Genomic DNA, 109423 nt, shown 5'->3' with positions numbered 1-109423 from the left:
TCTTCTCTTGTGTTACAAAGAGGCAGATGCAGGAGAGAGAGCTGTGGAAAATATAACTCTACTGTAGCAGGGAGAGGTATGATCTTTCTCTTCGATTGAGGTGAGAAGACAGGCAGAGGGGAAGGAGAAGAGACCATTCCTGTTTCAGGAATCACTAGGGTGGCATGCCTCTTTCTCCTCCTCCTGGGAGTCAGTCCTGGGGGTCCTTTTGGAGGACCCTCTAAATGCTACTGCTGGCCACAGAAGCTGACATTGCAGAAGTGGTCTTTCTAAATGCAAGTTTTCCCAATAACTGATCTCTGGGGGAATGCTCAGATAGCAGATTTCCATCCCTTCTTTTCAGCCTATATTTCTATGGATGAGGAGTTACAGGTCCATAAGAAGGGTCAGTCCTTTGTGAAAGAAGGGATTCACAAGCCAGACACCTTGGTAAGCCACAAATTTCCCATGACACATCAGTGAATTGCTTTCCTTGGGCCTCAGTCCCCAATATGGAAAGCTGGAAGGATGCCACTTCTCCACCATAAAGCTATGTGAGGAAGAAAATGGTTAAAAGCAAGTGGGAAATGGAGATGTTCCATCAGGTGCCTCTGTGTCCACATCACTCCCAAGGGTAGTAGGAAAGACACCCTGCTCCAGGCTGACTGCTTGGAGAGCAAGGTGCATCATTGCAGCAGCACCTCCTCAGTAGGGTTTAAATGAGGGGACCACATTGGTAGGACACCTCCACCACCCAGGTGGGACCACCGAGGTTTCTGGGGAGGGATTTTGCCAGATGACACCTATTCCTCTGCTTCTGTAGCAAGAGAGGAGTAAGAGTAGTCCACAGTAGAGGAGCAGCAGGATCCCCAGCATGAGAGCCAGGGCCAGCTTTTGTCCCCTGCCCAACTCAGGGGCATAGGACTGGTATTGTCCCAGGACTGCCTGGGAAAATGGGAGGGGTTCTCCATGAAATCTTTCCATACAGTAAAACAACGTCAGAGCTGGGGAGCGAGGAGGGGACGACAGAGACATTCGAAAAAATACACATACACACACCCCCCAGCCAAACAATACCCACAGTGTGCTGAGGGAAAGGGAGACCCATGAATTGGGAGTTTGATAAGGATTTGCTCGTGCGCGCTCGCTCTCTCAACGGCCCCTTCAGTTTTCCCAACAACCCCCCTCCTTCCCTTGCTGGCTTTCTTGTTTGGGCCCTAAACAGTGCACCGTCTTTGTTCGGGATACAGGTGAATGACAATCATGTGATTAACACACACTCACACACACACACGCACGCACATAAAAAGCTTTTTAAGAGCGTCCAGCTTGCTCCAGACCCGAAGACGGGAGAGGAAGCTCAGGCTAAGAGGAGCTGAGGCGGCAGCAGTGGCCAGGATGAGAACGGCCACTTGGATGGATGAGCAGGCACCACCTCCTCTTTGCAAAATCCCCTTCCCGTGGAGGTGGGCACGTGAGGCAATGAGGGGCAGGTGGGGTGTGGGGGGGGCAAGATTTGGCATTTGGGGGTGGGAGGGCATCTTGCCCCTGCTGTCTTCTTGACTGCACCAGGCTGATGTGGATTTGCACTGCCTGTATCCCCCTCTGATGCTGTGGGAAGGATGGGGAATGACCTTACCAACATCGTGCCAGTGAGGGGAGCCAGGTTTCCCACACCAAAGCCAAGCCCTTGACCTACCCTGCCTCCCTAGTGGGATTTGCGTCTTTGCTGATATGAAGCTTGCTGGTCCTACCTGACATGGCTGGAGGGGAGGGCTTGGTGAGGAAGAGGAGCGGGGAGCCCGCTGCTGTAAAGGGGGAATGTCTTCCTACCCATAAGGCAGAAAGAGAAAGGGAGAGGACCAGGCAACCCGGGTGGTCATGGGAGGATTGCAGACAGCAGAGACAGTTGCTCCATGTTGGAAGTCCCACTGTCCCAGTCAGAAATTATATATCCGACATCCTCAGTGAGGACTGCATGTCCCTTTTTGTGTGGAGATGCCACTGGACCCTATCACACCTTGTCACCATGGCCATGAAATAGCTGGGAAGCTGGTTACTAGTCCTGGGGGCAAGTGAAGTCTAGTGAGGGGATGGCCAGGTGACCATCTGAACCATCCACAGGGAAAGTCAGGAAAGAATTGGAAAAATTAAAAGATTTCAAACCATTACTCTTTTAATTTGATGATTGCCTAAGTGTGATGCTCCAAGAAAGAGCAGGGAGGAGCAAAGGGAAAGGTCAGTATAATGCTTGGAAAATCTGTGAGTCTGCAGATGGTCTCACTCATGAGACATCACGGGACATGACTGATGACAGCCTGGGAGAGATCAGGACCAAGTCGTACCCTTTGCTGGAGCACCCAAGCCCAGCCCTGTCTCCACCATTTCCTCATGCCCTTCTCTCCAAATTCCTTTCCCATCTTGATGTCATGACCGTTCTCCCAGGTTCCCAGTGTGTGGATTATTTTCAAGACCTTTCCATGAAATGGAGAAGCAGAGGGTCCCAGAAACCAGTGTTTGTGTCACCCTCCTGGATTCTCCATGATCTCCAAAGAGCCCTTCAATTTGCCTTGTGTCATAGGCATCCTCCCAACAGGGAGCTGGGCACAGAAACCACTGCTGGGTTCTGGTCTTTATCACCCTGCACCGTTTTTGGCGGAAGCTTCCACTATTGGTCGTAGACCTTCCCAGATACCTCTGAGCTTCCAATTGTGGGCCTTGGTGAACTGGTTGCTCACCAGGCAGCCTAAGGAGAAAGAAAGTGGTGTGGGTCACTCAGGAAGCACAACCATACCTGCAGACATACTTGGGTTTTGGCAGCACCGCACAGAGTCTGTGTGGTTACAGGACAGTTACAGCTGCAGGGGCTGTGCAGTGGGTTTTGTCATGGGGTATCAGGGGAAGCACAAGGCAGGCAATGTCTGGAGTCATTTATTGCTGGATGAGTTGTTTGACAACGCAGTGTCCTGCACAGGGCAGCAAAAGAAATGTCACAGTGGCTGACCTCTTTAAGGATTATCATTCCCCATGAGCAACAAGGCCTGGATGATGCTGATTAGTGCATGGCCCTGCACTCCCATCACTCCAGGATTGGATGGGAGCCCTCGGGAAACTTCTTGGAGACTGGGTCTGGGACATGGTTGCAGAGTCCCATCTGGCTTCAGAGCAGGAGAAAACCTGTTCCCTCTCCAAGACACGATGAGGGCTCCCACAGGTGCAGGATACCATACCACTGCTGCCACTAGTGTGTGGCCTTGATGTGGCCAAACAGACTTTGCTGAGCAGCACTTTTTCCTCTAAACCAGTAGAGTAAGGCACCAGCTGTGCCAGAGAAGAGGTGTAGGGAAAACCTCATGGAGAGTAAAGAGGAGAATCATCCCTGAGCATTGCAAATATCCCAGGGAGCTCCCAGCCCGTCACCATGGCCAATCCAATGTTTCATGTGCATGACAAGGACTTGTGAGGGCTAAGCAGGACAATTTTCCTGCATTACTGGGGTCTGGGAAGATCAAAGAGGAACGGGGCAAGCATGTCTGTCTGCTACCTGCTTTGTTAGGTGGCACTGAGCCTACCTGGCTGTTAACCCTCTCGTCTCCTGCCAGAGAGGACAGGTGTACTTCCAAAAGGCTGATCTCAAAAAGCATGCACTGAAGGGGTAGAGTTGAGGGAGAAAGAAAGATTTTGCCTTTTCTTGGACAGAGTCTGGCATATCTAGTGTTATGTAATGGAGGGAGCTGGATGCTTTCGGTCTGCACCGCAGAGGAGAGATGCCAAGAGCAGAAAGGAAGGGAATTGTACAAGACTGGGCAGAACAACCAGAAAAGCAGAAAAGGGGACCCTCTCAACAGGACCTATGGTGGTAGCAATGCTGAGTGATCCCAGTGAGCTCATTCAGTAGTGGTCAAGGTGGCTCCAGAGCGATCTTCACCTATTGCTGGTCCTCTTAATGCAGGGAGGCTCCTGGGGAGCCGGGGGAAGGGTTAAGTCGCGAAGGCTTCAGCCTGCTGCCTTGGCCCCTGTAATTCCTCCAGAGAGTAGGACTGGGAGAACAAGGAGCCCTTTCTGTTCACAGGAATTAATAGCAAAGAGTCATCTGGGGTGTCATTCAAGCCCTGATCAGCTCCCGGAGGAATGTGAGGGAGAGTGAACGAGAGAGCACGGCCTGAGGCCGAGGCACCAGAGCCAGGGCAAGAGCAGTTTGGCTGGTAACCAGAGTTACCAGCCAGTATTTGGGCAGCAGGACTATCTTCCCCTTCACCCCGATCTTCATGTGCCCTCTACCCTGTGCAGGATCTCACCCTGACACTCATACTCAAAGGGATCCCAGCAGCTCCTAAGCTTGCCTCTTGTTACCCATCACTTCATCCCCAGGAGGGATGAGATGTCCAAGCCCGTCAACACCACAGCCTCCCCTCTGCTGAGCCTGGGGGGATGTGCCAGGCAACCAGGCGCCAGCACAACCCCACTGCCCTCACACTGCACTTGAACTGCAGGAGGCACCCCCTTTCCAGGGCTCACTCATCACCCCCAGCCTATAATGGCTGTCAGATTTGTCCTCCCAGTCAAATTTGCCCATGGAGAGGGTCTCCAGGGAGCCTTCAATCACAGGATAGCAGGCTGTAGCTTAGGGAACTACAAAGTTCAGTGCTGAAGCCTTTGCTGTTGCATTGTCTCACCCAAATTGCCTTGGTCACTGAAATTTCAGGAGAAAAAGATTAGTCTAAGGACTTGTCATGCGACTGTTTCATGGCATTTCTTCATGGCTACAGAGGAAGGCTTGAAAGTGCTGCACAGTGACACTGCAGCATTGCCTGTAGTGACAACCAGCTCTGGTGAGAAAAGAAGAGACTTTGGCCACATCTCTACTGTCCTGAGAAGGAGACTTTGGAGTGATCCATCCTACACCATGACCCCCTGCCTCTTCTCTACCTGGCCACATCATGGGCAGCTATGTGACAACGTGTGGTAGCACAGACTCAAGGCTCTGACAATGCAATGTGGTCAGCTCTACCATGTGGACTAGAGGGCCTTCAGGGTAGCCCTTCGGGTCAGCTCCAGGTGTGAGCACAGACTGCAGCTTGAGCTTACCAGCCTGGCAGCAAGTGTAGGTCGGGCAGACGGTGACCTGCATGAAATGCAAACAGAGCCATGCTGGAGTGCATGAGTAGATTTTGCTGGCCGAAACGTATCCCACCAAAGCCTCCCCTTCTCTCCCCACATACCAGGTTAGTGTATAACCAGTCTTAAGCACTAGCCCGGCATCTCAGCATCCTCCGAAAGATCCATAGTGCCACTGGGATAGACTCCTGCCCCACTCCCTGTAGCACCGCCACCACCACTACCACAATGAGCGTGCCTTGTCGTAGAGGGGTTAATAAATGATGCAAGAAAGAAGCCCTTTAATGCATGATGACCTTTGGCCTTTCATAAATCACAGTGTTGGGCTGCAAATACACGGGGGGCACAAGGCGTTGGGGGGAGAGGATGGGAGGGGGTCCATGCAGCTGCGCCACGGAGTTGACATTGTTCCCACCATCACTAAAGTGCAACAAATCCCTCTATTGTGTTCCTGGTTTATCTGGTTCCTCTTGTTTATTAGCAGAGGTTGTTTGGCGCTGGCTCCAGCCCTGGGCGGGTGGAAAGAGTGTTGGCACGCACCAGAGAAGGGGAGGGAGGGAGTGGGGGGGATCGGGACTGGAGGACGAGAGCAGTTCATCAATGGCTGTATTGTCCCATCTTTTTTGTTGCTCCTTTAATGATATGTTCGAAAAAAAGGGGATTAAAAAAAAAAAAGAGGCGGGGGTGGGGGGAGGCAAGAGAGGGAGAGAAAGACAAACGGCACAGAAGGACGTGGTAAGAATGGCTGGTCTGGGCCCACAGCGGATGCTGTTGCAGCTGGGGAGGATGGGTCGGGACAGAGCCGCGACGGGGCTGCTCTGTGCCTTTATGCTTCTTATTCAGGTCGAGAGTCGTGATCCCCAGTGGCTCAGGCTGGGCCCACTCGTGCCAACTCTATTCATGGCCAGCTGGGACCACGTGTGCATGGCAGAGAGGATGGGGCAGTGGGAGTGAGGAGTTGGGGCCAGTGGGGAAGGGGAAGGAAGGCTAATCTTCACGTCCCTCAAGACTGAACCTGCCTTCCTACAGTTGGCAATTGGGAGGCACAGTGTTCTCAAAGCATTGTCCGTGTCCTTCATCCTGCTTGGTTATTGTCCCCCAACCTACCCACCCATTATAGTAAGTAACAGGGCCACTTCCCAAATTAGCAGAGATTTTCTTGTGCCCAGATCTTGCTTACACTTGCATTTTTTCCCCTGCAGCAGCCCATGGACACATGCCCATGAAGACCTGCACTGATTTTCATGGGGATCAGTGGGGCAGTGCTTCAGGGATTGCTGGAAGGTGATTACGCTTTGCTTGCCACTTTGACTAAAGCTGGGTAAAATCGCCACAGCCACAGGGGCTTTGCTCGTCATTGCCACGTCTGTTGCTACCCATGAAGCTGAACATACACAAACATCCCTAAGAGGTGCATATCCCACCATAAACAGCCTTATTGAGATCAAAGTGAAATTTATTGATAAAAGAGTGAAATTCTGTCTGGGATGCTCAAGGGCATTTTCTTGTTCATTTCAGGCCACTGCTGGTTGGTTTTTTGCCCCATCACACCGTCTGTTTCTGCTCCAGTGACTCCACCACCTCAGAGGTGTCACATAGGGGCATGTTGACCTGGATACGCAGGAGCTCTGTGGTGACTTTTTATTTTTTATTTCAAATGGCATGACTCAGAGATTGAAACATTCTGCTGAACTTGAAATAGCAGGTTTTATTTTGTGGTTATTAGGCTCTTGTGTCCGACCTCTCATCTTTCAATCTGGGTCAAGTTTTAAATGCAAAATGCTGGCTTGAAATGAAATGTCAGAAATTCACTTTGAAAATGACCATTCACAGCATTTTGGCATTTAGAAAAGAATAATTCAGGAAAATTGCCTTGAAATGAAATGTTTTGATATTTTAAAAATTTATCTCCCACACTCGCTTTCCAGTCAAAAGTGCTTGTTGAATTATGTCTGGATTTGCAACTGGTTTCATTTCTCTGAAGTCCCATTTCTTGGTAAATTATTTACTAATAATTGCTTCCCTAGTACCAGTCATTCCCACATTCAGATGATGCCACATCCTTGCCATTCTTGGGAGGTCTCAGAGTCTCCACAAAGTGCTGGAGTGTGCTTGGGTTCTTGATTTCCCTGAGTCCCACCTTGGCACAGGTGATCTCGGAACTCACGGCAGGCCTGCCATCAGTCTGTGCCACCTACCCCATGCAGGTCAGGTGTAAAGCCCAGCACTGGCACAGCTGTACCTTTGTGGCCTTAAAAATGAGAGTCTTAAGTTCATTTAATGTGGTCGCAGATGTTTGTGCAGCTGCAGCTCAGGGTGTTTCTAAAGCGACATGTGAGGAGTGGCAGGGATGTGAAGGGCTGAGAGGAGGGAACAGGACAGACTCTCCCTCATCACATGGATATATAGCAGTGCATGCCGAGGGACCCCTTTTCACCCGAGTGGAAAATGAAGTGTGTCAAAGCTAAGTAATACTGCTGACTTAATTAAAGCTAACATTTTTCGTACTCTCTTCTCCGACATAAACATAAAATGAGAGAGTGAATTGGCCACAAAGAGATATGCAAGGTAGTGATGACAGATTGTACAGCTGCCAGCAGCTTCCCAACGCCTCATTTAAAAAGTGGTTCAGCTCCCCACCTCCTCTTCTGCCCATCACACCTCTTCAACAGAAGCTTGATGATTTTCTTCACTATAAGAAATTATCAAACCTGATTCTGGCTTCCCCCAGTCAGATCCTGCTCCATATTCAGCAGGTACTTCCATACCCAGTGTCAGCTAAAGCATCTTCCTCTGAAAAGAAAGAATGAATAGGCAAGATTCAAAGAATGAATAGGCAGTTGTCCAAGCAACAGGACAAGAGGCAATGGGCAGAAACTGATGCACAGGAAGTTCCACCTGAATATGGGGAAGAACTTCTTTACTGTGCAGGTCACTGCGTGCTGGTACAGGTGGCCAAGACAGTTTGTGGAGTCTCCCTCATTAGAGAAGTTCAAGAACCATCTGGATGCAATCCTATGAAACATGCTCTAGTATGACCCTGCTTGAGCAGCAAGGTTGGACCAGATGACGGTCCCTTCCAACCTGACCCATTCCATGATTCTGTAAATAATTCCCAGCATCAGTCAGTATCACTACTTGCTCAGACAAAACATTCAAGTACACTTGTCCTTCTCTTCCTCTAGTCCAGTGAGAGGGGACTTCATAGGACTTCTACATTAAAAACTCAGAGAGTTACAGGGTTTTCCTTGAAAAAATTTAGTCTCATGATGAGTATAACAGCAAACTGGAAACAGAGTATGGTTTGCCTGTGCCAACTTGAACTGGTGTCAACATCAACCCTTCACCTGTGCTGGACAGTCACAGGAATGTATTAAAGCCAAATCCCCTCTGAGATTCTCATGGCTCTCTTTTTTCCCATGGGCAGTCTAAGCTTTGCCCAACCTAAGGCCATCTCTCAATCTCATCAGCCCTCATAGCAGGTGGCACTTGTGGCTTTGAAGGAGAAGTTAGTGTCGGCCCAGAATAGGTCATGACATGTGACAGAAAGGACAGAGCACTGGGACCTGGATTTATAGCAGGCAAGTGCACCCCTGAGTGTCCTCAAAGGCAAAGTCTAGCCTGAGCTGCTCTCCCTGCAGGCAGCATCAGGATCACACTGCAGATGCCCTTAAGAGCATTCAGTGGGCAGTGATGAGGATGAGTCAGGTTGTCTCAAGGCTGTGCCTGCAAAGCACTGCAGTTTGCAGTAGGGAGCACCTCTCCTTCCACATGAGCAGGTAATAGAAAAGAAAATAAATTCTCATCATGTACATGAAGAGGATGTCTCATCCCAGACCACGTGAGAGACACTCCTTGGACACTGAGGTCTCAGCTGTGCTCATGGTGGACCTGACTGCTTCCAGGGGCATCCCTTGGGGTAGGGACAGGACTGTGGCACTCACTATGAACTTCGCAGTCTGAGCAGTTGTCAAGAATTTTGCCACTAGGTTTTGCTTCCCAAACCCCAGGAAAGTTCAAGGAACCACTTGCCAAAGAGTCTGGGAGTTTTTAAATGGGTATCAGCATTAAGCTGGAAATTCTTAACAAGCCCAGATCAATTTCCTAATCAAGAGGTACATTTGGGATGTTTTAAATCTAAGTGTCACCTCTTGGGAACAGCACGGGCCCTGTACCTCTGAGACAGTTCAACATTGTGCACTTTGCTCAGGAGCAGGGAAGGAGTCATAGCCTGCCGGGATGTGTGACACGGTGACTAGAGGAGCATGGCACTGCTCGCTGAGCATCCCGGCCCAGATGGCACAGCTGAACCTGGGGGGCAGCAGGACTCCCCGGCACCACCGGCTGCACCAGTGCCTGCTCCCACGCTGTCCGCAGCACAGCTGCCTCATGTCCCCTCCTCTCCCTATCCCCCAGAGGACAACGCTGTATCCGTGGTCCCCTGGCTACCAACGTGGCCCCTCTGTCAGGGGTCCCCTGGCTCACTGGTCAGCTCTGTTTGAATCAAGGCATGAGAATTTTTCCCTCGTTCGCACAATCATCTTGCCTTGCCCCCCCAGCCATCAATATCCTCCTTCCCTGCCTCCCTCCTCCTTCCCGCCGCCTCCCCCTTCTCTCGCTGGAACTTCCCTGCAGCTGCAGAGCTGGCCAGACAATCGGGTGTTTTAGAGAAATACATTTTTGGGCTAATTTGCCATGCATAAGTGTTTCTCTTACCCTTTAAAGGCAGGGAACAAAGAGCACATTCTCTGGGAGCTCTGCCCTGTTGTGAGCAGCCCTGCAGCTGTACAGCACTGTGCTACCCTCCGCTCTCCTGCTCCATTCTGCTAACTGTGCAAAGAGATGAGGCTCTGCTTCTCCCCGGGACCACAACATCTCCTATTCGTCACTACACATTTCTTTCTGCTTTGTATTTTTTTTTAAAGCAGAGCCAGAACAAGTGTGGAGGGAAGGGATTTGGCAGCACTGTCACCTAGACTGAGTTGCCAGATCCTCCAGGTAGAGTCTTTTGTGTTGAGACATTGTTTATTTAGAAACAGTCTTAATTTTCCTTTGTTTGGGGCTTAATCCTGTGTCCGAGTGAAGTATTTGTTATATTCCCTTGATAAGTAACACTGGGGCAATGTGTTACACACACCATATTAGAATGCATGAAATTTTGTCCTATCGAGAAAACCTAGTCAAAATGTAAGTCCTGTGAGAGGTTTACAGGTTCTATTTTCGCACTTCAAACACTTATACCCATTCCTGTCCATCTCTGGAACTGTTCAAGGTCAGGTTATGTGGGGCTTTGAGGAACCTTGTCTACTGGGGTGGCATCCCCGTCCATGGAGGGGAGGTTGGGAATAGAGGATTTTTAGGGTCCCTTCCAAACCAAACCGTTCTATGATTCTATGATTCCTGGATGGGAAGATTTTCCTTTTTAAGGCTAAGTTGCTGAGTGATGAAAGATTTGGCCTGGTGCATTAGATTGGGAAGAAGACTCAGATGTTCTGGCATGAATCACTCACAGGTTGTGGGAGAAGGAGATAGCCTGGAGCAGCTGGACACTGAGGAACTAAAGACTTTTGTCACTTTTTGAGAATCCCATTTCAGCACTTGCTGAATAATCTTTTTCCTATCCATAGAAAGCTGTCCAGCAAACTGCTTCCCAAGTGGAGTGACAGGTTCTGGTATAAGCAAAACAAGACTTTTAAAACAGCCACAGTAAATTCACTCACCATTTTAGCAGCACCGTATCCAGGCAAATTCTTTCCATCAGCCCACTCCCATCTGCTGTAAATATTAACTCAGTCCAAACCAGGCCCATTTTCAGATCCAAATTCAACACTGTCTATGGCAAACCCAGTCAAATCTAGACTACACAGAACATGCCCATCACTTTGCTCCCTATGGTTTTGTGGGAGAGGAGAGGAGAACATGTGGAACGTGTGGAACTTGGCGGAACATGTAGCACAGGAAAAGGTTATGGACTGTGGACTAAGAGCTTCTAAGTCAGGAAAAGCCAGCTTGGAGGAAATGATAGCTAGAGAATTGTATGGTATAAGAAGGTGTAATCAACAGCACCACCCAAGTGCTAGGACAGTGGGACAGGTTGAGCCTCACCTAGCACAGTCCATTTCTTCCTGACTCCATGAGCTCTTTGCACTCAACAAGGTTGGTAGCCATATGCACCCAGGACCTAGGAGGCTGTGAATGGAGACAAGGCTCAAAGATGTGCATTAACTGACAGTGTAGTAGCACTTGCTCCACACAGAACACCACCTGCTTGTAGCTCAGCTGAGATCTCAATGCTCTGAGACTCCTGCCTTGCTGTGCTACTGTGAATGAGTTGTAGGAGGTAGCAGTGGAGAACTTCAAGTTTTTTAGTTTTCAAACCTCATTTCAAACTCCAGAACTCTCTCTTCTGACCTTACAGTAACTCCAGTAAGTGCCAATCAGGTATTAAAACCATAATGCCAAGAAAAAGTCAATTTTTGCCAGACTCACACCTGCAATAGTGAAAATCCCATTGAGCAATGAGTTTAATCACATTTAGTATCCCCTCTGGGTAAATGTCCTCCAATCCCTTTAGGAGACTGAATTTGAACATTTCCCTGGCAGGACTGCAGGAAACATTACACAGCACAGGTGGTCTAAGTAGCACAGGTAGGTTGGACTTTAAGACCAAGTGCCAACACAAACACTCCAAAGCCCTGGATGAGGTTAGCAGGAGCAAAATTCAGCTCCAGCCTTTGTGGTTACCATCTCAGTAAGACAGAGGGAGAGATAGAAAAGAAAGGGAGGGAGAAGGTCAGATGGTGGGGGAGGGCTGGGAGCCTGCAGATTTCTGTTGCCACATGATTTTCCTGGTTGTTTTCAAACCGCTGCTCTAACAGACACACACGAGTCCCATGTGATCGCTTATTTACGAAAGCACAGTTGTAAAGCTGTGTGCATCTCACATCCGCTCAGAGTCCACCTGACTGCGGGCTCCACGGGCACCCACTGCATCCTCCCCATCTGCGCCATCAGGCCAAGGGGGATGGGTGACCCATGATGAGTGGACACTGCTCTTGACCTTGTGAGACAATGAAGCAGAGAGGAGAACTGCCTTTCCATTTCCAGACTGCTCTTTGCACCCCTTTGCCTGGTACTGTGTTAGGAGGCTCCAGAGGTAGGGTGCTGTCCCTTCTGTTATAAGTAGAAAAAGCTTTTCTTTCAGATCTGTCTGTCTTGCTTCTTCTGTTTTGTAGAGCACCTAGAAGCAAGCTCGTATTCAAACTAACACAGCCTATGCCTATATCCACCATCTTCATGTAGGTGCAGATCCTGTTTCCTTGGGTAGAACTTTTTCTGGTACCATCATCACAAAAGTCTCCTTTCATCTGAAGATCCACTCAATAAAAGAGGAAATCTCCTTATAAAGAACAGGGAGGAGGTGAAGGGAGAGAGTTCACTATTAAATAAAGATGGTTATTTCTTTGGAAATGGAGGATTTGGCTTATCTTCAATTCATTTGTACAGAGAAACCCTAACTCCAGTAAAATTGTTCTTCTCAGCCAAAGAGAGGACTAAGACATGAGCAAGAGAGATGAAATGTGTGAGAACAGACGTTTTGAAGGCCAGCAATAGAAACTGAATTCACAGAGGCCACGATGGGACAAGATTATTCTGTGGTAAACCATTTATTTTTTGGGCAGTGTTTTCCTTACTCCACAGTCCTATCTGCCAGCATCTCTAGGAAAAATGTCAATGGGAAAGAGTAATCGTTTCATATGCTGCAAAAACCTCTACAGCGATCTTTTCCAAAACCAAGGCTTCTATGAAGAAAGGACATCTGACATTTTAAAACTTTGGTAGGGTCAAACCACCCAACATCATCCCTACATCCTTTTCCCAGACAACCAAACCTTGTTTTAAATTGCCCAAGAGCCAAGACCGCTGCCTCGCCACACAGACTATGCCTCCCATGGCCATGCTTCTTTCCCTCATGCTCAGTAAATCGCCTCCATGAAGGGTTAATTCAACCAGGGCCTTTTACTCCAAGTTGTTTTCCAAGTAGCTGAGAGAATAGGTCTCTTGTTACAAACATGGCTTCTGGGCATTTGGTGATGCTTTCCCTTTTTTCTCTCTCATTACTACAAAAGGATCTTTTGTTCTCATCTCTCTGTCTCATTTACTCTCCCCCACCCTGCTCTCGCCTCTTCCCTCCATTGGCTGCCAAGTGACTAAGGAATGGCAAAAAATGGCCATAGCTTGGTCATGGCAAATATTTCTTCCCTTATTATCTGATAGAGACCTTGAGCATCTATGTGAAGGGCCCTCTGCCTTCCCCCGGGCTTTTCTTAGACGTGGGGAAAAATGAGTCAGACACAACATGGCAGGATATAAGTTGAATCAGCCCAACATGCTAATGGAAATGTCTTGTGAATTGAGTCATGATGTCCGTTTCAGGAAAATTAAATGATAGGAACCGAGAACTGGCAGGAGTCGAGTGGCAGCTTCAGCAGGTCTAGATTTTTATGGGAACTTGGCATTTATTAAAAAATACATAGGAGGTACAAAAAAGTCACTTTCTTGCCTCCACATTTACTGATTCAGCTGTTTGTAAGCTGGAGCCATCACTCTTTGTTGGATGGGTTGTAGTGTCTCATGGTTTCTCTGCACTACTGTTGTAAATCTTGTGCATGATCTACCACAGAAAAGTTGTGGCAAGTCCCCAGGAACATTGTCTTCCCACACCCCATTGAAATTATACCTCAGGCATTCCCATAGGCATCCTTCTAGCTACAGTCTCCTTGCACATGCTGCTCCACTGAGTCACCTCACACGTACACAGATATGCATAAGATCACATGACACCAAAGTCACTGCAACTTCTACAGTGACCTTTCTGCAGCAGAAACAATTCCTTAGTCACATTCCCACCTCCCTGCCTTTTACAGCATTTGGGTATATACTTCACTGATACTGTCTTCTGCAAAAAATAAAATTCTTCAGTCTCACCTGAAGCAAATCCTCTTGCCTTTCTGCTCACCTTCTCTACTCACCCTCCTGACTCCTCTGACCACCCTTTGTCCTGAGTTCATTTCAGTCCATGTCATGCTTTAGGTGAACACAGCATATGCTGCTTGGGTCCATCTGCCAAGCTTTCTGCACTCTTCTCCCATTCAGTGCCTTAACTGTTTTGGAAGGTCCTGGAAACAATAATGAAATTTCAGCCTTAGCAACATCCCGCACACACAGATACAAAGCTGTGGACGTAAGGCGTCATGCGGAGAATTTTTACTCCTGTAGCGAAGGGGAATGGACTATACAGATAAAAGGGCCATTATATTCCCACATTAGAAGGACTTCTTGTCTGGTGGATTTTAACCAAGCTGGTTAAAACATCATGAAAACGATGCACTGACCAACTCTTTATATTCATATGACTCTGCCCACAATAAAGATTTGTGCTTAGTCAAACATATCTGTTCTGAAACAGCGTGCAGAGCAGCTTTCACTGTAAAGCCTCAAACTCATCTAACGTGTAACAATTAAGGCACATATAATAATCCTTCTTCCTGTCTCCTGGCTTGATAGCATCTGAATGAATCCCAATACAGACACAGAGATCTTACTACAATCCCAGCTGTGCCCCACCACTCCCACAGTAGCTCTATGTACAGAGTGCTTGCCAGGAGTGTGCAGTCAGCCATAGTAGATAAACAATCATCATCTCCATCACAAAGGACAACTGAAGGACCCTGAGATGAAGAATTTTACTCTTGTCAAAAAAACAAGTCTCTGGAAGATCCAGAAACTCATTAATTCAAATGTTGTGCATCTAATGCTACAAACATAAACCTCTCCACCAAGCAGTGCCCCTGCATTGCCGGATCCTCTTGGAAACCCTCATTAAGCAACGCTGAAACTTTAAGGAAAAGGTTTTCCTTCTCCCTGATTTCAATTCTCCTTCACAGGGTGGGATCCCACACTCCCCAAGTGAACACTACTACAGTCAAAGGCATTACACTGTCTAGAGAGCCCTGTCAGGGTCATCTTTGCACCCCATGGAGACCAAGAGGTCAGCTGTTGAAGTCTCTTGGAAAAAAAATCTACCACCGTCTCTTCACAGATAAGAAGCCCAAGGATGGATTATGGATTCTTACTTAGATAATTTGGGATGAATCAAGAAAAGAGAGGAGGGATAGCTAGATGGCTAAATAAAACCAATGAGATCACATGTTCTGCCTTTTTATCTGCTTTTCTCTTTCTGCTTTTGGACAACAAAGCTTCCTTTGATACAGAAGACGAGGGGGTAGGGAGGGTGGGAGAGGGGGTGCCAGAGTCACCCCAATGGCCCCTGGTCACTTATCCACGCTACTTAATATGATGTTCCCACTGACAGAGACAGAAAAAAACAATGATCTCATGATTCCAGAAACGATTCACGCAAACAACCCTGGGAGATCAGGGGTGAAGGGGACAGGAAAGAGGGGAGAGGATGAGTGAGAATTAAGGTTAGAAGAAAGGTTAGAAGTAGTAGGGAGAGGGTACATGGGAATCAGGACCTTGGAGGGCAACTGTGAATGGAGGTAGACTCTGGAGGTCACAATCCAAAAGAGAATGTGTAGAGGGATTTTAGAGAAAAGGAGAAGAAAGAGGAGTCATGAGACCAAGAGTAACAAGACTAGTGGAAGAAGGTTAGGTGTGACATTGTATGGCAGGGCTGAGGGAAGGTCAGGGTAGAGTTGACTGAGTTGTCAAAATGCAGGAAGAGGGAGCCTGGGCTCAGAGGCAATGTGGTGGAATGATGAACAGGGATTGATATGACAGTGGAAAGGAGGGGGAAATACCTATGGGGTTAGGAGCAGAAGAGTTAAGACTTGCTGAAACTTGCTACTTCTACGTTCAGCTACACAAAACCAGGTCACCAAATCTGCCAAGATAATAATCCTTATCTCTCTCCATCCCAGAGCCAGCAGATGCCAGATAGATTTATTACCTGAGGCATTCAGCTGTGTCCAGAGGAGGCAGTGGTGAGGCAGTGTGGCTGAAGGCAGGCAGTCAGTCTGGTTTCCACTTTGGTTGGGCTGATCTCTCTGCAGGAGACCTTCACACCTACAGAGAGGAGTATTACACCTCACCTGCCAGCAGCCATTTCCTTCAGCCTTCTCCCTTTCCTTCCCTCACATCCATTTGTTCCTCCTTCCCTTCTTCCCTCCCTCCATCCTTCCTCATCACCTTTCCACAGGGAGACAAGAGCTCAGCACAGTTGGCAGGAGACATCCCACTTTCTTCTCCACTCCCCCAGGGGACTGCAACCCCAGCCCCACTTATCCCAAACCAGTGAAGCAGCCAGGGCCTTAGAGGAGACTTTTGAGCCCACAGGGCTCCTGATGGAGCTGGGACAAAGAGTGGGATGAAAGACTGGGGAAACAACTAAAAGAAAAAGTGTCTCCTGCAACGAGCTGCCATCTCCATGTCTCACAGCTCTCCCCAACACTGGTCTGTCCCAGGGGCTCATCACATCTCCCCCTTCTCTGTCTGCTCTGTGGCAGCTAATCGGTGACCCACTGACAGTCTCTGTTCATCACTTGTCTCTGCACGCAATGGGGTAATTAAACCCTGACCCTGGGCTCCTTTTATCCATTTCCTCTGCACAGTCACTCCCCAAAATGGCAGAGGGGAGGGCCTGCTGTGGAGGCTTCTGCCCCAGTCTCCAGCTGTAATGAAGATGTAAAGCACAGGAAGGACTTTCTATGAAAAGAAAGATGCTGAAGGGGCTGCCAAAGAGGTATTGAGTGGTACAAGGTGCTGAGCTCTGCTGACCTACCTCCATCAGGCAAGGCTTTTGCAAACCTTTAGTTCTTTATCATCATGCCCGCAGGTTGCCCAGCATCCTTCCCCTGCCCAAGCATACCTACAGAAAACCCACCACTCCTCTGAATGTCCTCAGAGCAGTGCCAGGTGTGGTGCCCAGCTCAGGTCTAGCAAAACTTTCCAGGAGTCTCAGCATATCCAACCCAGGGTTTGTTCCTCCACAATACCAATGCAAAGCTTCTGCACTCCCTGGTGTGAACACGTTGCCTCCACTCAGACTAAGCCCAGTGCCTCAGGCCTGACACTTTGCTTTTTCTCATTAAACACCTGCAGAAGGGCAGAGGGAGTTCTTGGTGACAAGGTGCATCCCATGGAGTACAATGGATGGACACAGGAGTTGGTCAGGACAAGGTGACAACATCACCTCCACAGCAGGACAATGGAGGATGCACCCAGTGACAGGCAGGAGTCACAAAATGCCAGGGAGGAGTTCTTTTTTTTTTTTTTTTTTTTTTTTACTTTCTTTCTCTTTCTGCTTTCATGAACTCCACAAAATTTATTACCCAGATTGATAAACAGCCAGAAATGATGTTGAGCAATGCAGACTCTGCTTCCTCCTCCCTACCCCGAGTAGGGAAGCTGCCCCCCTCCCATGCATGAGCGAGAAGGGCTGGGGCCACCCGGGGAACGGCATGACGGGTAAAGCAGTGCCCCTGAACAATTAAGCACTGTCTCAAGCATTGCACACCCTTGTCCAGGGAACAAAAGAGTCACACACAAGAGACCTGACTGTGAAGCCTCCATCCGCTTTCATCACTGACCCCCAGGGCTATCAGGGCACAAGGTCAGCCCACTTAAACTCCAAACTCGGCCAGAAATAGAGTTGGGAAGTGGGCACGGGTGGCCAACTGCAGGGGTCTCCAATCATTTGAGGGGTTCTTTGACTGAGCCATTTCATTTCATCAAAGACACATTTTTTTCTGGAAGGAAAATGGAGAGCAGTGGGTGTGAAGGGAGTAAGGGGGAGGCAGGGTGTTCACCATGAATTATGACCACTCTCAACAAGAGTCTTTTACATTGTGGAGGTGAGGAGAGGATGGAGTAATTGGGCATGTTAGACCTATGCATAAAGAGGGCAAGTCTCTGCCTGTTTCTCACCCTTCACTCTGCCAGTGCTCATGAGATGTGGTCCCCCATATGCCCTGTTGCCATTCCATTGTGGAGCTCAACACCCCAAGGGCTCATCCCAAGGACCACAAGGTTTGATAGCACCCTGCCAGACCAGTGACCCTGGGCTGTGCAATAGTGTGTGGTCATGCCTCTGATATGGAAAGGCTGAAAGTTGCCTTACGAATAAAAACCCATCAACCAAGCCAGGGCTCATGCTTTCCACCCGCAAGGTCTCAGAAAAACTTTATTAGGCTTTAAGTTGCTGGTTTTTTCAGGTTGCAAATACTGCCTTTGCAAGTAATGCTTTCATAGAGGTAACAGTTGTACCTTCTGGGGGGTCAGCACTGAGCAGTGTTTAGCAGTGGGTAAGAACAGATGCTCCTGAGATCTATCTCTTTGGCTAGGAGGAGAAATCTGTGGGGTACTGAAACGTGTTTGGTGCATGTGGAAATGCCACAGAGCATTGTCCATTTCACCCGACTTCCCTCTGGGTAAATCTCTGAGAATCCTAAATGCAAGAAATTTCAGAGGAAGGAAAATTAAAATACCCAGAGAAAGCAGTCTCCTATTCCACCTCATTAAGGCCGTCTCCCACCTGCACCACAGAGAGGCCACTGCAGGTGTTTGGAGCACCCAGCAGAAGTGGGGCAGTGGGACAAGGCAAGTAGACTGTGGAGTGGTGGGCAAGGAATAAAATCCTCACACTTACTCACTGAAAGTTGCCCCCGAAATGGACAACATGGCTCAAGGGACAGCAATCAAGGAGGATGTTAGCTCAGAGTTAGTTGTGTTGACACTGAAAACAGTAGCAGAAAAGCAGCCAGAAACATGAGCTTCAGCACAGCCCCAGTACACAGAAATGCATCTGAGTGCCAAGAAGCTAGCCAGTCATGCAACGTGTGATCTGCTTGCAGACTCCTTATTACACATGATGAAAGACAAGCAGAAGGGAGTTTTAATTCTCAGAGTCAAACTTTTCATGGATTGTGTATTTGGGGGTGGAAAAACGTCTGTACGTGGAAACTGAGCACTTTTGATCCAAGCTTTGTTGGTAAACTGTAAGGAGTGAGCCCAGTTTTCAGGAAAAAGCTGCGTTTCGCATTTTTTACGCAATTACTCAGACCTATTCTTGAAAATTAACAGGTTCCTGGGATTCTTTTTTTTACAGGTTGGCTAGCCTTATTTTTTTGGATGTTAGGTAATCATTTTCATCAGTAGTTCATTACTTATTCCCTTTGGAGGAGGCAATCAGCTGGATTTCTAATACTGAGACAGACATGGCTGCAGGGCACATGCAGAGTCATTCTCCATCTCACACAAAGAGAATCCAATCGATCTTGGACACATTGGGGCAGCTGTGCACAAAAGGCAGGGTCAGTCAGCACACATACAAAGGCCAACGTTCAGGGACATACTGAAGGACATGCACAACGTGCACACATCACTGGAAGAGCACAAAAGTAAGGCACATCAGACCTACAGGTTTTGGCCTTGTCAGTGTCAACAAGTCTGGTTTTTCACCTCAGGCTAGTATTGTGTATTGTCTTTCTTTCTAATGGCAGGAGCTGCCAGCAAAGGAGACATTCACTGCTCGTTCTTCTCCCTTGCAGCTCTGGGAGCAGAAATGGACAGCAGGAGAAATGAGTTTCACAACTTCTTTTAACCAGACTGTTGTCCAGCCATGCACAAGGCCCTGAACAATGCCCTTGGGCACAAGTAAATTATTTACGTTATGCAGGTGTTCTTCTAGATGCGGGGGAAAACTCTTTTTACTCTATTTCTCCTTGCAATAAAATAGGAGAAATATCCCAATTTTGCAAACCCTGAATCCAGGCCCCTTCCTGCAGCAGCAGTTCCGGGAAGTGCCCACACGGTGGCGATGCCCCCGTAGAAATGGAACGCAGCTGGTGGCCAGGGGAGCGACCCTGCAAAGTCCACAGGAGACAGCGCAGGGACAGCGCGGGACAGGCGGACCCCGCCGCACCGAACAGTCCTGCCAGGGCATGGGGCGGACAGCAGGCTCGAGTTGTGCCTCTGCCGACGATCTGCCGTGTGGCGTTTGCTTAATGAGCTCTCGTCTGTATTAGCTGTCAGCTCTGGGGAGGGTTCTGCAGGGTGACCTCTGCTTGTGTTGCAGGGTCTCTCTCAGGACCACAGCATGACAGACTCTGACCAATTATATTTTCACTGTATTTAGGGATGGATATTCCACCACCTCTATGGGCTGATATAAGAGTGTTTACCCACACTCACAGTGATTCCCCCCCCCCCCTTTTATTGTACTGTAATTCCATCTTACAACTTGCAACCCCCGCCTCTTCTGTTTTGCTATGCAAAAGCTCTGGGAAGAGGTTGGCTCTGTCTTCTCTGTATCATCCTCAGCCACAGTCAAGCACTGTTGCACTGCTGAGTCCCAGTGAGCTCCTCATGCAGAGATCAGGGCCTGGCCCATCAATTCTAGAGCTTCACTGATGTAAAACTCCTGTCAGTGGCCAGGGTCAGGATGTCAGTCTCTTCTCTTCACAGAGCTCCCACCTGAAGGACTGCATTTCTCATTCAGCTTCTCTTCATAAATAAATCTCTTCTTAGACACAGGACTTCAAAATGATTATTCGCAACATGCTCTTGCCCTTGTACTCCAGCATTGTGGGTGGCTTCAGCTAGTTTTTTGATGTATGCAGAAAAGAGGCTCATGGGGCTGCACACAGCAAACACTAACTCCCCTCTCAGACAGCAAGAGCGGTCATCATCGTCGGCCAGTCTTTGTTCCTAGTCATGGAGGTGTTTCCAGTTCAAAAAGTTCAGTGTTGGGGGGGGTTGATCTGTAACAGTGAATTGGGTTTGGCAGCCTGGGAATTGCTCAGAAGTCAGCAGTGGCTGGAAGAGATGACGCATAATGCAACAAGGCAACCACATGCTTCTGGGAAATCAAAGCATTCTTCCAGTTATGGTGATGTCTTGATGGAGGCAGAAAAACACCCAACTACTACCCCCACACACATCCCTGAGGAGAAAAATGTGGGATACAGCCACCCACATGGAGCGCAGTGGTTTTCATACGGCTGTGCTGACTGGCTCCCACATCACTGCTTCCACAGGTCATCGTGGGCCTGTGAGCAGTAGGGGTGACTGTGTCAACCAGTTTCATGGAATCACAGAATAAATTAGGTTGGAAAAGACCCCTGAGATCATCAAGTCCAATATATGAGTCAACACCACCATGGCACTTAGTGCCATTTCCAGTCTTTCTTTGAACACCTCCAGGGATGGTGACTCCACCACCTCCCTTCGCAGTCCAGTCCATTCCGAAGTCTAATCACCTTTTCTGTGAAGAAATTCCTCCTAATGTCCAACCTAAATCTCCCCTGGCACAGCTTGAGGCTATGTCCTCTTGTCCTATCGCTGGTCGCCTGGGAGAAGAGGCTGAGCCCCACCTGGCTACAGCCTTCTGTCAGGTAGTTATAGAGAGTGATGAGGTCTCCCCTGAGCCTCCTTTTCTCCAGACTAAACAACCCCACCTCCCTCAGCTGCTCCTCATAAGACTTGTGCTCCAGATTCTTCACCAGCTTTGTTGCCCTTCTCTGGACACACTACAGCACTTCAACATCTTTCTTGAATTGAGGAGCCCAGGATTGGACACAAGATTCAAGGTGTGGCCTCACCAGTGCCAGTACAGGGGAAGAATCACTTCCCTGGTCCTGCTGACCACACTATTTCCGATACAGGCCAGGATGCCATTGGCCTTCTTGGCCACCTGGGCACACTGTTGGCTCATGTACATCCAGCTGTCGACCAGCACCCCCAGGTCCTTTTCTGCTGGAAAGCTTTCCAACCACTCTGCCCCCAGCCTGTAGCACTGCAGGGGGTTGTTGGGAGCCAAAGTGTAGGACCTGGCACTTGGTCTTGTTGAACCTCAACGCTCTTTGTGTCCCTGCTGTCACCTGAATCATCAGTCCAGGACATGTTCACATTCACAAACGTCTTTCTGACCCAGCCAGCACCAGGTGTTTGTGTGGGGTACATCACCTTCCAGAGGTAAAAGCTCTCTTGTTTTGGCAAGTGGCAAGTGCAAGACAGTGTGTTTTCCTCGAGATGGGCACACTTCGGATGCCCCTCCTGGTGCTGGCACCTAAAGTGACATCGTGGTGATGCCACAATCCACTGATAACTAATAACACCTTCCCATAAGTGCTGTGCCACAAAACCTGCTCAACTCCGCAGTTCCCATCCCCTTCTGCTACTGCTGCCGCAGCCGGGGCAGCTCCCGCTCGGCTCCTCACTGAACCCGAGGGCAACGCTGAAGGGAAGGAGGGAGAAAGGAATGGAGGAAGGGAGAAAGAGGGGAAGGAAGGAAGGGAGGGAGGGGGAGAGAGAGAGGGAGGAAGGGGGAGGAGAGGAGGAGGGAAGAAAGAAAGAAAAGAAAAAAGGGAGGGAGGGGGAAAGAAAGGAAAGAAGGGAAGGGAGAAAGAGAGAGAGGGAGGGAGGGAGGGAGGAACGGGGGCGCCGCTCCCAAGATGGCGGCGGGCGCGCGGCGGTGCCCATCCCCATGGCAACAGGGTGAGCGCGCGCGCAGAGGGCGGGGCTCCGTCGCGCGGTTCGCGCGGCCCCGGCGGTGACGTGTCGGCGGGGTCTGACGACGCCGCGCGGCCGTTTCCGGTGAGCTCTGGCCCCTCAGCGACGCCCCCCGCGGGTGCCCCGGGACGGTCCCTGTGGGGCGAGCGGGGGTCCTGCGACCCCCCTTTCCCCGGCCGGGCCAGTGCTCCGGGCCCCTCCCCTGCCCCGAGTCCGTGCGCTGCGGCCGCCGGGAAGGATGCGGCACGGAGGGCTGCCGGTGAAGCCCTGGCCCCTTGGGGTCGGATGTGGTGCAATTCGGAGGCCACAAGCAAAGGCTGTCTGCTAATTGCTGCCCGAATATAAATGGGAAACGAAACGGTGTTTGTGCACGGGAAAAATAATGTGGCTTTTCTGTGAAAAGCTTAGCGCGGCCTCCCGTTACAGGAGGTGAACGTCAAAAAGTGACGTGACTGACTGCGAAGTCAGGAACCACATGGAGATGTGTGATGGATGTAGGGGATAGAACTGTAAATGTCTTTAGCAGCCGTGGTGCAGGTCGAACGTGGGAAGAAGCAGCTTCCAGAAAGGACCACCTTTTGTTCTGTGCTTTGGAAATACTGCACGTGTGTCAGGGGTGTTTTTAAACATGCGGGGTTTGAAACATGCAGCATTTAAACTCGAGGACTTTCTCCTGTCTTATGCAGAGCAGAGAACCAGAGACATTTGACATGTTTGTCATCTTTGATATAAGAGCAGAGACCACAATGTGGCATTCAGAAAAAAAAAAAAAAAACAACAAAGAGAAGGAGGTCGGTAAGGGTGACAGGTTGGTTCTCTGTAGTTTTCTATTGAGAGCACTCATTTATTGGGGTTTATTCTGTTCTTTCTTCCCAGGGAGTTTGAAATAAGCAGCATCAGACAAACAGGTTCCACTTAACCAAAACAATGTTTGCAGATTTGGACTATGATATTGAGGAAGATAAGCTGTGAGTATTTCACTTGTCTTTTCTTGTTTTTTCTAACAATAGAAATAGTCTTTGCAGCCAAGACCTAACAAGAGTTGATGAATCTACCTGCTCCTGTCACTGTGTGCTGCACGTCATACTTGCTGTTCAGTCCCGATTTCTTGCTCTGTCTGGAGATTGGGGATGAGGCATCGCTGTGCTGGTGAGCAAAGGAGAAAGTTTGTGTTGCTCTGCAACGGCTGCCTTGCATTTCTGATTGCAAAGCAGTGCTGACAGGTCTTCTGTAAATTACTGGCCTTAGCCAGATTGAAAAACACTTACAATAGAGGAAAGATAACAAGAGGCAAGAATAAGTGGAAACTCCGGAGTCCTTTGGTCTATAAGGAGGAGAACACTGTTATTTCCTAAGTAAGTAAAAGGTTAGCAATTAATTTAGCATCAAGCACTTGATTTGCATCTCATTTATGCTGTGCAAGTTTTCATCTCACTCCAGCACTAAATGATAGTGTTTCCTCAATGCCTAGCAATAGATGAGGGTGTCTCTCCCACATCTAATCCTTGCATGAGGTCCCAAAAAAAGATAGCCCAGAAGGTGCTCCTGCTGGTCAATGCTGATAGACTCTGTGGCAGAGATGAAGAGATGAATTCAAATGCGCAGTGCCCGTTATGTTTTTGGTTTGTGTCAACTCAGATACAGGAGTTGTTTCATACACAGGCAGCCCTGCCTATGTGTTCATTTATTCCTTTTTCCTTCTAGGGGCATCCCCACTGTACCTGGGACAGTGACCCTGAAGAAGGACTCTCAGAACCTGATTGGGATCAGCATTGGGGGAGGAGCACAGTACTGCCCCTGTCTCTACATTGTCCAGGTGGGCACTCAGGGAGGAGGAATAAACCATCTTTGTTGGCCTGAGAGATGGGAAGCATGGAGAAACCTATGCTGTATGTTTTTATCAAAGTGGGAGATGACATCTCACTTTACAGTGAATAAGATTTCCTTATCCTAGTACCTAATAGTACCTAATAGGTGTGGAAGAATTAAATTAAGACTTCTGGAGTTATCCTGCTCTTTGGAGAGCACGTTAGAATTCACAGAGGAACAGCGTGACATTCTCAACATAGGAAATCATACACTTGAGGAGGTATAAGCTGGAGGCGAGAACTTCCTGAGAGAACAAGATGATCAGCCCACCTCTTAGCTTGGGAAGGGGAAAAACTGTGGCTTCACCATGAACAAAGTACAACTAAGTTAAATAGGAGGATTGTAATTGTTCAGGCTTCGTTCTTTATCCCTGCATTCACCTTTCTCTTCCTCTTGATTCCAGACTCTATTTTCATCCTCTTTCTCCTCTCTGCTAGGTGTTTGATAACACTCCAGCAGCCTTAGATGGCACCGTAGCAGCTGGCGATGAAATCACAGGAGTGAATGGGAAGTCTGTCAAAGGGAAGACCAAGGTGGAGGTGGCCAAGATGATACAGATGGTAAAGGTGAGAGGTAGGAGGGGGTCACTGGAGCTTCTGGGTTGTAGTTGACAGTTTATTGTCCTTGGGTTAAGGAAGCCACTGCTACTTGCTTCCAGCACAGCAGTTTTGGATTTGCTCTTTCTACAGGGAGAAGTGACTATACACTACAACAAGCTTCAGGCTGACCCAAAGCAGGGCAAGTCTTTGGATATTGGTAAGACTGGTTCCTCTCACTCTACAGTGTTAAAATGATGGGGAGGGATGAAAAATTGGTCCAAGCTAAAACAAAAGTGTCCTTTCTTACTCTTGACTCAGTTGTTTTAAAATGGATACTGTCAAAGAGAATTACAGGCTTAAAAAAATCCATTCCTAACTTCTTGAGATAGTCTTGAAAGTTAAGTAGAGGCTTGACTGTTGTTGTGGGAGGCTTGTTTTTCTGTGCTGTGTTTAGCATGGATGATGAATCTCAACTGCATAATTTGATTAATTTATTTTTAATACATGTGAGCTATGCTGATTTATTGAGATTTTTAACTGTACACAGCAATGTGTCAGTCGAAAAACACTGGTGGCAATTTCTCAGCTTGGAGAACAGTGATGAAATACCTGTCTACACTGGGTTTTGTAGAAACATAGATTTTGTGGGAGAGGGGGGAGCCTTTATTGATAAAACAAACTGTTTTGAACTAAGCCTACACAGCTGTCTCTCACTTCTCAAAAAAATCCATCTCTTTTGTTTGTTCTCATTTCTTTTCATGGTGATTATGGTGCTAATGAATTGACAGGGATTCAGGAAAATCCTGAGTAGTGAGATGGACTTCTGAGGAAACAGAAATGTGGTGAGAATATGGAATTTTCCAGAGATGCTGAACACTGTGGCTTAAGTTGAGTTCTTGGGATCTGCAGGCACCGCAAGTTTGCGTCTAAATAAATGTGGCTGAGTCATCTGATGCCAAAGAGGGCATAACTGTCCCTAGTAATTTGCAGGGTATGATTTGCACCATTACATCAAGAAGTGATGAAAAGGTTTAACTAGGATTCAAAAGATAAAATAAGGAAAGGGGCAACACTGAGCATGAAATCTTGTTTATCTTCCTTTCAGCCTCGTCTCCTCATTTCAGTTTGAGTAATACAGTGGGTAGCACAAGCAAAGTTTAGTTCCAAATATCACGTTAGGTTGGTGATAGCAGAGTGATTGATTGGAATAGTCTTCCAAAAGAATTGCTGCAGCTCTACTGATTGAGGTATACAGGATGTGAGAGCAGAACAAATAGGCAGGTTAGAAGATGTGTCATGCATGGCTGGACCAGAACATCCTGTTTCTATGGTATTCTCTTTCTGCTTGCCACCTCAATACTGGGTTAAGTGCAGTTTTATCAAGTGCCTGGGAAACCAGTGAAGTGTGCTAGTGAGCTTTTCATGCCTGTAGAAATGCCCCTGATCCTGGTTTGCAACTCTTTTTTGGCCTTTAGTATTGAAGAAGGTAAAGCATCGACTGGTAGAGAACATGAGCTCAGGCACAGCGGATGCCCTGGGGTTAAGCCGAGCCATACTTTGCAATGGTAAGTGTTGTCTAGGAGGACATTTCCTTAAGGGAATGCTCACCCTCAGATGTTTACCTACTTTCTATTGTAACTTGCATGGTCCACATTATTCCTTATAATTCTTGCATTCTGCTCTGCCTCACTGTTGTGATTGCCTCTGCCCTTCCTGAGCGATATAACCTGTCACTGCAGCAATTTAAATGTTAGCTGAGGTCAAATTAATTTAAAGCAGGGACCCATTAGTGAATGCCAATAGGTGATGACCCCACACTATAAAATAAATTTGCATATATTTTAAAAGCTTCCCCTGCTGTTGTACTACAGGACAGGCATTAAGGGGTGAGGGAAATTTGAACCAAATATGTTAAACTGGTGTTTTTCCACTCAATCAGGTCTTAACTGTGTCCTGAATTGGATTGCTGTAATTCTGTATTCTGTTTCTATTCAGATGGGCTAGTGAAGAGATTAGAGGAGCTGGAGAGGACTGCAGAGTTATACAAAGGTAAATTGCATCTTCTGTCAGACACCAGATGGGAGAGAAGGATGCCTCCGTTATGTTTCAGTGAAGTGACTTAAATGTTTTTTCTGGTTTCCTTCACAGGCTTGACAGAGCACACCAAGAGTCTTCTCAGGGCTTTCTTTGAGCTGTCTCAGACACATAGAGGTAAAGAATCTTGAGCGAAGGGAGCACAAATCTCCGACCTCCAGTTTCGGGAGTTTTAGTCAGTACTTAGATGCATGATTCCCACACTCAGAAAAAACAAAGAGTTGCAGAAATGAGCTGGGAAGGGCCACTCACCTGCATTAGCAGTCTTGGTGCTAACGCAGGCCCTGTCTTTCACATGAGACATTGAAAAAATGCCCTGCCAACCTCTGGTCTTTATGAATACGTAACATCATTCTCCAACTAATTGTAAGGTTATGAGAGGGAGTTGTAGTATTGGAGGCAAGATTTTTCTCCAGAGCTGACCTCTTCTTTTATCTGTCTGTATTTATTCTGCTCATCCAGCATTTGGAGATGTTTTCTCTGTCATTGGTGTAAGGGAGCCACAACCAGCTGCCAGTGAAGCCTTTGTGAAATTTGCTGATGCCCATCGCAACATTGAGAAGTTTGGGATTCACCTTCTGAAAACAATTAAACCGGTAAAGAATTTAACCATGGGAGTAAAGGGTCAGGAGAAGAGGGGAATCTAGAAAGGCAGAAGCCTGTCTTTGAAGGTGTGATCTGAAAGCTTATTCACTGTGGGAAGAACAGTCCTTGTCTGCTTTCCTTCAGGGAACTCTTTATAATGAAAAGAGTGTGAGAGGTAACATAGTGAGCGTATCAATCTTGTCCCTGTGACTTTTGCATATGAATATATTCCTTTCCATTTGGGAATGAGGGGGTAGTTTGATCAGTGTAGTACCTGATATTGGTACGCATAATTTAAAGATGTCACTCAAAGAGTTTAGATAAGCTATCCAGGAACAAGTTAAGGATTTCAGTCAATATATTTGAGAGTCTCCAGGGGATCTATCCACTTAGTTTAGCAAAGAGGGTGTTGATTTGGGCACCACTTTCAGTTCCATGTTGGGTGGACAGTGTTGGGTAGTGAGACTTTGAGTCCAGCAGAGCTGTTTTCAGGACCAGCTGAAAATGAAACAAGACAAGTCAAAAGCAGATTAATTCAGACTAGAAGTGAGTAATGCATTTCTAACGCTTGAACCACTTGCCAGTGACAGTTATGGAAGCTGTAATCATGGCAATTCTGAGTCACGATCAAACATTTTCTTTCAAATATGCTGTAGTTCAAAAAAGAGTTAATTTGAGGCAGTCTCATGACCTGCTCTGGGTAGAAGGTTACTTGATGAATTGTAGTCATACTTTTATATTCAGCAACAGGGTGTTTCCCTTGCAGATGCTTACTGACTTGAATACGTATCTGAATAAAGCCATTCCTGACACAAGGCTGACTATCAAAAAATACCTGGATGTCAAGTTTGAGTATCTGGTGAGCTGCTTGCTTTTGGATTTTCTTAAGTACTGGTCGAAATTAAGTTTCATAGAATCATCCTGAAAGTCACATATAGCCTCTACAATCACATATCCGTCCTTCCACAGTCCATGAGAGAATGCATATTTTTTCCAGTTCTTTGTTTACTGCCAGATTACTCAGATTCAGACACTTGCTTTTAACCTAATACTTCTCACTGGTAAGAAAGATCTCCCAGAACTCAGATGATTTATTTTCTAAATGAAATAATTTCCTGATTTATTTGTAAAGAGTTCCTATGCAACTTATGCTCTTGAACTCCTCTAAATAGATCTACAGTCCATAGTTTTCTGGTAATTTTGGATAGTCTTCTTTAGCCAAAGTAGATGACTGTCAAGCCATATTTGCTTTCATTTAGACCATGCCATTTTTTCCTTTCTTCATTCTACTCCCCCTTTGTTTTTTACACCCAAAAAGGGTAAGGTTGCTAAGTGCACCTGTTCTATAACTTTAAGAATTTATTTCCCTTTACTTGTTGAGAGAAATATTTGGAGCTGCGGCCCTAAGGCAAGAGAATATGGCAGCATCTCTTCCTACCTCAGTCCTTCCTGCAGTTAATCTTTTTTTCCCCTCTTTATTTATTCCTGTTTCATACTTTTGTTGTACTGTGTTTTCCCAGATAGCAGATGAACACAGGATTTTTCTTTTACTAGATTATACTTACATAAAGTATTTGCCTCTGTAATAAAAATACTAAGCACTTTCTTTCTCCCTCACTGTTCTCTCTCCCCATCTTTCTCTAAATAGATTTTCTTTCCACCTTGGATGTTTAATATACTCTGATCCCACTGTGCTTTCCTCAGTGGCTCTAGCATTGAATGATACTCTTGAAACGATACAACCCTATGGGTATGGGTGATGATGAAATTGTCTCTGATTTTTAATATTTCCTTCTTGTTTTGCTTTTTTTTGAATTATTTTAAATTCTGCAAAGTCTTACTGCCTGAAAGTGAAAGAGATGGATGATGAAGAGTACAGCTGCATTGTGAGTACCAGTAAAATTGCAAAAGCACTCCTGTGCCTGTCAGCACCCAAACTAGTTAATGCATCCTAAGAATTACACACATTTGTTCATAATATACTAGAAACTGGGGATCCTTAAATGCTACCTGGGAAGCACTGCCAAAAACTGCCATGAGTCACTAGTGCTGTGGAATAGTAGAAGGAACAGACATCTCTGTAGCTTGTTCTCTCAGTGGCTGCCTCTCTGAGTGTTTAAGTACGATTAGGTTATGTAAGGAGGATTAAGGTGTTATCTTCACAGATTCCATTTGTGTGTAGTGTACAGCTTATCATTAATTCTGGGCTTGTTTCTGAGAAATGGAGGTTTAGCTTCTTTGCAGCAAAACTCATGTGAAACTGCATTTGTAAGTGAGGAAAATTGATTAAAGAATCTCTCTCTTAACAGTAGGAGTTTTATAGCTTAGGGTTTTATGACTTTAATCCTTGACAGCTCTGTTTAAGATACCTACAGGTGTCCCATACATCCCAGTTTCCCTGCATAAAAGTAAGATCTTTTTTTATCCTAGGTATGAATCTCAGAGCAGGCATTAGGTTTTTTTGGAATGCCTGGTTACAAAGTGCCAGGAAGGAATAAAACTTTCCTAACACAATCTTTCATTGTATCTTTCCTTCTAAATAGGAAGGAAAGAATATCAGTCTTGCCCAGCAGAGTAACATTTCTGGGTTTTGGCAGATGCAGTGTGCATTAGCGAACCATAGTGCGTAACATGGGTTTTTACATATGTTATATTTCCAGGTGCAGGGGCAGAATGCTGTTCTGCTGACAGACCTAACCCCTTTTTCTCAAGAGGGTTTTGTGGGACAACATATAGGTCCCATCCTATATGGTTTCCAGCATTGTGTCTGGATGGTTGTAGATACCACAGGGTTTCCTGTGCAGTCCACATAGGGCAAAGCTTGCAGAGGAGGGCACAATTTTTTGTGTGATTGATATAAACGTGTTTGTTCATAATGCCTGTCTTAATAGTCCAGATAAGCCGTGCCACTTCTCCATGCTGGGTTGAAAGGTACCTGTCGTTGCTTAGTAGTGGTGCTTTTCCTTACTGTGGTTGATGTGTATTTGGCCTTCAGAATGACCTAATTGAGTGCCAGTCGTGGATGTGGCTCAGTGTTCCTCATGTTTCCTGCTTCCTGACTGCAGTTCCCATGAGCCTGAGAGTTCTGTAATAACCCAAGGTCACTGTGAGTTCACACTTGTAGGCAAACTGTGTATAAGCACTGTTGTGGGAGTCTCTAAAATGGTGCTGTGTTTTTGGCAGGCTCTGGGTGAACCCCTCTACCGGGTCAGCACTGGGAACTACGAGTACCGCCTTATCCTGCGTTGCCGTCAGGAAGCTCGCACGCGCTTTGCCAAGATGAGGAAGGACGTGCTGGAGAAAATAGAGCTCCTGGACCAGAAACACGGTGAGTCTGGAACCTGAAGGGGTCAGGCAGACACAGCTTTGGCCTTCATGCTCCTCCTTCCTCTCAGCTCAGAAGTCTTTGCCGAAGAACCGTTTTGTGGCTGTGCCCAGACATCCACCCTCGGGGGCCAAAAGGGATTAGTGCGTAGGAGACTGTATCTAATGCTGGCAAGGGAGGCTTGATCACAGCCTTCACACTGTTTGGGAAGAGGTTTTTCACATGATTTTTTTTTCCTAACATGTCTCCACTACAGTGCAGGACATCGTGTTCCAGCTCCAGCGTTTCGTCTCCACGATGTCCAAGTACTACGACGACTGCTATGCCGTGCTCCGAGATGCAGATGTCTTTCCCATTGAGGTGGACCTTGCCCGCACAACTCTCAACTATGGGCAAAAGGACACATACACAGATGGGGCAGAAGAAGAAGGAGAAAGTGAGAGAGAGGGTAGCGGGAAGGAGGATGCAAATGGAGAAAAGCTCATTGATGATGCCTGAGTGTGCCGGCATGGCCAGAGGAAAGACTTTGCAGACTGTTATGAAAACATGTATTTCACGTGGTGATTCATCCTCTGTGATTTCAATGTATGTCCAGCCTGGGATTCCTCCTCTGCTTTGGGTGAGGGTAGCTGGTTGGATTGGAACCAACCTCTGCTTTCCTCACTTTTCCTTTGCTTGTTTGCCTGGATATTCTTTTTTGCCCCCAGAGACTTCTACTACCCAACTTGGGTACCGAGGTGTGGGGAGGAAAACTCCCTACCACACTGCCATGTGACTCTGGGCAGACAGGACTCTGCTGAGCATGTGGGAAGCACCGCTCCCCTCTGGTGCATGGAAGCCAGCTAATGATTTGGAGCTCTGTCCTCCCCTTGTGCTCTGGGAAGTGTTAGCATCAGCATTGTTTTATTCACCCCACCACTCGCTGTCTCCAAGCTCCTTCTATGGAGCCACCTTAGAACTGTGATGGAAATATCCCATCCTTAAACTACAGAGGAGAGATGGGAAGCCTTGAGGAGAGAGGAAGACATGCACTTTAGGCAGAGGCTTTGAGATTTTTTTAGTGCAAAGCATTACTAGCGTGCCACCCCATGCTCTCCTCTCTGCACAACCATTTTGTGCTGCCTTTGGACCAGCCATCAACAGTAGCTAACATCCCATTCCCCAGCACAAGGGAAGAAGGAAAAGGAAACCTGAGGTAGGTGAGGCTGCTTGTTTCCTTTTCTCTTCCCCTCCCTCCATCCCTGTGGGCCAACCCCAGATGCAGATGGCACTTTCTCTGTTAGTGGGCAGCACAACTGCCAGGAGTGGTGTGCTTCTCGGGGCAAGGGTTTTGACTTCTCTGTCATTACATTCTAGTGGTCATGAGAGAAGTTATTTAAGGGCATTAATTTATGATCGAGATGGTTTGGTTTGGTTTTTCTCTTTGATTTGTTATTGGAGCTTCTTCATCTCAGTGGGTACCTGCAAGAAAGCCATCCATGGTCAAGCTGCTCTGAAAAATTTAGATGGACTCCGGTGTACTGACTGTTGTCTCTAATAAAGAAAAATGTGACATTCCATTTCCTGTCCTTCATGGGTATATGTTGGGAAGATGGGTGTCATGTGCTGGCCATTTTTTTTCTTGCTCATAGTGGTGCATAATCCCTATACCAAGATGTGGTGGTCACTGCAGCACAGGTTTCCCGAGGAAGAGGCTTATAAAAACTGTAGCAAGGGCAGTCTTCCATGTAACACCAACTTCTCTGCATCTTGGCTTCCCAGGGGAACACCAGCCTTTTAAAGCCACCAGTTGCCTCAGTCCTGACAAGGTGCCATCCTTGCACCCCTCCAGGGCCAGCTTTTCCACACAGCTCAGCTGTTGCATCACAAGCTTCAGCTGATGCTTAAGTCCCTGATCCTCTTTCAGAGCTGGCTGATGTGCCAAAACATGGAGCAGTTGAGAGGAACAGGCTTCAGCAGAGCCTGTCTAAAAGCCAGCAAGGCAAAGTGGAAGGCAGCATAGCCAGGATTTTAGAAAGAGTTCTGGGAATCTTGCAGCACCATCTGTAGTGGGATCTGATACCCTAAGGACTTCTATGTGCTTTTGAGAGAAGATTTAAGAGCAGGAGGCTTAGTGGGAAATGTTGACTGGTGACAAGGAAACAGAGGGGACCTTGTTCTAGCAACCTGCCTTGCTGACAAGGGCAGTTGTTTTCATGCTGTGGACCTTGGATCTCTGGGAAGTTGTGAGCTCCTTCTTGGAGGAGGCACTAGTGAATAAGGGAAATGCAGCCTGGGGGACAGGGGTTCGGGATGGCTGGGGAAAGAGCTGCAGAGCAACTTGGTGGAACAGAAACATGGATCTTACCTTGTGGGGAGGGAGAACAAACTTGCAAAGCAGTGAATGAAGGCCTACAGGACCCCATCACTCTTACTGCTGCTCTCATTCTCATAGGGCTTTGCGTCTGGGGTTTATCATGGTACTACTTGATTTGCAATATTTCTAAGTGAGTTTGAATAGGATAAAGCCCAAAGTCACCACTATGACTGGCTCAAAATCAGATCTAACAGTAGTGTTACCCAAGGTGGGGCAGGGTACAGCCCCATGGGGTTTACCTTCTCCCCTCCAATTTCCAGTTCTTCTGTCTCTTCTTAAACTGACATTCTTCAACAGCTTTATTTTGTTTATCATTTACTGCTCTTTCCTTGGGAGCATCTATAATGAAACCCTTTCCTTCGTGCTCCTGCTGTGTTTAAATGGCTTTATGGGTCCTGCAGGTTTGGCCAATTACCAATTAATTTGCAGTCAGTCTGGTGTGGAATGAAACATCTCTTTTGATGGCCCCATGAGCTGCCTTCCCTGTAGCCCTCTGCTTAGTTTTTGATCCCTCGTTGTGGTCACAGGTTCTCCCCAGGGTCTCTGAGGTGAAGCAGTTCAGGAAACCGGAAGAAAGAGCTTTGGTCAGGGGTGTTTATAAAAGATCCAGTCCTTAAAGCAGATTAGAAGTGGTTTAAGCATGCCAGGGAAGGTTGTCCTCTCTGAATCCACCACTGCAGTGGGGGGTGAGAGGGTCATGCCTGCCTTACCACGTGCTCCAACACTCTCTTTAGTGGCACCCAGGGGCTGGGGCTTGTCCTCCCGCTTTACCTTTGATTCCTTTATGTAAGGGGGTTTTCTCTATTTAAAAGGAAAACACAGGCACATCTGGTGCCATTCCTACTCAGTGGATAATCACTTGGGACACCGTTATTTACCTGCCCTGAAACCCCCACCCCCATAGGGGCCAAGTTGTTCCCTTCACACGTCAATAGGACTCACTTGAGCCTAGATAAAGCTGGCTTGGTGCTATTCCTGTCAGCAAGGCTCTGTATTGTGGCTGCACACCTAATGGCATTAGCTTTTCTTAGATATCTTTTCCTTACACCTCAGCAGCAGCCTCTAGCACAGCACTTCACTGCTTGGAAAAGCAGTATCATGTGTCACTGCCCCAACTTTACCATCCACAAAAGGTGCACCAGACAGATGTGGTCGGAGCTGGTGGCCCCCGATTTGGCAGCACCCAAGGGAGATACTGCAGAGAACGTGGTGTCTACCCCCGTGCTGGCGGCAGCTGGAGGTGGCCCAGGTAATAGCTATGAATTACACCACCTCCTAAACCCACTGCCAGTGAGACCGACGCTATCCCAACGATTGGAAACGGGGTGAAGGAAACACTGACACCAGAACAAAGCATACCAGATCTGATTACAAAGAGTCTCTAATTGTTTGTGTTCAGTATTGTGACAATGCAGAAGGAAAAGGAGAGTCCTTGGCAGCCTCTTCAGAAGACTTTCTCCAGGGCTGGTTTGAAAGTGAGGAAAGATTATTTTTTTTCTTTTTGGTGTTTGGGCTGCTTTGAGCCTGTGTTGTACCAGCATGAGTGCAAGATGCAAGTAGATGTATCACTGGGTAGGTGTGTGGACGTATGTACTTAAGGACCAGCTATTATACCTCTCCCTCTTACTTCTTACATCTGCCTTTGTCCCAGCTTTCTCCTCCCCATATTCCACCTACCCTCCCATGCTGAGGTGCATGCAAACAAGGCCAGTTTTACACATCCCTGTTCCCCTGCCCTGGCTAGAAACTGTCCCTCTCCACCGTCTGGTCAGCACTGCAGCCGTCTCGTGCCAACACCTCCCTGTCCCCCGCAGGACACCCGCCTCCCTCCCCACTCTGCTCCTCTGCCACATGGTTGGCCTCCTCGTTGGCTGCCACCACGGTGTTGTCAGTGCTGTGGGCTGGCTGGTGGTTGTCACTGCTGTGCTCCTCGGCTTCCTGCACATCGGACTCTGCTTCCTCGGTGTCACTCCCACCTCCCGCAGAGGGGTTGTTCTCTGGGGGAGGCTCCTTCTTCTTCCCTCGATTCAGGCAGCAGTAGCTGGCGACGGCCAGGAAGAGAGCAGAGAGCACCACCTCTGAGCCTGCCAGGTAGAAGATCACCTCATAGTTCTTGAGAGCATCGACCAGGCGGCCTGGTAGTTGGAGAGAAAATGAGAGGGTCAGCTTCAGCCCACACACTTCTGCACAGACAGCCCAGCACAGGTGGGCAGCACCTGCATTTGGCTGAGGACCCATTCCTCAATGAAGAGCAAGAAGCCTGAATGTCTAAAAATCACCCTGGGCAAGAGCCGCACTGTACCACCAGGGAGAGTTCCATAAGAGTGCAGGGATGGTGTTTTCCCATGTTTGAAGAAGCTTAATTAATTGTGACACACTGATGTTATGGTCTCACACCATGGTGGGCCACCTTCTTCTTGCCAAGGTGAGCAAAGCCTCTCATGACTTGGCTGGTCAAGTCTCAGAAAAGAAAATTTGGGAGGCATTGCTATTTCTTAAGCTATTACATCTGGAAAACATTCTGAAGGAAAGAAGAAACTTCTCTTGGGCAGAGAAATCCCTTTGATTGGCCCACACCTGATGATTTCTCTGCCAAAGAAATGTTCTCAGTGTATCTTCTGAATGCACTGGGGCTGGCAATGGAGGGAGGGTTCCCAGTCTTTGGTGCTGGGGAGCCTCAGCAGCTGCCCTACTGCAGTCAGGATGTGGCCATGGGACTGCAGACTTCACCCCAATCCTGCGTGCTCCTGACTGTGCATGTGATCCCCAGTCCCTGCTGCACTACAGTGCATGACCTGAAACCAGCCCCAGGACATGCTGAGGTGCCTCCTGGAGCAGTCATGGGAGGCATGTGGCAAATCCTCCCCCCAGGTGAATGTGCCCCTCTTCACCCAGGCCAGATGGTGAGTGAGGAGCCTGCGTGCACAAGGGGGCTTGTGTGTGTGTGTGTGTGTGTGTGTGTGTGTGCGCGTGTGTGTGTGTGCAGCTTATCCTGTGCCAAACTCCCTCAGCCCCACCGGGAAGCAGCTCAGGAGGATTACACCAAACAAAGCCACTTTGTTCAACCCCCTTCTCCCAGCCGAGCACTGTTCCCCCTGAGTCCTGCTCCCCCCGAGTCCTGCTCCCCCCAAGTCCAAACCATCAGGTTTGTCAGCACAGTCGAGCTTCCTGCACCAGGAGGGTGCTGCAGAAGCAAGGAAGGTGGGAACCACAATCTGGCTGCTCCCAACACCATTCTTCAGTGACCCTGCACAGTCTGCATCCCAGTGTGTGTGCGCACAGTACCAAGGCACAGCTGAACTGAGGCAGGAGGGCTGAGGGATGTCCCCTGTCACCACTCACTGGTGTGCCTTGCTCCTTTGAGCAAGGCATTGTTAAATCCTCCTCTCCCCCTATGATCTCTCTACAGATGACTCCAAGACACTTATTTCTAGACCCTCCCTGGCCTGGGACTGCCAAATGCCCCACGGCTTATAAGGTAAGACATGAATTATTGTTAGCATTAAGAGGGTCTTCTCTTGGCCACCAATTTTACCTGAGAGCTGGGTGGAGTTACTGAGGGCAGGTTTTGCTCATAACTGGTGATATGTGCTGGGATATAGACCTTTCACACTGAGGTCTTCATTGATGGGCTTTAGCCCATGTGTAACAGCTGAAGGAAGGGAGTGTGGGAAGCAATGGAGTAGTTCCTGCCTAGGGATTTGCCCATGGTCTTGTCCCTGACTCTTCCCCACAAATCACACATGCAGGAAACTGCACTTCATTTGGAAATAAGCCTTTGGCATGATTTGGCTTTCTTAGACCTAATCAGACACTTAACATTAACCTATACCAACCTTTTGGGTGAAGGGTCTCTCCATTCAACAGTTTATGGGCAGTTTGTGGGGCACAGACCTTACCAGGAACTGTGACCTAGACTAGACAGGCTGAAAAGCTGTGGGTGTTTAATCCTCTTAAAAAAAAGTAACAGCAAATGCCTCAGGGGGCTGTACAAACTGTTTTGACTTGATTGACACCAAAACACCTGTGTCGTGGGATTGGGGCCATCACAAATTGACACTGCTATTTACAGTACCAACTAAAAGGCTGTAGACACACGGCGAATTTGAAAGACCCCTGCTTTGTCCTGATGAAGACTCTCAAAGGTTTGCCTGCAGCATGTGCCTGACCCTGTCCATAACGTGATTTTATGCAACATTGGCAATGAAGGCAGAGATCAGCTCTCAGCTTCCAGAGGAAATTTAAAGTTGAGAAATAAGGTCTTTCTTCAAAATAGTGTGTCCATGCCCAATACCTGCAATACTGTGGAATGGCAGCCAGATGAATCACCTTTGTTTTGCAGCAGAAGACCTACCTGCAGAGGGTGGACCGATGAGCACAGCAAAAGCCTCAATAAGTAGGACCAGCCCGATGGCACTGGAGAACTTCTGGGAGCCAACGATGGCCATCAGCACCTCGAACTGCAGTGCCCCCACCATGCCATAAGAGATGCCAAAAAAGACACAGAAGATGACCAGCCCTGTGTAGTTGCTAGCCCTGGCACTGCAGATGTCCGTCAAGCCATTGAAGAGCATAGAGAAGCTGAACAGATACGCCACATGCGGGCGGACCCACTTCAGCCCTGCCACCATGCCACAGGCTGGGCGGGCAAAGATGTCTATGAAACCAATGATGGAGAGCAAGAATGCAGCCTCTGTGTCTGGTACACCTGTGTCCTTGGCGTAGTTGACCAGCAATATGGGGGGCACAAAGAGGCCCAAGACCAGGATGAACTTTGAAATAGTGTAAATGATAAACCCTCGGTTGGAAAAGATACTAAAATCCAGAAGCTTCTTTCCTTTCTTGGGCTTTTTCTTGGCTTTCTTGGCTTTCTTGGTTCCATCAGTGGTGCTGATTCCCTCCTCTGATTTCCCTCCTATGGGCAGCATCTCCTTGGCTTCATATTTGTCCTGAGCTTTCCCCATCTTCCGCTTCATGCCCATATCCAGGGGTCTCATAACTGCCCCACAAGTGCAGCAGTTAAGCAGAAGGCCCCCCATGATAAGGAACCCTCCTCGCCAACCAAACTTCTCCAGCAGCACCTGCCCCAGTGGAGAGAGGGAAGAAAGGAAGACAGGGCTCCCAGCAGCAGCCAGTCCATTGGCAAGAGGCCGACGCTTGTCAAAGTAGGTGCCCAGCATGATCAGTGAGGGCTGGAAGTTCAACGCCATACCCAGACCTACATGAAAGTGAGAACCAGGAGGGAGACAGGGAGTGCAAGAACATGAGTGTGGTTTGCAACAAGCTGAAAACTCCCCTCAGACTATCCTAGTCTGAAGTGCCATGATGGCATGAATGTGTTCCTCACAAGCCTCTGTGCCTTCGTATTGGTGGGTTGCCCCTGCAGAAGACAGGCCAAACCAGCCTGAAGTGTGTTTGAATCAGGTGACTGTGGCCATGTTTAGGCAGGACCTGCGCCTTACACAGGAGCTTTGCCTCTCTCCCCTTCCACTATATACTGACACCACCCCAGTTTGCTGAGCACCACTTACATTTCTCCTGTCTCTGTCCCCTCAACCACAGGCCCTGCCTGTTTAGATCCAGCAGATGAATCCCTCACAAGTGCAACATTCAGGACTAGATGCTTCCCCTAGCATGTGCCAATAGGTGAGGGGAGACTTGATGCTAGACATGGCAATGCTAAAGGGAAATACAACATGATCTTGGCTCTTCCCCAGGTAAGTCTGTGTTGTCCCCCATCAACTCCTGGGACTCTCACCTGTCAGCACACCAGCTGTCAGATAAAGCTCAATGATATTGGTGGTAAAAGATGCCAGGATCATCCCAGCAGAAGCGAGCAGCCCGCCAATGAGCATCACGGGCCGGCAGCCAAACTGGTTCACCATGATGCTGCATACTGGTCCTAGAAGGAAGAAGAAGAGAAGAGTAGGAGACCAGAAGGAGACAGGACAACTGGGAAACGGCAGGTAGCTCAAGCAGGGCACTTGAGGAAGATGAAACAGTAATGATGGAGATCACTACTTGGCTGCTTAGATATACATCCAAGGGGCCTGGCCAAGGGAGAGAGGCTGTGGTGTGGAGACTTCTGCTTTTCTCTGCCTTCAGACCCCTGTTCCCTGGGAACAAGAGGAGTATGGTGTGATAGGGACAACACTTCAGCAGTGGAAGCAAACAACTGTCTAAGAGGCAGGTGGGGTGACCCCTGAGGTCTTCTGGGGCAGAGGAAACAGGGACATGAAATGCAGCACACTTCTAGAAGAGAAGTGATGGGACAATTGTATTCTGCATCTTGGTTCATGACCAGGCCAGTGAGCATGAGAAGGGTCCATGGGGACATGGTCTGAGCCCATGGCAGAGTAGGGAAGGCACAAGCTGGGGAGGGGGAAGTGTGTCCAAGCATCACCTGTTCCATAGAGCATGGCCAGCATGATGGAGGAGATCCAGGCTGTGTCACTGTAGCCAACATGGAAATCTTTCATGAGCTCCTTGAAGTAGACACTGACGGCTTTTGGGAAGGCATAGGAGAAGCCGGTGATCACAAAGCAGCCAAAGAGCACAATCCAGCCCCAGCCACCATCCGGGGGCTTCACAGGAGCTGGGAGCTGCCCTTCCTCTGGGTCAGGTCTCCCCATCGTCTAGCCTAGGAAGGGAAAGGCGGGAAGGAAGGAAGTAGGGCAACAGAGAGAGAGAGAGAAAATCTGCAGGGGCTGAAAGAAAAGAAGAAAAGAGAAAAACAGAGCAGGCAAACATTTACTACAAGGTTTGTCTCCATGCCCACCATCTCCAAGCTCTGAGAGCCTCCCCAGAGGGACCACATCAGCTCTTTGCACCTTCATCCTGCCAGGCAAGGCAGGATTAATTCTGGGTGCAAGGTCATGCCTCAGCTGGGCAAAGGTGGGAAGCTCCCCCTGAGCCTGGGGCAGCCCACAGCTCCATAACCTCCAGCCAGGCACAGCTGAGCACTGTCACAACTCCCAGCTGAGCCTGGAGAGCTGCATCTGATGTGGCATTAGGATCTGCAGCACCCCACTTGCTCCATATCCAGCCTTGCCTGCAGGTGGTGTGAGGTGAAGACCAGCAATGTGAACCCTTTTGGTTCCCAAAATCTTCCTTTGAGCCTCTCCCATGCTGGTCTGCTCCAGCTGGGAGCCCTCCTGGACCTGCCCTGCTGCAGAAACCTCCAGCAGTGAGGCAAGGAGATCCATTAAGCCCATTGTACTTTCCTCTAGGAGGCCCCGGTGCACAGCACTCTCCTTTGCCCTCGCTTCCCCGCTGCCAGGGGCCAGATTTTCGAAATAGGTGAAGGGGGAGAGAACAGAAAACCGGTGGTTATTTGCATGCCAGAGAGATTAGGGCTCTGTACCTACACGGAGGGGCCGGAACAAAGCCTAAGTGGGGCGAAGGAGGGAATTAAAGGGGATGTCTTGTGAGTTGCTCTCGGGGCTCTTAAGCTGCCCAGGAATTTCACTCCAGCTGGCTGCTGTGGGTATGTTTTTCATTTCTCCCTTAGGTACCAGGTCTCTGCCATGCCCCTTCCAGCACCATTGGCCTCAGTTTCTTGGTCATTCAGGCTTATTTTCACACCTGTATGCAAAACCATCACTGGACTTTGATTATAGATGCTCCTGAGTAAGATCAAACAAGCATTCTCCATGCATGAGCTGGGCTTTTTGGGTCCATTTTGTCTTCTATCGTCACCATCTTTCTGGCAGTACACTTCCAACATGGGTCCTCCCTCCTCCCCAGCTCCCTTGGCTGAAGGACTATGAGATAGCAGCAATGTCGCCATCCCTTGGCACTGGCAGTCGTGGGAAATGCCAGCAGTCACACATCAACTAGAGACTACTAAGGGGACAAGGACTGTCCTGTGGATGCGACACACATGGCTAGAACCTGGTACTTTTGGATCTGGGTGCATTTCTCAGGAAGTACCTGTTTTTAGTGTCCTCCCAGCAATGGGGACAACTTGATCTGATTCCCATAGCTGCTGTTGCTCTGCATGTCAAACAAGTGCAAATCCTTTAGACAAAAGTGTGGAGGGCAAAAGCTGGGGCAGAGCCACATAAAGGGCCCTTGCTTGGCAAGAGGTAAACCTACCCTATCAGCCACTTTCAGCTGTATCCCTCCTTCCCCTCCGCAGGAGGCCCTTCTCCTGAAAACACAGAGGTGGTTATTCAGTGCAGCACCCACATACCTGTCACCAAAGTTCCCCAAACTTTCAGGACCCCATCAGCCATAAAAAAATGGAGTAGAATCTGGCTCTGAGCATGGACTGGGGCAACTCTTCTAGATAGCCATATCCTTGCAGCTCTCAGGCTGAACAACAGGGGCTGGCACAGGCTACTTCAGTCTCTCCCTCCCATCCCAGATCTCAGAGACTGTGGCAAGGGACAAAGGCATGAACTGAGAATACAGTGCTATAAGGACATTTTTAAGGCAAAGAATAATTACAAGGAAGAAAAGAATAATTATACGCTCTCCAGCTACCCATACTCCCATACCATACCCGTACCTCCAACTCCCCCCTCACACCCTTCCCAGTGTTTTCTGGATCACTGGCACCCTGACAACCAGACTGAACAGTCTCCTCAGCTTCTGCCATTACCTGCCTGCTGTTCGTCTCCCAGCTCCACTTGACTGATAAACTAGATCCGGTTGTACAAAAGGTGACCTGCTGCCAAAGCACACTGATTTCTCAATCACTGCTGGTGCTCCACCACTGCACTATGTGCTGCACGTAGCTACTTCAAATAAGAGTGACTGCCAAACCACCAAATGCACCCTGACACTTTTTATCCAAGCCCCTCTCCCAGCCTCACTCTTCTTGATCGCACCCCACATCACAAATCAAATGAATCAAACCACTGCTATTCATCTTTCCCTGAAACCCGCAGCCCTCCACCAGCTTCCTAGCAAGAAAATATTTGTCTGTCTGTGACATGCTCTTCAGAGATTTCTGTAGCATCGCCTGTCAATGATGAGTTCACGGCGTCTCATTTTGAAGAGCAGGATAGACAAATATCCATCAGTGCTGTTGAGTTTGGAGCTGGATGGGTACTTCCACAGGAGCCACTTGCTTAGTGCTACACAACTGTACAGCAAAGGATTAAAGCGTTTTTACCTGCCTGCAGCTGTATGTTGGCTGAAAAAGTTGAAGTGCAACAGAGGAGCTCACCTGTGGAGATGCCTCCAAGGCCAATATGCTGTAGTACACCTCTGCTGGAGATTTATCCCAGTGCTGAGCCAGGCAGTTCAGAGCTGCCTTGTTCCTAACACAACACATATGCTTTTCAGCTCACGGCTGCACACAGTGGACACACCAGGTACCCTGCACCTGCCTTTGTGCACTCTACAGCTTGCTATCATTTTCTCTTTAGTTAAGGAGCTTTATTCACAGGTAAAAATATCATGCATAAGTTCACATGCACCTAAAAGCTCATCAGCAAGACACCTATCCTTTCCAGTGCACCACAGAGCTGGCACTGCCACAGAGCTTGCTAAAGTGGGTGCAAGGAGAAGACGTGCGCCAGCACCAGAAGTCACAAGCCCAGGTTAGGAGGAAGAAGACCACAGCAAGTTGAGACGTGGCTGCCGGTCCCTGGACACACATAGAGCACAGTGCAGCCAGTGCAGGATGGTGCCCAGCAAAGCCCCACTGTGCCAGACAAGCTGCATCCAGGAGGATCCACAAAAATGCTAGGATGGCTCTTAGTACCTCCACACAGTACGGATGGGGTGGGGGGGTCTGTTTATCAAGTGCATGGGCCACAGTTCATGCCACCAGTCTCCCCAGCCTACAGACTGGGAAATGCTCTGGGAAAGCATTTCTTAGAGGATTAAATAAGTGCAGGCCTAGGTGAAGCTGTCCCAAAGGCTGTCAGAGCGAGGATGCAAGCATTTCCCCACACCACTGACCTGTGCAATGAAGCGATGACCTCCTGACAAGCTGAGCCTCCAAGGGCTGGGCAGACCCGTCAGCAGTGTTTCCTTCTCCCTCTGGCTGGCACTTCCCAGCTCTAGATGAAGATACCTGGTTAGATGGTCCTGCTGGATCTTTGCTCCATGGTGGGCACAGGAATGGTGGGCCTACAGGAATCTAGCACCTGTTGAGCAGTCTCTTTTGCTCCACTTCTTCCTTCAGGGCAGATATGTCCTCACAAGACAGCTAATCCCGTTCTCAGCCTGCTTTCCTCCAGTTCCAATGATGCCCAGCAAAGCTGCCTGTGGCCAATCTGGGAGGATGCTCTGTGTGGGGGACCCCCTTGCCTACTGTGCGTGCAAGTAGTGCCCTATGGCACTCCCAATGTGGATGTGGGTCAGCAGCTGCTTATGGTTTCAGGTCGGCAGAGACCAGCAGGTGCTGAGCGGGCAGAAAGCACTTCTGCACTTTTAAGAGGCTTTTCCAGCCAATGGGGACGAGGTGGCTGCCTGCCGCAGCCCGAATCCCTTGGTAATCCTGCTGCCCAGGGGCTCCTTGCCTTTCCCCCAGCAGAGTGGGGCAGGCTGGCAGGGCCAGATTCAGAGTGATCAAGTCAGGCAGAAGCAGAGTGAGGGTGGGGGGTGTTGCTGATGGACCAAGCCAGGAGTGAGAGTGCTGGGGAGGGGGCAGCGGAGGATGAGAGCATGGGCTCATGCTTCAATAAGGGGCAAAGTGGGGGAAGGTGCTGCTTTTGAAGCATCCCACCACTTCCTCAACTGCCAGCCAGAAGGATGAAGAAGAGCTGAAGAGGTTTGGCAGGGCATGTGCCCAGCAGAAATGGAAGACAAGGTGCACCGCCAGCCATGGCTCAAACTACCTGATCCAGCTCACTCCTGGCATCTCAATAATCCCCTCCAAAACACCCCCCTCAGCGGCTGCCTTACGAAGAACATCTGGCAACTGTGGGGGAACCCATTTACTTCCAGGGAGGGGGCTGGGGCTCACTTCAGCTGGTGTTTTGGGGAGGGAAAGGCTTGGGCTGTAAACCTCCTCAGCCTCTCAGCGGGGGGGCTGCAGGAACTTGGCAGCACTCACGGCTGGGGTTTAATGTCTATTAATAAGGCTAATCGGCTAAGCCTTGGCCATTGCTCCTGCTCTCTCCCTCGCTCACGCTGCCTCTCCCGTGAGGGCTCCCCCAGCACACATAGGGTATTCCCAGGCTTGTGAGGCCCCCACAGGTCCCAGGGGAGCATTTCCCCCTGCACTGAGCAGCGGCGGGGTGGGCGAGGAGCAGATGGCCTCCCAGGGAGGACACGCCTGCCCACACGTGGCAGCCGGGAAGTGGGGCCTTGCTGCCATCCAGTGGCACAACAGCCAGGGGGGCCCAAGGGGCAGCTGTTGGTGCAGTGCGTAGTGCAGCCCTGCTGGTGCCCTCCACATCCACTCTGGACCCCTGGACTGGCAGCTGCCCCATCTGGAGCTACAGCACTGCAGTGTCCAATGCCATGACCATGGGCAGCTGTCATGGCCCCAGTGCTGGTGGGCACCACCCATCCTCCTCCTCCTGCATTCTGTCAGGTGCTGGAATGGCTACACAAGCCATGTTCTCAATTTTATTTAAAAAAACCTACATATTTTCCACAGGACGGTGAGGGAGGGAGCACAGCAGCAGTGCTGGACATTGTCACCCTCTCCTGCCTTGCCCCAGGGCTGCTTAGCAAGGCAAGGGGCTGCCCTGGGGATGAGAAGGGGCAGGTGCTGCTACAAAAGGACATGGTTGCCAAAGGAGCTAAATACAAACCCCGTCAGCCAGACCATGTCACCGGAAACCTTGTAGCCTCCTCCTTTTGGGGTTCATTCTTCCGGTAGCAAAGGAACTGTTTGGTGAGAGTCCTTCTCTGCCCACAGCAGGGCTAGCAAAGCTTCACCTTCAATATTAAAATAGCAGTGCCCTGTGCTGCAGATGTTCTTACCCATCCATCCCCCACCTCCCAGACCAACAGCATCCCCTCTCCCAGGCCACCAACACTTGTAAAACCAGACTTTTCCCACTCAAGTACAGTAACACCACATGGGGAGGGGGGACGAGGATCAGTCCAAAAAGAGCAGCAGGGATCTTCTGCTGGCTAAAGCACACCAGAAACCCAGGTGAGACAGGTCCCAGTGTCCCAGAGGTAAGGGAGAGGAAAAGAGAGGTCACTCCATGAGTGGTAGCACTAGGTTGCTGCCCAGCTGGGCAGTCCTTGTGTAGTCCTTGTCCTCTTCCTCCTTCTCTGCTGAAATTCTTCAATATCTGCAACCCTGCCTCATCGAATGATGGGTGCTGAGCGGTCATTGGTGACTGTGGGACGCAGCTTGACTGTGGCAAAGGGGTTGGTACCTCTGGAAAGGGAAAGGAAACAGGTAACCATGAAAAAATGTGCAAAATGCTATGCAGGGATCCTTCTGACCAAGCAAAGGTTATTAGTCCTGCCAGGCAGTCACCTCCATGCCAGGGAGAGTGCGGTAAAGCTGTTTGCTGAGTATGTTTTCGCCCTCCTTAACACACCCTGCTGCAAGTTCCCATGTGGTTCTCCTTGGGCTTCTCACCCTCCCCCTTCCATAGGATGAAGAGGAGACATTAGCACATAGCTGTCCCTCCCAATAGCACTCTCTACTTGTAGCCCCCTGACCCTCCAGAAAAGGAGCCAGGGAGCAGAAAAAGGCCACAGTACCATGCCAGAAACATGAAGACACCAACCCAACTGCAGGGGGAAGGAAAGCAGGGATTTATGGCAAGTCTGATCTCCACAGACCTGACTCATCAAAACTAAAAGCCTTATGCCTCAGCCCTTTCCCAAGCTGGCAGAGCTCCCCAGTCATGTAGCTCCACGCTCAGGCTGTGAGCTGCTATTGTGGCTCTTGCAAAATGGATGGGAGAGAGTACACAGGTCTGAACACATGCTCAGGGTGCTCAAGCCTACCTCATTTTGTCAGAGTTAGGATAGAGCCTTTCCAGTCAGCAGAGGCCAGAATGGACCACCTCTGCCTCCTGTCCTGGAAGGCAGGCTATGCATTGCTTTCCTCCAGACACCTCCTTGTTCCTCCCACATTTGATAACCCAAAAGACTAAATAGTAATAGCACTGTAATAATGCTCCCCTTGTCTGAGGATTCCATAGCAGAGCTTCACATCTCACTCACCGTGGGAAGAGTTCAGGGGGCTGGTCAAATACTCCTGATTTCTGCAGTGAAAAGAAAAGCAGTAGTGAGCAATCTGGTACAGGGAATGGAGACAGAAAAGTGGGGCAGGAGACACAGCACACAGAGGAAGATTTGACAAAACACTTCCAGTGAGTTAGGAGCCCAAGTCCTATTAACAGGGTTCTGACTCCTTATTCATTCAAGCTTTGCGAAAGCCCACAAATTCCCTGCTAAGAAAAGAACCTGAATTTTGTGGTGGGGGGTTGTCCCTACACCAGAGGTTCCTTATTCCCCTAGGACACCTCCCTTTGTCTTAGGGAAGAAAGGAGACAGTTCAGATCCCCAAAGTGCCTTGTCTGAAGAGCACAGCAAACAGTGACAGTCTGAGCTACATTTCACCCTGCCAGCACAGCCAGAGATGCCCCCCTCATGCTGCCCACACACCCTGGCAAAGAGTTTATCGTCAGTGCCCTCGCATGCTTCCTGCATCCACGGGGAACTCAAGAACTGTACCTCCCTACCCTACACCACATATTGCTTAAATGTGGACAAACCCGATAAAGAAAGATGGATCTATGCCCTGTGGCCCTTATTCTTGGTCAGTAGATAGTGAGGGATCAGTGGCAACTGGCCTGCTAAAGTACACCACTTTCTGTAGCTGGTGGCAGACAAGGAAGCCACATGTGTCTATCTGTGATCCAGTTGCAAAGTCAAATGCACACCCATTTGCTTGTGGCTCAACTGGGGGATGTCTCAGGCATATGTTTAAAGCAAGGCTGACTCTTTCCAAACTTCTAATGCGGCTCAAGCACTCTGCCATGCCACTTCAAATGCTCCACACACTTCATTGCTCAATCCCAGGTCTATCCCCACACCCAAGCTCCAGGACTGGATGAAAACCAGTGACCCAGAGGGACAGAGAGGCTGCCAAGTCTGTTCCCCAGTGTTGTGAAGCCTGAGGCTACCTGAAACCACAGAGCAGGACACAAAGGAGAAAAAAAGAGTAATTAAATGTTGTGGGTTTCAGATCATTGAGCAACCCAATTGTTTGCAACCTTGCACTGGCCTGGAACCAGGGATCAGAGACGAAGTTTCCCAGTCCTCCATGAGACCATGGGCAGCACCCTTCTTCCCCCTCTCAGGTCCTCACATTTAGTTGTCTTTAACTTTGTTCTCCCCAGTTAATTCCTCACAACTGGAGGTAGTGTTAAGTGGAGGGTTTCCTTCTTAGTGTGCCATCCATAAACCATAGGTTGCATATAACTTGTTCTGAGGTTCTCAAAAATGGCTGTGCCCTCATCCTTTACTCCCAGCCTTTCCCAATCCCAGCTGTGACATTAACTCAATGCTTGCCTGAACTTATAGAGGAGCCCTATGAAACTCCTCTCCATTCTCTGAAGGGAGATGAAGGATGGCATCTCTGTTAGCTGGTCACCCACTCCCAGCCCAGCCTGATCACTCCATGGTCCTACTCTTAGCAGAAAGAGGTGCTGCCCTGGAGCCACCAGAAATCAGGCTGGGAAGTCATGGAGAAAAGGACCGAACTGAAGGGTCCCTGGTGAGCAAAAAGAGAGAGAAATGAGAAAGGCAGGGGCGGAAATGCAGTCTGCTGTGGGAGCAAAGCCAGGCACTGAGGATCTGCACACACAAGGCTAGCTGGCAGGGGTCATCAGGACATGGTGACATGCGAACAGACTGGGTGAGAAAGGCTGGTGCTAATAAGACCCCTTAACTCAGGAAGGGAGCAGGTCCTTCACCAACATCTGGAAGGTGATTTTCTCTCTCTACCAGGCAGAGCAGAAAAGGTGTGCCTTGGAGGATGAAAGTCAGTGTGGCCCACTCCATACACACCCACCAGTCACTCCTCCTGCACTCACCTTGGAGCCAGAACTGACTGGGGTGACTGCCCCACTCTGGTGACTGCTGGCGCCCACCGAGAGGGGAGGTGGGTTCGGCACACTGGGCTGGGCAGCAGCAGGCCAGTAATTGCTAGAGGAGGGAGTGCTGGGACGGTCCAGGATGTCATCCATACTGTGACTGCTTCGCAGTGGGAAAGACCTGAGCAAGAGGAGAAGACAGTGGGGTAGGAGTCAAAGAGCAAGGAATAGGGAGTACCACCGGTGCTAGCCACAACACGGGATGCCTCTGGAGGAAATACACGTGGCTTGGACTGGCCCACTCACAAGCACCTTTGAGAAGACATTGCACATGATGGAAGAGCCACCTGGGGAAGCCTGTGAGATCTCAGGGCGTAATGAGACTCTTGGCAGGTGTTCCAGCATGGGAGCCCTGCAGCTCTCCATGGGGCACACCCTAAACAATTACCCCACTGGCATATACTGATGTGTCAGGAGCCACTCCACCTCCTGCCTGGCCAATTGCCCTCCTATTACCTGGTGTCTGGCTCTTCCATCTCCCGCGCATCCTCCAGAGGCTTGACATAAGCTTCAGGGAACCAGCCACACCTAGGGCACAGAAACAGACATATGAGGCCCAGGAAACCATGGTCTGTGGTTCTTCAGATCCAGCTGCCCAGCACTCCTGATCTACACCCATCCCACATATCAACCAAGCCACTGCTGACACTACCATGTGTGACAGGGCTCCTGAACTTCTTTCACCTGTAGGTGGGGCACGGTGTTATTCTGAGATAGACCTTGAGCTTGGAACAGGAATTGCTTATCTCAGGGGCTGTGCAAAATCTGTGCTCCTGGGAGCAGTGTTGTCACAATACAGGAAGAGACACTCCAACTAACTAATCACAAGGAAGCTGTGGAAAACTCTTCCTGGGATTTTGCATCAACTCCACTCCAGAAACCCCCCTCATGAAGAGAGGCATTGCTCTTGTTCATCTCATATCTGAGGTTGAGCATTCCTGCAGAGCCTGGTGCAGGGATCCCACGTGAAATGGGGCAGGCTTTCCACACACATGTTGGCCGGCAGTGCCACAGGGAGTAATTCAGTAAGCGCTGGGTGCAGCAGTTTCCATGTCCTGCCTGTGCTGGAGGCTGTGGCAGCAGTTGCAGTGTGAGCTAAGGCCTCTCAGGTAACTCCAGCAGTTCATGGCCCTGAGCTGGATCCCATGACAGGAGTCACTCAGTCATGCAAGCCAGGAGGAGGGTCACTGCATCCCTGACTCTTCCTCAAAGCCCCTGGAGCTTCCTCAGACAGCTCATCTATGCTAGCCCTGCCCCACCCCATCTCCTTGGCTTGGAGAGCCCCCATTCCTGAGGACATAGTGATGTCCCACTGAGATGGTGGGTGAGAGACATAGTGCCCAGGCCACACCAGGAGGGGAGGATGGATGATAATTTTGGGCTTAACCCCCCCAGCTCCAGACCCAACAAGCCTGCATCAGGCCAAGTTACAGCATCAGAGTCACATACGTGGACGAGCCCTCCAGTTTTCCATACAGCCATCCATTCTGTGCATCCGGCATCAGCACCGTGATGACATCCCCGGGGTCAAACCGTAGCAGAGTCCGGTTGGCACCCGTGGCGTGGGGCACGATAGCCTGCACTTTTGCCATGCCACTCCTCTTCCTGCCCTCGCTGCCACTGCTGGCCTTGCTGAAGGAACCCGAACGGGAAGTACGGCCTGTAGGGAGCAAACCTGCAGGGAGGCATCCAAGGAGTCTGGCTGGAGTTTGGCATCCTCCTGTAAGACCCACACTGCCTCAAAGGGACCAGTGCTTCCCCAGGCAAGTAATTGCTCTAGAGGAGGAGTAGATGGGCTTTCTCTCAGGGAGAGAACAGGGCATAGCATGGGCAAAGAATGGTAAGCATCTTGCAGGAGAAAATCAACTGAAGTCAAAACCATTTGCTTTGCACTGTGTCCTCTTCTGCCAAATGTCTAGAACATAGACACTGCACGCCACGGCTGATGCCCTGCCTGACAGTCCTCTTCCTGACCCTGCTAGAGCTACTGACTATTTGGGTAATTTTTATCTCCCCCTGCCCCTTTTTACTTTTTTAAACACTTAAAGCTGAAATCTCTCCAGAAGGAAAAGCAGGTGTGTCATGAGGCAAGTGGCTGGGTTTCATAGGGCAAGCTAATATTAAATCTGTAGCATGAGGGAAGGTGCTTTACTAAAATGGAACTCCAGCAAGAGCCAGCTCTTATGGTCCAAGGAGCCTTGAAAATTGCACATCTGTGGGTCCCCCACTTCATACAGCCAGCCAGGAATCCTGGCCTTGCCCTGGATGGACCCTGCCCTGAAGGCTGAGCTCACCTTCTATTTCAGCCTTGCCCTCTCCATCTCCCAGCACTCTGCTCTTACCATGCCCAGGAATGTGGCTGAGGACTGGTGGTCTGACAGAGTGGTAGTCCCTTCCCAAACCCAACCCTCTTCCCAGAGAGGTCCAACTCCTATGTCTCCCCACAACACTGCTCCCAGATATGGGTCATACTGGCTGATGGTGTCCTCCTCAGTGGCTGCCTGGGAGACTCCGGCTGAGGAGACAGTCTCATTTCTGGAGGGTCTGGAGAGAAGATGCTGGATCTACTGCCAGTCACAGAAGAGGCAAAGTCCCCGAGGGGTCTCTGGGGCTGTTGGAAGGAAAGGAGGCTGAATACACATCTACAGGGGCTGTGTGAGGCAGATGATGCTCTGAGGATCTGAAGTTCCACTCAGAAAGCCAAACATAGCACATTCCCCCATTGCAGCCCATACTCATGCTTGGCCAGGAAAGGCCATGGAAGCTGGGCAAGGCAGCAAGTACCATGGCCATCTAGTCCAACCCCCTTCAATAAGCAGGGACATCTTTGACTAGATCGGGTTTCTCAGAGCCCTCTCCAGCCTGACCTTGATGGGGCATCCACCACTTCTCTGGGCAACCTGTTCCAATAGTGCATCAAACAAGGTGAAGCTGTGGGCGCCTCACCATCTCAAGGTGAGTGGGTGTGAGCCGTCCTGATGGATACCCCTGGCCGTGGGAGGCTGCGAGCAGACCCTGTGAGTGGCTGTTTGAGGGGTTGCGGCTGGCCTCCAGCTGCTCCTTCCATCGTGGTGCCTTGTTCTGGATCATACCCCGAGCCTGGGCAGAAAGAGAAAAGAGGGAGTGATGGACAGGGTAGAACAGCTACAAAGGGACCCTAGGGCTGACACATGTGTTAAATTAGGAACAGGTCCTCCCACAGTTAGATTTGTGGGAATAGCCAAACAGTATCCTACAGGAGTGAATTTTCAGGATGGCAGAGATCCTGGGGTACAAATGACACTGCTACAAACACATCACCCTTCTCTCCTCCATCACTCACACACCCAACTAACCCTGTGTCAGCACCATCCTCAGCCCCAGCCATGTTCTCCCAGCCTAATACAGGCAGCCTGAATCTCACAGCAAGAAAGGAAATAGAGTTTCCTGCCCAGTCCATGCACAGATGCTGCCTTCACCCAAGGGGCAGCTCAGCCCTGGCTCCCTCTACCCACATGCTCCCTCTCCAGCCCCACTGCCTGCTCCCAAGCTCTGCTCCCCCACATGTCAGGGCCATACCCTGCTGTAAAACTGGAGGAGAGTGTTGTAGAGCATCTGGTGCTTTTCAGCCAAGAAGCGGTAGCGGCGTTTCTCCTCCAGCTCAGCCTCTCTCTGGCTCTCAGCGACGAACACCTGCATCTCTGAGCGCAGTCGCATCACATTCTCCTGCACCACAGGGAAAAAAGGGAGGAAGGGATCAGTGAAAATCCAGCAGAGTGGGCTCACACATTGCATGGGAAGGGTTGAAAGGAGTCATCATGTCAATGAGCTTCCCAGTTCACTTGCAGTGCTGGAGCACCACAGAGGAGATAGAGCAGAGTGCCAGGGATTAAGTCCTTGCACACTGAGGCTTCCTAAGTGAGGAAAAGGCTTGGCAGGAGTGAGTACCACAGGTCAGTAGCACCCTGTGGAATAGGAGTTTCCTACTTTACAGATAAACCTGCTGCCTTTTGCATATTGGCAACTCTGTGGCTAAGGTAACTGAAAAATCAGCCCTGGCTCCACAGAAATCATCCAGTTCTTTTTTCCAGCTCCTCTTCCTGGAATCACTGCTTACCTTCATCTCCCGTGTGTTTTTATCACGAGCCCTCTCCATTCTCCACAGCTCTGCCATGCACTTATCCAGGTTGGTGGCTCTGCGCTGGTACTCCAGCTCATAGTGCTTCTGGCTCTCCTGCCAGGGAGAAACCAGGCTCAGTGAGGAACCAGAGACCCAGACACACTGTGAAGCAACAAGGGTTCTGCTCTGATGCGTGGTCATACATCTGAGTCCCCCTGAAATCAGGCTTCACCTGGACCTCTTATAAAAAGTCTTTCTTTACCTTTCTTTTCATTTTGAATGGCCTCAGAGTGTTGATGAACCTCAAGACCTCAGGAGCAAGAACTGGCACCCAGCTGCCCCAGGCCTCTATCTCCCTCCATGACACTACCTACCAACATGGCCAGCTGGGCCATAATGGCAGAGGACCCACAGCTATGCAGAGGCTGTGATTTGGGAAAGCTGGGAACTCTGCTATTGGGATGCCAAGTCTCTCAGCCCCACTGAAGCATTTGGCAATTCCCACTATGGAAAGAACAGTCACCTGCCCTCTTCAGCTCTCCATCATCAGCCAAACAAGAGGAGTTTGTTCCATGATGGGAGAAGAAAAGCCACCCCAACTCCTCCTGAGAAAAGTCAAGGAAACACTTCAAGTGCTCAAGCAAAAACCCTTGGGTAGATGGGAGAAGAAAACAAGGAGGGCTGAGAAGGAGAAGGGAGTTCATCACTCACACTGATGAACTGCACATCCATTTTGCTGTTCTTCTCCATGTGCTGCAGCAGGTCCACGTGAAAGGTCTGAGCCTGAAAGAGGTGAAGGAGCCATCACTCTTGTCCCTTCAGCAAGCGGGGTGTTGCATGCACTGTGGTGAGGGGTGGCTCATAAAACTTGCTGTGCCAGAGACTCCCTTGCCACCTGGATGCACCTGCCAGGCTCTGCCACGCCAGCTGCAGTGGCAGCTCTGTAACACTCCTCTGTCACGTGGGATAGCAGGGAGGCAGGCATCTGCCTGCGGGCTCATATGAGGGCAGGTGAATGCAATAAATGCTGATAAGCTGTGCTTAAGGAAGTGCCTTTATTTCCCACCTCCACCAGCCCTCAGGAAAACCACTCACCACAACCTCCAAATCAGAGCTCAGTAACCTCTGCATATCAGACATCTGCATAAGAATTTCACCTTCAAGGAAAAAGACAGGAGAAGGTTTAAAAATCCTGCGGCCATTTCCCTGTGTGCCCAAGGAGGCAGACCAGCATGATGCAACTCAGGCTGATGAAACACAGGTATGAAAGTCCAAGAGATATCGCAAAGCACTGCTCTCTGCACCCTGAGAGAGCGTGGTAGCCTTCCTCCCCAGGCACTGACAACACAGGGTTGCTCCAGCCCACTAAGTGGTGGGACCAGTGTTCTCTTTTGGCACCAGGTGCCAGCAGGCAGCCTCGCCTCTGCCATGGGCTCTGGGCAGTGGGTTTCTGCTTTGCCATAGGCCCTACAGGTGCCATTTCTAATGCCAGTGGCACCCCAGCTGCTGTGCACAGTTGTGGCTGCCCTATGGGAAAACAGCCACAGACCTGCTGCTGATGCTGCGCATGGTCCTGCTTCACCGGTGTCAGTATTATGAAAACAGGAAAGGAAGAGACTGACAACAGGGAGCAGAGGAGCTAGCTGGGAGGTGCATATGACAACAGGAGTCTGCAGAAGGGACACATCTGCTGGAAGCTTTTCACTAAAATGTTCAGCAGTAGGCAGTTCCCTGAGCACATTTTCAGCAGTCGCCACTAGGCTGCAGAGTTATTTGCACTGCTGAGTGTAAGCCCCTCAGCCCCAAGCTGCCATTCCACCTGGTTGCAGGCTCAGGAGGACAAGACCTCATCAGCTGTTGTCAGTGCATGCTCTCCAGCTTTTCCCCCCACACCTGCAAGGAGGAAGAAAATGGTTCCTCCCTGACGAAAATTTCATCTCTCAGGGAAGGAGGACTCAACAAGGACTGGTTTCCATAAGAGGCCCATCATTGGAGGTCCATCCCAAGAGGTGGGCTCAGTCATTGATCTCAGAGAGATACAGAGACTGTGAGAGATATTCAAGGACAAACAATAAATTTGACTCTCAGCACCTGGACAGGGCCTGGTGTGGTGAGACCATTTAGAGGAGCTATCTTTCTTCCCTCTATTCCTGGAAAGAGACCAGCTAAGGGAGAAGGCCAAAAAAACCTAACTGTGGCTCATCACAGGACAGAGTATGGTGTGCAGGAGAGCCTTACCCAGCATGTGTGAGGTGGAGCTCTGCAGAGCTTGCTCCCCAATCTTCTCAATTGCCTTAAAGTACACTTCAGCTGCTTTGGATAATGCTGTGAGGAGAGAAGAGGAGAGAGGAGGGAGATAAGGGTCTGGCCTGCCTTCCCATCATCACCAGCTCCAGCAAGCAGCACACAGAACAGCCACTCCCTGGTACGTCGCCTATAGGCAACGGCACCCCATCTCTCCCCATCAGCAGCAGGTCCTGGAGTAGAAGAGTACTTAAGAGCAGCTCAGGACATGTCAGAGGTGGCAGATCAGCAACCCTGTCCTGGGTGACAGCACAGAAGATGCCCAGGATGGATGCAGCAGTATGGTCTGGAGCCCTGGCTGGGCGGGACCCCACTCACCGTGGAAGGCACGCAGGTAGTTGTTCCCCAGGTACACCAGGTTCTCCAGCGCAGGGTTGAACTGCTCCAGGATACTCTGTGGTCAGGCAGAAGCACGTTAATGCTGTTCTTCCCCACACCACAGAGACTTCAGCAAGCTGATGCCCCCTTGCTGCAGTTTGGCTGGATGAGAGCTCCCCCAGCCACAGCACAGGCTGGCTGTGGGGATGTACAGCCGAGCACAAAGTCAGCTCCCTGCAGTGGAGGTGGCTAGGAATTTTGGCTGTCCTTAGTCTTCCAGGAGAGGAAGCCAGCCAGGAGAGGAGCAGTGCCAGAGGGCAAGGTAGCCCACTGCAGAGCCAAGGGGTTGCCTGACTGAATATGGCTTTCTCCCAAGGTCCTACACCCATTGCAGGCAGGGGAGTAAGTGCAAGGGGATCTGAACAGCCTTTCCCCTCATCCCAGAGCTGGCCAGGGTGAGAGCCACTGTTTATTATCTAGGCACGAACACAACTCTTTCCTGGCCAGGATGTGGTGCACTGCCAGACTCAGGAGCTTAGTAAGAGAAGGGATAGACTGCTTCACACCAGCCTTTCCGCTTTTATTTGTTGTATTTATCAAAGGTGTTCATTGACTACAGAGAAGACCAGAGATTCAAATAAGCAATTCCCCCTTCTGCCAGCCCCCATCACCTTGATTCATCACTAAAGTGTGCAAGGAAACATTTATAAAGATCAGACAGCTCTTTCCAGTGAGGGGGAAAACAGCCGATCGAACTTCTTCCTACCAGTAACCAAGGTGGTTCACCCTTCATGCTCCATGCCCCAACCACCCTGGTTGCGCAATTCCTTCCCGAATCTGCCTCTAGGACCCACACCATCATCTCCTCCTGCCAGCCATCTGCTCACAAACACAGCTCAGAGCCCACAGGAGCTGCTGGAGTTCTGCCTGCAAAGGGATTCAGCCCTCAGCTGTCCACCCAAGAGAGCCTTTGGCAGAAAACAGCTCTTCTCCCACCCATACGTCTCCCCTACGCCAACAGGAGCAGTCTTTGATGCCAGCACTCACCTTATAGATGGAGATGGTGGATCTGTAGGACAGATCCATCTCTGGAGCCTATTCCCTTTCCCACGGAGAAGCAAGGAGCAAAGGAGAGTACCAGGTGCTATAATGGCCTGGAGGGCTCTGCTTCTGCACAGCCAGCTGGATGGAAAGAGCCCGTCACTGGCAAGAAAGGACAGCAGGAAGACACAGATGTGGTACAAAGGGAGCACTGATGGAGTTTAATAATTCACCAGCCAAGAGACTGGAACTTGATCTCTGGAAGTAACTAGACTCTGGGGAGAGAGGAATCCTGTGACAGCCAGTAAGGACATGTGACCGCCTCCTTGCATTATTGATTGCCAGCTTGGTACCCAGCTCTCCCTGTCCTGACACCTGCAGGGCCGGCTGCCTGCCGGTTCGCTGCCTCCGTCACTGCCACTGCTCGGAGGTGGCTTGTCCAGCCCTGCTGTGCTAGTGCAGCATCCTCAGGTCTCTCTCATGCGGACACCTTGGGAGTCAGGAGATCCCCATCAGCTTGCAATGGCAGGCAGCAAATAGCAGCAGGCAGGAAGAATGCAAGGAAAGCTCAAAACAAATGTAAACTCTTCCCTGCCCACTATTATCTCTAACCAGGCTCCCTCCCACACCCAGTCTCAGAGATTCCCTAACAGCAGGAACAGGCTTCTGTCTGAACCCTTTCCCAGTTTTCATGTCTGGTGAGCTGGGACTGGCACTGCCATTGCAAGTGCTCCTGGCACACACCTGGCAGAGAAGGACAAAGCAAAGCCCAGTCAGAGCCTCCCCTGGCAGCACCCATCCCAGTCCAGAGCAGCAGGCAAAAGGCTCACAACTGTTTGCTCAGGACAGGCCTGAAGGTCTCCATGTCACAGCCTGGCTCAGGCAGCTGAGGAGCTGAGGATGCAGACTGGGTCACACAGCCCACAGCCCCTGCACTCCCCAACATCTACTGCCAGCAGGGGAGCAGGGATGCTCCTCTGGTTTCCAGACCAAGGACACAACAGCTGAGCAGCTCACAGGGCCCTCACCCTGAGCTGCCCTGACTCTGGCTGGGACTGGGTTAATTTTCTCCCCAGTAGCCAGTACAGTGCTGTGTGTTGGACTTGGTATGAGAATAATGTTGATAACACACCAGTGTTGTAGTTGTTGCTAAGTAGTGGCTTACTCTAAGCCAAGGACTTTCCAGTTTCCCATGTTCTGACAGTGAGGAGCTGCACAGGACCCTTGGGAGGAGCACAGCCAGGACAGCTAATCTGAAGGAGCCAAAGGGATTTTCCATGCCATAGAACATCATGTCCAGTATATAAACTGGGGGATTTACCTGGAGGGCTCGATCACTTCTTGGGGATGAGCTGGGCATTGGTCAGCAGGTGGTGAGCAACTGGGTTGTGCACCACTTGTTTCTCTTGGGTCCTGTTACTCTCTTTCCCTCTCCTTATAATTTTTATTATTATTATACTTTGGTTCAATTATCAAATTGTTCTTCTCTCAACCCACAAGGTTTACCTTTTCTTTCTGAGTCTCCTCCCCAGCAGGGGTGTGGTGAGGTGTGAGTGGGTGGGTGGTACTTGATTGCCATCTGGGGTTAACGTGGCAACCCTCCTGATCTCCCCATCTGCATGCAAGGAACCTGCTCCAGGAAGTCCCTGCAGACTTATAAAGAGGGGGGGCAGAGTGCAAGCCAGGGGCAAAAAGCAGAAAGGAGCTTAGGGTCTCTCCATCTTAAGTTCTGTTTTTCTACAAGAAGGTAAGGCCCTCTGTTATACAGGAAAAGAAGACTTTTACTCTGCCTAAAATCCTCCTAATTCCACAATCTCATTTGTGAAATTGAAGATCAGAAGGCAGATAATCAGTTTTTAGACCTACTCATGACTCAGCACCTCAGTGGTGTCCTGTAGGAACCACTGGGCAGCAGGTCCAGCAGGTTTGCAGCAGTTACCTTGTCAGGGAACCACTTGGGGATACCAAAATTAAAGCCCCATCTGCAGCCTTTTGTATCCCAAAGGATTTCAGTGTTCTACTTTTTGGGCCTGGCCAGCTCTAAGAGGATCCTGATATTGCAGCTAGTCCAAAGCCTTTTTCCTCTCATTGCAATTGTTGTGGAACTATCAGCCACTCACACCCCATATGTGCTCCCAGGGCTGTCTGCAAGGACAGGTCATTCACCTCTTGGTATAATCCTGTGTCTCAAGGAGCCCTATTCCTGATTGTGTACCTGGAAGAAATTCAGAGGCTGCAAGCTCAGAAGCCCTCTGGGAACTTGCAGGATAGAGAGAGAGAGAGGACAACCATTGACTGCATGACATCAGAAACAAATGCAAATCCCTCTTTATTTCAGATCATGTCAGTTTTTCACAGAAGCCCTGTTGGCAACAGCAGTCCATTCAGTCAAAAGCAAAGGATTAAAAATTCAATTTTTTGGGGTACTCCTCAAAATGCCTCCAAATACATACATAAGTTATTTATAAATATGCAAAATTTACGACAGAAACAACGACTAGTATAGCAGTTACAGTGAAATTTCCAGTAGTAAAAAAAAGTAAACCCAAATTGTCACAGGGTCAGCTTCTTTGGAGGGAACTGATCTCAGAGCATTTCAATTCCATACTAAGTTAAATGACCTCTCTACTAAGCCAAGGCTCTTGTCCCTTGCCCTGAGCTTGCTGCAAGTAAAGTCAGGCTCTCACATCTCAGCCCTTGAGCAAAGAGCAGCACAGCAAATCAGGTGGCACAAAAAGCCCTGGGTGGGAGGGGTCTGCTCCCACCCTAGGCACAGTCAGTACCTGTGTTGCCAGCCCATGTCAAAGGGGAAAGAAGCTGCTACAGAAAACCTGCCTCAGGAAAGGTTTGCCCTTCTCCCAAGGCCAGCTGCAACATTCTGTGTCATATCTACTCCAAAAAGTTGAAGCATTTCTGCTTCCCTTCAAACTGGGTGTGTTGAAGGAAAAATAATCCCTTTTTCCCATACTATACGCTCTGAAATAACTTGGCCCCAGTGGGCCAAGCAATCCCTGAAGCTGTCATCAGGTCTTAGCCCATTCTGTGACGTGGGAAGGTGCACAGTGCTTTGTCAGTGGAGGTACTGCACAGACAGGAGACATTCCAGCTGCTACAACTCAAGACAGGTAGGTGGGGGCTCTGGATTCTGAGTCAGACAGCAAGGCAGCAAAACCAAGCACAGCAGCAGAGACAGGGCTACAGAACAAGGATAACTGTCAGCATTTCACAGCTGTCCAGGAATACATGTGTATGTGCACTGTTGTCTATTAAATATTATTAGTTCCTCATAATTATCACTAGTCCCTCCCCCAGCTCAACACCTTGGTTGAAGGGCAAATCTGAGCCATTTCAGTGTCTGCTGCCCCTTGCCTTTGGCATGCAGAATGGGAACCTCCAGGTCAGTCATCGGCAGAGATGTTGCACCAGCTGCTCGAACTGCTCCCGGTGCTGGTAGATGTACAGCTGGGTGTCCCAGAGAGCGTTCACCAGCACTGTGTCATTCACCTCGTCCAGCATCACCTCCGTGTGCAGCTGAGGGCTGAGCCTGCAGACACCAAGACAGCATCACCAGCTGGGCACAGATGCGGAGGTGGTCAGGCACAAGCCTGCCAAGCAGGAGACTTTTGCCAAGGGGCTCCTGCCACTGAGATGCTCACTGGCCCTGTGTCTGTCAGACTTGCAGAGCCACACTTCAGCAACCGCAGCACATGAGGGACAAATCTAAAACAGGCTGTGCGTGGTGGAATGGGGCAGGATGCACATCCCGAAGGACCATGCAAGACAGCAACCTGCAAGCCTCCACTAAGTGTCCCCAGACCAGGCATGCTTGGAGCATCAGTTCATGCAGAGGCCAGGGCATCCTCTGTTGTGTCACTGAGGCATGAGGGTGGCGGGCAGGGGACAGGTTTGGGCAGGCATGCCTCTGGAGGGGATGCTGTTTGGGATGACGCATGCCACAGCCAGGTCTGAAGTGAGAGGGATAAAAATAGATCTGTGCAGACAGTGGAAAGGAAGCTCCTACCGGAAATACGGGACATCCGTCATCTCACACCAGGCCCTGGCACGATCCACAGCTGGGCCATCTGCGTCAGTGCACTGCAGGAGAAACAGGCCCACAGTTACAGCCTGACTGCTCTTCCCCTGCCTGCAAGTTGAACTGCACAAGCTGCAGAGGGAAAAGGAAAACCAGGAGCAAGTTCATCCTGGATGGCCCTGCTTGCCACCAAGAGTGAGGCACCTTTTTATTTATTTATTTTTATTTTTAACATAAGAACAGTGCTCCTGATCTTTGGGACACAAGGAATTGCACCCTACAGATCCTCCATACATCACAGCATTGAGTAGACTCCCTTAAAGAAACTTTCAGGAGGACATGAATGACAGCCTCCTTGGGATTTTATTCATTCTGTCCAAGCCCTGTAACAGCACAGCCTGTGATTACTACTATCGTGGCACAGCTCCCTGGGAGCCCTGAAGTAAAAGACAGGGGAAGCAGAGGGACTCCAGGCACTTTCCGACTTTAGGAAGTTAAAAAGGAGATAAAGCAACAGAATTAAGAACACAGTCAGAACTTCCATTCTGATCCTTCTGGCTTTCATTCATTTGGACTGTTTTCATGCACAACAGTTCATGATCTTTCTGAAACATGCAAGCTCTTATTCCTATTACACGCTCCTAACCACAGCTCTCAAAAACTGTTTTTTATTAGTGACTCTTCCACTTCTCTAGCGTTTACTGATTTCCCCAGTGGGGACAACAAGGCTTTTCTAAAGAAAAATGAATTGCTCTTTTCCAAGGAATGACTTTTTTTTTTTGGCCCGGGTTGCTCATATGGTAATCAATGCTGCAAATGTTCCTAAGGGTCACTGACCACCATCCTGTCCTCAGCCCCTTTCAGCTGCAAGAACCTGCCTTGGAACTCAAAACCCCAAAGAAGCAGACAGGTCTTCAGACCTGCTGTGCTCCCGCAATTCTTAAGTTACCCACTACATCCATGGTCAGAGTAGTTCCAAGGAAATAGAATTTACTTCCAAAAGGAAGAAGCTGAAGACTGGAAACTTTTTCTCCCTCCCTGCAAGCAACCCCAGGGGTCTTTCCCCATCCCCTCCTCCCAGTACTCACACAATCCACCACCATCTTGCCAAGTTCCCTGGCCCCAAAGACAGTCTTCGCCAGCTCCCAAGGGTTGGAGGGGCGGAAAACATCCACAGAGCTCACTGGGATCTGCGGAGGCTTCCCTGTCCCCAGGGAGACCACCAACCCCAATTTTCTTACTTCCTGCCTCCGACCCTGTGGACAAACAGAAGATTTGTTTACTAGAACCAACAACGAAGGCAGAGCATGTCTTTCACAGCAGTCCTGGGGAAGGTCTGAAAGCCAAGGCAAAAGGCTCAGTAGTCTTTTCTCTCTCCTCAAGTACAGCCTGGTGAGACAGGTGTGTAATCCACAGGAGTTCAACAGTTGCACTGTTCTGTCCCTTATCCCCCTGACTGCACCCAAACTCATGGGAACACCCTGGAGATGAGTCTCGGGACCAGATGACCATGAAACAGTACAACTCTTCAGTCATTCTGACAACACACCTTCCCTTTCAACTACAGGGAACAACAGCTGCCAGTAGTTATTCATGTTTTTTAAGAACTTGCCATACCACAGAAGGCATTCCCTCTTCAGCTCACAGAGTACCCTACCTTTGTCTTCTCCATTTATTTTTGGGCAGAAAAAGGCCCTGCAGAGCTGCATCAAGGGCCACACACAACCATCAACTGAATCATCCTTGTTCAAAGTAGCAAGGAGAGGCTGATGAGGCTGTCTCCACGTCTCACACCCTTGTCAGAAGAGGTATCTCCCCTCCCAGCCACCATTCCCAACACATATCCTCCTCCATACACTTCCTTTCAGGGTGCTGCACTGCTACCTAGTTTATCCACTAATACGCATCCATTGCCAAATCCATTTCCTCTTCAAGGGAGGCTCAGTGGGTCCAAAATACCCCAGTTACCAGACTAGGATTTCCCTCACCTTTTTGATGAGCGTCTTATTGTACTCGTGGATCTCCGCCATGGCGTCGAGGGTCGGGTTGTTGGCCAGCAGCCCTCCATCCAGGAAGCGGCCGATTGGCCGGAAGTAAGTGGGAGCCGCACCGCTACAGCGGGCAGCGCGCCACACCAGCTGGTCTGGAGAGGGAGGAAGCAAAAGGCCTCTTGCAGCAACTCTGCTGTGCACGAGGAGCACGCTGCCTTCACCAGCACTAAGCAGGAGGGCTTTCAGTCCCCGAAAACCCTGCCCTGCACAGTTTTGCTTCTTTCTCCCAACAGCAGGGCCTCTGCTTGGATGCACAGAATGACTTGGGGGGACTTTAAAAGATGTTCTCAAAACTTTCTACATATCCTGGGTCAAATTCGCTCTCTATCCGCTTCATTGCTGCTATTTTGATAATGAACCAGTTGTGTATGCTAGACAAAGCAGCAAGCTGGAGGGGGCTGCATGCTTCAGTTACACAGCTCTTCCATGTTTTTCTGTGAGAGCCCAGGGAAAGGTACTGACTGTATGCAGGACTGCTCTAGCAGACCCCTTCCTCATGAACCTTGCCAGCCAGTCCCTGTTCCTGGTACAAGAGAAGCCAAGGGAGGAAGAGAAAGGAGAAAAGCCAAGCACCATTAGGACCAAACTACAAGTCAAGACCAGCGATGAGCCATTGCTGGGATGCCCTGATTTTGAGAGCGATGGAAGAAGAACATTAAATATGTCCCTGTCAACCTTCTCTGCCAACCAGACGGACTTCTGTGCACCATAATTTACCTTCAGGCTGAGTGAGTGGTTTGAAAGATGCACTTGTCTTGTATTCAGTGGAGGTTTTTGTCTCTGGTACAGGGTAATTCCGGAAAAGGTGGAGCTCAGCTGGCTGTCGGTCACACAACGTCCCGGTCACCATAACCCTAGGGAAGAGGACATGAGAGAATAAGAGTAAAATGGGAAAAAAAGTATTTAGGCTTCAACAGACTGCACATCACACTCCTGCAGATCTGCTCTAAGGAGAGGCTGAGCATCTCTGCTGAGAGGGGTCTAGAGCACATGCAGGACAGCATCAACTAGCATAGCCCCAGGCAAGACTTACTTGGGTTTTCGGACATCTGTCATTTTGGTGTTTTCCCCAAATTCCTTCTTCAAGAACTCATCCAGGGGCTCTGACTCGTAGGGCCGAGACCCCCGGAACACCATGTCCTTCATGCGGAAGTACAGGCAGCGCATGTAGTCCATGGACTTCCCTGAGACAGGCAACAGTGTTGGCAGGAGCAGGAGCAAGAGGAAGGGTAGGCAGAACAAACAGCACATCAGAGCTAGGACTTTCCAGAACAAGCAGGAGATCGGAGGCATCACTCCCAATCCCACTCCCTTCCCAAGCCTGTCATCTGCTTAGTCCTCAGCAGCATGACTGGGAAGGATTACAGAGGAAGAACAAACTTGGAGCATAGTTTCCCACCACCAGAAAGTGTCAACCACCTTGCTCTGAAGCCCCTGTGGAGAGCACAGGAAGAACGGAATATTGCACTCTGTCACCACTCACTTCCCAAAACCCAGAAAGCTGCTCAAAGCCAGCTGATGTGAGAAGCAAGCGCAAAGCCAGGTCTAGGTTTTCCTTCATTAACGAACATCCCATCCCTCCTTTGGCAGGCAGGTACAAAAGATCTCAGTCAGGACTCAGAGAGGCAGCTCCCACCCCACACCCATTCCCCACAGAGGTGTGCTCAGGCCCACAGCAGTGAGAAGGGGCCCATTGTTTGCACTGTCCTTACCATGTACAATAGCCAAGGCCAAGATCCCTCCAGTGCTGGTCCCTGCGATCCAGTCAAAAATCTCACGAATGGGACGGCCTGCAGCTTTTTCGATAGCCAGGAGGAGCTGGATGAGCACGAGGCCCCGGATGCCCCCTCCATCCAAGCACAGGAGGCGGTCCTGACTGGAGAGAGACGGACACAGATGACTAGCAACTGTGGGACAGATTACAAACCACAGAACACTGCATACGAATGTGGCTTTGGGAGCAGGAAATTATGCCAGTTACTAGATTGCTGCAGACAGAGTAATCAGTGAATTAAGAAATCCAGCAGTGGTCTCTCAGGTGCAAATAAGACACATCCAATAATCCTTGCCAGAGCTGGTGCAACACCCATTGCTCTTGCATAGCCATCTCTAACCTCTACACCAGAGAGTACCAGCTGAAACCGCACCCAAGTCCCTTACTACACTCTAGTGAGTATTGTGTCATAAATAAAAAGCAGATAGCCCTAAATCCTGCCAGCAGCACTTCAGTGCCAACCCTTCCTCCACTCCATGCAAGATGAGGTCCTGAGGAGCTGGGCGAGCATCAGGGCAGTGTGTGGAGATGGGGTAATCACAAAGCTAAAGCAGCATTGGGTGCCCAGTGGCACAGGAAAGGAACAGAGCAGGGGTTTCACTTGCTGAGCTCAGGCTCCACTGCAGCTCCAGGGCTGCACACAGGACAGGCAGTGGTCATTTATTGAAACAGAAATTTATCGCAAGGTGTTGGCAAAAACTGCAACAGCAATGGACATTAAATATCAGCTCTGAGGAAGCCACCCCCACGGGTGTGGAAGGGGAGAATTCACACACAGATTTCACTTTCAAGTTGCATGGGAGCCTGGACAGAAGCTGCTCCTCACTTACTTTCTTCTGTCTTCACTGGGCATGTCCACAACATCTGGTGCCTTCAACAACTGTCCCAGAGTTGCAGAAACATACAGAACATCCTGGTACCCTACAGGGCCATGAACATGCAAAAGGAAAGAAATATTAGGGACCATCAGTGTGGTAAATGATTTCCACCATAATCACAGAGAGAATATCCAACTCCCTTCCCCATTGAATAAAGCTGCCTGTAGGAGACACGAGCCATCTTACCCACAGCCAACAGGTACCCCCCAGATTAAACTCCACACCAAAGAAGTGCAACACCATCCTTTAGAGTGTGCAGCTGGAGATGCACTGGCGGAGACAAAGGATTTGTAGAAGCAGAAGATGAGCACAGTGGGTGAGAGAGAAGGCAGAGCCTAGCAGTGTGCCCACTAAGCAGTTTACTGCAAGCTGCTAAGATAAAACCTAAATCTACTCCTCAAGGTAACCTAGGCAGGAGAGCTGTGGAGACAGAGTGGCTTGTCATTACCCCTCAGCTGATGTTCACCCAGGCTGCCCTGGGTGCAGGGCACCGATCCAGGCTAGGTGAGAAGCCAGCCTACAAAACCAAAAGAAGAACAGGGGGAGAGAAGTTACATACTCCTGCCAGCACCCAGGCTGGAAGGTGGTTGTGTCTAGAGCACATGGAAACAATGAATGTGGTGAGGAGTTTCTTCAAGGGCCAGAGTCCAAGACAAAAAAGGGTCTTGCTCTGTCACTGCATCAGAGCTGAAACTGGGCAGGGGTTGCCTTCGCCACGCCATGGTGAGAAGAAAGTCCTGGTGTCAGCAGTCAGTGAGATTTGTGGTGACAGACACGCTCCAGGGTTGTCCTCTAGCCTCACAGGAAAGCCTTTGCAAAGGAAACCTCCAGCCTGAGATGGGAAGAGGTCCACAAGAAGCTGCTAGCTGCCTCCATGCTCCTCTCATGAGGGTGAGAGCCTCCCTCCAAGTCAACTCACCCACTACTCCGTAACCCCTCCCGCTGCCTCTGCCTGAGCTCAATGGAGATGGAAAGCCCAGCACTTAGAATAGACCCATGTGTTTATTCACAGAGTCTGGGCAGTATGAAGCACAAGCTACGACACAGTTGCATGTCCTAAAGTAGGCTTTTCCTCTACGTAACAAACATGTGACCCGGGTTACTTATCCTCAGACTTCACCCCTTCCCTCTCCCAGCTGCTGGCCTCCAGGATCTGAAAAAGTCACACTTCTAAATCCCCTTGTGCCCAGCACAACACTGGGTGGTCCTCAAGGCAGACCACTAAGTACATGACCCAGTGGATAAAGTACATGCCAGCAACTAAGTGCTACACCTCTTCCAGAGGGGTGAAGGAATCAGTCTTCCTGCTCCTTCTTACAGAGCTGCATCTGTCAGTTCTATAAAACAAAAGTCTGGAGTACGAGAGTTTAGAGTACACACAGGAAAAGCAGAGAAAAGAGATAGGATCCTGCAACAGCTGAACGAGGACAGAGTCACGACAGAGTCACCAGATACTGAGAGCTAAGACAGTTCCCAGAGCATGGCCCATCTGAAGAAGAGATCCAAGACAGCACTGTGAAGCATGAAGGAAGGAGAACAAGAGAGGGCCAGGGAAGGCTTTACCTAAGCTGTTGAAGCTGCTCCGTGAGGAAGGTTGGCCTTCCAGGAAGGAGGCGGCAGATGGTGCCAGGCTTGGGGAGTCAGGGTTGGGTGGTGGGCGGCAGCGTTCAGTCCCTACAGTTTGCAGCAGGTCTAAGAGCACTTTCCGGTTCGCACCTTAGGTGACGGAAGGGGGAGTCACAGATCAGAAAGAGAATCAGTGCACGCACACACCGGGGGATAACGTGCTCTGCCAAACTCATAGCAGGCCTGAGCCTCACAAAACCTCTGGGATAACCTGAGGAAGGGGAAAGCACATCCCGGGTATCTCTCCCAAACACCAGGCAGCAGGACTTGTGCACAGCGGGAGTACCCAGCGCTGTGCTGCTTCAAAGGAGGTGTGTGCCACACACTTCTTGCCACTGAAGAACCACCTGTGTCTGCTCCCACCTGAGCAGTTCAGCAGCACTGCGTCATCCTGTTGTGAGCCTGCAGTGCCTGACATGGTGGTGTGAAAGAGGGGGAGTGCAAGTGCATGCCAGCTTTTCCTCTTGCATCTCTGTCTCACAGAAGAGAAACCGACCAAGGGCTAGTAATACAAAGCCTACATCGCTAGCAAAGGAAGCGCCTACCCTGTGAGCGACTACAAAAGCATACTGGAAAAGCATACTGGAGAAGCATCACCCATGCGTGGCAGGCTTTCACCGCTTCCCAAGCCACCGTTTCAGCAACCAAGGGGAGACAGGGTGCCAGATTCACCCTGTAAGGCTGCTGACATGCTCCCTCACCTTTGCTGCTCCTGGCTGCCAACAGTCCTGGTGTCTCCCCAAAATCATTGGGGATCTCGATATCTCCTCCAAACACGACGATCGCTTTGATCATATCCAGGTGGTCATGCTAAGGGACAAGAGAAAGCTCAAGAGCCACTACGTGATTTTTCATTCCTTCCCTCCTCCTTTTATTAGCCAGATCCACCCACAGGGGATCACCACATGGAAAGCAAGAGGCAGAATTTCAAAGGAGTCTGTCTCTGTTTCAGCCCTTCAAGAAAACCCTCTCTCTCCTTCCCAGCATCCTCTGCAGAAAGCTCACCTTCATGGCCAGGTGCAGGGGTGTGTTGCCATTCTGACCGCGGGCGTTGGTGTGGGCGCCGTGTGTCAGCAGGACCATGGCGCAGTCGAAGCGTCCCCTCTGCACCGCGATGTGCAGAGCCATGTCAGCCGTCCGGCTGGTCACGTTCACCTGGGAGCCGTACTCCAGCAGCAGCCGTGTCATCTGTGCCCAACGTGCAGGTGCCAGGTCAGGAAGAGATAAAGCAATCGTAAGGACAACCACCTGGGTGCTCAAACCATCCAGGTCTCATGGCAAGCAAAGCAGGGGAAGAGGAGGGAGCCTTAGCCTGGGTATAGTTGGCTGGCAGATGCCAGCTGAATTTTCCAAGCACTGGAGATGGGGTTTCCGGGTCTTTTACCACAGAACTAGCTGGTGGTTTTGCAATCTGGCTGGAGCTTCTGGATGCTTTGGGATTTATATGCAACTGTAATGACTGGCTGAGATCAACTGAGAAAAAACCAGTTCTTACTCAGGCCAGGATCCTTTCAGACTGGAAGGAAAAAGTTTTCTCCCTGAACTTCTCTTTATAAGCCAGGCAAATTTAGGTCTGTTCTGAAACTCCACAGGACATTTCTGAGCAGGATGTGATACTGGAGGAGGGAGAAGAGTCTTGTAATAGGAAAGCCCTCTGCTTGCAACAAGCACCATTTAGGTGGCTCCAGCATGGCATATCACTGACCTGCTCATCTCTGGTAGAACATGACCGTCATGCACATGTCACCCCCCCTCCCCACCTCACACTTCCCCTGCAGTCTTTAAGGCATTGATTTGTTTGCTTCCAGGAAACCGTCAGGTAACAAGAAAAGAGCTCCCTCCCAGGGCAATTGTGCTTCAGGGACAGTGCTGCAATTTCCTCAACAAAAGGGAAAAGGGACAAGCTGGCAGTTTCACAGTCACAGATGAAGCACTAGGGATGACTCCACCAGTTTATTTCACTGCAAGGCTCCACTGCTCTGTCCCCCGTGGCAAACAGCACTGATTGGCACAGGGCAAAGGGAATCAAACACTGGGCTGGCTAGGCTCTGACACTTCCAGGGCTCTGCACATGCAGTTGGAAAGGGACAGGTTAGCAGCAAGAGGAATTAACTGCATGCTGGGTGGCAGCACGGGTTCTCACCATGGATTGGCTCCATTTACCTCTGCCTTCTTCGCCCAGTGCAGTGGAGTAGCTTCATAGCGTGGGTCCTTGGAGCAAACCTGGCTGGCATCTACCTCGAGGATGGCCTGGGCACACCTGTCAGACAATGACATGACGGGATGGGTGGCTGCTGTCTTCACTCAAGACCTCTGCCCACATCAGTACCTGCCTTCCACCCAGAGGAAAACCAGGAAACCCTTCATCAGCAGCAGGGTCTCTGCAACACCTGCAAGTTCCTCAGCTGCACTTTTATTTTGCTCTTTACAGAAAGGGTGGGTGCAACAGGAAGCATACAAGCAGTACAGCATTCAGAGCAGGAGAATCTCTTCCCAATTTCAAGCTGTGGAGCAACACCTGGGTGCTTCTCTGATACAGGAATATGGCATTTCTGGAAACTCTCAAGACCTGAGAGGAAATTCTTCTCTCCTCTCTTTCCATGGAAACATGGGGATAAAACTGAAATAGTTAAACACTTGCTGAAATTAAGAATCTGTGTACTTCTCTATGAGTGAAAAATCACACCTGTTGTGAACAGACCAGTATCTGATGCCTAGAAAGCGGGGTAGGTAGACTTAGAAAATATATGCATATGCTCTCCTCTCTAAAACACCACCAAACAAACCCTGCACAAGAGATCAAGTCTCAGTGCAAACTCGGTGACCTAAGTACATTTTGGGCTTGTGAATGTGTCTCTAATGTTGGAAATTGCTTTTTAAAATGCTGAAAAATCACCTAGCTGCAGCTAGTGTTGGCTTGAGAGCCCTATTTTCAGAGCTCAGATACCCTATAAGCATTAAGTATTGTAAAGTATACACAAAACGAATCAAATTTCTCCAGGGAAAACCAAACAGAAAGTAAACATTGTGCCTTTTTTGATTCAGTTCCAGAGTGTGTTATTAAGAGTCAAGAGTACTTCTGGCCTAAAGGAGATGGGAAAAAATAGGCTCTGCAATGAGAGCTTATTAGGATCAGAGCACTCAAAGGCAGAGGTGCATCAATTAGCAATGCTATTTAAGCATCAGTGAATCATTTTCTCACAGCTCATTTTGAGAAAAAGTATTTCACAACAGGTTTTTTGAAATCTGTCTTTCTCCTAATGTCTAATACTGAATAATATATTAATTCAGGGAAAAGCCTTTCTTTTCTGAAGGCATTTCTTTCTTTCCCACACTAGCATTTCCCTGTTCATTTGCCAATTCAGTGATGCAGCAGAAGACTGCACAAGACATCTTCCTACTGACCCTGAAAGGGGTCCAGTGTTGGACAGTGCTGAGCCAGCAGACAGGTTCCCAGACTGGAGGGAGAGCCGTGTTCTGGCAGCCCAGGCAGTTACGTACCCCTTGTGGGAGAACTTGAGTGCTGTGTGGATGGGGTATCCCAGTATGCCCACAACGCTGCAGCTGGCACGGCATTTCAGCAGGGACCGCACCATGTCCTCTTTGCCCAGCTGGCACGCGAGGTGCAGAGCGGTCAGCCCCTCATGGTTCAGGTGGTCCAAGCCAGTAGTTGGGGTTCTGCCCAGGAGCTGGAAAGAGGAGAGAGCAGATAAACAAACAGACAGAGAGACATGGAAGAGCACTGTCTCTCTTCCTGAGCTGCGAGGACAGACTCTGGAGCACTGGTCTCCTCATGATGCTACAGAGTGTTCTCTCCACACTTGCTTGCAACACAGTAGATACGGATGCACTCCGTGTTTTGTCTCCCCAGAGGGGAGCTCTCTGTGCCCTCTTCCTCTGGCCCAGGTGCTTCTGAGACATCCCTCAGCCAAAAAGGGCTCACACCACCTTGACTGACACAGTCCAGAAGACTCCTACCATCTCACCATGAGCCAAGCACGGGCCAACCAATTGACAGCACAAACTGAAAACAGCAGCATTCCCTCCTGCTGCAGCCCCATCAGCTGGCAGGAGCTCAATCTCCCCTCCAAACCCACTGCTGCTTTCAGACAAAAACAGGATTCTGTTTAAAACATGCATGTGGGAGTATGTTTGAAGGAATTTTCCTATTTTCCCTGTAAATTTTAGATCTGTTGCCTGCTGGCTGGTTTGTTACTTGAAAACATCCCACTGCTGTACTGGGGAAACCCTGCAAGCCCCGGTACACAGAAGAGAGAGAAGTGGGATTTTAGTTTCTTTTCTCTGGTTTAGCAAGAAATCAATAGAGAAAAGAAACAGACAAGAGACTGATCAGACCTGGAAGTATTTCTGTAACAACGAGCCAAGTTGATGCCTTCAGAGAAATAGAGGATACCTTTTTAACACAAAGCTCCTAACTGCCCTGCTCCACACCGTGGCAAGCCCTCATCCTCATTCCTCCACCATCATGCATTAGAAAACCCCAGCACAATCTGGAGGGCAGAGGGAGGGCTGTCACAACAGGTACTGGGCAAACGTCAAAGTTGCAGCCATAGCAGAGAGTCAGTCTCGGGCTCCCACCGAGTCTTGGGAAGCTGACGGATCTCAGGAACCACATGTAAGGCCACCCACACCCTTACAAACCCCATCACTCTGCCCAGCACTTCTCAGCAATTGAGAACACCTCTGGCTTCAGAGTGTCTCTGCCTCAAGGGTGATCGCCATCCCCTGTGCAAAGCCACTCAATTCAAACAACAAGTCCTGCAGCTCAGGACAGCCCAGGGCAGCTCCAAACTGTCCTTCAGTCTGTGGGCAACGCATGATCCCCCAGGGCAATGTGAACACACATTTCCCTACGGGAGCACTACCCGAAACAAAATACCCTGCAGGGAGGAGAGAGGGAAGGGACAGCCATGGGCCTGAGGAAAGGCAGGATGAAGGTCTAATGTAAATAGCAGTAAAGGACACTTTCTGAGGAAACTTGCTTAATATCCTTGTTCCAGTGCAGGGTGGAATTTGGAGCCCCTTTATGGGAAACAGGACCAGTAAAGAGAGGAAATAAGAGGCTGATATCAGACTCAAGCATTAACTAGACAGGGGGAACTGACTTTCTCCTCCCCCTGTCTGCAGCTGTTTTCCTGTCTCTCTCCTCACAGCACAGAGATGACCCGTTCTGGTCCCACTTTTCCCCAGACTAGAAATCGCCCCCACCTCAATGATCTGGGGGTTGCTCCCTCGCACAGCGTAGTGGAAAACAGTCTCCCCGTTCCTGTCGGTAATGTCCACCCGCGCGTGGCACTCCAGCAGCTCCAGCAGACACTCCATGTCTCCCTTGCGGCACGCCAGGTGCAGCGGGGTGCAGCCATCCTCGCTGTCCGTGCTGTTCACACAGCTGCAAGAGACAAGTCGGTGTGAGGACAAGGAGTGGCTGCGAGGAGGAGGACGTGCAGCCGCTCCAGGAGCCGATACAGAGGTACCTGCCCTATCTGCCCCATCTGGTGTGAACCATGAGGATCACAAAAGCCCAGCCTCTTGCCAGGGAAGAACCACAGGGAAGGGCTATCAGGCAGTCTTGCCCTGGAGTCTATCCCTGACCTGGTGCTCCTTCCTCTGGCCTCCGTATGGGATCAGTTCCCCCTGCACAAAGGCAGGCAGGAGACAGCTTACAGTCAGCAACCTAGTGGTGCCCTCCAGTCCCCTAACTCCTCACTAGTCCCCCCTATCATCAGTGGACTCTCTATGGAAACAGAGCAAGGGCTTGTAGCCAAAAACTTACCAGACAGTCCTCCTGTGATTTACAAATTCAGCCACAAGCCCCTCCAAAGAGCAACTCCACAAGCGCTGTGATAATCTGACCAGCATCTCTAGCAGGACACTTCAACCTTTTCCCTCAAACACCAGAGCTCTGGGCTCTGCAGCAGGGGCCTGAAACCCACCAAGCAGCCCTACAGCGGCCACCAGGGCCCTCTGCCACCACCGCTGCCATCAAGGCACGGTGCAGCAAGGCCAGCACTTCCAAACTCATCTCTGCAGGAACCACAGGCTTTAAGCTGCCCCAAGAAGCAGCCCCTGCTGCTTTGGCACATCAGGAAGAGATACTCTAACATGGCCTGGTCCAGCCTGCCCCCCCAGCACTGGAGACCCCCTGCTCCTTGCCTCAGGATATGGTTGTGCCGGAAGCTCTCCCGGCGGCCGAACTCCACAGCGACATGTGCCGCGGACCAGCTGGGGTGGCTGCGGAGGAGGTCGCTGAGCTGCTGGAGCTCCTCCAGGGACAAGGGCTGGCACGAGCTCTCGTAGAAAGGGCGCAGCTGCCGGGCATATTGCTCAAAGAGCACCAGGGCGTCTGCTTCGTTGTCCAGTTGGAAGAGCCTGGAGGAAAGGCAAACACAGGGTTGATCCTGCTCAAAGGAACAACCCTGACCCCATGTTTCTGAGACGAACAGTTCTTCTCGAAACAGCAGTGCTGGGAACTTTCCTGTTTTTCCTCAACTGGCACCAAGCTTGTTCCAAGAGAAGCACGGAAAATGTTTCATTAGCTGAGAGCTGAGGAATGTTAGGTTTTGGTTCGAAGTACCCTATGTTCCAGATGCTGAACCTGTAACAGGTGTGAGTGGAAGTACATGTACCTATAGATGCCCTGAACTATTTCAGAGCTGCCTGTTGTCACAGTGCTTGGACCCTGTCCCGTTTCGTTGGCCACCCGCCTACCCAAGGGCCTCCCAGCCCGCACAGCCACCTGCTGCTCAAACACATCACCCCGCAGCTGTGAACCAGTCACAGGATCAGCCATACCGGGCCTCTGGTTTCCCTCTGCAGAAGGGATGGCTAAAGGTCTGCCACTCACCGGAAAGCGACCTGCGGGCTCTGTGGATTCACCAGGAGACAGTCCCAGGAGCGAGCGATGCTGTTCTTGTACAGGGCCACCCTGCCCTCCTCCCGCAGGCAGGTGTGACCGGCATACTCCGCGGCCGGCACCTCCTTCACCCGGTACGGGTTACTGAATATCTGCGTGACGCTATTGATGGTGTTCACCAGCCGCCCCAGGAACTGCATCTTCCTGGAGCCTCAGGCGGCTCCGTCCGGCCGCTACCCTTACACGGGCTGTGTGACTCAGCGCCTGAGTAGGAGAACCAGAACTGCCAGGGTAACACGGGGCCGGGAACAGGGATGGGAACGGGGATGGACACTGGGACGGGGCCGGGCAAAGGACGACGGGCCCCCAGCGCCCCCCGCGCGCAATCCCCGGCGCGCACCGCCCCCCGGGACGGGCCAATCAGCGGTGCCGCCCCCCGGGACGGGCCAATCAGCCGCACCACCCCTAGGACGGACCAATCAGCGGCGCCGCTGCCGGGGCGGGGCCGTGGGGGCGGGGTACGCGCCACACCCGCCGCTTTCCAGAAGAGAGGAGGGCGGAAGGGCGGGAGGCGCCATCTTTGTGAGGGGTGGGACGGCAGGGGCGGAGCCGCGCCCCTTAAAGCGGCAGTGGCCCATTGGTGTGCGGCATTCTGCGCCCGGCACGGCCGTTCACCGGGCGTGCGTAGTCCTCGAATTAGGGTTATAACCGGCGCCGCTGGAGCTTGGCTGCGTTCGTAACGCGACGTGTTTAATACGCTGGCAGCGCGCCACGAGGGCGGTCACGCCGGGGCTCTCTTGGGGCAGCGGCCGCTTTAAGAGCAGCGTCCGCCCAGCGCGGCGGCGGCGGCGGGGAGGGGGCGCGGCGGGGTGACGTCACCGCATGACTGTGTTTTTATGAATGAAAAGAATCCGCGGGTGAGTAATCGTGGGGAGCGGGGCTGGAGCCGCCGCCCGACGCCCCGACCGGCACCGGCCCCGCGGCACCGCCGCAGCCGCCAGGTGAGCGCCGTCCGGGCGGCCTCCCTGCTCCCCGCTCCGCTTCTCCCCCTGCGGGGCGGCCGGGACAGGGGGGCGCCGGGGTCCGGCACCGGCTGGAGGCCGCTCTGCCTACGCCGGGGGCGGGGACCGGGGCTGGGGCTGGGGCTGGGACGGGATCGGACGGGTTGGGGGGGCGGGGGTGTCCGCACTCGGTGCCGTCCGCGCTTTCCTCCCAAGTCTTAGCCACCGCCCTGGGGGGATCTGCCGCCGCTCCCCCGGCTCCGGCGGCGGCTCCCCGGCCCGGATTGCATCAGCTTCCAGCCGCCCCGGCTCCACCTTCCCCGCCGCCCCCCTCCAGCCCCTCATCCCTCGCGGGGCGTTCCCTGCCCTGCCCTGCCCTGGCCCCACTCGCCCCTCCGAGGGCTCCCCTGACGAGGACGGAGCTCCCCGAGGTGAGGAAAGGCTCCTGGGCTGCAGCCTGGGGTCCCGAACCCCTTCCCACTTTCCGGGCCCTGGGACGGGGAGGAACCGGACACCGACGAGGGACGGGCGCTGCTTCGGTGACTTTCTCTCTGTGCTGCTGAATCACGGGGAGGGCACTTCTCGCCCGCCCACCTGCGTGGCCCCGACCCTTCGTCCCCCGAGCGTGTGGATGCCCGACCCCTTGGGCCGGGAGCCGCGGTGCCCTCGCCCGCCGGGCCACAGGGGTGGAGGGGCGGCACCTCCGCGCGGGTCCCGGTTGGGTGGCCTCGTCACGGTGTCACTCCGTGGGTCTGCTACTTTTACTTTCCCTTCAACCTCTAGCGGATCCCTCCCGGGCTTCCTCCCCGCGGGGAAGCCTTGGCGACCCAGCAGCCGGCTGGGGTGTTTTGGGTCCCCTGGGCAGAGCAGCATCCCCACCATCTCGGGATGGGATGAAGGAGGGATGGGAAGTCCCGCCTTCCTCTATTATTATTATTGCTTGCAGTCATCGTTGCTATTAATATTATTACTACGTACTTTTTTTAAACGAGTGGAATGAGTCACACGGCCCGGGGTGGGGGGGCATGTGGGCAGGGGACCAGCAGGGCCGGTGTCCTCTGTTCCGTGGTGAGGGCCATGGGGCTGGCTGTAACCAGCTTCTCTCCTGGCTGCTCAACAGGGCCAGCGTGAGGGAACGATGGCTGCAGACGGGCTCTCCAGTAAGGCCTTGAAGGTGAGTGCCAGTGGGAACAGGGGGTTGGGAGGCAGGGGGCTGGTTTGGGGTGCCTCAGGCAACCGCCCCTCTCTCCGGCAGGTGAAGCGGGAGCTGGGGGAAAACACGCCGCTGCTGTCGGATGAGGAGCTGATGGGGCTCTCAGTGCGGGAGCTCAACCACCACCTGCGGGGCCTCTCCAAGGAGGAGGTGGCGAGGCTGAAGCAGCGCCGTCGGACGCTGAAGAACCGGGGTTACGCTGCCAGCTGTCGGGTGAAGCGCGTCTGCCAGAAGGAAGAGCTGCAGAAACAGAAGATGGAGCTGGAGTGGGAGGTGGACAAGCTGGCCCGGGAGAACGCTGCCATGCGCCTGGAGCTCGACACTCTCCGTGGCAAGTACGAGGCCCTGCAGGGCTTCGCCCGCACTGTGGCCACTCATGGGCCCACTGCCAAGGTGGCCACCGCCAGTGTCATCACCATCGTTAAGTCCGGCACCAACCAGGCTGCCTACTCCTAGTGCTGGCCTCCGTCCCCCGGCTGGGCACAGACCTCCCCGGGGCGCCTTCCCCCATGAATTGCCTCCCAGCCCTTCCTCAGCCTCCTCCCTGCCGGGACTTGTACCCAAAATCCTCCTTCTCCTCTCCCTTGACCTCCAGCTCCCCCAGGTGGAGAGGGCTGCTGCAGTGTGGGTGCTGGAGTAGAGGACATGACCCCACTGATGGCCCCGACAGCCCCCTCCCCTCCTGGAGGTGCAGACAGGAGAGAGCAAACCCACACAGGAAGCAGTGGGGAAGTATCCCATGGCTCCAAGGTGGCGGGAAAACACCAGGTGCCTCCTTTTAGGGAGAGGGTATGGGAGAGCTGAATGCAGGCCAGGCAGTCCCAGGAGCCAGAGAGGGAAAGGAGGAGAGAGAGGTTTTGCGGTGCAGGGGAAGAAGGCATAGGAGAGGGATATCAGCATTGGGCACACAACTTGGACCATGGCTGGAGCAGGGAGGGAGGTGGCAGCATGGCTGGAGTCTCTGGGGATGGAGATGGCGAGGGAAGGTTGGTAGGTCAAGGCGGGAGAGAAAGTGGCTGCAGGTTGATGTCTGGTACGGGTGAATGGAATGGGAAAGCACTGTGGCAGCTTGTGGTGCAGGGGGACCCCAGAGGTGACAGTGATTCAGGGTCCCTTGGGCAGGAGAGAGCTGGGGGACATGAGTGGGTCAGCCCAGGCTGTTTTCCACAAAGGGGAGAAGCAGTGGTGCTGTTTTATCTTTCCCTATCATGCACATCCTTCACGCCTCTTCCTGCTGACGGGACACTCAGCCTGGCTGGGTGTCTCTGAAATGCAGCAGCACTGGCAGGAAGGAAGCGGAGGCAGCTGGAGCAGAGATAAACACTGTTTTGCTCAGCACAGGCCAGCTTGTACGGCCCCACCAAGCGCTCCCCAGTGCCCCACCGCCTACAAAGCCCATGGAAAGGTGCTTCTGGCCCTTGAGAGACAGCTGCGGAGGCAGAGAGAGGGGTGGAGGTGCAGGAGGTGGGAAGGAGGGACAGAGAGCTCCTGGGAGTTGCCTAGCAGGCAGGTAGGCTCCTCCCTTTGGTTTTCCTCCAGCTTGGACACTGGTGTGGGACAACGGGCTCTTCGGCAGGCTGAAATGCTGGGGAAGAGCCGGGTTTGCAAAATACGGGCAGCACAGGGGAGGTAGAGGTAGACCTGTCTTGGCATCTGCTGCTGTGGATGATTCCCCTGCCCCTCCGTTCTGCCCCTGCCTGGGTATTGCCACGCCAGCCACCCTCGGCTGCAGCCTCCATCCCTCCCCAGAGAGAGGTGCCTGCCACTCATGGACGGGCACTGTGGTGAGCATCCCCCCACCCCAACTCCCCTTGGGTTTATTTATTGCACGAACATAAGTTATTTTCACGTCCTCTTTGCCATTCCGCCTCTCGGCACAGCCAGGATGTTGGTACAGAGCCGTACTTTATATTTTATATATGCAAATCACATTTTATCTTATACTTATATAGAGCAAAAAAAAACTTATTTATTTTCTGACTTACAGTATGTGTCCTACCCGACTTCTCTGTATTTTGTAGACTTTACAAATAAAGCAAGTTCTTTTTTTTCCACAGGGAGAGTGTGTTTAGTCGTTCTTGAACTTGGGACAGAGCTGTGTTTCAGTGAGACCAGATTTTCTAGCTCCCTCTAGCTTTGCTGCAGGACGTGTTCAAGAACCTGCCCAAAAAATGAGATGGGGGACCACTCATGACTCTTTAGAATAAGACAGATTTATAGTCCCTGAAAGAAGGGCTTGGAAAGCAAGCTTAATGCTGAACATCACTCCCCAAATCACTGCAGGAGCAGTTCAGCTGTGCTCAATAAAGATTTTCCTAGGAAAAATAATGCTTTTCACTAGAAAAATTCCCTCTGGGCTGCCCTTAGACTGGATGCAGGAGGAGAGGCAGGTGCAATCAGGGCAGCTCTGCCCAAAATCTTCCCTGCCAAGTGACCTCACTGCCTGACTCAGGAACAGCGAGTAGGAAAGGAGCGAGCTTGTCTCTGTGGATGGCAGAAGGGGAAGGAAATGTTGCAGGCACCTTACCCAGAGTTGAAGCCTGACCTCCTTGTGTGGAAAACCGCCTTTCCTCAGAGCTGAGGTGGAAGTGATGAGCATGTTCCCCTGATGCCCAGGTAGGCCTGGTCCCCAGCAGGTTGCAGCACTCAGGATGTTTTGGGGTTTTAACATTCCCCTTCCCTCTGTCACTTTCTGCCCCGGCCCCAAGGCTGCTCATGGAAGAAAAGCCCAGAGTCACTGTTTGTATGGGCCCATGTCAGAGAGCAGCCCTCTCTCTCCCACAGGTGTTTCTCACTGACCACCTAAGGTAGGATTCATTTCTACAGGTTTTTGACACATGCCTTGAACCATGAGTAGTGTCTCAGCCCAGAGTGCTGTAGTAATGCTGCTCCATCAGCTCCTACAGACACCTGGACCTTTCCTTCTGAGGACAAAACATCCCAACCCACCAAGCATCAGTCCCTGCATTGAGCAAAAGCTTAAAATCAGCTCAGAGAAGTCACCCAGACAACACCACACAGAGGCAGTTTAAGTACAATCTATATTATCTCTATATTTTTTATTTGTCATCATATTTGCTCATTTCTGCGGAGTATAACGTCACAAAGACCAAAATAGAGAGAGCGGCTTGTCGCTGAGCTCACATCAGTTAAACACAATAGGTACAAAACTAGGTGACTCTGTCTTATTTATCATACTTTTTTTTTTCAGTCATTTATATACAAAGAACTACTCTATATGGAAAAATAATAAACAAATCCCATGGGTATGTTACATGGTAAACAAAAAGGAAGGAAGGAAGAAGAGCGGAAGCAGGTGAGGGAGAGCAGCTCCAAGGGCCTACTCCTGGAACTGACACTTTTCTTGGGGCCCTGGGCTACCATGAGCAGACCTGCAAGACCACAGATACCTTGGCCTTCTTGGTTTCAAGCTCTGAATCTTACATTTGCTCCTCCAAGCCAGAGCGGCTTCAGAGCCAATCCTTGCTCTGGCACTTGCCTGTCGGGAGGGAGAGCAGCAAGCTCTGTGCTGGATGATTTTGTGTGGTGTTAAAAAATATAGATGTATATAAAATTATAAAGCAGGGCAGCTGGCTGTTGTTTGGGCACTAGTTCTTCATCAGGCTTCTCTGAAGGCAGCTGGTGCGAAAGGATTATATTGAAACCACTACATAAAGGATGCTTTGAGAATATCCAGATCCTCTGCACAGCATATATATGCAGGAGACATTTCAAAGTAAGTTCTAAGAAACGCTTCTCCAAGCCTGGACCACCTTCATGCTCAATGAGGCAATAACTGAGATTTTGGATTTCGGCCACCCAAACGCAACAAAGATTGGGAACAGTCACCAAGTGGGCGACTGGGACATCATCAAGACCTGCAAATGCAAAGAAAGGGGAGGGTAGGATCATGTCCTACACCCTACTTTCCTAAGAGAGAGGGCAACTTTAACATAAGTACCTCACGTTTAAAGGACTATTAATCAAAGCCATAGACGACAGAAGGAAAGCCCATTCAATCTTCAGCCCTGCTTTCCAGGCAGCTTATGCATGAGGAAGTTTTACACCAAGCCCACACAAAGCCTGGCAGAGCGTATTTGCATGTCCATTTAAGCAGACACAGACTTAGGAAAAGCAGTAACTAACAGCATGGCATCGCAGGATGTGTGCAAATGGGGAAATCCAACAGCACAGAAGCTGCTGGATCCACTGATCCTGCCTCCAGCTCCCTCAACAGTCAGCACTGTTGCTCCCACCTGATTCACCATCCCCCCAGACACAAGTACAGAAGGAGACATTGTCCTTAAGCCCTTCCTTTATCTTATTCTCACAGCAGGGAGCAAAACTGCCTCTCCTTAAGCCCTTTTGCCCAGCTTGGGCAGGGGTGCTGAGGAAATGAGAAGCTCTTCACTCACTGTCACTCCTGAGACACTGAACAAACAAGCAGATGGATTAGGAAACAAGCGGAGAGGTAACCTGAAGGCAGTAAACCAGCCTCCAGTGCTCCTAGCAGAGTAACGAGGGGCAGTGTGGAACCACACAGGTCTGCTGATGGCAGGGAAGGCAAGTGGGAGAGGAACGGAGAAACTACAGCCGAGAAGAACACAGCAGCTCACTCCAATCTCTCAGTTTTGCTTCCTGCTTGCAGGTAGGAGCATCTGATCTGTAGCACTTGAGCATGCTGCCCACTCTTCCCCTAGATAATTTTAAGTAAGCAAGAGGCATTTTCTGGTCCCTGGATAGATCTGCAGAGGGATCACTTCTGTTGTGGCTCTACTAAGTACCCATGGGCCCATCCGAAACCCAACAGTAGCAAGGGAAAGCTTCTCCCACTTTCATGGATGCCGGTTCCACCCTTGATAGCACTGAGTTGCAGCAGGGTCTGTGAAGTGTGCAGCAGCAGCAGCAACTGCTGCCTGGGAGAATAAAAGGGACAATTTCGACCAGCCAGGTCATGTCAGGTTTCAAGTCTGCTCCAGTTTGGCCCAGAACAGCTATGGAGATAAAAACAAAGGAGTGTGCAACATTCCTTTCTGAATATTCCAGCCTAAGAGCAAAATTTGTGCAGCTCACAGGGAAAGTCAGTGATAAAAAGCATGGGGAGAGATACCTGTGAGAGACGAGGACCTGCTCTGGCAGCTACCTGATGCAACCCACACCTTTAAGAGGGGCAGCTGTGATGCTGGGGGACAGGAAACAAAAACAAAAAACTGGTTTTGTGTTTACATATCTTCCCTTCCCAAAGAGGAGTGAAGGGGCCAGAGCTCTACAAACTTCCACCGCCTATCACGGGCAGTCCTCCATCTTCTTAGCAGGAGACATGCTCCAGGGAGGCTTCTAGCCACAGGAACACAAGGGAGAGGGGAAGCTTGGACACTTAGTGATTAGAAAACTCCATCCTTGTGAGAAAGCAATTCCATCCCCACTGAGCCTCAACAAGCATCAGCTTTGATGGTGATCAGGGGATGTAGGGAGCCAAAGAAAAGGAAAAAAGTCCTGTCCTTTTCCCCCTCGCTCACTCAAGTGACTCTGACTCCAGGGCTCAAAACAAGGTGCTCGGGAGGGTGGGGGCATTCCTTACTTAGCATTAAAGGCAATGGCTATATAGACCAGTCTCTGGTCTGATCCTCAGGAATGCTTATCGCTGCATCCCAATCCCATTTCCCAAGGATCACAGAGATGTTAGTACCAGAGAGTTGGGGAGAAAACTATGCCTACATCAACCATTCAGGAAAAAAAATACAAAGGAGTCAGGTTGTCCTGTTGGAAAAGAAAACAAAAACATTTTTGGCCACAACTCCAGGCTCTGGCCAGTGACACTCCACACCAAGCAGGGCAGGTGTGGGAAGCCAGAGCTCCAAACCCTGGAGCTTTGCTTCAATTAATTTGATTGCTGCTGTAAGGAATGGGCTCGAGAATAGAGTCCTGGCCATTCCACCACCTCCACGCTGCTCATCATGTCCGTACCCACAAAAGCTAATGGGAAGTGCCCACACTTCTGCAATCTGTACTCTCTAGGAAGTGATATGACTTGTGTGTTTCTGCTTTAATAAATTATAAAAAAAAAAAAAAGGGAGGAAATTGACAGCCTGTGCTGGCAGTTTCCCCTCCTAGAATTCATCGTCAGAGCTCAGCAAGAGGGTCTTCTCGTTATCACGGGCACCGGAGCAGCTGTGGGAGTGCGAGATAACGTGACTGCCATTGCGCCAGGGCGGACCGTGCTCCAGCGTTGACTGCTGGGTGTACTGCTGGTAGGCTGGGGAGAAGTTGTGGATCGCATCTTGGACAATGTCATGAGGGTTCATGGTCTCCTTGAGGCTGCTGGAGATGCTCTTCATGGGAGCACAGCGGCCTGTTTGGGTAAGACAGGGAGGGACAAGTGAGGAACACTGCTGCCTTCCCCCATGCCCCTGAACGTGAAGGTAAGGAGAACAGGGAACATGCAATCCTAGGTCCTGCAGACGGTATGTTACAGACTTCCTTAAGCAGCTGCTGAGGAAATGCCACACAAATGGCTTTACCAGTGGTGCTCCTAAATTCAGATGCTGTTAGCCAACTGAATCCACCTCAGCACTAAATGGGATACACACCATGAGAATGGGACATACCCACAGTGACAACCTCCACTACATGCTACCAGTGCTGGCTTGAATGTGCAATGAAGACAGTCAGGTAGGGAGGTACTCCTGTAAAGGGTTTCAGAAGACAAAAACTAAGGAAATTCTAAAAATTCTAGGAGAAATGTCATTTGCCATTCCCACTCAGTGAAAATTACACTGCTGGATGGTATCAAAATGTCCACAGGAAAGAGACCATACAAGTGGGAAAGCAGCACAAAGGAGGGAAAGGAGGGGAACAGGCAGTATTAGAGGCAGAACCACCCCTTGTGTAGAGGGTGTCACAGTGATACCACGAAGGAAGCAATAGCTGGAGATTGTCCCACTCAAGTGCTGAGCACAGAGGAAGGCAGCATCCCCTTCTAGGAAATGCCATTTCTCATGGTTTTTAGGTTCCATTTCCAGTGTGAGTTTCTGGCTCTGCTCAAATCTGGGGATGAGCTCCCCAGAGAAGCAAAGTATGATGATCATCTTGGGCAATTACAAAAGTGAGAGGAGGCTGGGGTGAGAGCACAAACCAGCTCCTTTGAGCCTGCACAGCTGACAGGAACACTCTGCAGCTGTGTGTTACTCCACTGCCCACACAGCCATTTTACTACTTATAATCCAGACGACCCTAAAGCAGCTGTGTGAGGCAGCAGATCTACAGATCTACAAGGAAGGGGGAACAAGGGACAGGACAGGCTGTAGGCAAGCTGGGAATCAGGAGAGAACAGCATCTCAGCTAAAAGCCAACTGAGACAAACACACAAAGCATGCTGTACCTACCGTATGGCCCATATGATGGAACAGCTGCATCAGGGACCAGTGGCCAAGAAGGGAGAGATAAAAGGAAGAGGAGAGAGAGACAGAGAGAGAAAGAGGAAATAACGAGAACTGAACAAGGCCCACCACCGAAACATTCCCCACTTGTACTTGCCAGCAGTTTACCCTTTCATCACCCACAGATCTCATCTCTCCCCACTGCAACAACTCTCCTTCCAAAACCTCTGGGGCTGGCTGGGATGGAGAGGTCATCTACAGGCTGCTATCTTCCCACACCTCATCACAGATCTCCCCTAGCAGGAAAGAACCCCTTTATTTGGAAAACACTGAATGTACATGCATAGGCTGGGCACAAAAACCCCCTTTTCCCAGAGATAACATCCACCTTCCTCTTCTGTAGAATAAGACTTCTAGCAGCCCAACCCTCACAAAGTCATTACAGAGAGATCCTCCTCCTCCATGACAAACATATTGCCAAAGCAGAGTCTCATCTTCCCAAGCCAGATTCAAAACAGAGCCTGTTTTAGGCCCCGTCCCTCTTGCCTTCAGTCTGTTGCACAACCTGGAGCAATGGAGTTCCCCTTTGGTGAGACAGGAAGAAGGACAAACCCACTCCACCAAAACGATGCAACTTCTTGCAGCCCTCAGGTCTGCAACAAGCTGTTGTGGGTGGTATACTGGGGAACTGAAAAGGGAACAGTGCGATTCAGGCAAGGTTTCTGCCCTGCAGAGCTGTTGCACAATGAATCTGCTCAGACACCGCAGAGGAGGAGATGTGACATTTTCCAAGCATTCAGGCTGGGAGTCATATCAGTGTGTTGGCTGCCTGAGGGACCAGTCTCCACCCAGTCTCACTACCAAAGAGACAAGCCATATGCACTGGCATACTTCCTACCTTGGGCATCAATTCTCTTGTCCACATACACCTTGTATGTGAAGGCATGGCGCAGGGCAATGGCTGCAAAGAACATCTCCACACAAATGATGAAGTCTTGATACCCAGCAGCTACTGTGCCTTCACCCACAGACACATTAGCAGAGTGGATTTTGGGGATGGCACCACACTTTTCCAAGATGGCCAACAGCATCCCTAAACAAAGCAACAAGCTCGTGTAAATGTACAGAAAACATGATTGCATGGTAACTGTCAAGAATAGCTGTTTGTGCTGTATGTCCTAGATGCAACCCCACAACACAGGAGCTACAAATAGAGCAGGCTACGTACACCCACCTACAGCCACTTGTACAACAGAGAAAAGAGGAATAAAATGAGATAAATATGCTTAAGCAAAGCATGTTCAAACACTGACCCTCTTCTGTTCTCAACTGCTGCATAAACTGTGAAACTAAGTGCTGCAGCACTTATTCAAGTCCAAAACAGTAAGAGCAGTCAGGTATTTCTGCAAGCACTCCTGTGATCTGTGTTGTCCTAAAATGGGTTCTTTCACATGGTGTGCAATCCACACACACAGTCAATGTATTTGATTTATTTACAGTTCTGTGCAGAAAGGGGTACTGGGTGGTAAAGCCACAAAACCAGCACAATGACTACCAAAACTCACCGTTTATACATTTTAGCAAACAAAGCCATTAATGTTCCTTGGCTACAAGTTTCCTAGTTCTCTTATTAATTAGTATTTTATCTTCTATTTGTTATCAATTGTCTCACTTCTCATACCAATTAGGCTTCATGCTCAGTCTTTCTTTTCTTTCAAGTCAGTGGGTTTTTTGGGTCGGTGGTCATGATCTCCCCCTGCCAGAATTACCTTTTACCCAGTCAGAGCTGATTCAACACAGTTGCTGAGTTGTCTTAGTTTCTTCCTTATCTTGGGGATTCTGCCTAATGACCTGTGTGCCCGTTAATTCTACATTCTTTGTGTCCCCTGTCAGTGGTACATCCTTCTTCCCAAGCTTTGTTAACCTCCCCCTAGGTCTGAGACCTGAAACACGTCGAGCCTGAAACCTTTAACAAGGTAATTCTACAGACAAGTGATTCGTCTTTCTAACACCTGGACATCAGTTAGAGCTTGTTAGCTGCTCTCTGTTTCATGGATTAAATCTCTTTTCTTTTTGATTAGACTTGAAAGTATACAAAGATCAAACATCAAAGAACATCCCTAAGAAAATTTTTACATATTCCACATTGTGCAACATCAGCACTTTGACTAGCTAGAGCAAAAATTCAAGTAACAGAATTTTTCATTTAAGCATATGGTATTTTGACAAACCACTGCAAGAAAAAAGTTTTTCCCTGTACAAAACCATGGTGGCCAAAGAATTCCAAAGAAGACAAAGTATGTGACCAAATGGCTCAAGATGATAAAACAGATGCTTATTAGTTTGTCCATAGACAGGGAGGATGGGCCATACTCCAACAGCCTAAATTCCACCCAGGTTCCTACTCAATTAGTCTTTGAAGTGCAACTCAGTAAACCTAAGTAGGGCACTGAACAGGGAAATGCTTAGAGCCAATTAGTAAGAGGCACTAAGCTTAGGTGGAATTTCAACTTTCTGAATGTGCCTCTGCGTCATGCGCATGGATTCTGAATGTCTTGCTCAGCGGTGGGTCTGTGGCAGCACACACCGCATTCAGCCAGCTTGCTGCTTCACATAAATCACAGACATACCATTAAAATTTTATTTATAGAGCACTAAAAAAAGTACTAAAAATTTTTAGATGTGCCGCTTTAATCAATAAAATGGCAGCATGAGATAAAATGCTGGCAGATTGTGCTTTATGACTGTTCCAGGAATGCAAAGGATTCTTCACCCTATCAGCTGATTTTGCCAGGTAGATATGCGTGTGCACACACACACACAGTGATAGTGAGGATTCAGGAGCATAGAAACAAAATGAAAATGAGCAAAACAGGTTTCCCAGAGAAAAGCAGTGAATGACTATAAAACAAATAGAATACAGAAATACATTCTGTCTATTCATCAACATCTGCTCTATTAACTCTAGTGTCTGAGGCCCTGCAGAGAGCTCTTTGTGCCTACCAAGGGAAGGGAAAAGCAGCTCACCTTGCCAGAAGGACAGGAAGATGACAGACTTCACCATGAAGAACTTGAGGACTGGGCTATAGGGACTGAGTAGCTCACGTGTGGCGAAGTAGAAAAGGAAGAGGGCATACAGTGCCAGGCTGACAGAGATGTTGTAGATGATCGTCACATAGAGGTAGCCACTGGTCACACTGAAAAGAGAAGGTATATGAATGCCTGAAACTTCAGCATGATCTTTTCCCCTTGCCACTGTCACTGCCTCCTTGTCCCATTCCCTCCCCCAAAACTAGGTAGAAAAAACCTGAAACTAAGAGGGCCCTCTTTTCTCATGTGCATCAGCCCATGTTGTCCCATCTTTTCCCATGGCCCAGCACACACACAGACAATATGCAAAGCCAGGCAGAGAATGGGCAGCCAAGTCTTGCACGCCAGACAAATAAACTTACTCAAAGTCACCATCCTGGTACTTGCCGAAGGCCTGAAGGATGACTGTGCTGATTGCCATGAGGGGCTTCACCACACAGAACTGCAGGGTAGCCTACAGGAATGAGAGAGGAAGAATGATAAGGCAGGAGGTGCAAGGGGCCAAGTCCCCAAACCAGCATCACGACGTAGTGTCCACTAGGACAACTCAGCAAGGCAACACAGTCCAGCCCCAACAAGGAGTCTGATCCTGCCACTTCCTAATCAATTGTGCTTGATGACTGCAACACCCAAAAGGAGATACAGGAGATTCAGAAGCAGTATGTGTGCTATCTACTTGTCCAGAATGGGAAAAAAACCATCTCTGTAGGGTTGCTTCTAGAAGCTGCTCAGGTCCTCTCTTCCAGAGCTGCTTTTCACAGGCTGTGCTGCAGCACATTTATGCATGGCAACTGTATGAAAAACAAAAAATCCCACACTGTGCTATGGTATGGACACAGCAAGTTTAACAGAGGCATACTGGGGAAGGAAAGCAAACTCCAATCCATAGTTGTCATAGTTAGGCGAGAAGGTCCCCTGGATTGGAGGGGAACTTAGTTCTCCGAGGAGGAACTTTTGACAGCTGCCACGATATTAAGGTGTTTTGTATACACAGAGATGTGTGTTGACAGACAGAAGTTAAGACCTGTTCTGCTGTCACCCATGTGACTTTTACTGAATCTCCCCAAAGATTCTGTGGCACTTGGGATCAACTCTATCCATTCTGCCAGTATAAACCACTGCTCCTATTGGAACAAATGTTCTCTGAAAGCCACCCCATTCTTCAACTTTCTGGAGATGCTGAACTTCAAAGTCCTAAGAGAGTGAAGGTTTCTGACCCTAAAAATGTTTCCCTGAAGACACGATCCATGTCTCCCTGAAGGAGGCTGGAAGAGCCTTGGCAGGTGCTGACCTGTGCACATGTGGGGAGGGCTATGTAAAGAAAGAAGGCAAAACCAAACAGTAATAATTGCTTTGGATACGATGCAATTTGTTAGTGGTCATAAGACTTCAAGGAGATTAAAAACCCCAGCACATGCCAGTTAGTGAGTCACTGTAAATATGTGAACTGGAAAAGGTCAAGCTAATTGGTAAACAACTCCATCCTCTGAGCTTCCCCTTCTTCCGATCTGGGATGTTTTAACCATTTCCCTGCAATCCAAACCACCACGTACTATTTTTAGTTGCTTCCCTAGAAGATGCTACAGCATATGGGAAGCACATGGATGGTGTGTGACCCATGTGTGAGGGTCATCAGACACAGGCCCAGTAAAGAATCTTAATTAAGACATCCTAAAGGAAACAAGCTGTTTGGATTTTACGCTGCAGCCACCACACTGCTGGAGGGCCACAGGCAACACAGGCAGACTCGCTGACCCAAACCAGGCACCTGCTTGAGAAAAGCTTTTAGTGGAGGTGAAGATGGAAAGAAGGAATGGTTATAGTACAGATTCCTTCAGGATGAAAGGGGCTGGAAAGAGCAGAAAATGGGCGGGTGGGGTGGGAGGCAACAGAAGTGCTGGAGATGCTGAGAACAAGGCTAAAAAGGGCAAGGTGTTCCTTCCAGCACATTCTTCCCCCTGATCATCATGATGATGGATACTGCCTAGATCAGTACTGACATGTGCTCTGTTGCTCTTTTGCACCAGCTTTCCCACGAATTTGCCTTGAGGGGTCTTCCTTGGCAATCCTGAAAGTCTAGAAGTACCAGAAAGTGAGTCTTGGCATCAACAATTTCTCACCAAGCCAAAAAGGACAGGAGTATTTAAACATCCATTTGCAAGACATCTCCCTCACAGCCTCCACAGCAGTCTTAGCAGTTAGCAAAGGGCAGGCCTGACTAGAAGAAATGCTGCTAGATAGCAGCAAGGGAAAAGCAAATTATCCACCTTAGCCAGAGTTACCAAATCAGCTAGGATTTGTGGAGGTCAGCAGAAAAAACACACCTCCCCCTCCCCAAAGAATGCTTCTAGTCTTCACTGGGATGAACAAACTTTCCAAACACGGCCATCGCCAAACCCATGTGGCGATAATTGCCAGAGGCTGTGGGACATGAGAAACAAGAGGTCTAAGGGAAATTATTTCTCCAGCACTCATTCACCTTTCATGGGTGTTACATTTGCTTATGACATCTTTGAAAGGTAAAAGTTAACATTAGAAGCACAAAGAATAGGTAATGCAGTGAATCAACCATAGGGTGTCCAAATGAAACCCAAGAGAAACAGGTGAAGCAGCATAATGGGCGCAGAGTAGAAAATAAAGTATCAGGGGAAAAATCCAGGAAAGCCGTAAGGACAAAATATGGGGCAGGGACAAACAGAACAGAAAAGCAAAAGATGTCATCCTTTGGAAATGGTCACTTGTGCTGCACTGGATATTACTGAGACGGCATTTTACCTTTGATATTTCTGCATATTGCTAAAACACAGAAGACAGGTCATGACGTACAGGAAAAGCCAGGGCAAAGATCTAGACCCAGTGACTGGAATTACAATGACCTAAGCCTCTTCAAAGAACCAGACCTGCTTCACGCTGTCTCCAAAGAAACTCTGTGCGTTCATTTCAGCAAGTGAGCAAAGACTTGACGTTCACCTGCTGTTCGGTGACAGCCAGAGGTGACTGACCTGGGATGAGCAGACAAGGGCTGTATCGAGGTTTAGATCTCCCTCGCTCCCGCCCTCCCACTCGACGTACCCAGTTCAGCAGAGACAGACACACATGATGAGCAATAGTCAGTTCCTCCTACAAAGCAATGTGTCATGCTTAACCTCCACCTCCTCCTCAACTCCAAACCACAACAGCAGCTCTGGGAATTCAGGAGGCTGTTACGCAACTGAGGTGTCTGCGACACAACACAGACATCAGTTTCTTACAGTTGGGATCTCTGCAATCCAGAAAGGGAAATGTTTCTTCTCAGGGTTAACATCAGTTCCAGGAGATAACTTGCATCTTTTACTAAGGCTGTCCTGATGCAGGGTTGAGTAGAAAACATTAAAATCATTCAAAACAAAAAAGCCCTGAAACTCCTCTTCTCAGCAGTCTGCAGGCCTCTCAAAATGCTACTATAATCCCCCTCAAAGGAGTGCTCATCTCAGAAGTTCAGTAGCAAAAGGTACCATTGCCACCCACACACACTTCATTCATTTCTGCAGGATGGCACAGTCCCTCCAGCCCATACCTGTTTGCAGAACCTCAGGAATCCAATCGAATAGGTCTTTCCCCACAGGCAGCAAGTTCCATACACACAGCTGGACCTGAAAGAGCCAACATAAGATGACAGGGTTCACAAGCAAGATCTGGGCTGGAGTGCAAGATTCCTACCCTCTTTATCTATCTCTCTGTAGCAAAGTTGCAGGACTGGTGCTTCCTCCAACCATAATTAAAGTTACAGCCATACTCTCTTTCAGAGAAATGTCTAAAACAACATCCTGACTATACTGACTATACACTCCAATTATATTTTTCCTTTAACCGAGTAGCATGGGGAGAAACACAGATCCCAAAGGAAGTACAATCAACTAAAGATAGAAAAGATTTAAAGGAGAAGGAAATAAGAAAATAAACAAATGAGTAGGCAGGTGTCCAGAAAAGCTGTGTATCAGTCCAGCTTGCCTAAGAGGATGTGATCACCCTGATCTGTCTCAGACCAGGGTATTGGTAAATCATCACCATCCACACTGTCCAGTCTCAGCAGACATTTGCCACATGACACAGTTTTTCAGGGCAGGGATAAGAGGAAAAGTGGATGGGCTCAGAAGGAGGATAGCGTCATGCTGTAAGCACAATAAATACTCACTCAATTGGTTTCCCTCTGATCTCAGACATGATGGAGCTCTCCCCTCCCAAGTACTCATAGCATAGGCTGAGAAAGTTGTATATTACAAAGGCTGCAAAGACATCAATCAGAGTAAAATGACAACCAACTTCAAAACAGGTGCAAGGACCAAGAGTACAGGCAACAGACCAAACATTAGCAGGGACTGCTTATGCAGCACCTTCCCCTTCAAAGCACTCCAGATTATTTTCACTGCATTTATCATTCTACCTCAGCACTCACAAGACTATCTGAACTGGAGCCTGGCCATGGTCCCACGCCAGTTCCATGACTCATGCCAAAAGGGTCACAGAACCATCTAAAACTGTAGTCAGTCTCTATATTACTTGGCATCTGTAAGATGCCACTCTTTATAGGGTTCCTGTGCATTATTCTAGGACATTACGCTGGTACTAAATAATCTGGGAGAGATATGGTTAATGGATCAGATATATGTTATCTCCTGTATTTAACCTTCTAGCTGATGAACACAGTTTCTCTCTGCCAGGTAACCAGACTACAGATATAAAAGCTGGAGAAACAGAGGGGTTTTAGTGAAACGCTGTTTTCATGTTTAGTGGAGATTTTTGAAAAACAGACTGTGCTTCATTTCCTCAGAATGATGAAATTTCTTGTCTACTGAATAAACTTCTCCTTGGCCCACTTTGCCTTCCCCAGCAACATGCCTTCTTGACAGCGAACAGCCTTCTTGAACTGACCATTAATAGTTTGTCCCATTTCAGTTCTCCACAACTACAGATCTATTTCCTTTTCATGGGATCCAAACCCACTTTAATGCATGGAGTAAGCCTGCATGTGCCCTGTCTGATACTCTCTCGACTTGTTAAAATCGCTGTTGGACCCTCAAAGTTTTGAGATTTCTTAGGGCAAGGACTGTACTACTGAGTGTGTTACATACAGCCCTGGGGCAAAAGGACAGACCAGATGACCTTTCTTTCAACATTGTTTTCTACGGTCATCTGTACTCGGACATTCCCTGGAATGACAACACCCAAATCTTCCTTTTTGCCTCAAACAATTTGGGATAGAAACAGAAGTCTCGAGGAACTCTGAAATAAGAACAGAAGCCTAATAACATACAGCACAGAGACGCTGATCTCCTCAAGCAGCCGGTTATTAGACCTGAGGTCAATTTTTCCACATAGATGAACTTCTGAAGTCAGACATCAACTCTAATTCTTCTACAAGCATCCAAACTATGCCCTGGCAAAGAGGTACTCAACACTTCCCAAAATTCTCATAGTCTCAAAACATTGTATTTATGGCTTGTAGATGTGTCTAGCTGGCAAGAATGCTATGGCACCTAAAAGCAAATGGTATACCTGCTTCTACGTATGTAATTGGTATACTGTTTCTCCACCTGTAATCGTTATTATTGAACAAAGTTCACACAGTAACTACTTTACCAAAGCCTTAATTAGAAGACAAAACACCAACCACGGAAAACTCATTTAAATAACTGTGGTAACCCCTTTTGCCTTCAATTTTCCTGCAACTTAGTTGACAGCTCCCAGTACCCAGAGGAAGAAAAGCTGAATTTTTCCTATTGTCCTCCAGTGACCCCTGCCCTCTGATGTGGTCATTACAATACCAGGCCATTCCACAAGCACTAGGGAAGAGATGACATCAGAGGAAGAAGACAAAACAAAACAAAAGGAATAAAAGGGAGGGAGAAATATCTGCCTGTCCCTCCCCAAAAGAACTAAGTGCTAGCGATCAAAACTCATCACATCAGCAAAAGAACACTTCTCCCATTCCTGATCCACAGTCATTAGATGATACTCATGATATCGACGTAAAAGAAAAAAAAAAATCTACTTGTGTCAGTGTTACTTGCACTCAGGTTTGCACAGAAACAGTCACAGGAAAGAGCAACACCAAAACACTATGAAATGTAGTCTACATATGGCTCAAGATAGATTTCAAAATTTATTAGTAGAGTCTTCTCCCCCCATTCCCTAATAGAGCTCCTCCCCACCTCACAACCTAAAACCTTCTCAGTAAAAGAAAGGATAAGGTGGATGTCAAGGGAGGGAACAGAACAAAAAGGCTGTTTTGAAGTGATCCCCAGAAAAAGTGAGGGACAGAACCTGCTTTCCAAAGGTGCTTTCACCTCCACCTGTAGTTTTCACACAGGCCAATGCGTGGAGGTGAACTCTGGCACAAGGGTTGCCTCCTGAGCAGATGCTCAAATGTTTGTAAACTCCCTGAGCAAGCAAGGCAGAGGGACACTGGCTGTTGCTAGGAGAGGAGTTTCCCAGAGCAGCAGGCTTCCTGCTAGACCTACACACACACAGGGCAGGGAAACTATAAAACCAGGCCCAAACAAAGATGCCTCCTGCATCACGTGTGCACGTTTGCCATCTGCTGCTGCATCTCAGAGCGTTGTTGTGGATGTGAGGAGGGCCTGCTGGTCCCTTCAGCTGATTAACTTGATCACATGGCCAGGGGCACCTCTCTGCAATGCAGATCTCACCAAAATAACTGTACCAATGACTTATGATTTAATGAGGGGATGGTGATAAATTGTCCTCAAAAATACACTGCTTGAGTGCAGTCTCTCCTGCCGGGTGGGTAGAGGCTTCTTTCAGGATAAGATCAGGAGGGAAGTTAAGGTAGCATTTACTGGAGAGTAACCGCTTCCCTCACATACAGCATTAGTGGTATTATGTTATCTGCAGCAGATAACCAAAACCAAGCCATTGGTATCTCATCCTGAACATGGTATCCTCTCTCCTGCAGGACCCCGAAGCACTACACCTGACCGGCCTCAGCATGTGGCGGCTGTGCTACCCTGTGCAAGCACACAAGTGGCCACAGGATGGGACCAGAAGAATACATTGCTAACACACTGCACCAGCAAAACAGGACAAAGCAAGTGTTTGGCTGCTGAGTAGGTGCTGTCAGAACAGCCAGGAGCTAAGCAACACCTCGCTTTCTAACACCCAGATACAATCAGATTCTTTGGCTTTAGATCTTCCTGAAACAAAGGACCCAAGAAAACCATAAACTTGGCCTTTACAGAACACTGTAAAGGGAAGGTTCAACACATCCTGTCCTGCTCAAAGGCCAATGACGAAGAGGGTCAGGGTGGACGGGGCTTTGAGCAAAGCTGTCCCAGCCCATGGCAGGGGTGCTGCACTAGATTATCTTTACAGGTCCTTCCTGACCCAAACCATCCTTTGATTCTATGATTTTCAGTCACTAAGCAAGCCATGGTCATCCAGTTAGGCACACCACAAAACTTTGCTTCAGTAGGTGACAGTGATGCTTTCTCCATATTCTCAACCAGAAAAAAAGTTCTCTCAGGGCAGAGACTTCCCCCTCCTTACCTTCATAGCAGTCCCGCACTGTGCCAAAGTAAACATAGTACTGGTCATTGGTGAAGAACAGGAGACTGAGCCATGAGTCAAAGGCATAAATGGGCACAATGAAGAGGATCCGAACGATGTAGCGCTGTTCGTTTGGGCAGCTATAGCAGCGAAGATGCATGTAGATCTGAGAGGACGGAGAGGGGAGACCAGGATCAGCGGAATATGGAGTAGAGAGGGAAAGTAGAACTGGAGAGTCAATTGGACCAGGAAAAACAAATTCAGTAAATCACCTCTTGATTGCCTCCAGCAGCCTCAAGGTGATGAACATAAAAGAAAAAAATAAATCACTGTTATCATATGACACTGATATAGCAACCCTTGGTTTGCAGAGAGGGGGAAGGAGAAGGAAAAGGAAATGGAGGCATTTCTAACCTGGTTTCTTATAGGGAATTAATTCACTGTTACATTACCTTGCCCACATTCTCTTGTTCACATCTTTTTTCCAGTTATCAGTCCTACCTTCCTGCTATCCTCTTTTAAGTACCTAAGATTCACACCACTGCAGGCTGCTTTTCTCTGAAGAGGGAAGGTGCATGCGCTTAAGCACATGCTCTTTGTGAACACACTCACTCTCTGAAAGCAGTTTTGGATGCTTTCACCTGAAGACTTTCACCTGAAACAACCTAAGAGAGCCCTTCAGAGCACAGCCAAAAAGCTGATAAGCCACAGCCTATATGCTCAAAAAGTGTCATTCTGCACATTGGTGACAGCACAGCCACAAACTGACAGCCATCAAGGGAGCGCTGAGGTCATGCAACGTGCTCAAAGGAACCACAGAGCCACAGCGTTTGTTTTGTCTGACTGTTTGCACACATGCCAATCCCCTAAGTCACGGGCTGGGGGAGCACAGTGTCCCCACCTTACTTGCTCCCACCCCTCAGTTTGTTAGCCATGATTAAATCCTACACCTAAGATGCTTTTTCACAGAATACCCACCTCCTGAAAAAGGCATTGACCACAACCACACCCTGAAGATAAGTACAGCTCCTACAATGGCCTAATAACACGGGCCAGAGCTTCAGTGTAAGTTGTGGGTACGCTCTGTTGACCATGGAGTCAGCAGAGGCAAAGCCTCTGAATGGCAATTCTCATCGAGCTGCTGCCCCAACTGCTGGAATTAGTAACAGCTAGTTTATTACATACGTGCCTCATGACTGACTGATTCTGCTGCCTGAAGAGGTACAAGTGTTTGTTTGAAGCTTCACCCTGCATTTGGGGATGTTATGAGGATTCTGCAGGATCTAACAAAACATACGCTGATGATCTCACCTTTCCCTCATAAGGGACAGGGGCTTGTCTCTCTCTCCCCAGCAGTCTGTTGCTTATCCCTCCCTGCCTCTTGGCCAGATCTGGTCAAAATCGACTGAAGGGCTCAAAAATACTTCTGTTTCCTCTCCCTAACCCATGAGGAGCTCACAAAAACCTCATTTCCTGGGGAGAACAGGTTGAAAATAAACTAACAAACCTTAGGGATATTTTTGCCCTTTAACAATCCCAGTGACACATCTCACCCAGCACAGGGACAGCTGATACCGGAGTTCAGATGACTCTAAGCTTTGCCCTTGGGATGTCAAAAGAGCCCTGCAATCCATGTGCCTACAAGGGAGGTACAGAACAGGATGCAGGGTTTGACTTGTTCTGGCTCCCAGGACAACTGGCCCAGAAAGCGGGGAGAAGAGAAAAATCAAAATAAAACATTTCCTGCTACTCCTTTCCGCAGTGGAGTTCAGCCTTTGGAATCCACTGGCACAGGAGATCAAAGGAAGAATGTCAAACAACAGGTGACTACGATCTTTTAGCCAACAGCTGACACAATAACAAAATGGCTGGATTCAGATACAAGACCTGTGAAAGGATGGCCTGAGATAACACACCTTACTGCAAACATTCAAGAGATGGCCAAATGTTTTACAGAGTGTGCTTCTTCTCCATTCATACTGTGGAAATGGTCTGTTCCTCCATGTGGGAAAAAGGAAAGGATGAGAAGTACGAGTGACGGGGTTTTACCTGATGGCAGGTGATGAGCAAAGCTGTCCATACAAAGAAACCTGAGATAGCCTGAGCAGCAGTGGTCATGAGGAATATTGGCTGCTCCACAGCCGTGGGGCTGCCATCCTCCAGCATCCAGGAGAAGTTAGGAGCCACAGCTGGAGTGGTGGCAGTTGACCCCAATCTGGGGGCTGCAGTGACATCAGTCATCATTATCATGGTGCCTTTTGGTGTGAGGTTCCAGATGGGATTGCTGAAGAGCTGCCCACGAGCCAAGACCTGCCAAGGAAGAGGACCAAAAAGCAATTGAACCCAGCTGAAAGGAGTCAGGAGCATAACAGTAACAGTGCTTTGCATCTCTCACATGCCTTTCACCAGGCTGCTCACATGTTTTAGGAACAGGACCTAGATAAGTCTGCCAGTGCCACCCCTCGTGACACAGCAAATCATGTGGTGTTCAGGAACCTTTCACATCCTCCCTGACATCCTGAAACACTGCCACCGCTATTGTCACCTCCCTACTGCAATAATTTCAGCACAAGATGAATAGAGCATTTACCTGAGATCATAGAATCATAAAATGGTTTGGGTTGGAAGAGACCTTAAAGATCATCTCATTCCACCCCCCCTGCCATAGTCAGGGACACCTTCCACTTGACCAGGTTGCTCAGAGCCCCATCCAACCTGACCTTGAATACTTCCAGGGATGGGGCATCCACAACTTATCTGGGCAACCTGCTCCAGTGCCTCACCACCCTCACAGTAAAGAATTTCTTCCTAACATCTAATTTAACCTACTCTCTTTCAGTTTAAAACCATTCCCTCTTGTCCTATCACTGCATGCCCTTGTAAAAAGATCAGAAGGAGGTATCTAAATCATCCATACTGGAAGATGACAGGTACAACTAAGTTAACAGCTCTGCTTTCCATAAAAGTATGGGCTATTCTGCTGTGTCTTAGTGTTATGGTTAGCCTGCCAAGCAGCAACAGGCAACATGTGCCACAGTGTCACTATGCAGCAAGGGGGGCAAGGGGAAGAGTATCCTTATTCCTTCAGCAAGCAATCCCCCCTCTCTTACTGCCATGTTGAAAACCACACTCAGTGCAAAGCACCCTCAATGGAAGGATATGTACTGAAAGCTTTCCTTGCTTTGAGAGCATGGAAGTCATGCTTCTACCAAACATTGTATGGCATGGTACACTTAGCCAGCCTGTTAGTAATTCTACTAACTTAGCATTATTTTCTGCACAATGTGAATTTAACCTGGTTGGCTTTTAAAAGCCAGTTGACCCATGAAAACACCCAGAACATGCAAGAACTCAAAGCAGCATGACCCTTGGCCATTTCCTGGATAAAAAGCTATCTTCTTTCAATGGAACAAATTCTTGAAGGTCTAAGATCTAAAGTAGCTATTATTTTCAATTTGGTTGTAAGCAGGCTCTAATGTGACCTCTGGATTGCAGGACGATAATCCACTTAAACCAAGATCACAAGCAGGCAGCCATTGGTTCTACCCATTAGAAGAGCTGCTTCTGATGTGATTGCAGTAGAGACGTGCCTATCAAGGGGAACAGCATAATGTTGCTTCCTTCTGATAACCTCCTAATACTTTTTGGAATGCCCTTTCTGTAAAAGCACAAGACATAGCTCTTACACAGGCCTTTATGATCAGTAGATGGAAAGGGCTTTAGAAAGGCCAACAATCCATCACCACAGTTTGCAGCTGCAGCAGGGAAGGACACATCTGTCATTTACTGACAGGTCATTACACAGCACAAACAAGAGCATACACTTGCAGATGAACTGCCCCAGCTCTGCTTCACCTGAAGCCACAGCACAAACTGGGGAACAGGTACCCAGTAAAAGCAGAGGGCCAGTAGCAAGTCCTTTCCACATGCACACTAAGGTGTGCAAATGGCCCCTCCAGCACAGGCTTTTACAAAACACACACTTGCATTAATGGTGTGCAGCACTCTGATGTTAGTTGTGCCACAGTCTACCTCATTTCTGTTTTTTTCCACAGGGGAAAGAGAAAAATCCAGGGAAATACCCAGACTTTTTTAAGCAGATATTATCTTACTATACATGGACCTGCACAACTGCTGTAGTTTAATTTACAAACTAATTGTCAAACTTGGCTTTTCTTCGTTCTTTCCAGTTGTTGTTTTTCCAAAACAGTTCTGCTCTGAGTTACAACTTTCCATAACCACACGTACAGCAGGGTAATTCCTTTCCAGTCCTGATCAGTACAGGAAATACAACTGTTCAGTTTTGAGCTTCAAAACATACATACACACACGCACACTTCATTACCTATACTATATCTAAACATTTGGAGAGATGAAGGCCGGATGAGGATGTCACAAGGTAGCAACTGAACACTCACAGTGCTGAGAGAGTGCTTCCACTAAGCTCATAAAGGGCACATCTAGAATGAAATCAGAGCAGATGCATCTGTGGTTAACCTAGGTCTAAATAAAGTCCAGCCAGCTGCAACCTTGCACATCCTAGTGCACTTTGGGAGATATGCAAGAGGGGAAGCTGCTAAGCCCTTCCTAAAGTTCATGGGGGAGAGGATCTGTACATCAGACCACAAGTGGCAGGAGGAACAGGACTGGACATCCACACTCCAGCTAATCAAACCACATCAATAGCATAGAGCCAAATGCAGTGTCAGTAAGATCAACAGAAGTGAAGATCTGAAAGGGAATTCTTCTGTGTCTCTGCACTCATTTTAAAAGAAGGGGAAATAGCAAAAAGTGATCAACAAGCATTTTGACATGACAGGGGTTATGTATTCAGAAGCAGGGTCACTTATAAGTTCAAGTTGTGCATGTAACCTTAACACTGCCCCCTTGTGATTATACATCAACCACCATTAATTACATGATCGTCTATCATTCTTAATCTAACCCCCTTTAACTGACACAGTCATTGAAATTAATAACTCTTTCCAGCACTGTGTTCTGAAAGAAAACATACAAACTTTCTTACAAACTAGAGTTACACTCCTCCTACGCCAAAACCCAATTCACCTCACCCCCCCTGCCCCTCAGGGTTGCCCCTGAGGACAGCTTTTTATTCACTTGATACTTTGTGTTGGTTCTGTGCATCAGTTGGCAGTTCATTCTCCTTGCTAGTAAAACACGATGGAATACGCCTTCCAAATTATCCCTTCTAATCTTCTCAAGTCCCACACATCATAGCTACAGTGACAGGTATAAGCAGTGCACAAAGCTGTTACAAAAGACTACCGTACGCAAGAAGCTGAAGCTGTGAGAGCAAATCTGGTCTATACTTAAGAAAAACAGCTAACAGCACAGAAGATTAGAGCCTTAACCAGGTGAGTGGATTTCAGCTCATTCACTACCACTAGCTCAGCCTTTGAGCTCCTCTTTTGCTTTGTTAAAACGAACATCGAACATCACGAGGGTGGGCTGTTAACTCACTTAGCAGGCCTTTCTTCTGAGAGGCCTCTTCCCCTGTGCAACAGGACACAAGTCTAGCAAACCATTAGAACAGGTTTCCAATAGAGGTGGTGCCTGCGAGCACATCACAGCAAACATGCTGCCTTGACAAGCTACGGATCAAGTACCTTGGCATAAACAGCTTCCCTCTTACCTGACACGTGCTTTGGCACTTGTTTCTTGGACACCTACCTCCATCACAGCCCAAGTCAGTGCCACAATATACTTCCCTGCTTCCTCTCACACCTGGGTAAAAAGATACTTCCCAACAGTCACAAAGCTATTCCCTATTCACCTCCATCTTCTCCCCTCTTCCACTTGGCTACTCCAGTTGTGCAATGACCTGACATCAGTCAGGCCCCTGGCTGTGATCTCTTTCCAGTGCTCCTCCCAGCTGGCTGTATTCCTCTGTTGTTTCTCACGCATTTTAAGCTCCCTGGGACAACTGCCTTTTTGTTCTCTGTCCCATACAGTTCCCAGCACTGCAAGGTACTAAACCATGAGGAAGGCGCTTGACATTACCATATGTCAAATCAGGGGCATTTAGAAACATGAATTACCAATGCAATACAAACCAATCTAATGCATAATAGATTTTGGAGAGTTCCTTACTCTTCTGCCATATCCTGTCTTCTCTGCCCACTCTTTCATCTCTACCTCATTGCTTCCAGTTCAAGGGAGAATAAAGTTACTTGCACACTTATTCTCCCTTTCTGGAGAACATTCTTAAATATATCAAAGGAAAATATTTCAACACTTCTAAATTTCACTCTTGGAGCTTTCCCCATCTCCAACTGACTACCTTGCTCCCCCCGGAGGTAACCTGAAATATAACAGGACCAGGAGAACAGAGCGCCAGGAAAAGTGACAAACTTTTGGAAACATGCACGCATAAAAGTACATCTAGGCACTCCCAGGGCTTTCAGACGCAGGCTTAGGTGTATTTCAGGATGGCCACAGGAAACTTGGATCAGAGCTATACGATTCTTCTACGTGGGTTACATGAGCTTCAGGCAGTGCCTAGGTCTGTGTGAGGTCTATACCCAAAAACCTCGAATGTGGAAGGCTCCCATCCCCTACAAGCTGTTACCTGTTCCTGCCCAGAAGACATTACAAGTTATGCACATTAGAGCAAGATAGGACCTTGTACTGCCAGGGCATTAGCTTAAACACCAACCTTAGTACCAGCTTAAACTTATCTAACAGATCTTCTGAAAGCACTTTAGGAGTATTAGGGGCCACTCTCAATGCAAAAAGGGGAAAAGAAAACAAAACAAAGCATGTGCTATTTCTATCAAGATAACTATCCTGATAAAAACCTAGAGATGAAAAACACTGTTATTAGGATTCTTGATAGAGAAGAGGCTCTAAACTGCATGGGGACCGATTCTGTTAGAGACAGCAAAGCGACAAAAAGCTAGCAGGGATGTGTCCACATGGCCTGCATCCACAGGAGAACAACAGCACACTAATTCTCCACCAGGAGCAGATTGCCAGTCCTGTATCTTTTAGAAATAGAGACCTTCTGTCTTCAACATTAACATGGCAGCTTCTTCCACTGAAAATAAACTCAGAACAGTAAACAGACACGATGTGGCACAAGTGAAAACAAAAAACTTCATTTCTGGCTTGCATAAAGGCATGGAAAATGTTACCACTGAGGAGGAGCTATTTCTACATAAACAAACATAAATACGGAAACCTCATTTCTGACGCAACAAAAGTGGTGTAAGAGGAGGGAAGAAAGATTCAGCTTGGTCCTTCAGTTCCGTGGAGTATTTCTGAACACATATTCGACCACAGTCTAGTAAAGCAGGAGGTGGCTGGCTGCTCTGAGCAAGACCTACCGTGGTGCAGGTAGCAAAAGAACCCCAAACATGACTCTGAAGCCATTCTGTCCCATCTGCAAACACAATCTGTGTTTTTAAAATAGATCATCTCATCCAAGGCTGAAAGTATTTAATTTCTAAACTGCTGAGAGAGCAAAGAATGATACACAAAGCTATCCTATGAAAGAGTCTTAACAGCTAAGCCTCCTTCTGCTGTACAAGACACGATCCACTAAAACGCACACGGCCTGGCTGCAAGGTTCTCCTGAAGAGCTACGAGAGAAGAAAATGTTCCTCCTTAAAACCTACTCCACACTTACCCTAGCTTTAAATATCCACCATGATGACTTTTGTTTCTGTTAAGATATACCACAAAACCATTTTCCACTCCTCTCTTAAGTTCTTAGTCCTCCAAAGAGTTTTTCCATTAAACTATCCTTATTCCTGCAAGAGTTTCTCCACTAAATTATCCTTATTCTGGATCCAAAAAGACCAATACAGAAATTCCATGCAGTAGCTTAATCAACGTCCGAACTTTCTGCATCTATTAGGATACGAGCAAGAGCTTTATATTAGTGAAAGCAGGAGCTTAATGTTTTTTCAGAATGTGCCCTAGACTCACAAGGAATAAAAAAAACACAGGACAAAATGGTTCGAGGTTTATTTTAGACTATTTTAATTATAAAAATGCCTAGAATTGCCAACTGGGATCAACTCTTTTCATTGTGCTAGGCATATATGATAAATTCTGTAATTGATAGATAATTGATTTATGGTCTTTTCAACACCCAAAGGTATGGCATCACCAGCTGATATGGCAAAAGGTAGAAAAGGAGAAGAGGACAAAATAACTCTACACAGTAAGAGAATCACTGGCACAGCTCAAGTCAGTGATAGCAATCCAAGAAAAACCAAATGCTTTTACATTTATTACTTCTTAAATTGCTTTTGCTCTCTGGGGTGGCATCTAGTTTACTTAGCTATGAGACATGAAAAGGTCCCAACAGTGCATTTTTAAGCTCTCCAATAGGATTCCCCAAACAATCTGAGTTAAGTATGTGACCTGGCATGCAATTTTAAGTAGTACAACTCATTTACATGTTACTACTCATGCTGGGCAAAGCTTCCTTAACATCAAGGCAGTGAAAGTCACCCCACAACACACACTTCATACAAAGGCACACGTACGCAACTCCGAACGCACGTGAGCAGTGCTGTGCCCGGCCAGAAGACAGGCAAGACTTACAAACATATGAAGTGATTGAATCTACAGTTACTGCACTTCATGTCATGCTCTGTCTGCACAACAAATTCCGATCCAAATGCAGTTCTTGTCAATGTTATTTCTACAGAGGAGTGAGCAGTCTGAATGCTGAAGAGATGTCCCAGTCACAATTTTCACAGCTGTCGGTACAGTCAGTGAAACAAGAGAAAAGAGTCACTGGGATATAAAACCAGTAGCATCAGCACGAGCAGAAACATTAGCCTCAGAAGTAGAAGGCAGAGGAGTCAGTCCACTAGGGAGACCAAACTCCAGGGCAAGGTACACACCCACTAAGCCATACTCAAGAGATGATCCGATGCACATAAGAGTACATCCTACACATAAACAATCTAACCTTCAACAAGGTCACACCACTTCTTTTCTCATTTTGAGGAAATAAATATCTGAGAATACCACAAAAATCTTCTCCACTTGCAGCTCACACAGCCTCCACCCATTTTGCTAAGCTGTAGTCATCCAAAGAGAGAGCAGCTTCCCCTCCCCATGTGCCCATTTAAAAACCCAGAATCAACAACAAAACCCTTTTACCCTGAGCCATGCACTCTTCTTTCCAGAGTTTTTTTCTGCTCTATTAATTTCTGTTGTCTCACTGTATTAGCACAGCCCTCCTCTCCCCATCCTCCTCTTTTTTTTTTTGTGGACTGACCAACATTGTGATGGGTCAACATCCAACATCCAGTCCCTTTTTTGGAAGGGGACAGGAAAAAGAGAGAAAAGGGGAGGGAGATGAGGAGAAGCACGTTCCCCAACCTTCCAACCGCTCCTTTGAGAACAGGATCAAACACACCTAGGCTGTGTACTGCATCCCTTTCCCATACTCCCAGCAGCCTCACTCCACACAAACTAGTCAAGCCCCCTGTTCCCAGGGGAGAAACACAGTAAGCCTACAAAGATATTCTGCAACTGGCAGAGGGGAAAGAGACAACGAGGAAAAGGACGTGTTGTAAACAGTTGTGTCCAGCACGACAGAGGAAGTTGGTTTTTCATTTTCCAAGAACATTCTCAAGAACAAAGTCAAATCGGAACTTATTCCACCACCACTTGCATTCACTGTTCCCCACCTCTGCATGCCAAGACAGAGGAGAGAACAGTTTTGAATTTGCCACAGGGTATACAGTTACTCTAAGAAGAATCAGAAGTCAAACTCTACAGCAGCATGGAAAGGTATTAAACATGTGGAAGTCACATGCAAAGGCAGTTTTTTTAATATACTGGAGTATATTTTTCCACACAGAATATAACATACAGAATCTTTCAGATTAGACCGATACTTCAATGTACCAAGCAAATGCGCTGGAAGAACCCAGACATCTTATCACAGGCCCAGGCAACTGTGCAGCAGTGCACTGAGGGCAGTGGCACATCTGACTTCCCTAACAATCATTCTCTGACGCAGACATGCAGCAGTGTTGTAAAAACAGTGATTCTCAACAAAGCATCCAAGGCGACTCACTATGAAGCCATTCTGTTATTGCTAAAATAACAACCGGTTGGCTTATTTTTGTTTGTGGGTTGTTGCTTTTCTTTTTTTTTTTTAACTCTGACCATTAGGCAACGTATATCCTTCTTAATTCCCAAAAATCATGGATGCATAATCTCATGGTTCCTGTCTGACATTACCCCCTCCATTCTCTCCTGTCCTACTACTCCCTCGAGATAAATAAAAATCCTATGGAGGCAAACTTCTGAAAGCAGGATTGGAACCTTTGTACTCCTGGATTCATGGGAGAGGAGTGTTCCTCCCCACACAAAAATGCCAAGTCCTAGATATATCAGCATTACAGCTTTGCCAGTAGAAGAATAAGCCCAGATACAGCACTTCTCTTACAGAAAGATTACCTGTGGAAGTTCACAGGCAGTGCCTGGAGGAGGAAACCATTCTCACCCTTGATGCCTAAAGCACAAGAAGAAGAAGCAGCAGCAGAGGGGAAAACCTTGCCCAGCATCGTCTTCCAAAGGCTACTTACACCACAGGAGTGGCTAGGAGCTGCTCCCCCTTTCCTGACTCAGCACCAAAGCTGACCACAGAGCTTTGCAGAGAAGTCACCGGTACTGTTAGAAGTTGACAGATGCCAACAGCTACTAAAACACAGTTCGAGGTGATTCCAACATCTGCCCTCTCTATCCCAAAAGCCATCAACAGCAAGGCATTTTCTCTATACAGAAAGAAATACTCCACACATCTAACTGAGGGGGTGCACTTAAAAAAAAAGATGAAACTTCAACCCAATGTTTCCAGACACTGAAACATTAAATTACCCAATTGCAGGAAGTTGCCTAAATGGGAATTTATATAAATAATTTCTATCTTAAGACTCTTGTAAAATCAGCACCATCACAAAGTCATTGGGAGGGGGGAAGGAAGTCTGTAAGGAGAGTTTGGAGAAGGAGTGAGGTCACTCCCAGCTCCCATGGGACAATTAGCTGCAAATAGCTTCACCCACCACTAACCAGCCCTTCCTAGCAAAACTGGCAAGGAGACAAGGTGTGGTGAGCCATGAAGAGAAATTCACTCTTCCAATCTGCCTCTTCAGGTGATTGACTTGTCCAGGTTCATTTTAAGCAACCTGGACAGAGGCACAGCTATGCTCATTACTGCTACCTAGGCTGTATCTGTGCTGGAGATGACCAGGCAGCTGCAGGCTCCCAGCAATCAGCTCAGCAGTCTCCAATAGCATCATCCATGACATGTTCTGCAGCCTGGGGAGGGAACACTGGCTCGGCAAGGTCAGCTTTTAAGGTATTATTTCATCTCATCTTCTTGAAGCCTCACTGCTGCACTACATAACATGTTGCAGTCATTTTCTTTGTGAATCAGAAGGACCTTTTTTGAATTTTTTGCCACAGGGTTGATCAGGGGCCACATGTACACCATACCTGTGCAGAGAGGAACACTTTCCAGTTAGACACAAAAAATTTGAGGCCATGACACCATCTCTCTATGCTCTTGGTCACCCTCCATTATACAACATCCTCAAATGGCTGATCCTTTCAGCATCATCATACTCCCAGGTACTATGACTATAAGATAATAATAGCAATATTCCCATCCTTTCAATGCAGAGACACACTTAATAGTGGCAAGACAAATATCCAGGTACTCTGGGGGTTAATGCTGCAAGGAGAGCATGGCAGTTACTTCCCTTTTCAGGTTTCCTGTCAATTATGCCCCTCAGAGGCTATAAAGACCTGGTCAAACACAGATACAGCACAGTTCCTGAACAGCTTGTCTACACACTGCACTTTCCCTGGAGACAGCTTGCTCTGTTGCTTTTCCAGACATGTTACTTACACAATCACAAAAACCCGATGGAAGTTGAGCTGACTTTTAGATTAGACAGAACCTGGCTATGAGCAAGTACTCCAGTGCCCTGCCTCTCCCTAAAGGAGGGAGACTCTGAGGTGAGATTTCTTGAGGGTGGCTGCAACTCACTGCTTTAGCTGGCAGAATTTCCCTTCCAAAACCATCCTGGGGAATTGCTGTTCTGAGAGCATGTCCAGCTGCTCTCTCCAAAAGTAGTCCATAAAAAAACCCCCACCATCAAAACCCTTTCCATAAGGGTGTTTTCAGTCCATTCACAACAATATTTTACAGTTATTTTACCTAAGTCTTTTAATCCATCTTATCAGTGTCAAACCGCTTTCAGAGTCTCAGGTGTTCTGGTAGGGTGTAATGTCTTGGCAGGAAACCACTCTTCCACCACAAGAAAGCAAAACCCAAAGAGTCTGGGAAGAAGCAAGAACAGCACACAACACACACACTGCTCCAAGCAAACAGCTGGGCAAGTCAGCACTCAAAACTCAAACACAATGCTGCTCTCTACAGCACCTTAAATTTCCAGGGCCTCGGCGAGCACAATCAATCACAACCACTAAAACAGCAAAAAGCTTCTGCCCCCAGCCCTGGCCGTTCAATAATACACAGCTGCTTTGTTACACAGAGAGCCAGCAGCAGTCCTGGACTAGAAAAGCTCGACTGTACAAAGGTTAAGCGCAATTTCTCTCTGAGGCTGCACTATCCTCATCATTTTGTAGACAAGCTACCCTGTACATTCACTGCTGCTTTCCTTGGTTTCCTCGATTTTAGGATGAAAACACTGAGAAAACTAGTCATAGAAGTGGCTCTTCAGAATCAACAAGTCTGATTTGAAACTTCGTATTTCACCTCAAACTTCAGTACTCTGAACAATACAATACTGGGCTCTTGAAGCAGCTAGGACCAAACAATAAACATCTCCTGAGGAATTCACTGCACCCACCACCCACAGCTGCAAGAGCTCAAAGAATATCCTTTGAGCTGCTGGAAAATGAAACAGGCACTTCTGCTAGAAGGAGCAGGTAAGAGTTTATCTCCATCACAGCAAACATAAGCCAATTAAACATGAACTAAAAACAGGAGGGGAGAGGGAGTGAAGGGTCACATGGAAATTAAAGGTTTGTCATCTACATCAAAATGTGATTATTAGATGTTTTAGTTTTAGGGACTACCTTTTTATTTTTCTGGGAGGGGGATAGTGTTTTAAAAGTTAATTTGAACTGGAAAAGAAACCACCCCACCCTTCCTTTATCCACAAGAAGAACCCTAATCCCACAACTGTAAACCGCAAAAGCTCACCTCCCAGCCTGCTACCAGCAAACAGGCAAACAAGCTGACAGAGAACAACGCAGATTTCTAGCTGGATTCTGTCAAATAGTTAGAGACTAGGCAGCTCAGAATGTTTTTGTTATTCCAAAACAGCCAGTCACACTGAACTTCATATTCTGACCAGCTTGTGCATATCTAAGAACTTTCCCCTTTTAACTGCCACACGTCCCAAGGAGACAGACAAGCAAAAGTACAAAAGTTGTCTGAGTGGCTGGGAGGTGCTCTTCCCCTTGCCCCACATTTCCAAAACACCACCTGTCCAGCGCTCTGAATTGATTGTAGAAACCCGCACAGAATACAAAGAAAAACATCTGCCCGCACCCCCGAGCTGTTTAGAAGCACTGACTTCAGTAGTAAAGCTTTCCTGATCATTTTACAGCAAGACCGCATCACTCCTGCTCCAGATGCAGAGGTGCCCACCTGCTGCATATATACCACTTAGGGTTTACAGCACAACCATAACAATAATGGTATCAAGGATCTAAAAACCTGCTCCACTAGACCAGAGCAGATTTGAAGCCCATTTTCTTGGGGGCAAAAAAGCCTAAAGTAGGCCTTTGGAGAATACCAAAGCTCTCCCTAAAGCCCTATTGTTTAGCACTTAGCCAACATCCTAAAAGCATGAGAGTTTACTTTTTTCAACAGTACCACACAAATACAAACCTTTAGTACTAGAAACCTGAATGACATGAACATTTCTAGAGAAATCTGTGTTCCCTTTAAAGGAGGCTGCTAAGCTCTTAGAGTCAAGGGTAACATCCAGCAACACAAGTTCAAAGGTACAGCTGACTGCTGTGTTAAAAGAGGCGAGTCTTTGTTATTGGGATGTATGCTTTATTACGTTTTCATCGATTGTTTTCTTTTTCTCGCAGGATAAGAAAGACATTTCTATTCATCCTATTAGCCTTCGCTCCATTATTGATCAATACTTTCTATTTTTATCTTTGACAGAGGTAAACAGTCTTCTTTCTGGGGAAACCTGTCTTTATGTCGTCAATAATTATTCCTGTTCAAGCTCCCTACATGGCAAGAACAGTTTCAAACTTTCTGTAAGCAGGAACCATCTTCAGTATTTCCTCTAGATTTCCCACTCCTCCTGTCCTCCCACTTTTGACAGCTTCACAGTGCTCCAGGCAGCTTTCATAAAGCTGTGCCTGAAACCACTCTAGTCCCTCTCCACAATTCATCAGAACCCAGTCACGCACACGTTCCTCCAAAGCCCTCCTTCCACTACACACTGCAGCTGTCAAGGCTGAGTTAGCCCTCATGGAGCAACTGAAATTTCAGAACACCACGAGCATCCAAACAAGACCAATTGTAACTCACCTGAGACGCAAGAGAACACAGGCACAGTAACAGTCTGCTCACACACACCTACCACACCAGCACATGCATACGGTGTCCGTCAGTCGGTTCAGCCCGAACCACAGGAGGCACAGCAAACACAAACCTGTTGCCCACCACCCTGCTGTGGTCTACTGTGCTCCCAGCCCACCCAGCGCCAGGACAGTGACATCCTCCCAATGCCACCCAGGAGCGTGGCAGCACCGGGGAGCGCGGGAGCTGTGCCAGTACGTGTGTGTGCAGGGGGAGTGGGAGGGTGGGCTGAAGCAAGGACATGTGGCGGGCGGGGGAAGGAACTGAGTGGGCTGCACCGGGGGAGGTGGACTATCCCCTCGGGGGTGTACTATCCGAAGAAGGCTGTGCGGGCTGCACTGGGAGCTTGTGGGGAGACGCGCGTGTCTGTCGGCACGGAGACCGTGCGGGAGGAATGTGCGCGGAGGGGGAACGGCGGGGGCGACCCTGGGACGAAGAGGGGGCACGCCGGGGGGAACCGGGCGGAGGGCTGGGGGGAGCGCACGGCGGGGATCGCGGGGGCGACGCCGGGGAGCGGGAGGAGGGATCGGGGCGGGAGGGAGATCGCGTCCACACCGGGACGATGCGAGCGAGTTCGTGGGGGCCGTACCGAGCCACCCCCCCACCAGCGCGGCTCCTCCTGCCCGCCCGCAGCCGCCCCCGCGCCCCGGCTCGGCTCGGCGGCCACCCTGCCCCCGCCACGTCTTACCCTGCAGCGGGCGGGCGGGCGCGGCCCAGCCCGGTGGGGCGAGGAGGGGTCGGGTCGAGCCCTGCCCCGCTGCCCCGCGGGCGGCGCCGGCACCGGCGCGGGGGCGCGGAGGCCTCAGGAGCCCATGGCGACGCCGGGCCCGGCCCGGCCCTCCCTCCGCGCCTGCGCACGGCCCCGCGCGCCCCGCCCACCGCCCGCGCTCAGGGGGGCAGGGTGACGTCACCGCCTCGCTCTTAAAGGGGCGGGGCCGCCCGGGAGGGTGACTCGGGGTTTGCCGCAGCGCCGGGAGGAGGGATGAGCTTCCCGGAGATGGGCGCTCAGCAGCGCTCTCCCCCCACCGGGCCGGCTAAGGACAGCACTGCCCTGAGAAAGATTCCCCCCGAGGCATATTTCCACCTCTATCTCAGCGCTGTTTTCGCCCGCACTCCGAGGGAAAAAA

General features: G+C 49.3%; 6 protein-coding genes across 12 annotated transcripts; 2 read left to right on the top strand and 4 right to left on the bottom strand.

Annotated features, from left to right (window-relative positions):
* The first annotated feature begins 22645 nt into the window (after positions 1-22645).
* On the top strand, positions 22646-32600 carry PICK1 (protein interacting with PRKCA 1). Of its 2 annotated transcripts, none has more exons than XM_027715234.2 (13): positions 22646-22713; positions 23506-23597; positions 24334-24445; positions 24936-25064; positions 25188-25254; positions 26513-26602; positions 27033-27086; positions 27186-27248; positions 27594-27727; positions 28483-28575; positions 29552-29602; positions 30900-31044; positions 31298-32600. In XM_027715234.2, exons 2-13 carry the CDS (start codon positions 23557-23559, stop codon positions 31537-31539), a joined length of 1221 nt encoding a protein of 406 aa, XP_027571035.1. In that variant the 5' UTR covers positions 22646-22713; positions 23506-23556; the 3' UTR covers positions 31540-32600. The 2 variants fall into 2 exon arrangements, with proteins under 2 accessions (XP_027571035.1, XP_027571038.1); XM_027715237.2 differs by lacking the exon at positions 22646-22713 and adding an exon at positions 22749-23420.
* Positions 32601-34766: 2166 nt separating this feature from the next.
* On the bottom strand, positions 34767-41532 carry SLC16A8 (solute carrier family 16 member 8). Its single transcript, XM_027715308.2, has 5 exons — positions 41495-41532; positions 39801-40104; positions 39156-39299; positions 37752-38615; positions 34767-35532 (listed from the first exon to the last, which is right to left on the bottom strand). Exons 2-5 carry the CDS (start codon positions 40027-40029, stop codon positions 35138-35140), a joined length of 1632 nt encoding a protein of 543 aa, XP_027571109.2. The 5' UTR covers positions 40030-40104; positions 41495-41532; the 3' UTR covers positions 34767-35137.
* Positions 41533-45572: 4040 nt separating this feature from the next.
* On the bottom strand, positions 45573-57557 carry BAIAP2L2 (BAR/IMD domain containing adaptor protein 2 like 2). Its single transcript, XM_027715325.2, has 15 exons — positions 57519-57557; positions 56204-56251; positions 55157-55232; positions 54773-54859; positions 53630-53691; positions 53246-53317; positions 52532-52648; positions 51994-52140; positions 51382-51534; positions 50908-51046; positions 49885-50110; positions 48892-48963; positions 48376-48556; positions 46499-46539; positions 45573-45698 (listed from the first exon to the last, which is right to left on the bottom strand). The coding sequence occupies exons 1-15, from the start codon at positions 57555-57557 to the stop codon at positions 45623-45625; spliced, it is 1536 nt and encodes a 511-aa protein (XP_027571126.2). The 3' UTR covers positions 45573-45622.
* A 945-nt stretch (positions 57558-58502) lies between these two features.
* PLA2G6 (phospholipase A2 group VI) lies at positions 58503-73816 on the bottom strand. Of its 3 annotated transcripts, none has more exons than XM_027715221.2 (16): positions 73425-73816; positions 72734-72949; positions 71789-71969; positions 70061-70248; positions 68723-68819; positions 67565-67747; positions 67261-67369; positions 66497-66649; positions 64886-64976; positions 63994-64157; positions 63315-63465; positions 62999-63135; positions 62219-62373; positions 61319-61486; positions 60219-60292; positions 58503-59741 (listed from the first exon to the last, which is right to left on the bottom strand). In XM_027715221.2, exons 1-16 carry the CDS (start codon positions 73631-73633, stop codon positions 59600-59602), a joined length of 2418 nt encoding a protein of 805 aa, XP_027571022.1. In that variant the 5' UTR covers positions 73634-73816; the 3' UTR covers positions 58503-59599. The 3 variants fall into 3 exon arrangements, with proteins under 3 accessions (XP_027571022.1, XP_039240832.1, XP_027571024.1); XM_039384898.1 differs by having other exon boundaries at positions 71789-71875; positions 72844-72949; positions 73425-73815; XM_027715223.2 differs by lacking the exon at positions 66497-66649.
* A 284-nt stretch (positions 73817-74100) lies between these two features.
* Positions 74101-77703, top strand: MAFF (MAF bZIP transcription factor F). 3 transcript variants are annotated; one of them, XM_027715303.2, is made up of 3 exons: positions 74101-74350; positions 75555-75608; positions 75690-77703. In XM_027715303.2, the coding sequence occupies exons 1-3, from the start codon at positions 74330-74332 to the stop codon at positions 76101-76103; spliced, it is 489 nt and encodes a 162-aa protein (XP_027571104.1). In that variant the 5' UTR covers positions 74101-74329; the 3' UTR covers positions 76104-77703. The 3 variants fall into 3 exon arrangements, with proteins under 3 accessions (XP_027571104.1, XP_027571105.1, XP_027571106.1); XM_027715304.2 differs by lacking the exon at positions 74101-74350 and adding an exon at positions 74374-74434; XM_027715305.2 differs by lacking the exon at positions 74101-74350 and adding an exon at positions 74674-74973.
* Positions 77704-78674: 971 nt separating this feature from the next.
* Positions 78675-109122, bottom strand: TMEM184B (transmembrane protein 184B). Of its 2 annotated transcripts, XM_027715128.2 has the most exons (10): positions 108985-109122; positions 95711-95971; positions 93662-93827; positions 90291-90381; positions 89673-89748; positions 86479-86570; positions 86054-86223; positions 83925-84119; positions 83033-83056; positions 78675-81999 (listed from the first exon to the last, which is right to left on the bottom strand). In XM_027715128.2, exons 2-10 carry the CDS (start codon positions 95909-95911, stop codon positions 81758-81760), a joined length of 1257 nt encoding a protein of 418 aa, XP_027570929.1. In that variant the 5' UTR covers positions 95912-95971; positions 108985-109122; the 3' UTR covers positions 78675-81757. The 2 variants fall into 2 exon arrangements, with proteins under 2 accessions (XP_027570929.1, XP_027570930.1); XM_027715129.2 differs by lacking the exon at positions 83033-83056.
* Between the last annotated feature and the right edge of the window lie 301 nt (positions 109123-109423).

The sequence above is a fragment of the Pipra filicauda genome, unplaced genomic scaffold (assembly GCF_003945595.2).
Source record: "Pipra filicauda isolate LSUMZ 115617 unplaced genomic scaffold, ASM394559v2 scaffold384_size681814_pilon, whole genome shotgun sequence".
In the NCBI taxonomy this organism is placed as follows: Eukaryota; Metazoa; Chordata; class Aves; order Passeriformes; family Pipridae; genus Pipra; species Pipra filicauda.
This window is presented reverse-complemented; position numbering and strand designations above follow the sequence as displayed.

Bases quoted from the DNA above. Each gene is read 5' to 3' on its own strand.
- PICK1 (XM_027715234.2), top strand. From the start codon at position 23,557: ATGTTTGCAGATTTGGACTATGATATTGAGGAAGATAAGCT. The intron at 24,446-24,935 runs GTGGGCACTCAG...CCTCTCTGCTAG, and splicing joins CCTGTCTCTACATTGTCCAG to GTGTTTGATAACACTCCAGC. The intron at 27,249-27,593 runs GTAAAGAATCTT...CTGCTCATCCAG, and splicing joins GCTGTCTCAGACACATAGAG to CATTTGGAGATGTTTTCTCT.
- SLC16A8 (XM_027715308.2), bottom strand. From the start codon at position 40,029: ATGGGGAGACCTGACCCAGAGGAAGGGCAGCTCCCAGCTCCTGTGAAG. The intron at 39,300-39,800 runs GTGATGCTTGGA...TCTTCCTTCTAG, and splicing joins GGCCATGCTCTATGGAACAG to GACCAGTATGCAGCATCATG. The intron at 35,533-37,751 runs GTAGGTCTTCTG...TCCAACTACCAG, and splicing joins CATCGGTCCACCCTCTGCAG to GCCGCCTGGTCGATGCTCTC.
- BAIAP2L2 (XM_027715325.2), bottom strand. From the start codon at position 57,557: ATGCCCAGCTCATCCCCAAGAAGTGATCGAGCCCTCCAG. The intron at 54,860-55,156 runs GTGAGTGGGGTC...CTCTCCTCACAG, and splicing joins CTACCTGCGTGCCTTCCACG to CATTATCCAAAGCAGCTGAA. The intron at 52,649-53,245 runs GTGAGTGATGAA...TCTCCCTGGCAG, and splicing joins TGGATGTGCAGTTCATCAGT to GAGAGCCAGAAGCACTATGA.
- PLA2G6 (XM_027715221.2), bottom strand. From the start codon at position 73,633: ATGCAGTTCCTGGGGCGGCTGGTGAACACCATCAATAGCGTCACGCAG. The intron at 70,249-71,788 runs GTGGGGGCGATT...TCCTCTTTCCAG, and splicing joins GCAACCCCCAGATCATTGAG to CTCCTGGGCAGAACCCCAAC. The intron at 59,742-60,218 runs GTAGGAGCTTCC...TGGTGTCTGCAG, and splicing joins ACGGATGTCCCGTATTTCCG to GCTCAGCCCTCAGCTGCACA.
- MAFF (XM_027715303.2), top strand. From the start codon at position 74,330: ATGAATGAAAAGAATCCGCGG. The intron at 74,351-75,554 runs GTGAGTAATCGT...GCTGCTCAACAG, and splicing joins TGAATGAAAAGAATCCGCGG to GGCCAGCGTGAGGGAACGAT. The intron at 75,609-75,689 runs GTGAGTGCCAGT...TCTCTCCGGCAG, and splicing joins TCTCCAGTAAGGCCTTGAAG to GTGAAGCGGGAGCTGGGGGA.
- TMEM184B (XM_027715128.2), bottom strand. From the start codon at position 95,911: ATGATAATGATGACTGATGTCACTGCAGCCCCCAGATTGGGGTCAACT. The intron at 89,749-90,290 runs GTGAGTATTTAT...TGGCTCTTTCAG, and splicing joins ATCAGAGGGAAACCAATTGA to GTCCAGCTGTGTGTATGGAA. The intron at 86,571-89,672 runs GTATGGGCTGGA...TCATTCCTGTAG, and splicing joins TCCTGAGGTTCTGCAAACAG to GCTACCCTGCAGTTCTGTGT.